The 144179-nt window shown below is 33.8% G+C and overlaps 10 protein-coding genes and 2 pseudogenes across 18 annotated transcripts; 6 read left to right on the top strand and 6 right to left on the bottom strand.

Moving 5' to 3' along the window:
- Positions 1-663: 663 nt before the first annotated feature.
- On the bottom strand, positions 664-5211 carry LOC145562259 (WPP domain-interacting tail-anchored protein 2-like). Of its 3 annotated transcripts, none has more exons than XM_081622477.1 (5): positions 5103-5211; positions 3183-3754; positions 2055-3100; positions 1753-1965; positions 664-1325 (listed from the first exon to the last, which is right to left on the bottom strand). In XM_081622477.1, the coding sequence occupies exons 2-5, from the start codon at positions 3721-3723 to the stop codon at positions 909-911; spliced, it is 2217 nt and encodes a 738-aa protein (XP_081478603.1). In that variant the 5' UTR covers positions 3724-3754; positions 5103-5211; the 3' UTR covers positions 664-908. The 3 variants fall into 3 exon arrangements, with proteins under 3 accessions (XP_081478603.1, XP_081478605.1, XP_081478602.1); XM_081622479.1 differs by having other exon boundaries at positions 3183-3735; XM_081622476.1 differs by having other exon boundaries at positions 3183-3751; positions 5103-5182.
- Positions 5212-6894: 1683 nt separating this feature from the next.
- LOC145564822 (protein FAR1-RELATED SEQUENCE 5-like) lies at positions 6895-12538 on the top strand. Its single transcript, XM_081625009.1, has 6 exons — positions 6895-6965; positions 8870-8938; positions 9655-10169; positions 10268-10581; positions 11103-11666; positions 11965-12538. Exons 2-6 carry the CDS (start codon positions 8884-8886, stop codon positions 12536-12538), a joined length of 2022 nt encoding a protein of 673 aa, XP_081481135.1. The 5' UTR covers positions 6895-6965; positions 8870-8883.
- Positions 12539-34264: 21726 nt separating this feature from the next.
- LOC145564820 (uncharacterized) lies at positions 34265-35965 on the top strand. The gene is made up of 2 exons (XM_081625008.1): positions 34265-34662; positions 34801-35965. The coding sequence occupies exons 1-2, from the start codon at positions 34265-34267 to the stop codon at positions 35963-35965; spliced, it is 1563 nt and encodes a 520-aa protein (XP_081481134.1).
- Positions 35966-59652: 23687 nt separating this feature from the next.
- On the top strand, positions 59653-64078 carry LOC145563585 (transcription factor bHLH49-like). 3 transcript variants are annotated; one of them, XM_081624033.1, is made up of 9 exons: positions 59653-59875; positions 60696-61705; positions 61784-62014; positions 62113-62178; positions 62248-62316; positions 62583-62654; positions 62772-62978; positions 63424-63511; positions 63585-64078. In XM_081624033.1, exons 2-9 carry the CDS (start codon positions 60887-60889, stop codon positions 63620-63622), a joined length of 1590 nt encoding a protein of 529 aa, XP_081480159.1. In that variant the 5' UTR covers positions 59653-59875; positions 60696-60886; the 3' UTR covers positions 63623-64078. The 3 variants fall into 3 exon arrangements, with proteins under 3 accessions (XP_081480159.1, XP_081480160.1, XP_081480158.1); XM_081624034.1 differs by having other exon boundaries at positions 59653-59911; positions 62775-62978; XM_081624032.1 differs by having other exon boundaries at positions 59653-59911.
- A 4286-nt stretch (positions 64079-68364) lies between these two features.
- Positions 68365-70464, top strand: LOC145564819 (putative pentatricopeptide repeat-containing protein At1g68930 pseudogene; annotated as a pseudogene).
- Positions 70465-74487: 4023 nt separating this feature from the next.
- LOC145564818 (putative pentatricopeptide repeat-containing protein At1g68930) lies at positions 74488-75732 on the top strand. Its single transcript, XM_081625007.1, has 3 exons — positions 74488-75422; positions 75496-75554; positions 75665-75732. Exons 1-3 carry the CDS (start codon positions 74488-74490, stop codon positions 75730-75732), a joined length of 1062 nt encoding a protein of 353 aa, XP_081481133.1.
- A 1340-nt stretch (positions 75733-77072) lies between these two features.
- LOC145564817 (putative U-box domain-containing protein 42) lies at positions 77073-81720 on the bottom strand. The gene is made up of 4 exons (XM_081625006.1): positions 81688-81720; positions 79583-80749; positions 78911-79220; positions 77073-78747 (listed from the first exon to the last, which is right to left on the bottom strand). Exons 1-4 carry the CDS (start codon positions 81718-81720, stop codon positions 77147-77149), a joined length of 3111 nt encoding a protein of 1036 aa, XP_081481132.1. The 3' UTR covers positions 77073-77146.
- Positions 81721-84921: 3201 nt separating this feature from the next.
- Positions 84922-97868, bottom strand: LOC145562258 (DNA-directed RNA polymerase 1B, mitochondrial-like). Its single transcript, XM_081622475.1, has 19 exons — positions 96877-97868; positions 92366-92566; positions 92131-92264; positions 91933-92002; positions 91769-91827; positions 90973-91093; positions 90750-90863; positions 90543-90674; positions 90030-90446; positions 89818-89868; positions 89040-89110; positions 88524-88608; positions 88128-88280; positions 87025-87099; positions 86647-86736; positions 86511-86558; positions 86247-86361; positions 86048-86151; positions 84922-85759 (listed from the first exon to the last, which is right to left on the bottom strand). Exons 1-19 carry the CDS (start codon positions 97690-97692, stop codon positions 85649-85651), a joined length of 2967 nt encoding a protein of 988 aa, XP_081478601.1. The 5' UTR covers positions 97693-97868; the 3' UTR covers positions 84922-85648.
- A 2872-nt stretch (positions 97869-100740) lies between these two features.
- LOC145562256 (phosphoinositide phospholipase C 6-like) lies at positions 100741-104963 on the bottom strand. 4 transcript variants are annotated; one of them, XM_081622471.1, is made up of 6 exons: positions 104827-104963; positions 104467-104541; positions 102526-102594; positions 102227-102347; positions 101146-101228; positions 100741-101029 (listed from the first exon to the last, which is right to left on the bottom strand). In XM_081622471.1, the coding sequence occupies exons 3-6, from the start codon at positions 102568-102570 to the stop codon at positions 100820-100822; spliced, it is 459 nt and encodes a 152-aa protein (XP_081478597.1). In that variant the 5' UTR covers positions 102571-102594; positions 104467-104541; positions 104827-104963; the 3' UTR covers positions 100741-100819. The 4 variants fall into 4 exon arrangements, with proteins under 4 accessions (XP_081478597.1, XP_081478599.1, XP_081478598.1 ...); XM_081622473.1 differs by having other exon boundaries at positions 102531-102594; XM_081622472.1 differs by adding an exon at positions 103051-103130 and having other exon boundaries at positions 104467-104837.
- Positions 104964-104989: 26 nt separating this feature from the next.
- On the bottom strand, positions 104990-110609 carry LOC145562255 (uncharacterized; annotated as a pseudogene). The gene is made up of 2 exons (XR_014094302.1): positions 110434-110609; positions 104990-108981 (listed from the first exon to the last, which is right to left on the bottom strand). The product of XR_014094302.1 is annotated as an uncharacterized LOC145562255 (transcript).
- An 8092-nt stretch (positions 110610-118701) lies between these two features.
- On the top strand, positions 118702-119954 carry LOC145563584 (uncharacterized). The gene is made up of 2 exons (XM_081624031.1): positions 118702-118949; positions 119367-119954. Exon 2 carries the CDS (start codon positions 119487-119489, stop codon positions 119880-119882), a length of 396 nt encoding a protein of 131 aa, XP_081480157.1. The 5' UTR covers positions 118702-118949; positions 119367-119486; the 3' UTR covers positions 119883-119954.
- A 4136-nt stretch (positions 119955-124090) lies between these two features.
- On the bottom strand, positions 124091-132118 carry LOC145562254 (heat shock protein 90-5, chloroplastic-like). The gene is made up of 19 exons (XM_081622470.1): positions 131704-132118; positions 131406-131479; positions 130824-130949; positions 130653-130746; positions 130439-130522; positions 130199-130342; positions 129752-129868; positions 128845-128889; positions 128688-128765; positions 128463-128567; positions 128239-128379; positions 126707-126799; positions 126497-126574; positions 126162-126416; positions 125883-125985; positions 125615-125789; positions 125425-125530; positions 124701-124790; positions 124091-124616 (listed from the first exon to the last, which is right to left on the bottom strand). Exons 1-19 carry the CDS (start codon positions 131974-131976, stop codon positions 124410-124412), a joined length of 2388 nt encoding a protein of 795 aa, XP_081478596.1. The 5' UTR covers positions 131977-132118; the 3' UTR covers positions 124091-124409.
- Between the last annotated feature and the right edge of the window lie 12061 nt (positions 132119-144179).

The following is a 144179-nucleotide window of genomic DNA, read 5'->3' as shown; positions in this document are numbered from 1 at the left end:
GATGACAGAGAAAGGAGGAAAATGGAGTAGATCTAGGGTTTATGGTGTTCATCTGGAGAATTCTCCAGAATAAGGAGAGTCTGGGCACCATAGTCGAGGAGAATTGAATGAAATATCATTCAATTCTGGTAGTTGAGGAGTTGGATGAATTCTAATGAAATCAGAAGGGGGTGGGTAATTTTTGGTGGGAATGGTTAGATTAGATTAGATTAAGTGAATTAGATTAGGAGTTACATAAGTAGTGTTTAGGGAAAATTAAAAGAAGTTAAAAAATAAAGTAAGGGTAAAATAGTAATTTTTCCATTAAAAATTTACCAAAAAAGGAAAGAAATTTATTTGTTGCAAGTAATGTGTACCGGCCATTTATGGTATTTGTTGCGAGTAAAAAGAAACGGAGGGAGTATATATATATATATATATATATATATATATATATATATATATATATATATATATATATATATATATATATATATATATATATATAATCCAAAAATGATGTATAGTCCAACAAATATATGAACCGGAAATAAATGGAATAGGTGTATAGTCCAATAATTGGACATTAGGAGACACGATTAGGTGTCTATGCTTTCCCTTCAAAATGATGTACACTGATAACGAAAATATAGAAAATCAGAATAAAAGACAATATCCCAATAGGAAAAATTTCCACCATAACATATCAATCAAATAATAATTTAAGTGTTTTTCCATAGCTATCTATAATTTACATCATTACATGTCTACACATTCCTATGGTCTTATAAAATCTAATATTACAACATTCAAAGAATTTCCAAACACAATAGATCATCTCTTCTACATGCTCCTACAATCAACAATTACATACAAAATCGTTACAGAACAAACCAACCCAAAGAATAAAAAAGGACTATGCACGTTACCTATTGGAAGTTTAGATGTTGAAGTCTCATAATAATAGAATACATGTCTTGCCAATTGATGTACATAACTATATAAGACAGCACTGAAACAAAAACTGCGGTAAAGAAGAAAGACTTCTTTGTAATATACTTATTCTTCATCTTGCTGCCATTGTCTTGGAGAACACAATCAGTGGCATCTTCATGGTTGGAAGCAACAGAAGCTGTAGCATCATCATTAGATTTGGAGGATCCTGCAGTTTCTGAGTTATCACAGTCTTTATGATTGACAGCAACAGAATCCGCAGCATCATCAACACATTTGGAAGACCCTGCAGTTTCTGCTTCATCATGGTTTATGCAATTGGCAGCAACTGCATCAAATTTGAAAGAACCTGCAGCTTCACCTATGTTGTTCTCTTCCGATGGCTCATCTAACTGTCGCAGAAAAAAAAAAAAAAAAGAAGGCACGTTGATGTTATATACTCATCAATGACAGCAAGATGCAAACACTTCAGAAATTACATGTATTTTGTTTCTCAACCTTATGATCTAGCACTTTAGCCGCATCAACTTGAAACAAGGAATTACAAAGACATACATTAGCTTCAACAATGTACACTCGCTAACTCATTTGTAGTAGCTAGTCTCATAATAATAACCATTTATTCTCATCCAATCCCTATAAAGAAAGAGCCTATATTGATATAAAAGAAGTCCAATCTCACCCTCCAAGGTATGAGCGGGAAGTTGGAAAATCATGACAAATCTCACAAGTAGAATTTCAGATACATCTGAGGTTTCTAACAGTCCAGAAACTACAAAATAAAGAACAGGAGTTAAAATCTGATGCATGATTCCGCACCTGGTTACTGGCGGTGGTAGAAGTTGGAGTCTCAACTACCTCCTCTGTAGTTGAGAGTGTTGTGGTGATACCATTAGCAGTATTATATATGTTAGACTCTATCTCTTTTCTGTCAACATCGCCTTTGTTGCTTTGATTAGCCTTAAGTAAGTTTCTTCTCATCTTGCGCAACTCTTCCAACAATATGGTGTTTTCTCTTGCTAAAGAAGATAGCTGCAAAATCGGATTTTCATTATTCATGTAATGTTTGGAAAATGTCCGCGTTATACTTTTATGACAGAAAGAGAAATTAGTTTGCATACCTGCTTTTGAATCCTCGTTCTTTCAGTTTCCAGCTGCATAACCATGTCAGTAATAAGCTTTGCCCCGTCACTAATTTCCTTTGCCCTGGCTACTTTCATTTTGTTAGCAACTTTCAGACTTTCCACCAATTTTTCATTTTCGGACTTAAGATTGCCTTTTTCTTTGTTAAGTTCTATGTTGGTTTCTGCTAATTCTAGGCACTGCTTTTCTGCATTCTCCGCCTTACTCTCAGCTTTTGAGAACTTCGATTTTAGCTCCTCGATCAATGTTTCCATATCCCAGATTGCTGTGTACAGCATATTTTGCTGCTCTTGACTGGCATCAGCGACAGTCTTTGAAGTTTGCAGTTTTACTTCCAACTCTCTCACATTTTTCTCTAGCACAGTTATCTTCTCTTCGTTGCTATCACCGGCTTTAAGGAAAACCACTTCTTCTCTGAGCTCTACATTCTCTTCTGTTAAAGTGGCTAATTTCTCTTCTGCATCATGAGCCCTAGTTTCTGCCATAATAGCGTGTTCTCTTAAAGCTTCAGTTGCGTCTTCCATCTCCGAAAGTTGCTCCTGACTTGCTTCATAACATGCATTCACTTCTTGTAACTTTGACTCAGAAGCTTGCAGCTTCTTTTCAAGCTCTTCTAACTTTTGCTCCAACTTATCTTTCTTTTTCAGTTGTTCTAAGCTATTTTCAAGCTTGGATTTCAACTCCTCTTCTCTCTGAACTGAGCAATGCATATTAAACTCGTAGATTTGGAGTCGCGACATCATTTCCTTTGCAATCCCCATAAATACCTGGGAAGAATGTTCTACTTCTAACAGTCTCTCTAAAGCAACTCCTAGAAATGCTTCCATGCCCGAGGCAACCTCATTTGTTAGTGAGAGTTCCGATTCCAGCTCTTCCTCCCGTTTTTTCAATTCTAGTAATCGTTTCTCAAGATTGAGTTCTGCAGCAAAAGATTTTTCCAACATGCTTAACACGAGTCTTTGCTGCCCCGCATTCTGCAAATCATAATGTGACCTCTCCAGATCCTCGTTTTCAATCGAATATGCTGCAGATAATAGAGGATCCTCATAAGTACAGAAATTTACAGTTTGACTCTAGTTTCTGTTTATAAAAATTTACTAACTTACTACTTTTCTCGCGAAAAGATGAGAGTGTTTTGTGAAATTTTGCCAATTGCCTCTTCAACTCTAAAAGTTGTTCCTGTAAATGCTTCCATGAATTTTCAGAACCCTGCAATTTCCCTTGGAAGATAGTAAATATATCTCTTCTTAGTTTAAATAAACATATCTTCTGATGTGCATCATTGATCTTGGCTTGAAGGACTTCTAAGAAATTCCCCAACTCGGTGACCTCAGAATCTAGATACTCAAAAGAAAGATCAAAGATAAGAGCCTTCTCAATTTCTACTTCCGAGATTTTGCTGTTCTGCATGGACAACTCTCCAAGTCCGATCTCTCCAAGGGAAACAATTGTCATATAAAGATCTAAGTTTACCAGCTTCTCAGAAAAGTATGCTAAATCCAAGTCCAATAAAGTTAGCAACTCCATGAGCATAGTTGGTTCCATCAAACCATTTTCGCTAATTGAAACTCCGTTGGATAGGGAGTTACAAGAAGATTTAGAATCAGCATCATCTACGCCATTGGATATACAAGCATCCATTCCCATAGGTTATTCTTCCTGTCTCACGAGACACCTACTGAGAAGGGCAGTTAAAAAAAAGCCTAATTGGTAATCGCTATTAAGTACAAGTATAAAATAGTACAAACTTTATATCAGTCATATTGCACAAACCAGGAAAAATGATGTATTTGTACTAATCTAGATATGATAAGAAACAACATATTGGCTGCCAAGAAGTTTGAGCGGTAAAGTCTTAGAGGGTGGTACTCAAGACCTAGGAATAGGACTGAATCTTGTCAACAACACTATTTTATGTGCCTCTTCGTTGTTCGGGGGATTAGAAAGAGAGGGGACACCGGGACGGTAAACAAGTTCACTACAGTCACTACCTATTCCAACATCAAATAGATATAACAATATGAAAGGTCAACTTTAAATTTTCAACCAAATAGTGGATAATGTAGCATACATGACTCAATATATCACTACTGCAGAAGATTATGACAATTTCAACACCATTGAACAATTCATCACAATAAAAATGCTTAATCCACCATTCCACCTTACTACTTCAATCAACTAGTAGATAATGTAGCATACATGACTCGATTTGCTATTGTAGAAGATTATGCCAATATTAATCAACCATTGAACTAGTCACAAGATGTTGCTAAATCAACCACTATTACCCTCAAGTCAAATCTCTCTAAAAACTTCAAGCTGAAGTCAACAAAGATTCCCAATCTCCCAAATCTTAATCCATTCACAAACTTTACCATATATACTTCCACATTACAAAATTTATCAAACCAATTGACCTCTCAGTGCACCAAATTTAGCACAGAGCTATTAAAAAATCGCCACGCTCGACTGCTACGTGTCCATCTGTCCATAGTTAAAAGACTGTCATCCAAAACACAGTCATAACCGTTATGAACTCGACAACCCTCATTGAAAAGTAGTATTAACTATAAGTTCAACAGCTCAATTCCTCAAACTAGTCCCCAAACTAGTCAAATTAACCACTTCTACATCCTTTAGTAGTATCATCTCAACTAATTTCAGCTGAATTCTTTAATTATGACATGCAACCCTCACAATTCATCAAATTTAACCCACCAAGAATTAAATTTAAAATTCAAAATTAAATTAAATTTAACTCAATCATAAGTTCAATATACATAATTCAGCCCAGATAACCAATTATACCCCTTAAAATAAAAAAATAAAAACTTCATGCAAAAAAATTTGAGCAAAGAAAAAGTCAACTACCCATCAAAAATCAAGAACAAAAATTGGCAACCCAATTATACACATACATAGAGCTAAAAAAAAGCAATTAAATTTCATGTAACACAACATTATAATAAGAATTAACAAGAATTAGTAATCAAAAAACATGAAGAGTGAAAATTAATCCATACCTTAAGAGAGAGAAAATGTTGATAAGCTTTATTTTCCTTTTTTTTATTTTAAAAAATGTATTTTTGTAGCAAGAATGCTCTGTTTTTTTGTTGTTGTTTTTGTAATTTTGGTTAAGTTTCTCAGTCAGAGTCAATCACGGAGGTGAGTTCTAAAATGCGCCAAGAGTGCGCAGGATAAGATATTTAAGAGAGTAGAAAGTGGACCAGTGATAAAAGCGTTGGAAAAGTGCGCACGTTAGTGTAAAAGCGTTGGGTAGTTGAATGATTGAACGAGTGGCGGGTGGGGTTGATCGTGGAGCGTATAAACTTGCTTGTGGACAAAGACTAAACCACCTTAGATATGTAATTTAATGTTATTTAATTTTAATATTGATTATTTATATCATATGGTTTTAATGTAATCTAATTATTGATGAACTATATATCTATATATCATATGGTTTTTGTGGAATATTATTGATTTTATTATGGTAATGGGCTTCACTTTATGTTCTTGAGGAGGGAAACTTGGGGTAGTGGAATTTAGAGTTAAGACTTAACTTTTACCTATTTTAATTTAAAGATATAAATTCCATATTAAGAATTATATAACTTCTTATGATGTCTAGTGTATTATTGTGGTCCTATTTGAATTACTAGTAGCTGATTTGTCTAGTTTTTTAACTTATAATTTGATAGTATTAGTTATTTATATAAATGAGTAAAGTGAATATATCATCTATCTCTTAAAAGATTGTTTTATTCTCTTTTTGAAGGTATTCTTAAAAGAATGATTCATATCATAAATATTTATGAAAGGTTGCAACTTTAAAGTCACAAAAATAATTTTAGATCCACAATTTTTCTTTCTCATCTCAATCAGAAGTTACGTAGTTGTAAAGTAAAATATGGCTATTGGACAAACAATTGAGAACAAAAGGAGTATTTAGTAATTAATACTCCATACCTACTTTACCCATATAATGAAGTAATCCATAATGAACAATGAGGATGTCATTGGAATACCATATGGTGAAATCTAGGTAAGGTGTAGTATTTGACAAAATCTAGGATAAAAATCGTAGAATACTCGTATCACCATTGCAAGTTTGCAACATTACATACACAAACTACACTTTTCAAATAGCTCTTCAAACTAAGCTTTTAGGCTCAAACCTTTCTCACACATCCACTCTCAAGTCTCAACCAAGAACTCCCGCTAGAAATTTGGATTGGTCAAATACCTCTATAAGCTCTATACTTCTCCCAATCACACACACACACCCCATTTTATAGGTATGTCATGAAGTTTGCACCATAAACTGCCTTATAGAAGTTATGAGAATGATCAACATAATTCCTTCTAACTTCTAAATATTATTATTAGTTTATCACTAAAAATGTTGTTGGTGAATTGACTTGACATTGTTTGAGTTATTTTAGTTACATTGTTCATTCATCCTATTTTAATCATTTCCTTAAGAGAGTGAGAGATAGCTCAAGTGATAAAAGCTTCCCTTCCGATTTAAGGTGAATTGGGATCAATTCTTATAACTTGCCCTTGTAGCTCTCAAGTCATGCAACCATGTAAGGCCGGATTAGTATTTACAATGAGAGTAAGATCAATTAGTATTAGCCCACTAAACTTAACTTGGAGTCTAACAAAGCCCTAATTATTTATACCTACACCCTACTGTAGGCAACTCTACCTACACCCCCATCAAAACGATGCGCTTGATACTAAATACCACTTTCTCATTTTCCCCACCTTTTCTCTCTTTGTAAAGATAACGTGTTCTCTAGTTTACTCTGCCAGAAATTTTCTTCATTTATCTCATCCAGTCGTCCCTCACCAAATCCTCACAACGCAAGATCGTTATTGAGCACCAATATCTCTTCTTTTTTAAATTTGATCTTTTACTTTTTTAATTGTTGTTGAATGTAAGTTTAGATTTGGAGTAATTTGATAGGATTGTTCAATGAATATTTGGATTGTCCTATTTTTTGATTGTTGTACTACATATAACAATTTAGATTGTTGTTGTTCAAATTTTGTTTTCCTCCTAAAGTATACACAGTTACACATCTCTATCTCATTGATTTTTTTAATTGAATTTTGCAATTTCACCAAAAAATTCTAGCCAACAAATTATTTTGAATATTAATTCTTGTGGTTTTCTACAATTATACCTGAATTATGTATGATATACATATTCTATTTTATGTTAAATTTATTTGTAGCGTGTTATTAAATTGTAAAAGCATTGGACACAAAATTGAAAATAGATATTAATTGTTGTAATTTTCTGGATAATTTGATAAAAAATGTATGATTATTGAAATGTAAAATTAGTTTATCGTGGAAATTGTTATATGATGAAGGTTCATATTCATATTGATTTTAATTTGTAAAACAATAACATATGCTCATTAATAAAATGCATAATGTTCATATATTTATGATTCATGATTGATTCAGATCAAATGAGTTGCTATATTCACCATTTGCGCCTATTCTCTCTGGTGATAAACATGGATGACTCAAAGGTTGATTATGTTACCTTGAAAGGTCCTACTGTTGTGAAAGCTAATAGATGGTCATTCCATGTGGAGGATGCACCACAGGAGTGAACAGAGAAAAGTGACATTCTTTTATGAAATGTTGGAGAACGGCCAGATCATTGTGGCAATAGTTGAGTAGAACATTTTTGAGGAAACTATGTTTTGATTAACTGGGTGTCTTTGAACAACTTTTTGGTCATTTTTGCTGCTAATTGTACAGGAAAGTAGAGTATAAACCTATGATTAATAATTGTATACTTGAAAGTTAATGATGTGGATTTTGTGTTAGAAAATATTCAAATGAGGTTAATGAATGTTTAATAATTAAAATTGATTGTCAATCGTAATAATCATTTAATTGTTCATATTTAGAAAACATTATGTCCATTTTTTCCTAATATTAAGTTTGTATTGAACAGTGAACATATGTACCAATATTTAAAAAATCTCAACACTGTAGACAGATGATGTAAGTAATTAAATGTACATAATCATACTTGTATATGTTCATTTATATGTTATTGAATGTTCTATGCCATATTTTTTTATCTTATTAAATTTAGACACTTTATTTTTTTCAATAATAGATCATTTATCTTTAAAGTATTTATACATATTCGTTTTGTTGTAATATAGAAAATCAAATTAGGCAGCTGCAAATCGAATACACGCCTCAACTAATGCTTTTTAAACAAAATGTATTGAAAATAAAAAAAACAAAGGGCGGCAAGAAGATTGATGATGAATGAGTTCTAAGCATATTTTTTTTTTTTTTTAAATAGTATATAATTTTTAACATATTTGATTTATAATTAAGTTATATATTATATGGTCATAATCTATAGATATTGTTTGCTAGTTATTATTATTTAAAAAAAAAATTGGTGAAGATTATAGTAAGAATGAATCGATTCATTCATTAAGATCTCAACAATATATATATATATAGGGGAAGGCTCATGTAAGAACCCTCCTCTATATAAGAACCCATTATATATAAGAACCCATCTGGACCATTGATCATATTTCATCTAAAGGCTGTGATTAATTAGTGAGTAATGTCATTTTTGTAATTTGTAGAACATACACCCCAAATGTATTACTTTGACAAGTTGACGTTTCTTTTTCGACTTTTTTTTTGCTTGAGTTTTTCTATTTGATTGAATTTTATTGGATTTTAATTTCAGATTGTATTTTTTGCTTCAATTTGTGTTTTTGATAATTAGGTTTTTGCATATTCATGGATTTTGATGATGTTGAACATAATTCTCCTTCTTCCTCTGTTACTCATTCAGGTAATTTTAATTGTTTTGATACTTTAATTTCAATTTACTTAGATGTTCTAAACTTTACTTACTTGCATGTTCTAAAGTAATTTTGTGAATTTGTTGATTATGTTCAAAAGTTGTTTTAATGTTCTAAATTATTTCTGGTTATGTTCTAAAGTATTCCATTATGTTCTAAATTTTTCCACTTTATTCTAAATTTATTATGTATGTTATAAAGTAATTCACTATGTTCTAAAGCAATATGTTATAAGTATGTCCGTGATTTGCTATGTTCTAAGGTATTCAGCTAAGTTTAATTGTTTTAATGCTTTAATTTCAATTTACTTACATGTTCTAAACTTTACTCACATGTTCTAAACTTTACTTACTTACATGTTCTAAAGTAATTTTGTGAATATGTTGATTATGTTCAAAAGTTGTTTTAATGTTCTAAATTTTTCCTAGTTATGTTCTAAAGTAATTCATTATGTTCTAAATTTTTTCACTTTATTATGTTCTAAATTTTATTATGTATGTTATAAAGTAATTCACTATGTTTTAAAGTTTATCCTTAATGTTCTAAACTTTTTTTTGTATCTTCTAAAGTTTTCTACGTATCTTTCTCTTTATGTTTTAAACTTTATTTTTATGTTATAATATTTTCTACATATTCTATGACTTTTATTGTATGTTCTAAAGTTTACCTTCTAGTTTTAAATTTTACTTTTTATGTTCTAATGCAGTTGGTGTTATTTATCGTACTCCTGAGGTTGTTGGATCATTTAGCCCTGGTGGTACCACGAAGGAATGGATTCCAAGTGTTCCCGAGGAGTTAAAACCCCATCTGGGGATGATATTCAAAGATCCTGAAGAGGGTCTTAGTTTTTACAAAGTATATGCAAATGCCGCTGGGTTTACTTCTAGGAAATCTACTACTACAAGGAAGAAGAATAACAAAGCTATAATTGCTTTTCAATATGGAGTTTGCAATAAGGAAGGTTTCAGGGCAACAAAAAAACCTATTGCTCAACAAACCATTGATGAAGAAGGAAAAGTTCGTATTACTAGGAAACGTTTAGTCACTCGTGTAGGATGCAATGCTCACATATGTATGAGATATGATGCCGGAAAGTATGTTGTTAGTCATTTCAAAGAAGAACATAATCATTGTTTATATACTCCAAGTTGTGCAAAATTTCAAAAGGATAATAGGAACATGCATATTATGCATAAAAAGTTGATTGTTGATAATTCAAAGGTGATTTATTTTTATGTGCTAAATATTGTTTTAATTGTTATGATTTACTATGTTCTAAAGTTGATCCTTAATCATAGTAATTTTTTTTTAATACACAGGTAAATGTTGGTCCCGTGAGGTCTTATACTATGATGAAAGAATTAGCTGGATCACATGATAATGTTGTTGCATCTAAACAAGATTTCAAAAACTTTTATAGAGATTTGAAGGCTTATATTGCTGGATCAGATGCCCAAATGTTTGTGGATAACTTTCAAAATAAGAAATTGCTTTGGAGTGCATTTTTTTTTTACTATGATGTTGATGAAGAAGATAGACTTTGTAGAGCTTTATGGGCTGATCTTATTTGTCGAAAAAATTATGCACTTTTTGGTGATATGGTTTCCTTTGATACCACATTCCAAACAAACAGGTGATGTTCTAAATGTAGATTTTTTTATATTCTTAAACTACTATCTATCATGTTTTGATGTTCTAAACATATATTTCTTATGTTCTAAATTATGTATGTCTTATGTTCTAAACATAGATTGCTGATGTTCTGACATAGATTGTTGATGTTCTAAACATAGATGTCTTATGTTCTAAAATATATATATCATGCTTTCATGTATTAAACATTATGCTTTTGTGTTTTACACTTTATGCCTTGTCTTCTAAACTAATATCCATCATGTTCTGATGTTCTAAACATTATGTCTTGTGTTCTAAACATTATGTCTATAGTTTATTGTTTATGTTTTAGATAATTCATTATGTTTTTAAACAAGTATAATATTGGCAAGTTTAATAATTAAAATAAATTACTGTGCTCTAAAGTTTATCTTTAATGTTCTAAAGTATACCTTTATGTTTCACAATTTACCTCTATGTTCAAAAGTTTACCCTTATGTTCTAATATTTTTCTGCATATATAATTTGTGTATATAACAGATATAATATGATCTTTGGTCCATTTACTGGAGTTGATCATCATAAGAAATGTGTTACTTTTGCGGCTTCTTTTGTAGCTCATGAAGATATATCATCTTTTGAATGTGTTTTCAAAACTTTTCTTAAAGCAATGGGAAATAACGAGTTTGTGTGTTTGATTACCGATCAAGACCCTGCAATGAAAGTTGTTGTTCGTAATGTTTTTCAAACTATAGAACATAGGTTTTGTATGTGGCATATTATGAAAAAGGTGCCTGAAAAAGTAGGTCGGACAATTACCCAAGAAACTGATTTTTTGAAAAAACTTTGTGCATGTGTTTGGCATTTAGAGGTTGAGCCGGCAGAATTTGAAGAAAAATGGAACAAAGTTATTTTAGAATTCAATTTGAACAATCATGGATGGTTGGCAAACATGTACAACATACGTGATATGTGGATTCCAGCGTATTTCAGAGATTTATTTTTAGGTGGCATCATGAGGACCACATCTAGATCAGAAAGTGAAAATAATTTTTTCACTATGTTCACAAATCCCCATCTCACTTTGATTGAGTTCTACATGAGGTAATATGTAAATTTCTATGTCTAAATATGTTCTAAAGTTAATCTTTATGTTCAAAAGTTTTTTTTTCAATGCTCTAAAGTTTTCTTTTTATGTTTTATAGTTTTACTATTTATTTTATAACTCTCTTTTATGTTCTAAATTTTGTCTTACATGTTGAAAATTTTTAGTTTAATGTTTTAATAGTATTTAGATCATAATAATTATTTCATGTGTATTATTTTAATATGTTCTAATGTAATTCACTTTATGTTCTAAAGTTATCTTCTATGTTCTAAAGTTAATTTCTATTTTCTATAGGTTTGAATGTGCATTGGATGCTCAAAGGCACACTCAAAATAAAATGGATAATGATTCGAAGAATAAGCGTCTAGAGTGTAAGACTCCAATTCCTTTAGAAAAAGATGCTTCCGAGTTGTTTACAACAACAATTTTCTATGATTTTCAATATGAGCTTGAAATTGGATGTTTTAATTGTGGTGTTGAGGAGATGAAGAAGGACAATGAGATTTACATTTTCAAATTAAGGGAAGGATCTAGGAGGACTTTTGATGTTGTTTTTGATCCAACTACCTTAGATACCAAGTGTTTTTGTAAAAAATTTGAACGTGATGGTGTGCCTTGCAGGCATATGATTTGGGTGTGGAAGGCAAGGATGTTAGAAAAAATTCCCAAGACCTACGTTCTAAATAGATGGTGTACAATGGCTTATAAGAAGCCCATTTTTTATTTAGAGGGTAATGTGTTGGAGGAATGCCTTAATGCAGTAGATAAGAAGATGCTATTAAATGATTTGTGGTCTGAAATTCATGCTTGTGTGAGTTTAGTGCAAAACAATGAAGATGATCTAAGTGATCTTGTCAAAAAACTTTGAGCCATGAGAATAGATTAACTTTAGAACATAGACATTTAACTTAGAACATAATCAGAATTACTTTAGAACATAGACAAGTAATTTAGAACATAATTAGAATAACTTGTAATTAGGTTAATGTTCCAAATGATACTCATGTTCCAAATAGTGAGAAGAGAATGAAGAGTGTCAGATTGAACACTGACATGTAATTTACAACATAATCAAAAATACTTTTGAATATGCTATTCAAACAAAAAAAAATTAAAAAAAAATTAAAAAAATAAATTATACATGTTATTTATAACATAATCTGATTGATTTTAGAACATATACATGTAATTTAGAACATAGACATGTAATTTAGAACATAATCAGAATTACTTTAGAACATTGACATGTAATTAGAACCTAATCATATGTCTTCACACTTACATTATCCTTCTCTAGCCTTGAATTCCATTGTTTTTGACATTGGCCTTCATAAGTTTCCATGTGCTTCAACAGAAATACTCCACAATCATGTTTGTTTGCATCGCTCTTCCATTTCATCTCAATGTTTCTTGTTTCGTAAGTGGAGAAAACATCACTCTTGTTATCAGTTTCTTCATAGAACTCACCAAATGCCTTCAACTACAAAATTAATAATATGTACTTTAGAATATAATCAGAATTACTTTAGAACATATACAAGTAATTTAGAACATAGATATGTACATTAGAACATAATCAAAATAACTTAAATTAAGTTAATGTTCCAAAACAGGTTCCAAAATTTCTATGTAGCATAATAAGAAAATAATAGTTAACCAAGTCAAAACTCTACACCTTACCATCTTTGTAAAGTCATCTCCGTATTTATCTTCAACAGAAACATTTGGTGGAAAAATATATTATCAATGACATCGAGAGTTCCTTCTAAAAAGTTGAAGCACAACAAATAATAGTGATCCAGTAAAACAGCCGGAAAGAAAACCTACATTTAGAAAATAATCAGATACTTTAGAACATAAACAAACATGTGTTTAGAACATAATCAGATACTTTAGAACATAAATAAAAATAAACAGAACACAATAAAAATAAAAAATAATATGTTACCAATTGAAAGTTGTTAAATGTTGTTATTTCGGCATTTGTCATTTCTTTTCTCATTTGATGAAATAATGCATTCTTTCTACCTTCCAAACTTTCTGTATTTTTGATGTATTTTTCAGTGCAACGAATGAGCTGAAAAAAAAAAAAGAAATTATAACTTAAGTAATTAGAACATTGACATATAATTAGAACATAATCAGAATTAGAACATAGACATGTAATTTAGAACATAATTAATAATACTTTAAAACATTGACATGTAATTTAGAACTCAATCAGAACTACTTTAGAACATTATTAGAAATACTTTAGAACATTGATATGTAAATTAGAACATAATCAGAATTACTTTAGAAAATAGACATATAAGTTTGAACATAATTAGAACATACATAGCATTAAGTAGAGAAAAAAAATCTACTCTTCTTGTCTACACCCCGCCTTTTGTTTTCATGATTTAATATGAAAACAAAAGCATCTGCAATGTTGTTGAACATGTGACTATTTCCTGAAAGACTATCCATCTCATCTCTCCTAATCACCGTTGCCGCTTTGTCAGCATACAAAAGTTCCCTAAAATGAGAACAAAAACTATATTAAATCAAAACAGCATTTAAATTTAGGGCATGTGCATATAGTTTCAAACATATACTTTAGAACATAAGCATCTACCTTAGAATATAAGTACAATGTTTAGAACATAATTATATATATTTATTATAAGCATATAAATATAGATTGATGAAATCTTACGCGTTATCTCCTTGAGCAAAAGCATACTCTGCTATCATTTTATGATCTACATTGTTGAAGAGTTTTTCATGATTAACCATAAAAGGCGAACGCAAGTACATTGGAAGCTTATCATTTCCTCTTTTTTTCCTTGTTTCTTCTTCTTCTTGTTGTTTTTCTTCTTGCTTCCTATTCAATTGAATTAAAAAAAAAAAACAATCAACAACTATAATCAAATTATAATCAAACAACCGTCATAGCCTAAACCTAATTTCTAATGTTTTTAAAATGATTACCGTTGCTTATTTTCTTTGTTGTTCTTTTCTTCATCATGCTTCTTCTTTTCTTTTTTGGTTTTGTTCTCCTTTTTTTCTTCATTCAATGTAGGTGGAAGATCTTGATTCAAAAAAAAATCACAATTAACAAATTCACATAATTAATTTGAAACATAACCAAAAAAAAATTAGAACATTAAAACAACTTTTGACATAATCAAAAATTTATATCATACAAATTAAATATTATAAATATCCAATATACATATAAGAAAAATAAATTTTAAATAAGTTGAAATTACCAACTATTGGTGAGGGCGACAACAAATTGAAGCTTGGAGGAGAAATATCTTTATATGTCTTTTTTGGAGGAATTGGTGTCTTTGGTGTGTCCTCATTCCTTTCCTCTTTCTTCTTCGTTGTACGTAAGAAAATTTTAAGCTTATTCTTTTGTCTAAACATAATCAAACTTACTTTAGAACATGGACAAGTAACTTAGAACATAATTAGAAATACTTTAGAACATAAACTTAAATACTTTAGAACATAATCAGAAATACTTTAGAACATAAACTTAAATACTTTAGAACATAATCAGAAATACTTTAGAACATTATAAAAATAAAAATAATTAATCTAAGTCAAACGTCAAAACCTTCATAAGCAAATAATTATGTATTTGTTATTCTATTCCTAGTTCATAAACTTGTAAAAATCACACCAAACCACACCAAACTTCTTGCTTCTCATCTTGTTCTTCTTCTTGCTTGTCTTCTTGTTCTTGTTTTTCATCTTTTCCTTCATCTTGTTTTTCTTGCTTCTCTTCTTGTTCTTGCTTTTCCTCTTTCTCTTTTAGTTGCTTCTCTTTGTGATCTCTTTCTGGGTTTAGAAAATCACAATTAAGAACATCTTCAACCATTTGATCATCTAGAGCAACTGTGAATGAAAAAGAATATAAGAAAATACTTAGAACATAAGAACTTTGAAATATAAGTACAAAATACTTTATAACAAATATGTAATTTGAATAAATGTGAAGTTACCAATTTGTGGAGAGGGCAACAAGCTTTTCTCTTCATTCTCCTTGTTTTTTTTGTCTTCTTTATTTTGTTCATCAATCTCATCATCATTCTTCTCCATGTTTCTCTCTTCATTACCCTCTTTGTTCACATTAAAAATATTAAATAGAAACAATTAGTATACAACCTAGAAAAGTAAATAAGAAAATGAGTTTGAAAATAATGTGAAATTACCAACTATTGGTGATGAGATATTATCATTTTTCTTCTCATTGCTTTTCTCTTCTTTGTTGTTCTTTTCTTTGTTCTTCTCTTCTTTTTCTCCTTCATTTGATGTCAAGTCTTCAAAATAATTATAAAACACAATATTAGAACATAATAATATCACAAGGATTTGATTTGGAACATAAACATAAACTTTAGAACATAAAGTATAAACTTTAGAACATAAAGTATAAACTTTAGAACATATAGCGTAAACTTTAGAACATAAGCATATACGAATATTCTATTTCATTCTTTTTAGTACTTTTTCTTTTCCAAATCAATTTATTCAAAGAACATTAATAAGAAATGAGTTTGAAAATAATGTGAAATTGCCAACAATAGGTGAGGAGATACTATCATCTTTCTTTTCATTGCTTTTCCTTTCATTGTTGTTCTTTTCTCTTTCTCCTTCATTTGATGTCAAATCTTCATAATAATTATAAGGCACAATTTTAGAACATAACTATATCATAAAGATTTGATTTGGAACATAAACACTTAATTTAAGAGCATCATTTAGAATATAGATATAATTTAGAAATTAAGCATGTAATTACCATGTCCTAATGTCTTTGGTGACTTTTCATCATTGAATTTCTTCCATGCTATATTCATCAACATATCCAATTCTTCTATGAATGCCGGCTCATCGAAGAAATGTTGATTTTGACTAAGTATAGAAGGACTTTTCTTCGGTTGGTTTTTTTTTCTTGATTTTCCAATGGCTATATATAAAAATAACACTTTAGAACATAGGCTGAAAATAGTTTAGAACATAACCAAAAGCTAATTTAGATCATAAGTAATTTAGAACATGATTATAATACCTTTGTGGTATACTTTCCCCAAATGTTGTCTATAAGATGATGCATTTTCTCACTTGTTTCTTCCTCAACAAAAAAATCTTTTGCTTGGTCCAACATGGAATACATCTCTTTTACATTCGACGCAAGACTTTTTGCTAAATCTCCAAATTTGCTTAAAAAGCCCTAATAATTTAGAACATAAAGTAATGAATATTTAAAACATTATAGAAATAAGTAATTAAATAAATAAAAAAAATATATTAAAACATTATACCATCATGTCATTTGGAGATGTGATAGAATTACAAGCCATGGATTGTTTTTCCATAACTTTATCCTTTCCTTTGTCTTTCCCTTGCTTTTTTTACAATGGCATGATTTTTTTTTTTTCATTACTTTCTTCTCCCCTTGTTTTTCTCTAATTGTCAAGGGTTGCTCTTTCTTCTCGCCTTTGTCTTTCCCTTGCTTTCCTCTAATTGTCAAGGGTTGCTCTTTCTTCTTGCCTTTGTTTTTCCCTTGCCTTTTTTCCAATTCTTTTTTAAATATAACTTACAAATTTTAGAATGCATGCATAAACATAATGTATAGATAAATATAAAACGGTAATTACCATTGATGGACCTTCACTTTTCTTTTCCTTATCCTCCGATTCTTTCTTCTTGATTTGACCCTACAAATCATAATATGAATAGATTACAAACTTTAGAACATATGTAATAAACTTTAGAACATCCGTAATAAACTTTAGAACATACATAATAAACTTTAGAACATAAAATAAACATGCATAATACTCTTTAAAACACATATACAATAAACTTTAGAACATATATTATAAAGTTTAGAACATATAGTATAAACTTTAGAACATAAGCATATACAAAAATCATACCACTTTCAATTTCATTCTTTCTAGTACTTTTCCTTTTCCAAATCCAAGGTCTTTCTCAAACTTCAATCTCGCATGAAACCTTTCTTGGTTCCACACTGATATTAGTGGAACTCCACGTGGTATCACCAACCCCTTTCTTTGTACCCGATCAAAATAGGATACCTACAAGAACATCATTAGAAATACTTTAGAACATTGATATGTAAATTAGAACATAGATATATAATTTAGAACATCATCAGAAATACTTTAGAACATAGACATGTAACTTAGAACATAATCAGAATTACTTTAGAACATAGACAAGTAATTTAGAACATAGATATGTACATTACAACATAATCAAAATAACTTAAAATAAGGTTAATTAATTAGACTATTTTAGTGCATTTTTATCATAATATAAATAACACATATAAAGAATGTTAAAAAAATTAAAAATTACCATAAGAAAGATTAAAGGACCAGTGAAGTAAGATTCTCCATCTAGCCATTTTTTACAAGTTTCCATCAAGTGCTCCTTCACAAATTTGCACCAATCCAACTTCACTATATTCTTTATATCCTTGCAACTATACAAAAACTTAATATATAGTTGGTTGCTATTAGTTGAACGAATGCAACTATTAACTACACAAACAATGAAGTTCCAAATGAATTCATCGGAAACTCGATCGTGTGCTTTATCTACCTCTTTCACCTTTTGGATCCTACTAATCAATTGTCCATTTTTTGGAGCACCCTGTAAGTAATTTAGAACATAGACAAGTAATTTAGAACATAATCAGAAATACTTTAGAACATAAACTTAAATACTTTAGAACATAATCAGAAATACTTTAGAAGATTATAAAAGTAAATTAGAATATAATTAGAAATACTTTAGAACATTGACATGTAATTTAGAAATCAGTCAAAATTACTTTAAAACATAGATATATAATTTAGAACATCATTAGAAATACTTTAGAACATTGATATATAAATTAGAGCATAATAAGAATTACTTTTAGAACATACACATGTAACTTAGAACATATTCGGAATTACTTTAGAACATAGACAAGTAATTTAGAACATAAATATATACATTAGAACATGATCAGAATAACATGCAATGTACAAGAACACATAGATATATACAGCATACATAAAAATATTCATATCACTTCAAGTTTATAATACAAGCACACATAAAAATATTCATATCACTTCAAGGTCAAAGTTTTTTCTCCATTTTTGCATAAACTTTGCACATTCCACATTCTCCTTATTTTCTAAGGTATCAACAATTGCAATATCTCCCATTGGCAATCCATATGTCATGTGAACATCAATTTCATCAAAGAATATTTCTTCTTCTCTCCCCGGTAGCATCAAGCAACATCTTTTGGGATCAAAATTCGTAAGAAGTTGTTCTGTCAACCTAGATTCAAATTAAAGGTTTAAAATACAAAATACATATAGATTAGAATAGAAATAAAAATAAAAATTAACATAATAATTAAACTTTAGAACATTAATTAGAACCTTATAAGAATTAGAACATAATAGTCGATCTTTAAAACATAAAAATAAAACTTAGTGCTAGTGCTTACCAAGAATCGGCATGATGTGGTGCATCCAATTTCAAAAAAGCTCCAAATCCAATTTTCTTAATTGCTTCTTTATGCTTATCAGAAAGATTTACCAACACTTGTTTCATCAATTCCTTAGTTGTAACTCTTTGATAAGCTGTTCTCTTACTTTTTTTTCCTCTTTTATTACTTTGACATCCTCATCATCATTTTTTTTTCAATCTTTCTTTTCAGATTTTTTTTCAGAATCACCTGAAAAAAGTAGAACATTAGAAAGAATTTTAACATAATAAAAACATGAACTTTAGAACATCAGCATAAAGTACAGAACATTAGCATATAATTTAGAATACATGTACTTGTTAAAAACATATACTTTAGAACATAAGCACATAGTTTACAATGAGCGCATAGTATTAACATGAGCACATAGTTTTATAACATGCACAATCATATCAGATTATAAGAATACAAATTAGGAGAAAAAAAAATTAAATTAGAACATGAACTTTAGAACATAAGTTCATTGTTTAGAACATGTAATTTAGAACATAAGCATATAGGTTATTGTTATAAAAATAAAGTTTAGAACACATGTATATACTTTAAAACATAAACTTGGAAATGTAAGCATGTAACTTACAAAAATAAAGTCACATATTAATTAAATCATTTACTTTAGAACATAAGCATGAATGTAGAATATAAACATGCAATTTATGACATTAGCATATAATTTAGAACGTCAACAAATAATTTAGAACCTTTTTTCTATCATCTTTCACGTCCTCTCTTTTATCATCTTTTTCCTCCAACTTTGGTCCATCATCATTCTCATCATCGTCATCATCTTCTTCTTCCTTTTTTTTCATTTTTCTAGGTGGTTGAATCCTTGATGGAAGCTTGATACTTTTTTTTCGTTTTAGACTTTGCACATGTTTCTCAAATTCATCTTTTTCAATTACTTCCGCTTCATTTTCAACAACTTTCCTTTAAAATCAAATATAAATGATTTAGAACATATATGATAATCTTTAGAACATAATAGAAAACTTTAGATCATAATAGAAATACTTTAGAACATAATAGAAAACCTTAGAACATAATAGAAATACTTTAATTACCTTTTTCTTCCATAAGTAATTTTTTCATCTTGTATAATAGTAATTTCTTCATATGATTTTTCTTCATTTTGGCCTTGCATTTTGCTGCAATTTTAAAAAAAAATAAAAAACATTAGTAACATATATAGAGCCATAGAGGTGAGTATGGCAAGAAGGTTACAATTCTCATTTCAATTTAAGCTCCAAAGGTATCCATAGCTCATTAACAAATACAAATGGTAGGCATACTTTTGTGCAGCTTGATTAAAACAGAAGTTAGGCTTGTGCATATAGGTTTCATTAGATAAATCTCAATCGCTGTATAGAATTTAGTATGCTATAGTCGATAATCATGTAGTCAAAATTTTGAAACAAAACTCAGAAAACAATTTCGAACATGATTAAAAAAAAAAAGAGTTTAGAACATGATTAAATCTCAGTCATAAGATAAATCTCAATCGCTGTATAGAATGACTTTAGAACATAATTAAAAAAAAAAGAGTTTAGAACATTATACAAGTGTGTTTTAGAACTAAACCTTCAGGACGTGGCCGTCGTGTGAGCAAGGACAACAGCAGGTTGAGTAGAGGAGTTGCGAGAGCAGGGTAGTGAGTTGCGGGAGCAGGGCACGGAGTTTAGAGGAGGCTGATTAGCAGCAGCGCACAAAGGAGGGGCAGTAGGCAGAGTAGAAGAGGCTGTAGTAATAGCCGTAGCAGCAACAAATCTATTGTTCCAATACAAATACACAAAAAAATTCAAAAATTGACATTAATTTGCAAAAATCGAACTAATTCAAAAAAAAAATCGACATATCTTTTTTTCGAACATAAATATTTCACAAAAATCGAACAAAAATAATTCACAAAAGTCGAACAAAATAACGAACAAAAATCGAACAAAATAATGAACAAAAATCACTTAAAGCATCAAGATACATAGTACTAGCACCTATGGAAACTTCCTCGATCCATACCATCATATCATCATACTCTGCTAATACACGAGAATTGGCAGAGATAAAATATCGATTACAATTGAACCAAAATGCAAGATGTTCCTCTTTCTAGTTCTAAGAGGCTACATATTTTTAGTATATAACACAATGTAGTTGATTCCAACTTCAAGAGTAATGTACAGAGAGTGTTTAGCAGCCATAGCCTCCAAAATTTCAGCCTAAAAATTTATGGCATACTTATGAGGTCAGATTATTAAGCCACTAACAATATCAATTTATAGTCTATGTCACTATGTGAGAATTGGTTCTTGTGAATGTTTACAAGGAAGATAAAATAATAAAGAAAAAGAAAAAACTTCTACTAGTAACAAAAACACTACTTAACAGCCTATGGCACTAAGCAACTAAGAAAAGTACATATTGCTTCTTGCTATACTAGGTTCATGGAGGCCAACATTTTAAAATGTAGAACAATACAACATCAACTAGATTACAAAATTGTGTTACAATTTGGTTGAAAAATTCAAGAGTATCATCAAGAGTCACCGACCAACCAACTAATAGATCCATGAATAATGCTACTACTAACAATTAAGAACGCAACAAGTATCACTAACTTAGAACATTCTGAAGAAGAATTTAGAACATGCTGAAAATAGTTTAGAACATGCTAAGCTAATTTACACTTCACATAAGACATTTCATTCATTTAGAAATTCTGAAATTACATAATTAGTTGCAAAACATAATAGACAAATCACATATTAAAAAAAAACGAATACAGAGGTAGCAAAATCATCAAAAAAATAATCCAAAAATTATCGAAAAAACTGGTAAAATGAAGCAAAAAAAAAAGAAAAAAAGAAATCAAACAATAAATACGAGTACAATTCGAACTGAATAAAATAGGACTTAATAATCGTTCAAAAAAATCGAATAGAAATCGCAAGATGAAATTAAAAAATCGAAACAGCAAAACAATAAAAAAAATGGAACAAAAATCGCACAGAAATCGTCTGGTAAAAAACGAACAAATCAAAAAAAAAAAAACTAAGATATCTAAAAATTGAAGTCAAAATTCAGAAAAAAAATTCAAATCGAACTAATTCGAACAAAAAAATTCAAATATTGATATTAATTTGCAAACACGAACTAATTCGAACATAAAAAAATCAACAGATTTATATTGTTCGAACAAAACTCAAACTAATTAATTCGCAAAATTTGAACAAAAATTGAACTAATTAATCTGAAAAAAAATTGAACAAAAATCGAAAAGAATAATTCGCAAAAATCGAACAAAAAAATTCACAAAAATCCAACAAAATAATTCAAAAAAAAATTTGAACCCTAAATATGCAAAACTCGAACTCAAAAAAATCGCACTTGAACGATCATGCTAATTCGAACAAACAAAAATCGCACTTGAACAAAAATCGCACCCAAAAAATGAACCTTAAATTCGAACCCTAAAATCGCAAAAATCATATCGAAAAATCGCAAAATCCAATTTAGCATCATGGTAATTTCATGAAAATTTGAACAAAATTGAAAAGAAAAACATACCTGAAACGAAAATCCTTCAAATTGCAATTTCTATGGAGATTTTTGGGGGTTTGAGGAGAGAGAAAATGAGAGATGCGTGAGTAAGAGAGAGAAAAATTTGGGCGGTGGGTAGGGGGTTAGAGGAGGATACGTGTTTTAATCTAAACAGTTTAAAATAACTTAATCCTACGGCTGAGATGGGTTCTTATATAAGTAGGGTTCTTATATAAGAGAGGGTTCTTACCGGATCCCTCCCCTATATATATATATGTGTGTGTGTGTGTGTGTCTATATATATATATATATCCTATTGTTGCTTTCCACCTTCTATTTTGGTCTTCTGGAGTATAGGTCCTAACATTGGTAAAGAAAATTTTTTATTTGAATTATACATGATGTGGGTGTAGTGCTTAATCTTATGTACATGATCTTGTGGGCGTATCCTAGGCTAGAGCTATGAAGCTATGATGTCTGTATGTTGATTGCAATCTTAAGGCTCTCATGACATCTCGTTTATTTAGAAAAAAATTTAGAACATACGAAGACAAGTTTTAAAAATAGGCAAAACAATAAATTTAGAACATAGGAAAAATAAATTTAGAATATAGAAAAAAATTTAGAACATGAGCTTAATAACTTTGGAACATAGGAATAAAATTTAGAACAAAGGAAAAAAAATTAGCACATGGCGGAAAAAAATTAGAACATGGCGTAAAATCTTTAGAACATATGAATAAAAATTTAGAACATAGGAAAAACAAATTTAGAACATAGGCTTAAAAACTTTAGGTCATAGGAATAAAAATTTAGAACATAGGAAAAAAAATTAAAACATAAGCTTAAAAAATTTAGAAATAGACTTAAGAACTTTAGAACATAGGAATAAAAAATTAGAACATAGGAAAAAAGTAAGAACATAGGCTTAAAAATTTAGAACATATAGGAATAAAAATTTAAAACATAGGAAAAATATTTAAAACACGGGAAAGGATTTTAGAACACATGCTATAAAAATCAGAACATAGACTTAAAAACTTTAGAACATAGGAATAAAATATTTAGAACATATGCTTAAAAAATTTTGAACATAGGAATAAAATTTAGAACATACAAAAAAACTGGAACATAGGAAGAAAAATTTAGAACATAAGCAGAATAAAGTTAGAACATAAGAAAACAAATTTTGAACATAACACATTTAAAACCATGAAGAAAAGATTTAGAACATAGAAAAAAATTTAGGATATATAACATAACTAATTGGAATGGGTAAAAAATTTAGATTATAGGAATAGAATTTTAGAATATTAGAAATGTATACTACGTGTTACTCCATACCTATGTAATTTTCTGCATATATTCTAATTTTGCATATGCATAAAATTTTAAAAATAAACTTTAGAACATAAGCATAAACCTATTAGCTCAATTGGTAGAGTATTATGCAAATGCATAGGGGATGTAGGTTCGATTCCTACATAGGTTATCTCCAAATAACTAAAAAAAACTTCAACAGTAAACCATATTATCTCCAAATTAGCACTAAGTTATACGAGCAATAAATGGTTAATGACTATAGAACTATGTTACAACTTAACTCTCATACAAGTTTCAAAAAAAATAAAAATAAAAACTTAACTCTCATACAAGCTCGTCTCAAAAAAAGAAAAAAAAAATACAAGCTCGTCTCAGCATTATACAAACAAACCTACGTGGGAGTTGAACCCACATCTTTTGTGCATTTGCACAATGCTCTACCCGTTGAGCTAGTAGGCTAATGTATATAAACATTTGAATATAAACCTTTACTTACCCTACACTAAACTTCCTCATCAGCACAATTGAAGAATGATACTTGACAGGCTAAAGTCGTATCATCTAATCAAAAGTAATTCCTAAAACCGCTAACTAATAATAGATAGGGAATCAGGGTCGAATCCACAGGGAAACGAGTCTTTCTATTCATAATTAATCAATATAATCTAAATTATCAAGTAACCAATTTGTTATTATAAAAGGGAACTAGACTACTAAGAGTATAAGTGAGAAGGAATAAAAGTAGGAGGAAAATCAAGGAATAAAAGACCTAGGGCATAGGTTCACCAATAAATAATATTCCAGGGTAAAACATAACAATCACTCATCAATGCATCAATTAATCAGATCATAAAGGGCTTTCGCTACGTATTACAATCACAGAGTTAATTTACCGGTATTAAATCTCATCTCTCGAATCTCGACCTAACCATTTATAAATTAGTCTACCTATTGAAACTAAGCCTAAACATCAATTCTCATCTCTCGAATCTCGAATCAATATTGCTAAACTCATACGAATTAAATCTGGCCAAATCTAACCGCATAGCATTACATCAATCAATAGGAAATTAATCAAGCATTGACAATTAACAATAATAAATTACCCCTTCATATCATTTATGCATCCCCATAACCCTAGAAAGAAAACTACTCACACATAATTAAATATAAACTAAACAAAGCAATTAAACAAGTCATGATAAAAGAGAGAGAATAAATAACTGAAATTAAAGGAGAAGAAATCGTTACCAAAGTTGAAGGAAACAAGAGATGGAATTAAACAAAGAGTTGTAGAGAGAGAAAATAATACTAGAGTTTAAGAGGAAAGAGAGAAAAGTTAGAGAGAGAGAGAGTAAGGGAAGGGAGAAAAGAATCCTAAACTCGCTTAACAAAAGCGTATATCAACTAAGCTCGAAAATCCGAAGTTAAAACAACTTAAACGACGCTTAAACTTTTCCTCAGAAACACGCGTCCGATCGGGCGAGGCACCGCCCGATCGGGCCCGCCTTTTTCTTCGCCCACTCGTTCTGGGCATCCGCCCGATCGGGCCAAAGCTCGCTCGATCGGGCCTGGCTATATGCTGGACTTGGATTGGGCTTCATTCTTGGCCCAATTCGAATCTCCACTTTGGGTCTTGAATACTCGGTGTCCAAATGCAATCGATCATGCCTTCAAATTCTTGTAGTTGTACCGCAATAACCCCGGGAAAAAGCTCCAAAGATGTAATTTCCTACAAAACTCAACCAAAACTACGAAAACACTGGAAAACACCAATTAGTATTTGTAGACACCCAAATGTGTCTCCCCAAAATCAAACCCAGTGATGAATACCTTTTGCGTCGAATGATTATCGAATACGGTGAAAGTGTGAAAAGTCAAGTGTTGCGGTTAGTTTTTATAAAATTATTTCTTTTTGTTTTCGAAAAACAACTCTATTTTATGAAAACATACAATCCAGTTTAGTTTGGTCCACAACAAGGGTCCAATAATAGTGTAGTTGGATGGGGCTTGCAAAGAGCTTTCCAATGATATATTATAAGCCCAATTCCGATGAATAATGAGGAAGTTATGGCCAAAATACTAAACTGGGCCCGGTTTGATCTTTACATGCGGCCCAATGATCTAGGGGAGGGCCCAATGTTAATTATTATTCCTAAAGTTATTAGAATTGATTAGAGTCCTCTAGAATTTTCTAGAAGGTTCTCTTTCATCCTAATAGAATTAGAATTAATAATTACACTTTGATAAAGTTTTATTTGGAATAAAATATTATTTGGAATAAAATATTATTTTATGAAAAATACGATTTCAGTTTTCATACGGACTTTACAAATCGATTTTGATTCATATGTGGACTCCGTGTTGAAAGCGCGTAGAGGTCGGTTTTGCAGCGACAGCGTGGAGTTTTATTCCTTACCAAATTCTACTTATTTCCGGACTGTTTTCTTATAAATAGGGTCCTGAACCTCCGTTTTCATTCATCCACAATCAATCAATTCTCATCATCTACAACAATCATCTTTCTCTCTCTAAAGCTAGAAGCTTTTTCTAAATCTTCCCTCTTACAAAATTCCGCATTCACGAGATCTAGACACACCTAGCCAAGTTCGAAGTTGCCTTGGCCCTAGACGTGAAAGGTTATAATTTCTGAGGGTTTGGTCCCAAATCTCTATTTTAATTATTTGATTTAATTGTTTGATTTTATATTTTCCTTGAAGTTACTAACGCGTGTATTTTGTTATTAGAAAGAGATACGAGGCATCCAAGTAAGTACTTTAATTGTTTAATTGATATTATGATATAGAAATCATGTTAAGATTGTTATTTTGGTTCCTAGTATCATGTTAAGGATGCTTTCCTTAGTATGATATTTAGGGTGATTTACTTATATCAATTATGATTCCTGCGATGCTTCTTATTCTCTTTTCTAATATCATGTTAGTGACATGCTAGGGTTTGTTATTAATCTTGTTAGTATCATGCCTAGGATCTTGCTATTAATATTATGCTTTAACATGATTATGATAATTATGATTATTATGATTATTATTATGATTATGATTATAATTATGATGATTGTTATTATGTTGCTTGATGATTATTATTGTTATTGCTTGATCACGCCTTTTATGCATGTTTAAAGGGAATTTGTACTTGTAATCACGCTTAATAAGATAATTAATACTCTTGTTTAGGGCTAATATGATTATAATTCAAGTGATCGCCAATAATAGTTTTGTTTGTGCGTTAAATTCAACCAACATAGACTAAACAGGTTTAGGGTTAATCCTATTGTTTGCATATTAGTCAAAAAGCGCACATGAATACGAGAAGAATGAAGTAGAGGCCTATTTAGGGCAGGTTCAATCTCTTTTAGGTTGGATTTGTACCTTCATCCCCGAACCTTATTTGGTTCAAGACCTTTGGAGTTGACGATCTCCTGGATCGTTAAGGGGTGTAATCTTCACCTTGTGAACGGTTTACAAGTTCCTATTGTTGGCGACTCTTTTGCTCTAGCTTCCTTCCCTTTGGACGCCACCATGCTTAAGTGTATGATCACAGTGGGGTTCAAGCTTGGGGTTAATGGCTTGAAATATTCCCTACAGTAATAAAAGTGGCTCTAAAGAGTCAAAAACACTACTAATTATGACCAAGGGACGGGGGTAAAACACTATATAAAATGGACATATCAATACTTATTCAAATTATGTTACACACTCACACAAAAACCATTAAATTTCAATTTGTCATACAAACTTTACAACACAGTAGTGATACGCATTAGTTATAGGGAATAATTTTTCACTATATCCTCACTTTTTCTTTTACCTGTCTTGTGAGCTATAGCACCAAACCATCTGTAAGAGCTCTAATTTTTCCAACAAATGCAAACATGCAATTTCCTTCAATCTAAAAGAACAATCCCACCAAGTTCCACTTAAATGCTCTAGAAATCATCTAACTGAGAAAGTTGCTTAACACATAAAGGAGTATTATAGGAATAGAATTTAAGCCAAAAACATATCTGTTGAAAGTTAACCAATAAACCAAGGTGCCCAAAGCACAAAAGTTTGGCCTAGAGCAATTCTTAGAGATGGTTATGGCCAAATGTCTTAACCACCTGCAGGTCAAACCACTATTTGATACGAATATAGAGAAATACTTTAGAACATAGTAAATTTTAGAACATAGTAGAAAACTTGAAGCTGGAAAACTTTAGAACATAGTGGAAAACTTTAGAACATAAAGGGAAAACTTTAGAACATAGCTATATTATGTTCTAACTTTTAGAACATATAGTGAATTACTTAGAACATAATTTACTTGATGTTCTAAATTTTCTTAAAATATAGAGAAATACTTTAGAACATAAATTACTTTATGTTCTAAATTTTCGTAGAACATAGAGAAATACTTTAGAACATACTTATGTCTAAATGTGCTTTTGCTACAGAATATAGTGAACTACTTTATTTAGAGCATAAAGGACAAAGTTTTGAACATAATGAACTACTTTAGAACATAAAGACTAAAGTTTAGAACATAGAGAAAATTATAAAATATATAGGGTAAATTTTAGAACATAGGGGGCAAACTTTACAACATAGAGGGAAAACTTTGGAACATAGTAAATTACTTTATGTTATGTAAACTTGTTTTACGTTCTAAACTATAATTTATTTTATAGAGATAGCTAGATTCAAAAACACAAAAATATGGCAAAATCTATAAAATTTTATTAAAATAAATCAAACAGATACACAAATTCAGGGGAAAAAAAGAGTTGTACATATAAATTTAATTATAGTGGACTGATTAAGTAATTATGCACAAAAACTCAATTATCACATGAGTAACCATAGGAATTATAAGACTCATCACGACCCGTTTTAAGAAGACTTTCTTAGCGCAATCGAAAATCAGAGTAACTAGAAATTACAAGTCATCACTTACCACTATCTCAAGTCATTGAGGTGAAGAGCTCAAAATGTTGATAAACCTCTTTTTTTTTCTTTTTTTTTTTAACAAAATGTAACCAAACTATTCTTAATCAGAAATATCTTCATTTACAACCAACATGACGTTAGGGGCGGATCTTCCTCCAACCAAACATAAAAAGTAATAAGAGCTAGACTATTTTTTGCAAGTAGATAGGCTGCTTTGCTTCCATTTCTTTTGATATGGACAAAAGAGATTAAAACACAAAGAGAAGCCAATCTTATTGAAACCTACATTAGGCAATCCGAAAAATATAAGCAAGCTAAAGTCCAATAGTCACCAAAGAATTACAAGCACCGATAATGTAGACTGATGACTACTAAAGCTACAAATATGCAATTTAGATCAAGAATAGCAACTTACGCAAATTATGATTACCCCTAAAACTAAATGATATGTATTAAGTTAATTAGAACTCAAACATATGTAACATCATATCAAAGACTTTTATCAAACACTTGGTGTGCACATTACATTATGTTGATTAGAACTCAATTACTACCTAAAAACACAAAATATTATCACTACATTATTTAACAAGTAGCTAGCAAACTATAAGAATTAATAACTTTTAATCCTATTCCTAATAATCTCCCAGCCGTTACTAACCAACTATGACAAGCTACAAGCCTAATTAACCTTCAAACACCCCTCCCCTGAAATTTCGCCAAAAAAATCAAAAAATAATCACCCGAAATTTCGACAAAAAATCAAAATATAATAATCAGAAATTTTGCCCAAAAAAAAATCGAAAAAAATAATCTGAAATTGCGATAACTAATTTAATCTTAAATTTAATATACTTACAACATAGGTTGGAAATTTCATTTGAATTTCACGTAATTTCGGCATGTCCAATTGTAAAAAAAAAAATAAATAAATAAATAAATAAAAAATAAAATAAAATAAAATATTTTTGTAATTATAAGATAACTAGCTTACAATATGTTCTAATGGAGGATAGTTAGCTTAGATGCCGCTTCAATGGAGAATAGTTAGCTTAGATGCTGCTTTAATGGAGGATAGAAGGTTTAGATGCGGCTTTAATGGAGGTTCAAAACTTTAAATAGATGCTTCAATGGAGGAGAGAGAGGGAGAGAAGTGGGTTGCTGAATTCAAAGAGGATACAAAAAATGAAACGTCAACTTGTCAAAGTAATACATTTGGGGTGTATGTTCTACAAATTACAAAAATGTCATTACTCACTAATTAATCACAGCCTTTAGATGAAATATGATCAATGGTCCAAATGGGTTCTTATATATAATGGGTTCTTATATAAAGGAGGGTTCTTACATGAGTCTTCCCTTAGGGGAGGGATCCGGTAAGAACCTCTCCTTATATAAGAACCTTATATATATATATATATATATATATATATATATATATATATATATATATATATATATATATATATATATATATATATATATATATATATATATATATATATATATATATATATATATATATAATTGTTCATAAACAATAACATAAAAGGTGCTCCTTACTTACATGATTCTTTTTTTTTTTGTACAAGACTTACATGATTCTAACTCTTTTTCATTGATTACCTTTTTATTCTGCAATTCATTAATGAGGAAGATAAGAAGAGAGTTCTTGATGGGATGCCATGGTTTTTTGATGGAAAGTTATTGTTAATTAAGGAACTAAATGGTCACGAACAACCTTCTGATGTTGTGTTCGAAAATACACCCATGTGGGTGCGCCTTTTAGACGTTCCTTTCAACAAACGTAATCTGACAGCAATGCAGGAAATAGGAGAGTTCCTTGGGGGCTTTCTAGAGTTTGACGATGCAGATCCGCTTGGGTGGGGGGAATTCATGAGAATCAAAGTTTCGGTGGATGTGAATAAACCGCTTAGAAGGGGTTTGTTTCTAGCTACAGGGGATGGAAAGCCAAAGTGGGTTGACATTAAATACGAGCGCCTAGTTGATTTTTGTTTCTATTGTGGTATCCTTGATCGTACAGATAAGGAGTGTCTTAAGAAGGAAGGTGATGATAAGGAAGGCAATGAAGTAGTGTACCAATATGGACCATGGCTGAGAGCCTCTCCTTTAAAACTCTCACGGTCTTTGTTAGTAGCAAAAGAGAAGGAAAAACGGCTATTTGAGAAGATAGGTGCTATGAAAGGGGGACGCTCAATTTCATACAGTAACCTGAATTCAATAAAACTGGGCCCTGTTGGTGCTGCTAGTAAACTAAGTTTTACGTCCCCTAAATCTGCTAGCCCGAGTGACACACCGTGTGAAAGAACAGCAAGGCTCACTTTGGTTGAGGATGAACGATATAGAAGGTTAGTGCTCCGACCGAAGAGTGTTAATGAAGAGAATACTAGTAATCATGAGGTGAGTAATGTAGATACTATTAAGGGGCAGGATGAGGTTGATGAGGGATTTACAAAAAAATGTGGTGAAGTAGGAAGCAACATAGGGGAGAAGTGTATCAATCCATTTTCTGAACGTGACCATGCACTTGGTGGTCCTATCAAGAATAAGGTTGATATGGTGAGTGGAGTTGGCAGGAAGTGGAAAAGAATTAATAGAGATGGTGATAAAGACCAAATGCTAGTTGACAGTGAGGAGTTTGTTTCTAGAGATGGTGGGGCCTTCAAAAGAGCTCATGTTGATTCCAACAATTTATATGAGATGGGGTATCAGGCTTAGTGAAAAAGTTGAAGGTTGATGCTAGCTCTAAGTCCGATGACGGTTTAAATCAAGTAGAGGGATGTGGCATTGGTCAATCCCTCGAAAAGCAATGAACATCTTCAGTTGGAACTGCCATGGGTTGGCCAACCCGTGGACAGTAAAAACCCTCCGAGATTGGTGTTGGAGTGAAAGGCCTAATATTGTCTTTCTTACGGAGACAATGATTGATACAATTAGACTTGAAAAAATTCTTAATAAATGTGGTTTTGTAATCGGCGTCTGTATAAGTAGTGTGGGTTTGTCGGGGGGTATGGGATTTTGGTGGCGGGATATTAATGTTTTGGTTGTCTCATACTCGGAACATCATTTCATTGTTGATATTTTAATTCATGATAATGTTCCTATTTGGCGTGCAATTGGGATCTATGGATGGCTTGAGACAGAGAATAAGCATTTAACATGGTCGATGATGAAAGATATTAGGGCTACTAGCTCTCTTCCATGTGTGATGTTTGGAGATTTCAATGAAATTTTAAGCCTGCGAGAAAAAGATGGTGGAGTTCCAAGAGCCGAGAGACTTATGGATGCATTCCGAGAGACAATTGATAGTTGTGGACTACGAGACTTGGGGTACAAAGGCAGTGTGTATACTTGGAAAAGGGGTACAAATCCAGAGACTTTTGTGAGAGAAAGACTTGATCGATATCTAGCTGACTCTGGGTGGTGCAATGCTTTCCCGTACTACTCTGTTCGACATTTCCCAATGTATCGATCTGATCACGCTCCGATAGTTTTAACAGCCAGTAATTATTATGAGAGGGGGCGATCATCAAAACTATTCAGATTTGAGGCGTTGTGGCTATCAAATTCGAAATGCGGGAAAGTTGTGTCTGAAGCGTGGGTTAGTAATGCAGGAAGCTCAATGGGTCAACATATTGGAGGGTGTGCAGAATCTTTGTCAACATGGGCTGCAAAAACTTTCGGAAATATAAAAAAGAAAATCAAAGATACCGAAAGTAAGCTAAGAGAAGCGCAATGTATGGATCTTGATGCAGAGATGTTACAATTGTGTTCCTCCCTTTCCGTTAAGCTAGACAACCTCCATCAACAAGAAGAATCATATTGGCACTCTAGAGCCCGAGCCAATGAGCTTCGTGATGGTGATAAGAATACTTCATATTTCCATCACAAGGCGAGTCAATGGAAGAAGAAAAATTTTATTCCGGGATTGTTTGATGAGAGTGGCTCGTGGTGCACTAATAAAGATGAGCTAGAAAAAATTGTTTCATCATATTTTAGCTCTCTTTTCACGACAGAAGGGCCAAGTGATTTTGATCAAGCAATGGAGGGGTTATCTAGAGTGGTTTCCGATGAGATGAACCAGGAACTAATTTCAGAGCCTACGGATGAAGAAATTAAATCTGCACTTTTTCAAATGCATCCGAACAAATCCCCGGGCCCCGATGGTATGCATGCCTTATTTTTTCAGAAATTTTGGCATATTATTGGTGGCGATGTGATTATGTTTGTGAAAAATTGGTGGCGTGGTTTGATTAACCTTGATGATATTAACAACACTTGTATGGTTTTAATTCCAAAATGCAATGATCCAAAACGTATGACTGAATTTAGACCTATAAGTTGTTGTAATGTAATTTACAAAATAATATCAAAAACTTTAGAAAATAAAGTTAAACCTTTCCTGGGTGATATTATTTCTGTAAACCATAGTGCTTTTGTGCCAAAAAGGTTAATCACAGATAATGCTCTTGTTGCTTTTGAGATTTTCCATGCCATGAAGAGGAAAGCGGAAAGCAGAGAGGGATCTATTGCGCTGAAATTAGATATGAAAAAGGCCTACGATAGAGTAGAATGGGTGTTTCTAGAGAAAGTGATGTATAAGATGGGTTTCTGCGATGATTGGGTTCGGAGAATTATGGAATGCTTGTCTAGTGTGTCCTTCACTTTCAAACTGAATGGGAAGAGTTCGGGTTCTGTGATTCCGAATAGTGGACTTCGTCAAGGTGACCCTATTTCTCCCTATTTATTTATATTTGTTGCCGATGCCTTTTCTACCCTATTAACAAAAGCTGCCTGTGAAAAATTAATTAATGGGGTTAGAGTCTGTAGAGGGGCTCCTAGGGTGTCACACTTATTTTTTGCTGATGACAATATATTATTTGCAAAAGCAACGGTGAGAGAATGCTTGGTGATTGCTAACATTATTAGCACATATGAGAGAGCATCGGGTCAAAGTGTTAATCTTGATAAAACAGATGTTGTTTTTAGCAAATGTGTACCTGTTGAAAGGAGGCGAGAAATTGTGGATACATTGGAAGTTAGAGAGGTGGAGAAACACGAGAAATATTTGGGTTTACCGACAGTCATTGGCAAATCAAAGAAGGTCATTTTTGCATCATTGAAATAAAGAATCTGGAAAAAGCTCCAAGGTTGGAAGGAAAAATTACTATTAAGGCCGGGTAGGGAAATCATGATTAAAGCTGTGGCACAGGCGATCCCGACATATATGATGAGTGTTTTTAAAATCCCAGATGGCTTATTAGATGAAATTCACTCCCTTCTCGCTCGGTTTTGGTGGGGGTCGGATGGAAGCTCAAGGAAGATGCACTGGAATTCTTGGGATGCTCTATGTAAACCAAAGGCATTGGGAGGCATGGGCTTTAGAGACCTCGAGGTGTTCAACCAAGCTTTGCTGGCTAAACAGGCTTGGCGTTTACTTACAGATGATTTCTCATTGTTACACTCGGTTTTGAAAGCCAGGTACTATAAACATTCGTCAATGATGGAGGCATTACGTGGCTATGACCCAAGTTATACTTGGCGGAGTATATGGGGAGCCAAGTCTTTGCTTAGAGATGGCTTAAAATGGTGAGTGGGCTGTGGGACTAATATTTCTGTCTGGAGCTCGAGTTGGATCCTTGGAAGCAACAATCCCCCATTACCGAAACAGGGTTCTAATGCTGACCCAAATATGACGGTTGCCTAGTTGATTAATCCTGAGTGTAGGGGGTGGGATACAGCACAGCTTGGAGACTATTTTGAAGAGGAGGTATGTAACCACATCGCTCAAATTCCCCTATCTGTCCACGTACAGCAGGACTTATTGTACTGGAGTGCCACCTCTGATGGTATATATTCAGTGAAGACAGGGTACTGGTTGGGGAAAATGGGGTATGAAAATCATATTGTAGGTAATGCTTCGTCACTATGGAAGTTAACATGGAACCTTGGTGGGCCACCTAAACTTTCTCATTTTATGTGGCAATTATGCAAAGGAAATATGGCTGTGAAAGAAGAACTTTTCAGAAGACATATTGCACATGATGAGCTTTGTTCTTGCTGTGGGGTTGAGGTGGAGTCCATTAATCATGTTTTGTTTGATTGTGATAGTGCGAGATGCATATGGGAGCAAAGTGATTTCTTGGATTTAATTCAAGAAGGGGTGGGTATGGATCATGTGCAAAAGTTGCTATGGTTTGCTAGCAAATTGGAGATTAGTGACTTTCGAAAATTAATGTCTCTATGCTGGGCTACTTGGTTCTGCAGAAACAAATATGTGCATGAGCAAATTAACCTTGATCCATGGACTACTGCAAGGGGTTTTATGCAATTAATTGATGACTATCGCTCTTACTCAAAACGTGTTCGTGGCATTGCTGTTGGACCTACTCGGTGTTTATCTTCTGCTAGCTGGACAGTCTCTCCTCAAGGAGTTATTAAACTGAACATTGATGCTCACATTGCTAGTGGTGGCTATATGGGTTTGGGTGTTGTGGCTCGAAATCATGAAGGAAACTTGTTGTTTGCTGCGGTGAAAAGAATGGAAGGAACATGGCCTACGACTACTGCAGATGTTGCTGCTGTCCGCTACGGTTTACAGTTGGTGCAGAGACTCGGGTATAGCAATATATGGGTGGAGTCCGACGCTCTTGAAGTTGTTCAAACTATCAACAAGCAAGCCTATGGAAGAGCTCCTATTTTTCTGTTCTATGATGATATTAAATTGCTGTCTAATATTGTTAATGTTATTTCTTTTTCCCACATTAGGAGAGCGGGCAATACTGTTGCTCATCTTGTTTCGAGATGGGACACTAACGGATGTTCGGAGTTAGTTTGTATGAACTCTTTTCTCCAAAGTATCCAAACTTTGGTGGACTTTGATTTGCAATAATATTGCCTTCTCACCTTTTCCTCAAAAAAAAAAAAAAAGATGTTTCTATTGTCAATTTTTCAACAATAAATATGCTTATTTAATTTAAAGTACAACTCACAATGTTCATAATAAATTATATTTGTACTTCGTATATCTTAAATCCTAAGAACATATTGGCTTCAGTAGAGACATATTTGTACTCTATAGTTTTTAGAACTACTACAAACAACTTTTCCCAAAAAATATACTTTTATAAAGAGGTACTTCGTAATTATTACACATCTTACCTATAGTATACGAAGAATTGTTTATAACTTCCCCTTCCATAGTTTAAAAGTTTTTATTTTTTTATTTTTTTTAAACAACCATAGTTTACATGTTAGTATGTTGCATGCTTATTAACTTTTCAAAAAATAATTTAATCTTCTTTATATATGAATGTTCATTTTCATATTGATAAATGTCCATTTTATTTATAATTCATGATTCATGATCATTTCATATTGAACAGGTAAATGTATCTATTTTAAATGAACATATGTTATACGTTAAGGTTCATTTCGATACCCAAACACCTATTATATCATGAAGTAGTTACATACAAGTGAACATAAAATTTATTTTATTATGTAACAATGAACATTTACGCATGTACAAATGAACATTAAAATTATACATATTAATACTTCTATATGTTCATTTACATATTACTGATTTATAATTAACATATCTAACTTATTATTTTTATGTTTAAGTTTCAGATGTGGGCTACTTGTTTTCCAATAATATCCTTAAAAGTTGTTTGTTTATTGATCTATTAATTACTAGTGACAGATTAGCCGCAATTATTTAATTTTAACGCTTCATAACGAAATGTTCAACTATAAGATGATTAAATGTTCATTTATAAAATATGATATGTCGATTATAAAAGTTTGACAACAATTTCCCCCATTCGATTTTCTACCCCCAACGCCATCCTAAATAGACTCATCTACCATGCTTTCTCCGTGATGAATGATCCATGGTATGGTTGTGTAACGGAATAACATCTCCTAGATCTCCCCTTACTCCATATAATGAAAGTCTTCCTCTGCTGCCAATAAGCTTATCAAGACCATAACCACAACTACTGCCACCATAAGCACAATTGCTAATGCCATTAAATTTTATTTTGAAGATTTGAGATTCTTTATTAGATTCGAGTGTTTTTAAGTGATTAAATGGAATTTTATTACCGGAGAAAAAAAATTAATGTACATTTATATATGGCAAAATGTTCAAATTCATTATATACTTGTTTCAAATTATTACATAGATTATTATACAGGTTCATTTATAAATTTTGTATATTGTTCAAATTATAGATGTACTTATTCCAATAATGTCACTTCACAGCTTGTTAAACAATGATCATTTATATTTTATTTGATGTTCATTTTCATATATATGAATATAATCTTATCTTTATCTACTCCACTAATATTTAAATACGTTTATTTTTTCTATGAGCCTCTATCATTATCCTTAAATTCCATCAATTAATATAAAAAATATAAATTCTCATCACCTATGAAAAAAAAAAAAAAAAAAAAAAAAAAAAACCATAATTAAAATGTTCATTTACAAATTTCCTGAATAAAAATGCTCATTTACAAAATACTATATGTTCATTTATAAAAATATATGTTTGTCTTTCATTCGTGGACAAATTCATTATATTGAATGGTATTTTAGATGTCATTTTTTGAGCTTCAGTCTTAATAATTTTCTCTCTCCTCCTCAATAGTCTTCAATCCTCTAAGCTTCAAGCTTCAAGCTTCAATCTTCATCTTTTTCTCTCTCCTTCTCAATCACTTCACATATTTGGCATCAACCACAAAGCAAATTAAAAATTGGAACAAAAAATAGTCGACAACTTAGTTGCCTCGCCGTCGCCACCATCACAGCAGTAAACTAGCATAATTCCAAATGTTCATCCCACAAAATAAAGTAGGCAATTTCGGATCAAATTGCTTTTACAAATCCTTAGTACATTTTATAATAAAGGAAGCCTATCTAAGCCCAACTGAGCATAGACGGAAGGACCTAAGTAACCAAATACGGAGTACTTATATTTTCCAACTTCATAGACTTCAAGTCTTCTTTCACTTGTTGTGTTAGGAACATTGTTCATACGACCATACGTTCATACCACATTACCACGGAGTAGCAATATGCAAAATTGAATGATAGCATCATCAACTCGGCCTCAAAATAACCTAGAGTGTTTCCAATTTTTTTTTTAGGAGCATGGTTCATATAATCATACCACATTACCACCGAGTAGCAATATGCAAAATTGAATGATAGCACCATCAAATCGGCCTCAAAATAACCTAGAGTGTTGCCAATTTTCTTTTATTTGAAAAAAAAAAAAAAAAAAAAAAACACTCATTAGATGAGTTTTTGAAAGCCGAGAATAATTTTTCTTTAATTAAATAAGGAGTTTTAGTGTTGGACTTTTGATTTTTAGAAACAAACTACTCTGCATGTTATGAGTCTCATCATTTGGAGATTAACTATTAGCTACATAAGGCTTTGTTACTCAAATTGAGTATCAACAATGAAGATGATCTTATGTAAGAAAACTAGAAGCAAGTAACCCTATGAGTTTCTTATTTGTCCAAAATTAATAAGGTTATTGATTTGTTAAGCATTTCCAATGAAAACTCAAATAGAGGCTCAAGAGGAGAAAAGAGTGTTTGAGTGAGTTGGTAAAAGTGAGAAAAATTATTAATTTTGAAAAAAAAAAAAAAATCAAAAGTTCTTCATGGAAAAATCGATTTTTTTTTTTTTCCACCTCTCCAATGACTACTAATGGTTGTAAATGTTTTTAAAAAAATTAAAAAAAAAAAAAAAAAAAGGGCAATAAAACAAAGAAAAAAACAATAAAAAGAAACAAAACATATACATCAATGATTAGTTTGGTTTGAAATTTCTCTCGGGCTTTGGTGGATAGTTGAATCTTTAATGTATAAATCAAGACTAAAAACAAAAGATACGTACATCTCTTTTTAAAAAAAAAACAAACAAAAAAACAAAAGATACATCAATGAGCTAAACTATGCCTAGGACCTCTCAACTTTGGTATTATTTTAGTCATGTATGTTTTCTCCATCTACTAAATTGATGCAAATAAGGGAAAGCAATAGTAGTCAAGTACCATCAAAACAAATGCACATAGATGTGGAGGGACTACAAGAAATTAGAGACATGTCTATAACTTTACTTTTTTATTATCTTTTTGGAAAAAGGTTAGTTGTTGATATAAAACTCTTAGTGCTTGTTTGACTATCAATATAAAAGAATGATTGAGAGCAGTATAGAACTTTTTATATGGTCGAATATTACGATGTTATTTGGTTGAATTTGGTTGATAAAAACATAAGAAGTCATGTTTCTAGGAAATTAATTATGTTTAATTTCCTGCTCCTAGATAAGTGAAATAATAAATTAAAGAAAATTAATTGTTTACCAAGTTTCCTAGAGAAGTAAAAACCTTATGAGGGAAATGCTATTTTTCGTGTTCAACCAAATGACATTTTTCACTCCTTAGGAAATCCATATACATGGGAAAAACTATGAATAATTTTTAAAAACTATAATTTTTATAATCCATCAAACAATCACTAAATATAGTTGTACACCACCAAATAGTACGGAGTACATATATTTATAATATTTTTTCTTATTTAGATTCTATTCTTTCATTTTCAGAATTTCAGTTTAGCTAGGTCAATTTAGTTCAATACAACTTCATTTATTTTGTTTTATTACTATTATAATTTTGTTCAATTTATTTAAGCTCCATTAAATTCACCTAATTTAACTCAATTCAATCCAAAAAAAACAGAGCCCTAATACAATTTGAGCATGTTGTAGTCTTTTATACCGTATATTGATTTTTTTTTTTTTTTTTTTTTTTTTGAAAAAGTGCTCCAAAAAAGGGGGTCCCGCATGGTTCAGCAACTTTCTCAAAAACACACACTAGAGAAAATATGTTACAAGAAAGAGAATCCAAACTCAGAACTCAAGTATCTTCTTATGAAAAAGTTAGGATTTATATAGTCCAAAATTGCTAGTATGAAACCTTTAGTTTTTTGATAAGAAAAAGTTAACAGAAAGAATAGACAAAGAGCACCAAAATAATAATTCACTACTCGAAGAACATAAATATCATAATTATGTTTGAAGGTTCACCAATTTGTAAAAAAAAGGTTGCATAAATTTCATAAAAATTTATACGTGTGACTAACTTATGATCATTATATTGCTTTTCGGAGCTTCGGCTGACATCCCACCTAGATGAAACTTACTTACAATTATTGGTTTAATTGTCTAAGATAATTGATGATCCACTTCCATTTGAGGGTTTTTGCACACTTACATACATAATTATACACAAGTATACCATTTTAATTGTCACGCCTAATTATAGGTAAATATTCTAAATAATATTTTGTCTTTAGAAACATATTTGGAGAATGAAGGACAATAATCATAATTAAAAACACAATATAAATTGGTTTTGATTGAAATAAATCACTAAATTGATCGAATTGGATGATAACTTTATACTAAAGCATCATTACTAAAACATCCTATGCAAATATGCAATTAATGATCTTTACCCCAAACTATTAATTTATCAGCGTTGCAAAACTTGTAAGTATATTGAAGTTTGATCTCACAAACTCAAAGTTCTGAGATATACAAGTAAATCTTTCCAATATATTAAGTTTTACTTGGTACTAAAAGTCTACAAATATGTAATTAGCTTAGTAAGGCGGAAGTGTGACTCTGTGAGTAACCTGAACTTAAAGCTTGTTCTCTTCAGCTTAATATCAGTTCAGTTCAGTTCCTAATTTCCTTCTCTTATAAACAATTCATTTCAGCTCTATTCAGTTCAGTTCAGTTCAACTTTTATCAGTTTAATTCAGTTCAGCTTAGTTCAATAAATCAGACTAGACCCTTATCTTACATGAGTAACCATCAATATCTAGATGGTGAGCAAACTGAGCATGTACTTATGTGAGTAGATTATTTGTAGAACCCGCATCGTCATTTGCTTATTTGAGAAGGATGACACAATTCAATGCAAGTAAATGATATTTTGTAAATTAAGTATCCTTTTCAAGTTAAGTTTGGTCCAAATGCAATGGGTATTGGTAATTCTTCTTCCGTTTAACATTATCTACTAATAGGTTTTGGGCTAGCAACACCTAAATGTAGGTATAGTAAGCATACCACTTTATTGTTATGTTACCTTGATAACTTGATTATAGTAACTATACAAAGTATTTGACCATTATTTAATAGCAGATCTTAGACCATAAAACGAAGGAATCAAAGTAAAATTATAAATACTAAGGGTGAAGGCATGGTTAATATTCAATTATTCATCTACTATAAATAGTATCCTTTTTTCAGGTTCAAACAAGCGAGCAAGAACTTTAAATGGCGCAATATTCACAAGGTAGACAAAGAGAATCCACCAGGTACACATCCTTATTATATATAATTGCGATTCATTTGATTGTTACATTACTATCCAATCTGTTGGAAATGGTAACGCAATTGGAAGATTTACAAGTCCACTTTACAATCCACCTCTTGAGGGAATAACAACGCTTCATAATGGAGTGCTCGCGTCCGATCGGGCGGTGGTTTGCCCGACCGGGCGAAATTGGCTAAGGAGAAAGAGGGCTCTCGTGCCCGATCGGGCAGTGGTTCGCCCGAACGGGCGCGAAATCGAGTTTTGACGAGCCCAATCGGGCGACTCTTGCCCGATTGCTCGCCCGGGGTGAGACTTCCAGATCGCTCGACCCGGCGGTTGTGGCCCGACCGGGCGCGACACCAGGTTTGGGAGATTTTATCTCGCGCCCGATCGGGCGGCTGGTTGCCCGATCGGGCCCGCCTCTTCCTTAGGTCGGTTTGGTTTATTTGTTTCCTAATTTCGGAACACATATAAATACGAGCATTGCCTTTCCTATTTTCATTATTCACATTCAAAAACCTCAAACACAAACCTACCCTTTGAGATCTGAACAGTTCTTGAGCAATTCAACTTTTCGGGTTCGGGTGCACGGATTACGGAGAGAGTTGCGTTAAACTTGGGGGGCGTGCGTCACTAGGAAACTTGTACCGGTGGTGGCGTATTTCGCTTCTAAGGCAGTGGATTATTGTTCCACGGCGCGACTGTGAGTTTGAGATCATCAATCCAGGAAAGTTCTAATCTTTTATTTGTTATTGATTTCAACAGTTATTTTACCAACAATTATCCCCCACTAATGCCAGCGGATCAACGACATGAAATCTGAACAGTAAATAAAAGTCTTAATACTTAAATGTTAGTATCCAAAGGTTTGAACTAACACATTAGTGCACAAGGTTTTCAACACTTCCCTAGTGAGTATCCTAAGATTTGAACTCCTAGGAGCGAGGAAGGGATCTTGTAAACACATACCTTGACTTTAGAGCTTAAGCAACTCCGCCAATCTTGGCCAACACTTGGGCTCTCATGAGCACTTTAGGAAAACTATACTCCAGTCTTCCCTTGAAGGAGGCCACCCCTCGTACTCACGTAGGTGTTCAATCTATGTGTTATACATACACATTCCAAGCAAATTCAAAGGTCTTTCCCAGCAGGCTTAAACACATTCAAGCACCCTGTAAACCAGAGAATTACATGCAATGGAATTAGAACATTAAGAACAAAAGTTCAACCCTCAACTTTCGGTGTCATTATCAATCCTGTTTCAAGAGCCATTGGGCTAAAGGTCTCAACTCACCTAAAAACCTTCATCAATCCCTGCTCAGAAAACAACTGGACAAATGACATTAAGAGACAAGCTCATCCTAACAGAATCTAACTAGTAAAATTTATCACTCTTAAAGAGTAATAAATTCAAACACATGATACATAACTAACAAATCTACATGATTCGCGACAATGAAACAAATAAACCAAAACAGGTTTCAGATTTATTAAAACCAAAGTATCATGTCACATAGCTTATAGCTACAACTTCAAGTCATTACAACATAGGCCCTAGACCCATACCAGTTGATGACTCCACCACCAGTCTACAATTTAATCCCTCAATAAAGGGATCTGCCAGGTTCTTCTCCATGCGAAAATAGTCCAACGAAATAACCCCATTCACAATAAACTGCCTCACAGACTCATGTCTGACTCTTATGTGCCTTTTCTTATCATTGTAAACGCTGTTCTTAGCAACACATATAGCAGCTTGTGAATCACAACGCGTTGACACGGGTGGTGTCGGCTTCCCCCACAGGGGAATATCAATTAACAAATTTCTCAACCAATCTGCCTCTTGAGTAGCAAGATCCAATGCGATGAACTCAGCTTCCATTGTCGATCGAGCTATACACATCTGCTTTCCAGACTTCCATGAAACTGCACCCCCACTAAGGGAAAAAACATAGCCACTGGTAGAACTTGTTTCGTCGCTATCCATTACCCAATTTGCATCACAATACCCTTCAAGAACCAAAGGATGACCAACAAAATTCAATCCCCAAGTCATGGTTCCACACGGATATCTAAGCACATGCCTTAAAGCAACCCAATGTTGCTCACTAGGACAATGAGTGTAGCGACTAAGTCTACTTACTGCGAAAGCAATATCAGGGCTAGTGCAATTCATTAAAAACATTAGACTACCAAGCACCTTAGCATATTTAGTTTGAGACACACTATCTCCCACATTTTTCACCAAAGTTCCAGAAGGATCAAAGGGCGTCCTCAATGGAGGCAAATCAAAACAATTAAGGTTCTTCAAAATTTTCTCCACATAATGAGACTGAGACAGAAAATAACCTTTCTTGGTCTTAGTAACTTTAACACCAAGGATCACATCTACCTCCCCCAAGTCCTTCATCTCGAACTTTGAATTCAAATATTTCTTAGTTTCATTTATGACATACATATTTGTGCCAAACAGGAGCATGTCGTCAACATATAGGCATAAAATCACACATTAGGCACCAAACATTTTTGAGTACACACATGCATCACTACCATTGACGACAAAACCAAAACTAAGAATAGTTTTATGAAATTTTTCATACCATTGCTTCGGAGCTTGTTTCAAACCATACAAGGATTTCTTTAGTCTGCATACCTTATTCTCCATGCCAGGAACTACAAAACCCGGAGGTTTCTCCATGTAGATCTCCTCCTCCAAATCGCCATTCAGAAAGCTTTCTTAACATCCATTTGATGCACAATTAACTTGTAAGATGAAGCTAAGGCAAACAAAACACGAATAGTTGCAATTTTAGTCACATGAGAATAACTATAAAAATAATCAAGGCCAAATTTTTTAGTGAACCCTCTTATCACCAGTCTAGCTTTGAACCTTTCCACGGTGCCGTCGGTTCTCATTTTTCTCTTGAAAAACCACTTGCACCCAATAGATCTACTCCCTTTTGGCAAGTCCATGAGCTCCTAGGTCCCGTTAGACATGATTGAATCAAGCTCACTGTTCACAACTTCCTTCCAGAAGGTTGCATCCACTGAGCTCATGGCTTCTTCGAACGTTTTCGGATCTTCATCCACAACCTGTAGACACAGCATGATCTCATCTAGATCATCCTCGAATTAACCAAGATTCCCACACTCTGCTATGAAAGCTGTTAGAAAATCTGGCCCAAAGCTTGTCTCCACTCTTTGCCTTTTACTCCTCCTAGGTTGAATCTCACTTTCAATCCTAGGGGAAGCATTTTCTGGCTCTGTAGATGAAGAAACTGAAGAAACATCGTTAGTAACTAAGGTTTTCATCAACGAAAATACCTGTTTAAAGAACTCTGCATCACGGGATTCACTTATAGAGCGATCTTCCAGACTCATAAACCTATATGCGGCACTATTCTCAGCATAACCAATGAACACTGTATCATAGGTCCTATAACCTATCGTTGAGCGCTTGAATGATGGATAACCCACCTTTACTAGACACCCCCACACTTTCATGTGATTCAAGTTTGGATCATAACCCTTCCATATCTCATATGGCGTCTTGTCTAACTTCTTGTGAGTCACTCTATTCTATACATAATTTGCTGATAGAACCGCTTCACCCCACAAATTGTCTAGCAACCCGGAACTCAAGAGCATTGCATTCATCATCTCCTTCAAAGTCCTATTTTTCCTTTCTGCCACACCATTTTGTTGTAGAGTATACGGGGCAGATACTTCATGAATGATTCCCTCACTTTCACATAGATCTTTGAGGAAATCGGAGCCATACTCTCCACCCCTATCTGAGCGAACTCTCTTTATTTTCCGATCCAACTATTTTTCTACTTCTGCCTTATACACAAGAAACTTGGACTCGGCTTCATCCTTTGTTCTCAAAATATACACTCTGCTATATCTCGAACAATCATCAACGAAAGTGATGTAGTAGCGTTTCCCGCCTCTACTTTCCAAGTTCTTAAAGTCTGCTAAATCTGAGTGAATTAGCTCAAATGGTGTGGTCTCTCTCTTTGTGATAGTTTTGTAAGGTTTCTTCACAAATTTAGACTTCGCACACACTTCACATTTTTCATGTCCATCTAATGACATGTTTGGGAGCATATTCAAATTCTTCATTTGTTTCAATTTCATTGCACCAACATGACCCAATCTACTATGCCATAATTTAAAGGACTCAACAATATAAGCAGAAGTAGAAATCTTATTCATTGAAGAAACAATTACAATCTCAAGGACAAATAGGCCCCCACTAAGGTAAACTTTTCCAACATACTCCCCATTACAGGTTAACACAAGTTTATTAGCATCAAAAACTAACTTAACTCCTACTTTGTTCAACAAAGCACCAGAAATCAAATTTCTACGAAGAGAAGGAACATACAACACATTGTGAAGAGCCAATGTCTTCCCTGAAGTCAGCTTCAGAACCACTTTACCCTTCCCAAGTACCTCAGAGCTGCTTGAATTTCCCATGTAGACTTGTTCACCTTCCTTTGCCTCTTCCATACTGAAAAACAGATCCTTGTTAGCACATAAGTGTTTAGATGCACTAGTGTCCACAATCCATTCAGTGTTGTTCTCAACCATGTTGACTTCAGAGATAACTGCAGCGATGACATCTTCATCCTCATTCTTAACCAGATGAGCCTGACCTTTGTTCCCTCCACTCGACTTCAGATTTTTCTTCTTCTTGTTCTTGCACTGTGAAGCAAAGTGCCCCACTTCACTACATGACCAACACTTGATAGTGTTCTTCTTCTCAATCTTTCCCTTAGCTTGGAGCCTTCCCTTCTTCTCAAACTTCCCCTTCTTGGCACGATTGTCACCTGATTTCCGATCAGAGTCAGCATTAGATTCAACAAGGTTAGCTTTAACTGCTAACTCGTTCTTTGGCTTAGAGGAGAGATCCTTAAGCCTATTTGCTTCCTCAATCTTCATGTGGCTCACAAGTTCTTCTAGGGTTAAGTCCCTCTTTTTATGCTTGAAGTGATTTAGATAATCAGACCAGGAATCTGGTAATTTCTCAATCAGAACATTGACCTGTAGGATTTCACATATCTTCATACCTTGAGCAAGAATCTCAGCAACATAATTTTCATACACATGGACTTGGTCCATGATAGGCTTTGAATCAACCAATTTGAAGTTCAACCAATTTCCAGTCACATACTTCTTTTTCCCGGCATCATCAGCACCATATTTCTTTTCTAAAGACTCCCACATCTCCTTAGCATATTTCATATTGACATACAAATCAAATATGTTGTTTTTCATGTGGTTCAAAAGATGACCCCTAACAAACTTATTATCATGATCAAATTTCTTGAATTTAGATTCATTAACAATAACAGTAGTGGTGCTCTGGCTAGGGTCAGATTCTTTATTCCCAGGAACAGGAGTACTAGGAATTTCAATCATAGCATTGGTTTGTTCAATAGGTTTTGGGGCATCCTTAAACAAAACATAATCAACCTCTACTTGTTCAAAAGCAATCAACATTCTTTGTGACCATCTCTTATAATTAATTCCATCAAGAGACTCAACCTTAGACAGATCTAGGTATAAACGAGTTTGAGAATTGCTAGTCATGATATCAACAGTAAAAATAAAATATTTCGCTTCTAAATTGATGGTAAAATAACTGTTGAAATCAATAACAAATAAAAGATTAGAACTTTCCTGGATTGATGATCTCAAACTCACAGTCGCGCCGTGGAACAATAATCCACTGCCTTAGAAGCGAAATACGCCACCACCGGTACAACTTTCCTAGTGACGCACGCCCCCCAAGTTTAACGCAACTCTCTCCGTAATCCGTGCACCCGAACCCGAAGAGTGGAATAGCTCAAGAACTGTTCAGATCTCAAAGGGTAGGTTTGTATTTGAGGTTTTTGAATGTGAATAATGAAAATAGGAAAGGCAATGCTCGTATTTATATGTGTCTAGAAATTAGGAAACAAATAAACCAAACCGACCTAAGGAAGAGGCGGGCCCGATCGGGCAACCAGCCGCCCGATTGGGCGCCAGATAAAATCTCCCAGACCTGGTGTCGCGCCCGGTCGGGCCACAACCGCCCGGTCGGACGATCTAGAAGTCTTACCCCGGGCGAGCAATCGGGCAAGAGTCGCCCGATTGGGCTCGTCAAAACTCGATTCCGCCGCCCGGTCGGGCGAACCATCGCCCGATCGGGCACGAGAGCCCTCTTTCTCCTAGCCAATTTCGCTCGGTCAGGCAAACTACCGTCCGATTGGGCGCGAGCACTCCACTATGAAGCATTGTTATTCCCTCAAGAGGTGGATTGTAAAGTGGCCTTGTGAATCTTTCGATTGCATTACCATTTCCAACACTTTCCGCTTATTATTACTTCTAAGCTTATTCTTGTATTCTTCTATGCTCATGTATGTTAAAGCATTCATATTAGAGAATTTGGATTGTTATATTAAAGTCAAGCCACAATATAGGCCAATGTATTTAGCAAGAAAGAAGCTAGTAAAAACCCATGAATAAACAAATCAAAACTCTGTCTAAGAGATCTCGAATCCCCAACTCCTTATCCCATGTTGCTTTTGCATCAGAGAAAGTATATGGTTAAAATGTTGCTAATTAATGTATTAATACTATGATTAGTTTCTTTAATTAATTTTATTTTATCCTTTTCCTTTTAGCTTTCCCAAAAGAAGTGCCATGCCAACCATAAACCAGCCATCACTATGATAATATAGAAATAGTACTCCAATCAATATGAACTCTTACAAAAAGCACAATTTTGATACGTGGCACATCCCCATTTGCCCATATCTTTGGCTTTATAAAATCTAATCTATTCTAATTTATCAGATGTACACCAAGAATTTGGATCCACCCCCATCTCTCTATTATATATTTATATTTATTTTATATAATTAAGGACAGGACTATGAGAGTGATAGGTGTCTTCTTTTATTGTCTTCTTTCTTGGACTATACTAGCATTTGCATTCTTTTCATGCATGGAAATTACATTATGTCTACTAAAAAATACTCTTATTTGATGTACTCTTTTCGTACGAAATTAATTTTTACGTATTTTAAGTTATCAGTGTTGTTAAACAATCTTGATAGTTAATGGAATGGGGATACGTAAATATATACTCCAGCTTCTGAGGCTTTAAGCAAATTGGTTATGATTAAACACAGAGATAAAGCTCAATCATTACTTGAAAAGATTCAAACCCCAAATCTTTAAAAGTTATGAGGTATAAGATCTTAATTACGGAGTAGTGAGAACCTTACTTGGTTTTGAAACATATACTACACGTATGACTGATGACTTTTGAAGCAATATAGGCAAGTATTCCAAGGCAAAAGATACCATTTACGTATCAAAGGCATATTCTCATGCCATGTTTACTATAAAGTCTTAGATTTGTTGGTATATTCTCGAGTTTGTTGGAAGGAGGACATGACATATACAAGCCAAGTAGTGGATTCTTACTTTTCTAGTATTACGTATAACTTATAAGTTAAAGTAGCTAGTGCATGCTCCAATATTAGAGTGGATCTTCTCCATTAAAGCATTAGCATATGAAATTGAGCATATATCGGTTGATGCAATTGATGGTAAGCGTTTCACCACCAAAAACTAGATGATGATATATTAATTTGATGCGATCCTTAGGATTAATGACTGAAATATGTAAGAATGTAATCAAGTACTTATAAACGGTTTTCTCAATTGGCATTCTAATCGATTTCTATCCATGTCCATTACTTAGGGCTTGTTCTGATTTACTGAGCTGAATTGAATTGTTTATGAGAGAAGGAAATTAGGAACTGAATTGGACTGAACTGATTGGAGCTGAACTGAACTAAACTGAACTAAATTAAAATTAAGTTGAAGAGAACAGACCCTTAGATAATTTAGAATTAATTATTGAAATAAATACAAAATTTTACATGATTATGTTTTTCTTATATACCTCTCCGTCTCATAATATATAGTACCTATTTCTATTTTCATGGTCAAATTTCAAAACCTTGACCACAAATTGTCATTAATAACATATACAAGAAATATTGTCATAAGTATATTCTCCATGTGTAGTTTTTTAATATCAACTTTTTACGGAGTATGATTTTAATCAACGTGCAATTAAAGATATTGATGGTCAAATGAATGTCTTGAAACCATGTAAATTGTATTAGCTTAGAAACAATATTATGTAACGGATGGGGTATTTGAATTAGAAGATTATTTTCTATAATTATTATATATAGGGATCAAAATACAAATGGTATATACACTAATGATAAAGATGTCGTATAATTAAGTGGCTTGCATGCAACCCTAACTCATGCACAACTTTATAACCATCTAAGGCGGCCTTGATCTTTTGGCCTGGGCTTTTCAGCATAAGTTTTCAGTTCAATTCGTTTCAGTTTATTATTATTATTATTATTATTATTATTATTATTATTATATTATTTTAGTAATAATTAATATGTTAATTATTATTAAAATTATCATATTAATAATAAGTATTAGTCTATTAATTCCCTCAAAAAAAAAAAAAAAAAAGTATTAGTCTATTAATAATATTTTTTTAAACCAAATACTAGATATATTATTGTTATTATTATTGTATTAATTATTATTATTTATATTTGAATTATTATTATTATTATTATTATTACATCATTATTATTTTTAATATTTATAAAATTATTTGTTATTATATTAATTATTGTTATTATTATTATTATTATTATTATTATTATTATTATTATTGTTGTTGTTGTTGTTGTTAATTTTTATAAAATTATTTATTATTATATTAATTATACTCCATTATTACTACTACTACTACTACTACTACTACTACTACTACTACTACTACTATACTCCCTCTATCCCTTAATACAAAACCTCTTTTTAGCATTTATTACTCACATAATAAAGAGAAAGAGACTTTTAATTTAGGGACGGAGGGAGTACTATTTTTTCACCAAATACCGCCGAGTATTTTGTTGATTCATCATATACCCTTGAAACTTTTGAAATTCATCATATACCTCCGAGTTTAACAACAATATCACCAAATGACTAACGGATGCAGCTTTGTTAGTTATTAAGGGTTAACTATATCATGTGACATTGTGGTTGGTTCCTTTTTAAATTTACTTAATTAATTATTAAAAAATAAATAAAAATAAAAGAATTAAGTGTAAGAAAAAATTAATTATTAATTTTTTTGCTGGTGTGAGAAAAAGGGTGTTTATGATCAAATATATGCGGTCAATTTACGTAATCAGGAACATACTTATGAAACAGAAATGCATGATAAAATTACGTATAAATTGGTGTAAGGGTTTGTTCTCTTCAGCTTAATTTCAAATCAATTAAGTTCAATTCAGCTCCAATCAGTTCAGTTCTCAATTTTCTTCTCTTGTAAACAATTTATTTCAGCTCTATTTAGCTCAATTCAGTTCAGCTCCAATCAGTTCAGTTCAGCAAATCAGAACAGGTCCTAACTAATACTCCCTCCGTCCTCAAAAGTTCGACCCTTTTGGGTTGATTTTGCGGTTATTAAGAAACTTAAATATAAAGAAATAAAAACATATTAGAAAGATAAATTTACATGGGGTTTGTAAAAAAATAGAGAGATAAAGTATTAAAAATACATGAAAAACAAAATTTTATATAGAATGCTAATTTTGCACAAATATTGTTGTAAATTGGTGGGTATTTTAATGCAAATGCATCAACCGTTTTGAGACTAAAATTAGGCTAAAAAAGTCGAAATTTTAAAAACGGAGGGAGTATGAATTTTACTCTAGCTTTTAATTTGCCTTTTAATACTCCTAACTTTTACTTGAAAAAAATAAAGGTTATCCACCCATTATATAAATAAATACTGTATTTCTCATAAACTTTAGTACCTAGTGAAACTAAACCAATCAAAGCAAATGATTTTCGCAAGGTACAAGGAAAATATTTATTTTATATTTAATTTAATTAATATTTATATTAAGGTGTAATTAATTGGAAAAGAGAAGTGTGGGATAGATTCCATAATTCTATAAGGGTCTGGGTATCTGTGACGTGACTTCAAGTCCCAAGGCCAACTAATAATGACATGAGAGAAAGAGAGCAACGACAGTCCATTAAGTTTAAAATTAATACTCCGTATTAAGATTTTTATTAAATTTAATAATTCTCGTATTTAGGAGTCTTATTTATTAAGCTGCTCTTTTCTTTTTCAATTTATTTCCGGTCTTCGACAACTTCAGTACGGCCGCTCCTTTCTTTAACGGATTCATACACCACGAGTCAACTGGACAAGTGTATACTATCTTTGGCTTAGACACCTTAAGACCTTAAAGATACGACCATATATACAGGATATAACTTATAAGTCTAATACAGATGTACATACTAAGCATGTTTAGCCTCTGTTCACTTCACCTTAAAAAAATACTCCCTCTATCCCCGATTGATAGTCACTTTTGAAGAAAAATCATGGGAATTAAGGAGAATTAAAGAAAGTACATTGAAAAAGTAAATTTACATTGGGTATGCAAAAAAGTAGAGAGAGAAAGTAATTAAAGTACATGGGAAAGTAAAATTTACATTGAAAAGTTAAATTTGCACAAATATTTTTGCAAATGTTAGAGAATTTTGGTAAAAAAAATAAAATATAAACGGTACTTGAAAAAAGTAAATATGACTAACATGTTGGGTGCCCAAAAATGGCATAAGTGACTATCAATCGGGAACGGAGGGAGTAATATTAAGTAAAAAATAAGTTCAGTTCAGTAAAAATAATTTCAGTTCAGTAAAAATATGTTCAGTTCGTAAAATTCAGTTTTCTTAAAGAAGAATTATAATAGAAAATCAGTGAAAATAATTTCAGTTCAGCAAAAATAATTTCAGTTTAGTAAAATTAAATTAAGTTCAGTAAAAATAATTTCAGTTCTGCAAATATAATTTTGTTTCAGTAAAAATAATTTAACTTCAGCAAAAATAAGGTGAAGTGAACGGAGCCTTAGTGGAGATGATGGAACTTATTTTGTGACCATGAAAATACAAGTTTTAATTTAGTCCCACATCCTCAATACCTACTTTTGTCTAGGAGTAGAGGATTCATTTATCCTCCATTCCTCCCTAGTCAGATCGATTGTTGAAGTCAGGGCTTCAAATCTTCAATAAGCTTTCAAGCATTATTGATCGGTGTAGCTGATGACTAACATGTGAGAGGTATCGAATCATTCTCCTCATAAAAATAAAAAAGCACACGATTTAGATAGGAATGGAATTCACCAATATAAGTAGTTGTTGGATTCAAATTCAATTAAGAAAAAGTAGGGTTTTTTTCTTTGAAAAAGTAAAGTAGGGTTTACTCAAATCATATAAATCTATCATTAATTGGTTTTTTTCATGAATCAACGAACAATAAAAACCTTTGATTCTTAAACTTACTTGGTAGTTTTCTTTCAAACAACAATAACCTAATGTGAATTATTACACTTCTAATTTAATCGTCAAAAAGTAGTTCAACTAATAAAGATTAGTTCTAATTGCAAAAGTAAAAATTAAAAATTAAAAAAAATTAAAAAAAAAAATAAAAAAAAAAGAAACCTTATTTCAGTAAAACCCAAGTGAAAAACTGAAAAATTCTTTGGATTGGACCATCCATGTGCAATTGAACCCCATATATAACCTATAGTCAATTACATAACTTATCTATAATCTATAACTATAATTTAAGTAATTATCACTGAAATTATTATCGTTCAAGTGTCAGCTTCTCATAAAAAGTTTATTATTTTTTTTCTTTAAGGCAAAAGCTAACGAACGTCCTAGGGGCGTTGGATAAGTTAGCTAAAAGTAAAAGAATTAAATTAAAAATTAACATTAATTACACCGATCGACGCGTGATTTTGTCATGTTTTCCCATATTAATACCACTTTAGGTAATAATTTAAATGCTTATCCAACGCCCCGGGAGCGTTCGTTAACAAAATATCCTTTTTTTAATTGAAAAGGGTAAATTAATGGTACAATTTTCTTAAAGGTTTTAGGGCATTTACAATGATTAGCTACAAGAGATGTAGCTTTGGCTTGCCATATCATTATTCTCAAGCTACATCAATTTAAGCTACAACCTCCACAATGGCAAGCTACATCAATTAAACGCAAAACAATTAATCACATGCCAAAAGGATAAATTATACTTCCTCCGTTTTTATTTAGTTGAAACACACCTCTTTGGCACGCATGTTAAGAAAGATATTAGACTAGGTAAACAGATAAATTAATTTACAAAATTTTAACACCTATAAGAAGAAAGGGATAAGTTCCTACGGTTTAAATTTCATAGCTTAATTTATTCATTTACCTAGTTTAATCACCTCACCGATAAGCGTGATAAAAGGTGTGTTACAAATATAAAAAAATAGAGGAAGTACATTGAACAACACATGCATTATTGGTCTTTGGGAAACTATATAACTTTGTAGAGCTATGTTGTTTCACCAAAGCAACGCCTATTGTAGCTCCAAATTGGTGAGCTACTAGCTCCAATCATTTGTAATTAAATTGCAAGCTAGAACTTCTTATCAACCATTGTGGATTCTCATGAACAATGTTATATATAGGCCTTAGGGTTAGATATAAGGAGCTAAAAATGAAAAAGAATAAATAAATAAAAATATAATTTTAATTATGCTGATCTGCGCATGATTTTGTCATTCATTCTTAAATTAATATCAAATAATGAAATATATTAAAGGTCTGTTCTAATTTACTAAACTGAGCTCATTTGAACTGAACTGAATATTTTATGAGAGAAGGAAATTAGGAACTGAATTGAACTGAATATTTTATGAGAGAAGGAAATTAGGAACTAGACTGAACTGAACTGAACTAATTGGAGCTGAACTGAACTGAACTGAAAATAAACTGAAGAGAACAGCCCCTAAATGTTTATTCTTAACCCAAAAGGCTACATATAGCATTTATAATGTTCTTGATCTTAATTTTTTATGCATCCATTCGAATTAATTGCCCGTCATTCCCCCTCTTTATCTCCTAATGTAATTTCTCCATGGTTTAAAAATAAAATGTTTGTCAAAAAATAAAATGTTTGTCAATACTCACGACGTCAACAACTACTCCCTCCCTATTTTTTCTAAGTGAATCGTTTTTTCTAGGTATTTATGCTTTTGACCAATAATATCTTTAATTAATAATAAGTAAAATTATAACAATTGAATATTAATAAACTATTCAGTAAGACGATTTCGACAAGTACCCATAAGACTATAATATTTTTTATGTATAAATCACTAACATTAGTCAAAGTGGATTAGGTGAATAATGCAAAAGGTCAAAACATTTTGTTTAAAAAATACGGAGGGAGTATAACTCAAGGTGCATACAATAATTATAATAATCATATCACCATGACACCATGTCCACCTCACAATTAAATTTACCCCCCTCTCCTTGCCAATTTTAAGAAAATAATACTTCCTCTATTTTTCTAAAATGTGTCCATATACTCCCTTTCAAAATTTATGCCCCCAAATTGACTTTTTCACAAATTGTTTGCTCCCACTATGATCAATGTTTGTGTTTTATACATTAGATCAAACAAAGTCATATAGCTAGGTAATTGTTAAAAGCGTCTTAATGATTTGTAGCTTCTAAATATCAATAATTTTTTTTTAATCATTTATACCCATAAAAGGCATGAATACTTAATGGTATAGTTGGTCATATTGCAAATAAGTCAAATCAAGGGCATTTATTTTGAAACAGAGACTGAAACTTTATGTTTAGTCAATGCACAACTTTGATTTCACTATCATTAATTTTAATTATCTCAATGTTAAAGTTTGATGTATATTTGAAATATACATTTAGACAAATCTAATAATATTTAATTAACATAATATCCTTAGTACGTATTCCTTAATAGAAAAATATGGTTAAAGTTATTATTCCGTTTTAGTACGTTGACACGTTCCTTTAGTCATGTTTGCCAATGTACAAATTTAACCATTAATATCTTTGATTACTAATAAGCAAAAATTATAAAAAGTTGATATCTTGAAAATATATATCATGATGAATCTACCAAGATCCAACGTGACTATACTTTTTAGGAAATTTTGTATTAAACCACCTTTTACAAACTTTTTTTTTTTTTTTGCAAGAAACCACCTTATAATTTTTTTTTTCGCAAAACCACACCTTAATCTTAAAATTTTTTGCAAGGCCACACCTTTCATCGGAAAATAGACTTTAACCTTGTATTCCGGGGTTGATCCAACCACGTGCCTCGCACATCACATCCTAAAACCACTAACCTTCTCTTTCTCTTTCTTTCTCCTCAAATATTACCCAAAATTTCCCTCCAATTACTCCCTCTTTCTCTCTCCTTTGTCGCCCTTCCCATTAAACACGAATACATCCTCATTAACTCCTTCTCTGCTGCTCTTCCATGGCAGGAAGGAAGGTGAAAGTAAATTATGAATTCCTCTAGATCTCCTTTCATTTGTTATTGCATTCATAATTTTGTACTCTATGCTATTGAAGTGGCCTTGCATTTCTGCCATGGGTAAGAAAAGAAAAGATGCATCCGAAAAGCATGGTGGGGGAATTCGCTGGGAAATATGGCAAACAATGGCTTCAATCGAACAATAATTCCCAATTACAAAACCTTAAATTTTCAAACAAAACCCTAACTTCCGCAATTGTAAGCAAATAACATCAATTAAGTGTGAATTACTTGGCTCAATTGAAGTTCCTTGGAGAATTCGCTGGGAAATATGGCCAACAATGTCTTCAATTTCGACAAAGAGTGAAGAACAGGGAAGAGAAGGGAAAAATGGCAGAGAAAGAGATCAAAAGAGAGAGTAATTGGAGGGAATCAGGAAAATAAGGAGAGGAAGGAGAGGAAGAGTGGTTTAAAGACGTCACGTGACATGCACTTGTTTGGATCAACACCGGAATATAGGGTCAAACCCTATTTTCCGGCCAAAGGTGTGACACTGCAAAAATTTTCTTGATTAAGGTGTGTATTTGCAATAAATAAATAAATTTATAAGGTGGTTTCTTGCAAAAAAGTGGTTATAAAAGGTGATTTATTATTGCAAAATTTCCTACTTTTTATGATGTATAAATCACAAAACACGGTCAAAAGAAAGTGTGTGAATTGTGATAAAGTCAAATCGTGTCAACTAAAAAAATGGAGGAAGTACATATGAATATGCAATAGTAATTATGAAGTAGTTGTAAATAAAATGAAGGAACATACAGAATTATTGGAATTGGATGCAATAATCTACAATGATTTTTTTTATAAAGGAGGTAAACAAGTAGTTAGGATATAGTCTTCTCTCATGACTATACCCTAACTTATTGAAATACACACACAAAGAGAAGAAAAAAAAAAATCTTGGCAAACTTGCATAAAATTACCCAGAGAAATTTGACGGAAATTTATAGATGAAATTTCGAAGCAACTCTTTAATGTCTTTTTTCAATACCTGAATTTTCCACAAGTACTAAATTTTTATGCCTATGCCAGTTTAAGACCATTACGAAGGGATGTAGCTTCCTCCATAAGTAGAGTACTCATACCAATATTAAAAGAGAAACTACAAATATTGTTTTTCTTGTGATCTCTTAGAACAATGCCTACAACCCCTGAACCACCCTCAATAGTACTATCAAAATTTAGTTTAATAGCTCTAGGGGTAGGGGCGACCAAGACACACCGAATACTCCTAGCTAGGGGTAGGACGAGAAGCATAAGTGAGAGTAGGAGTATCCAAAAAGCCAAGACAAGAACGAACAGAAATACCATTCATGTTAAATTTTTTTACCACGAGAAAAATGGTCATTGGACAAAAAGCAGTTTCATTAAAAATTACCGAATACCTAATTTTTCATATACTCTACAAGGAGGAAAAAAAAAAAAAAAAAACTTTTTTTAGAGACAAAGAGAAATAACCCTTTAAAACTTTAAAAAGCAAATGAATACCGATAATTAAAAGGACCTGGTCAAGCCAATGTGTCTTTGCACATATGCAGCATAGCATGTAGTTATACAATATAAATGAATTAACATATGAGATCTTATTAGATTCCCCTTATTATAAATAATCTAAATATTAACTTTTTATAATTTTTACTTATACACAAGCCGAGTTATTCATAGTAAAAAATGTTCATTGGAGGGCGCAATTGCAAAGTGAGTCGATTTTTAAAAATAAAGAGAGTATCTAATATGGAATATTTAAAAATAAATTTATATCTTGATGGATTTGACAAAGATGACCAATTGGTTAACATAGTCAAGACCTTTTATGAGCACCCTAAGGAAAACCAACAATGAAGAAAAAGGGGAGGAAAAAGAATAAAAAGAAATAGAAAAACAATAAAGTTGCGTACTTCTTTTTTTTTTTTTTTTTTTTTTTGAGAGATAAAAGTTGCGTACTTGGGGTTTGGAGAAGATGGTCAAGAAGTTGTATGTTGACCAAACAAACAAATATTCAAATAAAAGAATTGGTAATAGCTCTGCTCCCCAGATGGCTAAGAAGGACAATGCCATAAGATTACAGAAAATCTACAAATCTGAAAGTTGGCAATGTCAGTTGCTAGCCTAGACCTAGCAATTAGCATAATTACACATAGTACTTTTTTAATTTTTTATCCTAAAGTTCACACATAAGAATACATACATACAATCAACTAGATTTTAATTATTTTTATAGTATCATACGTACAACTAGTTCTTATAGTCAATTATACCAGTAGTTTAGTACGAAACAAATTGGTAATAATACTCCGTATACAAATTACTTAGCCTTTAACGTTACGTAAATAATGTGTATTGATATACTTCCTTTGTTTTTAGTTGTTTGTCTCATGGGCAAATGTGCTTTATTTCGTAAGCATTATTAAGAATTGCACTAAAACATTACGGAGTACAAATTTGATGTGATACCTTTGTATTATTTACTTATACAAGTCACAAGTGTATGCAAATTTGATGTGATATCTTTATTATATAGGTACAAGTACAAGAAAATGAGACAATGTTTAAAGAACTTCACTAAATGAAATAGGGATAATAAATAAATAGGGATGAAGGGAGTATGTTACACACTTACACTACTACTTTACTACATACTTGCATGTAACTACTGTAACATTAAAGATTAAATATACAATATACAATATTTGCATGGAAAATATTCTTATAGTAAAGAATGCATAGTAAAATCATGTACCTATCGATATAATTTATGTCTGGTTTCGACTCTTTATTCAAAGTATGTCATGTTCTTTTGGACTTATTTTCAATTTAGCTTATTTCATTATTCTATTTCAATTCAGTTGAGCTGAACTGATTGGAGGTGAAGTGAACTGAACCGAACTGATTGAAGCTAAACTGAGGGCATGTTCTGATTTACTGAACTGAACTGAATATTTTATGAGAGAAGGAAATTAAGAACTGAACTGAACTGAATTGAAGCGAACTGAATATTTTATGAGAGAATGAAATTAAGAACTAAACTGAATTGATTGGAACTGAACTGAACTGAAATTAAGCTGAAGAGAACATGCCCTGAACTGAAACTAAAGTGAAAAGAACAGACCCTTAGTCACGCAGTTTTAGAAGATGATTAGTGAGGTTATACGAGCAATTTTATCAAAATAATTTTAACATGAAAATTACAATTTGGTTAGGTATCATGTGTAAGATAATTTGTCGGTTTATATAATATAATCTCGACCTCAAAGCGTGTTTCACAAGACTTGTGTTGTAAGTAAATAAAAACAGAGAAAGTACATGTACATGATCAATAATTTGTCAGTTTATATAATATAATCTCGACCTCAAAGCGTGTTTCACAAGACTTGTGTTGTAAGTAAATAAAAACAGAGAAAGTACATGTACATGATCAATTATTTTTATTTAAGTAAAAACTTGTGATTAATCCATTAAGGTAAAGTTTGGTCTTAATTAAAAACAATTAATTATGTTGACAGTAGCAGTGGCGGTGGTTAATCATCAAGAGCTCTCTTTTTAATGCAGGCGTGGGTATAAATGCAGGACCTTTGCCATTACTCTTTCTCTTTTCTCTCTCTAGCTTCTCTTCTTTCTCTCTCTACTAAGTTTTACATTAACTTTTGCTTATTTTTCTTTTTCTTACCAACTAGTTATTTTTTCCTGGACGTTTATTAGACAAAATATCAGCTTCTGGGCAATTCAAAAATCATATAAAATCAGAAGAAAAACTAACAAGAAGGTGAAATTTTCAAGCTCCCCCAAAAAAAAGGCCAAAATTCAATAAAGTTTTCTTCAGTGAAAAGCTTCAATGGAGGTCAGAGTACTAAAAGTAGCTCAGAATCTGAAATGGGTATCTTTTATCTTCCCACTTTTAGCTCAATTTCTTTATGATTCAGAGAAAAAAGAGGGCTATTAATTTGCTCTGACTAGGGTTTATGTTAATTTTTATTTTTATTTCTCATCAATTTCTGAGGGTGTTATTTATTATGCTGAAATCAATGAATTGGTACAAATTGATTGCACCTTTATAGTCTTTTTTCTGCAATTTCTGGGTGTTTGAATAGATTCTTATTGAGTATTAATTGGTGGGCACCATTTTTAGTTGCTGTACATGTTTAGTTCAGTCATTGCTTTTATAGAAGTTGTTGTTTGGCTGTTAACATTGTGGTGTTGATCTCAGTACATGAAGTGGGTACACTGGGGTTTCGTTTTAATGATGTTATGTTGCTATTAGACTTGGCAATTTGGGTAAATGAGTCGTGTTCGTGTTTGGTTTCGTGTTTTATTTCGAATAGATAGGTACACTGGGGTTTCGTTTTAATGATGCTATGTTGCTTTCACTTCATTGATTGAAGTAGGTAACATGACTTCACTCTTTCCTTCTATTATCTGGTTTTGCTATAACTAGCGCCGTAGCAAGTTTGGCAGTCTACAATAGTAGCATTTCTTTGGGTTCATTGAGCTTATTTTGGTCGTTGTGTGTGGTGGTGGGGGACGGGAATCTTTGTCATTGTCTTCTTAAACTTTTTTTTTTATTTGCTTGATTTTTAAATTTGATTTTCAAATGGTTATTTTGTATTGTTTCATTTGATTTTTGAGTTTAAATTTTTGGTGGGTTGTTGTTGGCTTTTCAGGTTTCTGTTCTTAACTCAATTACGAAATTGGGGTTCTTGTGAGGGGTTTTTGGTTCTTTCTCCTGCTTGTGTTAGAACTTAGAAGTAAGAATTATTGGAAACAAAACCCGAAAACCTTGAAGGAAAGTGTAGGGAATAAGAAAATAGGAAAATTGTTGGTTGATTTGGACTGTTGATAGTTTGAAGTTGGTATGGAAATGAATGATAAAGATAAATCGGAAGTTGAGAAGAGGAATGAAGAACCCTTGAGTTACCACCCCCCTGGTATATCAGCTGATTGGCGATATGACATTCCTAATTACGCTAATTCATCAATGGGTTTGGTGTCGAGCGGGAATTCTATGGCTGTTTGTGGAGATGCAGTTGGTCCTTCTTGTTCCTCTGGTTCAATGGTGGATTCATTTAGTCCAACAGTTTGGGAACATTCTGTTAACACAGCACCCTTAGGCTTCAGCGAAATGAATGTTCATAATGGTGCAGGCGTTTCTGATCCACTATCAATGCTCAAAAGTGGCTTATTTTTACCAAGCATGTCAGGGCTGCTGCCTCATAGCTTATCTCAGTTTCCTGCAGACTCTGCTTTCATTGAGCGTGCAGCTCGGTTTTCTAGCTTCAGCGGGGGGCATTTTGGAGATATGTTGAATCCTTTAGGCATCCATCAGTCTGATAGTCCTTATGTTCGAGGGGTGGCAATGGTGCAAGGTCCACAAGAGGTCTTGCCAGGAAATGTCTATAAACCCTTGGCTGGTAGACATCCTCAAAATCCAGAGGCAAGCTTTGCTGAAACCTCCAAAGATGTTTCCGTGATTCCAGAACATGGGGCCGTGGAAGGGAATTCGCCCAAAAACGAGACAATGGTAGAAAGGTCTCATGAAGAGGCTAAACAACCTGTTTCTATGTCTGGAAATGACTCTGATGAACCTGAGTTTAGTGGTGGTGCTGCCCAAGAGGAAGGGGTACCTTCAACAGCTAAAACTGCGGGTGCAAAGAAAAGAAAAAGGGGTAATCAGGTAAGAAAAGCTACTCTATGCCTTAGATTTTGCTGCTTTTTGTTGATTTATATGGTATTCATTTGCTTTTCACTTTAGGATGCTGAGGCTGAGCGATCCAATGGAACTCAGCAGCATTCCGATGAAACTAGGAAGAACATTTCAGAAATTCAACAGAAGGGAGAACAGAATTCAACACCAACTGGCAATAAGTCAAATGGAAAACATGTCAAACAGAGTTCTCAGGCTTCTGATTCAGCAAAGGAAGAATATATACATGTGAGAGCACGAAGAGGGCAGGCTACTAACAGTCATAGTCTAGCTGAAAGGGTAAGGACTTTCTTAGTGATTATACTTGTAGAATATTAGTGTCTCTCTATCTTTATTACCGATGAATGATGATTGATGATCGTTTATCTTGACTATAGGTTAGGAGAGAAAAAATCAGCGAGAGGATGAAATTTCTTCAAGACCTTGTTCCTGGTTGCAGTAAGGTGATCTTTGAACCTACTATCCTGTGGGTTTCATCTTTTGGAACTCTCAACTAAAGCTCTGTTTCGCAGGTCACGGGTAAAGCAGTTATGCTAGATGAAATAATTAATTACGTACAATCATTACAGCGGCAGGTTGAGGTACAGACAGAATATGATTTATCTTATGATTTTTACCTTGTCTTACTTTCAGTTCTTGGTTGTTTCTGTATACTTCAATGCACCAATATGTCAAGTCTTTGGCTCCAACACTGACCTTTTAGGATATTGTTTTTCTTTCTACTGGTTAGATAAATTTTGTATAATTGTTCTAATGCATGAATTTTCCAACTGTGCAACTATCTTCACATGTGTTTCTTCAAACATCATGGCTTATGTTTCTTTTGTTCTGCTGTTTTTTACCCCAGTTTTTATCAATGAAACTAGCAACAGTTAATCCTCGACTGGACTTCAATATTGAGCGTCTTCTCGCAAAAGATGTGAGTACAATCGAATGCTTTTTAGTTGCTAAATTGTCGGAATGAAGTGCATTTGTGAACCGACTTATAACAAACCTGGTTTCCTGATGCTTTATATTAATTATTTTAATTTTACAGCAGATGTTTTCAGCAAGAGCTGATCCTTCCTCTGGTCTTCCGTTTTCTCCAGAGATTCAAATGCCTTACCCTTCCCTAAATCAAACTCAGCCATCCATTATGCCTCCTAGTCTACCTGGCTCTGGAACCTCTTCTGATATACTGAGGAGGGTGATTAGTTCGCAATTATCAAATATGGGAGGAGGGTACAAGGAATCCGCTTTGCAGGTAAGAGTGTTCTATCAAGTGAATGTCTCAATTTTGACCCGTTTCCAATACCTGATCTGAAACAGTGATTTACACAACCTTAATCCAAATTGTGCCCAAATTTACAGACACAGATATAACTGTATTGATCCAGAAATTATTTCGACATGTCAATATTTTATTGTTCGTTTTATCATACTATAATATGTTAATTGATAATAAACTAAAATACTACCCGACCAAAATAGTATCAAACGACCTAAAATTGAAGCAATTGACTCATCATATGAATACAACCTGGACCAAAGAGTGGCCTGAACCAAACTTGATATGAGACCTGTTTTCCATCTCAAGATAACACGAAGAGCCTCCTTTAAGAAATCTTTTTTGGCTGTCAAATATGAAATATATGGTACTAGTTTTGGCCCTTCTATTGTTGTTTATTAATATGTATGTGTTCAAACAGTTACCTAATGCGTGGGATGGCGAGCTTCACAATGTTGTGCAGATGGGTTTCAATGCCAGTTCACCCCTTGACAACCAAGAAACAAGCGGTAAGAATTCTCAACCCTTGGAATTGTTCTACCACTACTGTACTTGCCTGACGTTTCCCTCTAATATCTGCAGGTTCAGCGCCAACAGGTCAAATGAAAGCCGAATCTTGATCTCTGTTTTTGAGCAACCTTTTCATCAATATAAAACATTTAAATGCTGTTCATAGGAGTTCCCTCGTCCACTCTTTCAGGAGATTGGATGCCTGACGTTGAAGGAAAACCGTGATTTGAAGAAAGCTTCAAGAAATCCCCAACTTATTGCCTCAAGTACAAGATGTATATTCCTAACAGCTCTGTTTCTTAGAGAACAAATTCCATCACAAGCTTTTGATGCTCCTTGTACATTAAAATTTGAAGAATATATAATAATGCCTTTTAATGGTTAAGCACAACTCAGAAGTTGGAGAAGCATAAGGTGAGGCGTACCCTGATGTACAACCTCTAAAATGTCAAAACGTTGCAGAGAATTATGTGGCTACTTATGGGGTTATTGATCCTCTTTTGCTTTGGCATGAGGGGAGGGGGGACTAGTGTTCAAAACTTTTTCTTTCTCATCAATTCATCATATTTCAGGGAAGACTTTTCAATGGCTACAATAAAAATGTAGCTATTGTAACTAATTTTAATCTTGACCCTTCAAAGTTCTGGGATCAATCTAGTCCGTCCATGTAATTAGTTGACATAAAAAATATAATTGAAAAAAAAAAAACAGTTTATTTTTTACTAAAATAAAATGGTTTTACGCAAGAAAAAAAAAAGGTTTTCGCCATTAATGGTTTCTCTTCCTCCAAACAAACTTTTTTTTTTTTTTTTTTTTTTTTGAAACGTTCCTCCAAACAAACTAACAAAGGACATCTCCATCAAATATATATGTAAGCATGTTGTAAACACAATTGATTATATAATTAGGATTAACAAAGGATAGATAATTGGATTTTTTTCCCCACCCAAATTAAACATTCGATCATCTTCCCAATTATTGTAATCTGCTTTCAGAAACAAGTAATCGCAAATGATAAGTCCGCCGTAACCGAATTGAATCTTAGCCTTAATTATTTTTCTGGGAAGATCTGGAACAAGATGGGATTTCTAAGGAGAAGGGAGCAAAGCAAAGTACATAGTAAAATTGAAGGACAAAAACCGAAAAAACGTGCAGTAGTTTTTTTCTCTTAATTTTTCTTTTTTCACAAAGTCATCCCATGAAAGGTTTGGATTAGTCAAAATTTGATGAATGGTTAAGATTTGATCTAATATAATGGCCACAATTTTATTGTAGCCATTTGAAAACTAATCCCATATTTCAGTATGGAATGTAAAATATATTTATCTTTCTCTTAGTTAGTTATTGTAGAATGGTGTATTTTTTGGTTGTTTTGAATTATAGGAGTCATGCACAGTTAATTTGCTAATCCTTCAAGAACCGTGAACGAAAAAAAAAAACCAAATTAATACTTCCTTTGTCTTTAATTAATTGTCTTTTATACTATTTTGGTCCGTCTCTAAATGATTGTTCTGTTACCTTAACGCTTTGTTTGTTATGATGCAACATATTTCTATATATTATGGAAAAATGATTTTCCATGGAATTTTTTCAAAGAAAAATACAATTGTAAAAATGATTTTATTCCGTGTGCTTCAAAAATATTGTTGACGGAGAGGAAAATGGGAGTGGAAGCAAGATAGATGAGTGGAGAAGAATATGGGTGCTTAATTGTTTATTGTGCAAAGAAAAAACGTGACATTCTTTCTTTTCACAATCAAAATGTTTGATTGGAAATTATATTTATGGAAAATGTTTTTTTTATCAAAATAAACGGAGCTTAAATTGAACTCTCTTCACCCAACTTCTCCAACTATGTATTGCAGACCCTGCCATTAAATCTCTCTCTTTCCATTTTATTTTTTTATTTTTTATTTTTTATTTTTTGTATATTCATAAACTTAATAATGTTTTACCATCTATTTTAACAAGTAATATGCACACTCAAATCTAAGAGGATAATAATTTGAGTGTAAGGAATCAATTGCAATGCTTTTACTAAATCTAGGAGGTGGAATGCATTTCGACATCCAATCTTGTATACACTTATTATTATTATTTGCTCGTTTGCCTCATGAAATTCTACTACTTCATCCTTGGAAATTTAATAAAAAAATTTGGCTCTTGGAAGAATTTCTAGCTTCGACCTTGTAGTAATAAGAGTAGTCATTTTTCTTTAGGATTTGTTTATCATATTTTTCAGTTCAGTTCAATAAAGAAAGTTTACTCTTTATATTCCAATTAAATTTCAGCTCAATAGATATCAATTAGCATATGTTAGACATATTTGTCGACAATGGCGGAGCTAGGATTTTTATAATGGTAGGGCACCGTACCATTTGAAAATCCGACCCGGCCTAAAATCATTAAAAAACGAAGAAAATTAATGAAGACACATCTACTTAGTACATAACAATCATGAAAATGTTCTTAATATCATTAAATAATCTACTTGACAATTGTATTTACAAACCTTAACTATTCCACAACCCATCAAATGAGACCCTAATTCAAGACCATAAGCAATGACCCATTTAAAATTTATTTAGAATTTTTTTTATGAGTTTAGAATCACTAAGCTAAATAGATTTTTCGTAACAAAAATACTACGTAGTAATTATAACTAACAATTTAGGCATGTACATGTTAAAAGATGTAGGCAAGAAATATTATAAACAAATAATCAACAATTAAAATAGATGAGTCTCGAGTTCTCGACTCTCGAGTCTTCAACTCTTGAAAATGGTCTATTAATTATCTTAACTAGAAAAGTAATTTTTTTATATGAATTACAAATTATTAAAAAAAAATAAAAATAAAAAAATTGGATGTTGGGCAAGAGGATGGAACCCATGACCTTTGTAAGAAAAGGTATGGTTCTAAGACTTCCAACCACTAGGCTACTACAAAGTTTTAACATAATATTTAGCTTCTTATTGTATTTATTTAATGTTTAAATTTTCACTTATTTTTTATTTTTTTTTTATTTTTTTTTCTGGTAGGGCACGTGCCCTACCAGGACCTATGGTGGCTCCGCCACTATTCCCGAATTAGCTATTAGGGGAACATGTTCACCAATAAGGCAATAACTAGTTGTTAGTAAATTAAATTAGTAAAATGGCAATTTAAGATATTTTTTATACCTTTAGACAAACTTTGCTAACTACACTAAATAATTGTGTTACGTAGTATTTTGAATCACAAGTTAAAATATTGAAAGAATTTTCAAATGCCGTTGCCAAATACGCCATTATGCCCTACAATATTGTTTATCAGTTTATGTTATAACTCTATACGCCATTATAACTCTAAAAAATTTGGCTCTTTAGTAATAAGAGTAGTCATTTTTCTTTAGGATTTGTTTATCATATTTTTCAGTTCAGTTCAATAAAGAAAGTTTACTCTTTATATTCCAATTAAATTTCAGCTCAATAGATATCAATTAGCATATGTTAGACATATTTGTCGACAATGGCGGAGTTAGGATTTTTATAATGGTAGGGCACCGTACCATTTGAAAATCCGACCCGGCCTAAAATCATTAAAAAACGAAGAAAATTAATGAAGACACATCTACTTAGTACATAACAATCATGAAAATGTTCTTAATATCATTAAATAATCTACTTGACAATTGTATTTACAAACCTTAACTATTCCACAACCCATCAAATGAGACCCTAATTCAAGGCCATAAGCAATGACCCATTTAAAATTTATTTAGAATTTTTTTTATGAGTTTAGAATCACTAAGCTAAATAGATTTTTCGTAACAAAAATACTACGTAGTAATTATAACTAACAATTTAGGCATGTACATGTTAAAAGATGTAGGCAAGAAATATTATAAACAAATAATCAACAATTAAAATAGATGAGTCTCGAGTTCTCGACTCTCGAGTCTTCAACTCTTGAAAATGGTCTATTAATTATCTTAACTAGAAAAGTAATTTTTTTATATGAATTACAAATTATTAAAAAAAAAATAAAAATAAAAAAATTGGATGTTGGGCAAGAGGATGGAACCCATGACCTTTGTAAGAAAAGGTATGGTTCTAAGACTTCCAACCACTAGGCTACTACAAAGTTTTAACATAATATTTAGCTTCTTATTGTATTTATTTAATGTTTAAATTTTCACTTATTTTTTATTTATTTTTTATTTTTTTTTCTGGTAGGGCACGTGCCCTACCAGGACCTATGGTGGCTCCGCCACTGTTCCCGAATTAGCTATTAGGGGAACATGTTCACCAATAAGGCAATAACTAGTTGTTAGTAAATTAAATTTTTAAAATGGCAATTTAAGATATTTTTATACCTTTAGACAAACTTTGCTAACTACACTAAATAATTGTGTTACGTAGTATTTTGAATCACAAGTTAAAATATTGAAAGAATTTTCAAATGCCGTTGCCAAATACGCCATTATGCCCTACAATATTGTTTATCAGTTTTTGTTATAACTCTATAAACCACCCCCCCCCCCCCCCCCAAAAAAAAAAAAAAAAAAAAAAAGAAAGATTTGAAACACATTTTCCCCCGAAATTTACAAATACAAAAAAATAAAAACATGAAAACCAAATAATATCTCCCCGCCACATTTAACGGTCAAAAGACACTGTCAACAACCTCAAACTGCTACTCCTCAATCCTCAAAAAATGTTGCGAAACTCTAAACTATAAACTTGTAAAGAAGCTTCATTGTTTCATCATCAAAACCCAGAAATACCCAGATACTTTTCTATCAAACATTCTTATCAGCACATACAATCACTTCGGGAATTTAGTTTATGCACGCCATGTGTTCGATCAAATGCCTCAACCAAACCCCTTTTCTTGGAACATTCTATTATCGGCTTATTCCAAGGCGGGCCGTCTTGTCGAAATGCTGGAGTTCTTTCATTCTATTCCAATTAAAGATGGTATTACATGGAATGCTTTTATTTCAGGTTATGCTAATTGTGGGAAATTTAATAGTGCTGTGATGGGTTACAGGACTATGTTGGAGGAGGGTACTATGAACTTAAATAGGATAACGTTTTCGACGATGCTTATATTGTCGTCGAATATGGATTGTGTTGATTTGGGTAGGCAGCTTCATGGGCAGATTGTGAAGTGTGGGTTTCTTTCTTATATGTTTGTGGCTAATCCGTTGGTTGATATGTATTCCAAGTTGGGATTTGTTCGTGATGCACAACGGGTTTTTGAGGAGGCACCGGAAAGGAATTTGGTGATGTATAATACTATGATTGCAGGGTTTTCGCGACTTGGGATGTTTGATGAGTCGCGGTGTTTGTTGCATGGTATGCCATATAAAGATTCAATTACATGGACAACTATGATAACAGGACTTACTCAGAATGGATTTGACAGGGAAGCTGTTGTTTTGATGAGAAAGATGCGAGAGGAAGGTTTTTCCATGGACCAGTTTACTTTTGGAAGTGTCTTAGCTGCTTGTGGGAGAATGGGATTCTTGAAAGAAGGGAAAGAACTTCATACTTATATAACACGAACAGGATATCAAGGGAACGTATTTGTTGGCAGTGCTCTCATTGACATGTATTGCAAGTGTAATTACATACAGTATGCAAGGACAGTTTTCGAGAGAATGACCCACAAAAATACTGTCTCATGGACTGCAATGCTAGTGGGTTATAGTCAGAGTGGACTGTCGGAGGAAGCTATTAAAACTTTTCTCGAGATGCAAAAGAACTCAATTGAACCAGATGACATTACGTTAGGAAGTGTTGTTAGTTCGTGTGCTGATTTATCTTGTTTGGAAGAGGGTGTTCAATTTCACAATCAAGCTTTATTGTCTGGTTTAATATCCTTTGTTGCTGTCTCTGTTAGATTTCGGGAAAACTCCTTGGGTTGGAGTGTGTACCATTGAATAATATATATAGTGTTACAATACTAGTCCTAATCTTGTTAGGAAACCTAGTACGATAAGAATACAAACTATATCACAAAAATATACAAATATATCCTACTCTGCGACACATATTATAATAATCCTATAATATCTATCACACCCCCGCAGTCGTAGCGGGAGGAGAGCGTACGCTAAGACTGGATCTAAATTCCAGAAATAAATCTCGTGGTAGGCCTTTGGTGAAAATGTCTGCAAACTGATATCTAGTAGGAACATGCAGAACCCGAACTTGTCCCAAGGCAACCTTTTCTCGAACAAAATGAATATCCATCTCCACATGTTTGGTGCGTTGGTGTTGTACCGGGTTGCCAGAAAGGTAGATAGCACTGACATTATCACAATAAACAATAGTAGCCTGCCGTAGAGGACAATGCAACTCAAGTAAAAGATTACGAAGCCAACATGCCTCTGAGACAACATTTGCGACGCCTCGATATTCCGCTTCTGCACTCGACTTAGACAAAGTATGCTGACGCTTAGATGACCAAGACACGAGGTTGTCCCCAAGGAAACAACAATAGCCCGATGTGGAACGTCGGGTATCGGGACAACCTCCCCAGTCAGCGTCAGTGTAAGTAATAAGTCGATGAGAAACAGTCGGATATAAATGTAAGCCGTGATCAATGGTACCCTGAATATAACGCAGAATGCGTTTCAATGCCTCAAAGTGAGGTTCCCGAGGATCATGCATAAAAAGACACACCTGTTGTACCGCATAGGCAATATCCGGCCTAGTGAAAGTGAGGTACTGAAGAGCACCTGCTAAACTGCGATACAAAGTCGGATCCCGAAATGGTGGTCCTGCATCTGCACTAAGTTTTGACTTAGTGTCAACTGGAGTGGCTGCAGGTTTACATGAGCCCATACCTGCGCGCTCTAAAATCTCCTGTGCATACTTTTCCTGTGAAAGTATCAGATAAGAGGGAGTACGGGTTACCGCTATCCCTAAAAAATAACTCAACGGACCCAAATCAGTCATAGGGAACTCAGTTTGTAACTGAGAGATGACCCCTGCACGCAACTTGTCAGAAGAGGTAGTTAATATAATATCATCAACATATAGAAGCAAATATGCCATATCATCACCCTGTCGAAAAGTAAACAGAGAGTTGTCACTCTGTGAGATGACAAAACCCAATTTAATGAGAAAATTTGCAAAGCGTTGGTACCAAGCTCTGGGAGCTTGTTTCAAACCATAGAGAGCCCTGCGAAGTCGACAAACATGAGTGGGTGCTTTCTGATCAATAAAACCCGGAGGTTGGTGCATATAAATAGTTTCCTGCAAGTCACCATGTAAGAAGGCATTTTTGACATCTAATTGATGTATCGACCACTTTTTAGCCATAGCTAAACTGAGAACAGTGCGAATAGTGGCCGATTTAACTACCGGACTGAAAGTCTCATCACAATCCACACCAATTTCCTGCGATCTGCCATCACATACAAGACGAGCTTTGTGCCTTTCAAGGTCACCATTAGACTTGTATTTATGCTTAAATAGCCACATACAATTAACAATATTCACCCCCGCAGGCCTAGGCACTAATTCCCATGTCCCTGTCTTAATTAAAGCACTATATTCATCATTCATCGCTGCATTCTAGTTATGGTCATTTAAAGCTTGTTTATAGGATTTTGGAAGCGGTGATTTATGATGGTGGGGACCCGAAGGTTGAACGGTAAGGTTGCAATATTTCGGATTAGGCTTAAAAATTCCCCGTTGACTACGGGTGACTCGGGGTGAAGGAGGTGGTGGCCGAGTGGGTTGTATGGGCGGAATGCCACGCATAGGTGGCGGGGAGTAAGCAGGGGTGGGTGTGGTGGCGCTGCTGGCCGTTGGTGGTGGTTGCAGTGGAGTCCGCGGGCTACCCGCGGCTGACGTAGCCAGCCTGCGGAGTAGCCTGCTGGACAGGTTGTTGGGCAGGAGATAATGGCTGGGCGGGGTTTGATTGTGGGCGGACTGGGCTTGCTGGAGCATGGAGTGGGCTGGCAGAAGCTGTTGGGCTGGTTTGTGGGGTGACAGAACCTGCTGGGCCATATTCTTGGTGAAGTGTGTGTGGGTTTTGTTGTTGCGGGGTGTGAAACGTGGGCTGCAACAAATGAGGGGAGGGGGAATCATCACCTAGAAACTCATAATCAAGGCTACGAAATTGATGAATATTTCGGAATGGGAAAGTTGCTTCATCAAAAATAACATGACGCGATACGATTATTTTATTTGTGGTGAGATCAAGACACCGATACCCTCTATGGTCAATAGGATAACCCAAGAACACACATGGTGTAGATCGAGGAGCTAATTTGTGTGGAGCTGTGGCAGATAAGTTAGGAAAGCAAAGACACCCAAAAACACGAATGTGATCATATGAAGGAGTTTTTCCAAACAAGGCGAAAGCAGGAGTATTGTTTTTAAGAGCTTTTGTTGGCAAGATATTTAGAAGGTAAGTGGCCGTTTCAAGAGCATAAAACCAATACGAGGGAGGGAGAGACGCATGAAAAAGAATAGTACGCTTAATATTATTAAGAGTGCGAATCATACGCTCGGCTTTGCCATTTTGTGAGGAAGTGTGTGGACAAGAAAAACGGAATATCATTCCATGGTCAATACATTTTTGCTTAAAAGGGTCATTATCAAATTCCCTACCATGATCACATTGAAAGGATTTAATTTGACGTTCAAATTGGGTTTCAACATATTTTCGGAAATTGATAAAGGATTGAAAGGCTTGAGATTTGTATTTTAACGGAATGGTCCACACAAAGTGAGTATGATCATCTAATAAGACTAGATAATATTTGTGACCTTGAGAACTACGAATAGGAGAAGTCCATAAATCGGCATGTATAATATCAAAAGCACAAATAGTAGTATTATTAGAATTTTCAAAAGGGAGTCGAGTATGTTTTCCTAATTGACAAGAATTGCAAAACTGAGAGTTATGCTCCTTATTACAATAAATATGATTTTTAGACTTTAGAAAACTAAAGACTTGAGCTCCAGGATGTCCTAGACGACTATGCCAAGTAGAAGGTGAAACAGCAGTGAGTGAGGTAGCAAGACAGGTGGATGGAGTGGAGTTTGTGGTTTTGACTGGATATAAGTCTCCCGAACTATCACATCTCGTTATTATTGTCCCCGTACGAAGATCCTTCACAGAAAAACCAAAAGGATCAAACTCAATAGACACAGAATTATCAGTGGTAAATTTACGAACTGAAATAAGGTTCTTTATGAGTTGAGGTGCAAGGAGGACATCACGAAGGATGAGAGGTGTTTTTGGATGGGGAAGGGAGCCATGACCATAACCTGTTACTGGAATACGATGACCATTACCAACTAAAATATGATTTTTAGTGCTTAAATTAAACAGGGGTAAGAGATTACCAGCGTTGTTCGTCATGTGTGATGTGGCACCCGAATCCACGTACCACTGATTGTCGGGATTTGGAAGTGTCATTGTGGAGAAAGATGCTGCCAAATCCGTGGGAGTCATGGGCTGCCCATATTGGGCCGTGTAAGCCTGCTGTGGTCTGGGGTGTCCAAGGATGGACCTTTGTTGCTGCTCAACTGGAAAAGGAGCTGGCGGCCTGGCCCAAGTTGATTGCTGAGCCCACTGTTGGAAACTAGCCCACAACTGCTGCTGACTTGGGCTTGCTTGGTTAGGAGGGGTGGACTGGGCCTGGGCCTGTTGTTGTTGTTGCTGCTGTCCACGCCCCCTGCCTTTGGGTTTGGACTTGCCACCACGCCCCTTATTGCCACGACCACTGCCACCACCACCCCTGCCTTGCTGTTGCGGCAGCTGCTGCTGCTGGCCGGCCGCCGCGGTGGTGGTGGTGCTACTGCTCGCTTGTGCCACAAAAGCTTGCCCGGAGTTGTCTTTTGCGGATTTGCGGGACTCTTCTAAGAGAATTCGGGATCTTGCTTCATCAAACCCGGGGAGAGGTCGGATTTGAGTGATAGATTGAGCCACCCCAGCATAGTCGGAGTCAATTAAACCTGCACAAAGACGTAAAACCAAAGTTCTCTCGGACACGGGCTGACCAACATTAGCTAGTTGATCTTTGAGTTCCTTCAATTTCTGACAGTAAGAAGACACATCTGGGAAATTTTCAACAAAGAGATTGTTAAATTGGTTTTCGAGATAAATTGCACGAATTTCACCATTATCTTGAAAAATATTGGCGAGCCTATTCCAAGTTTCTTGTGCCGTAGCATTTTTGTACAACACCGTGCTTCGTAAGTCCGCAGAAATTGTGTTATAGTTCCACTTTTTCACAATTGAGTCAAGGCGGTTCCACTGCGCCGTTGTGAGGTCCGTAGGACGGGGTGATTTAGGATCTATATGGTCGATAACATTGCAGGAGTGACAATGAATTTCGAAAAGTTCAACCCAACTACCATAATTCCCTTTGTCACGATCAAGGATTTCAGGAACCTCATTCTTGATGTTGCTAATGGAATTAGCAGGGTGGTAGTCATTAGAGGGTGGAGGAGGAGAAGGTGTGAGTGGTTGATCATCATCCTTGGCCATTGCTTAGGAAACCAAAACAAAATGCTACTGTAAAATAGAATTAATTAAAAAAGGCTAGAAGTTGCAGCAAAGTGGACAAAAACAAGGCAGCAAATTAATGTGATGAATTAACCACGAGAGATTAGAGAATGCGGAAGAAAGAAAGGATCGGATTTTTTTAGGAAAAAAAAAATAAAATTTTGTGGAACCCTAAAAAAATCTAGGCTGTGATACCATGTTAGATTTCGGGAAAACTCCTTGGGTTGGAGTGTGTACCATTGAATAATATATATAGTGTTACAATACTAGTCCTAATCTTGTTAGGAAACCTAGTACGATAAGAATACAAACTATATCACAAAAATATACAAATATATCCTACTCTGCGACACATATTATAATAATCCTATAATATCTATCAGTCTCTAATGCACTCATTACCTTGTACGGAAGATGTGGAAGTATTGAAGATTCCTGAAAGTTGTTTAAAGAGATGAATGTGAGGGATGAAATCACCTGGACTGCATTAATTTCTGGATATGCTCAATTTGGAAAGGCCCATGAAACAATGCATTTATTTGAGGAAATGCTTTCTCATGGACTTAAGCCTGATGAAGCTACTTTTGTCGGTGTTCTCTCAGCATGTAGCAGAGCAGGTCTAGTAGAAGAAGGAAAACAGTATTTTGAATTGATGGTGAAAAAACATGGTGTAGCTGCAACTCCTGATCACTATACTTGCATGATTGATCTTTTCAGTCGTGCTGGGAGGTTAGAAGAAGCCAAAAGTTTTATTTCTGAAATGCCTTACATCCCTGATGCAATTGCTTGGGGTACAGTCCTGAGTTCATGTAGAGTCTATGGGAACATGGAAATTGCAAATTGGGCTGCTGATTCTCTATTTGAACTAGACCCTCAACACCCTGCAGGTTATGTCTTGCTTTCCAGCCTATATGCTGCTGAAGGGAAATGGGAACATGTTTTTCAGTTGAGGAAGGGAATGAGAGATAGAGGCATAAGGAAAGAGCCCGGTTATACTTGGATTAAGTTTAAAAATAAAGTACATGTATTCTCTGCTGACGATCAGTCCAGCCCGTATTTGGACCAGATATATGCTGAGATGGAAAAGTTGAACTTGAAGATGATTGAGGAAGGTTATAAACCTGATTTGAGCTCTTTTCTTCATGATGTTGAGGATTCCGAAAAGATGCGAATACTGAAGCATCACAGTGAGAGACTTGCAATTGTTTTCGGCTTGATGTTTGTACCGCCTGGCCTCCCTATTAGAGTGGTTAAGAATCTTAGGGTTTGTGGTGATTGCCACACTGCAACAAAGTTCATATCTAAAATTACACAGAGAGAAATACTTGTAAGAGATTCTGTCCGCTTTCATTTATTCAAGAATGGAACTTGTTCGTGTGGAGATTTTTGGTGAACTCTGTTATCAAGTATGATAGTGAGGATATTGAGCACTTTACTTGGTTTCTTAATCTTTATTGTGAAGTCTTTGCACCTGTGGGGACAATGCAATGAGGAAAAGGTTATATGAACAGCCTAGTTCAGGTAACAGTCTGAAGCATTTGCTCATGTAAATGCAGTTTTCTTTAGGCTAAAACAATAGAGGAATGCTTGGAGCTTGTCAGAGATGCATGACTCTGATTGCTTCCAATCAGAGTGGTTTGACAATGAGAGTTTGAGATTGGCTTTCAGCTACGCTGTTACTCATGAGGCTGCTTGCTGAACTGGGATACAACCCTGAATAAGGACTGCAAACATCAGTGGACAAGTGAGCCTTTACCCTTGTTTGTAATTTCAGGTCAATTTTATTTCATGTTTCCATGGGTACTTCTCTAGCATGCACATAGGTAGAACATCATTGGACTTTCATACTTCATAATAGTGTTCACAAAAGTACACTTTATAGTTTCATTAATTCCCTGTTCTATGAAGGTTACCAAAACACATTGTTTTGGTACTGAGACTACTGACATGAATAAACGTATAATCCTCTCATCATCAATGAAAGCTGATTCAGTCAGTATCAAGATGATTGATCAATTTTGGAGTACAATGGACTATATAGTATATATTATGTGTTAATAATTAACTGTCCTATACTTAGCTGCTGTCAAGTAATAGGTCTGTTGAGTGTCTTTTCCAATCTAGAGTTGACTGAAACATCTCTGCAATTGTTTGATGAGGTTTCATATGCTCTAATTTTTCTCTAGGCGAGCCGCGAGTGTCTTACTAAAAAGTCTTGTATACTGTAATGATTTGTATATTGCTTGGACAAATTAAACTGAGTATTAATCTATTATGACTATAAGATTTCACTGTAAATATTTACATGCACATGTTTTTCTCAACAGTTTGAATTTTAGGCTTACAGATTAATTTCATACTAGATCTGCAGTCTAAACACATACTTCATGCATTTCTTTAGTTGTACCATATTGCTTTGGCACGTTTGTACTGTTATTTACAAGTGAAAATTATAAAATAAGTTGATGATTTGAAAATTCATATATAGATGAATATAACAAGATTCCTAGTGACTAGGTTTTTACTTGTAAATAACCAAGGATTCTCGAAGTGAAGGATAGTGTCAACAGTCAATATGCTACAACCACGAAAAAAAAAAAAAAAAAGAAAAGAAAAAGTACTCCGTAAAAGAAAAAAGAAAAGTATAACTTACCAAAAACACATCTTAAGGTTAGAGCTAGTGCATACTTAACAAAACTTGCCTGACGGTATGGCCCTAAGAAACTCCGAAATGAATAATCTGGCTATTCAATACTCCACTAATAGCTTGGAGCCTTTTTGGCTGAAAAGTAGTTTGATGGAAGAGATCAACTGCATTTTATAAATGTAAAAAGGTTTCATTGTCTCAGTTTCTTCTTGATTATTTATGAGCCTGGTAAATCTGAAAGGAAAATAGTTTTATTTACAAGGGAAAATAGAATCCCTTTCTCGCAGTGATTTCCTTTATTCATAAAGAACAATATACATCTAGTTAGTCCCCTGAGTCTATACAAGGGTCATTTTCAGACTAAATCACTAAAATCTATTTTTTCTTCATCATTCACTTTATTTCTAGGATCTCCATCTACTTAATCGCTCTAATACCAGAACTTTCACATTCACCATTGGAAAAATCAAGTGGTAAAGGTGCCAGTGAGACTTGGCATCTTATCTAGGTACCGTAGAATGTTTTCTGCCATCTGCCTTGTGTATGCATCTCCATGATGGAAGGCAGTCACCACTGTAATATAAAATAACTTATCTTGTGATACAAGAGATAAAGATCTTTGCCCACCTTTCACTAAGAACCTCTCAATCATCCAAAATGCTTTCTGCCACAGAATTTCATTCTTGTGATATCGCACTGCTTTTAACACTCGTTGTATCGTATTCATCTCATCCAGTATGTTCACACTCTGTTCCACATCAACGTTATCATCCAGTAATGTCGATAATGCTGATAATGCAGCTTCAGCCACCTGAACATTCTGATGATCCAGGCATAATAAGAGTCTCTCAACTGCCCCTGCTTCAATCAAGCAAAATGTATCTTTTTTGGAGCAAACACCTTTATGAACTACACAAAGTTCCACTTTGGTTTTCCTTGATGACCCAGAGGCTAAAAACTTGGCCTGGTAGAACAGATTGAAGAATTTCTTCCGCTTTCTTTGTGATGGCCCTGGTGGCTTTGAGAGACGTGTTGATTGTGCTGAGAGTTTATCTAATCCTGTAGAAGCTAAGATTTGTACCTCATCTCTTGATGTTTCCAATAACAAATTAGTCAAAACCGCAGTGAAATTGTGATTTATTGCCAAAAACAACATTTGAGAATCATATAATGTTGCTGTGAATCTAACTAGTACTCCCACCAGCCCCTCCAAGTACATACAGGCATACCTGTTTTGTCTTGTTCCGCTTCTTTGGATTTGACTTATTGATTGCAAGATTTCAGGGATTGTGTTCTTACTGAGCAAGGCCTGATTGAGAGTGAGGTTTTGATGAGGAAGTTTAGCCAGAAATGAGACTGATAGAGCTTGCCTTTCAGTGATCTGACTAGAGTTGGAAGGGCTTTGGATAAGACCCTCAGGTTGGCCATTTAACTTGCAGAGTCTGTCAATTAGTAAATGCCCTATGTGGGATGAGAGTAGAATTAAAAGTTTTATTGCAGCTACTGCAATTTCATCACTTGGGTTGTTGATGAGTTCAATAAGTGTGTAGCTTGCTTCACCTTCCCTCACAGCTGACGTAATTGGGTTATCTGACTTCATAGATTTTGCCATACAATAGAGGATTCTGATGAGATTCAAATTCAGATCATCCGGGGTGGAATTTTTGATCATGTAGACGATGTTGAATATGACATAACCTGAAACCATGGTATGGCCTTGACTATTTACAGTCAGATTCTCAAATCCGATCCCAGATTCAAGGATATTTGCTAGTATTGCCGAAGCTTCTTTAAATGAATCCATTGGTTCACTATATATTTTTTTGGTAAATATTTCTTCAATCATATCTCCTACAATTCCAGCTTCTACTAGTATTCTACCACTGGCTGAGTAAGAGGATATTTGAACAAGGGCTTTAAAGACAGCTTTTCTAGTCAAGGGATTTCCGTTGTGCAGCATTTGGATGAGAACAGGAGTTGTTCTCTCTGCCACGTAAGTTTTGCTGTCATCTTCAAGTACTATTTCACCTAGGTAGGTCATCATTTCCAACTTCCTCTCCTCAGATCCTGCTCACAGTTTCAAGATTTTTCATGGTTTAGATCATTTTGTCTAAATGCATTAGATACTTCTAGTTGGCTACCTTTGCACAGAAAATTTAAGGGAAACTGGCATGATTTGTGAATGATAAATTGATAACTCAAAACAATGAGAAGTAAGTATTAGGTTTACCTTCAATCAAATTGCTAAGCAGAGGTTCCAAGTATCCTATTTCTGCCATGAACTTAATATTGCTGGGACACCGCTCCATATTATTCAAAATTTGGTCTGCTGCTTCTGAAGCAAAGGTGTCTATAGATCTGTTGTACTTTGTTTGGAGCAGAATCAGAATTCCTCCAGTGACATGGCCTATTTTCTCTGAGAGAAAGTTAGACTTGGAAAACTCAATTAGGAGTAATAGTGCAGCGTGTCTTATTGGTTGGTAGCTGCTGGACAGCATTCTGATTGTTGCAGATATCACTGGTGTCTTCGCAATTTGCTCCTGCTCATCCAGTACTATCAGTCAGATGAATTAATAAATATTGTTAAAAAAAAAATTAGCTGCTTTTTGTGCGTAAATGCAACTGTTGCCAGTCAAAAACTATTAGGCCGAATATAAAGGATTTATAATATCTGTACCATTTGGTTCATTAGCTTTGGATATCTGTTATTCTTACAGGTGATACATTACTTCTCTTGGGCCTTTCTGTTAGCTGATCACTTCTCTGTCCTTTTGCCTCTACTATCTACTTGTTAGCCAAATCTAACATTCATTTTTCCTTTGATAGTTCAATTCATATGGATAATAAAAGGAAAGTCTCCTTATTAGGGGAGGGTGGGGGAGAGGGAGAGAAGGGCACTAACCTTTGCTTCACCTTGCTCAACTAATAGACGAATCATTCCCAGTGTTAAACATCTCACAGTTTTGTCTCTTAATTCCAGAAGCCTGACAAGCAATGGTATTATTCCTATGCTGTACACTTCCTTTATTTTCTTGGGATTCCTTTGGCAGAGGTTCTGCAAATCCTTCAATGCTTCAAGTATCATACTCTCTGTGCTGCCTATGGACAAAGCTGCACGTATGACTTTAAGTCGTGCAGAATCATTTCTGTCTTTCCACTCATGTAATATGCTTCTTAAAGCTAAATTGGGGCTCATAGCCCTGCTCTGGAGCTTCTCCCTGGTGATAGGACAGTTAACTTCTTCTGAATTTCCAAATTTTTTGAAATACTCTGTGATTGCCCTCCTCTCGTACGTCAGTCCACTACTTATGGTCACTGGGTCATCCATGACCTGGTTAGTAAGTGGACAAATGAAACTCTTATACATTGGTTCCATATGAGTATCAACTTCTGTCATACTTCTTGATAATCTGTTACTCATGTTTCCAACGTGTCTATTGCTGCTTTCACTTGCACTTCTAATGGCTTCCATTATCTGTGGAATATCCGATACATGAGAGTTTTCTGAGCAGACTACCATGCTGGTTGAATAGAGGTCTGATTCTATTGTCATTGATTCTACGTCTGGGTGATCCTCCAGATACAGTTGATTTGTTTTCTGTTGGTTGGGCTTGGTTTTTTGTACTGGACTGATCTCAAAACGAAAATTTCTCATCTCCTCTGAGAGTGAGCTGATTGTAATATCTGCATACTCTTCATCCTTAAATGCAGATGGTGGTATTAAACTCAAGTCATAACCCATTTGATTGATAATATCTTCTAGCTGTTTTATCATGTTCTTCACTTCATCATCCATGATAGTCTGTCCATTTTGTTGAAGTTTTCCTAAGATGCCTTTCGCCATATCACTGCTTTGAGATAGAGATTGTAGTATCTCAGTTTCATTAGCCAGGCTGTTCTCTGAACTCTGAAGCCCCCTAATCGCTGAAGAAGTGCGATAGAAATAGCTTGCGACAGCAAGGATGTTGTTATGTTCTGGATTTGCACTTGGAATCGATTCTATTATCTCTGAGACTGATGCCAGTAGCTGTTTGCTAATACTCTTGAAATGCTTTACATCTCCATCACACTGAGGAAACAAGAAAATAGAAAACATTATACTGAATATGTGTGATTTCATTCACCCTTTTTATTCCATTCTTTGTGAGATAATTATAAGGCATTGGTGAGCTTCTCTCTCATCCATCTCTTCCATTGTAAATTTTAGCTGGAATTAATGTATGAACATATTGTGGCTACTAACAGGGAAGGTATATGCTCTTGGGTTGGAATTGGGATGAACTAATTTATGTAAGAAAGTTAGACTTCCTAATTTCCAAAACGAAAAACATGCTCAATTCCTTTCCTGAAAATGAAAAAATATATTCTGTCCAACCAAACGGATAGATCCTTTATGCGTTTTCTTATATTTTATAACTTCTTCTGTTATGGTCCTATTTTAGCTGTATTTACTTCTGCTTTCATATTAAGATATCGAAGAAACCCCCCTCCCTTTCCTTTTTTAGTTTCATATTATTGTTCAGCTATAGCCTTGTGCTTAATGCTGATCATTTTGATCTCGCCATAAAGTGTGTTTTCACATGATTTCTAAATTTTCTTGGTGTATATTAGTAAGTGAATTTCCTTACATATTAACAAATTTTATCGACATAGTTATATTGTTTCTTATATAAAATTTGTGTGTAGTGAAAATTTCTAATGCTTTTTTTCCAGTCCAAAAAAAGGAAAACGGAAGAATGGTAAGAGTTCACACAGATAAATACACACTACCAACAGAGTAGATGGGCTGATGTTGTGCTCATCTATATTGCAAACTACTCATATCATTCCTTCATTCTCTACCATATTTTTGCTCTGTGTGATTAATGTTTGTAAGATTTTACTTATCCTAACGTTTGTAATTCTGAACCAAGTAATGTGTTTGTGAACTGCAGGATAGTTGAAGGAGCATACTGCACATATAAATGTAAGTAAAAAAAAGAGAAAAGGCCTAGCAAAAATTCTTACCACCAAAATTTCATCAGATTTGCTGGTTGACATGGCGTCTGTCAGCTTCCTTTATCAGAGCCTACCTTCTCATTTCTTACTCGGTTCTTGCTCTTGGAGATGCTTCTTAAGGTGAGAGAGTTGTTCTTGAATCAGTCATCGGTTGTTGTTTTCTAAACTAATTACAAAATTCTATTGAGGTAACTTGCTGGCACTCATTTTCACAATTCATTTGACTGAGTCATATCCTAGTTGAGCAAAGTCTAGGAGCTTACTTGTTTTGTTGTCTGTAAGACTTTTTTCTGATTGATCTCTTATTCTGAACTTTATTGTCATCAAAGGAGATTGTAAAAAACTAATTGACATCAGGCAAATTCTTATTTATAAACTGGAAATATATGATACTAATATGAACCTAACCTGTTATATCTTGTCAAAGTTTTCATGCATTCTCACTGTAAACCTATGTCACTTATGACTTGTTCTTGATTTTATCAGGCCCTGCTTAATCTAAATGCACTTAATTTCTCATTCTATAATTCTATGTCTGATGCGTGTCTCATTTGCAGCAGTACTTATTTTTTTGGTCTTCAAAATATAGTTGCACTTTTGTTGCGTAATAAACTACTTCCTCTGTTGGTAAAGTAATATCATTTTGATTTATCACTATTAATGTCTCATCTCAAACACTCCCATAAGTATATCTTTACAATTCTTATTTCTAAGTTGAGGAAATCAGTTATGGGTTATAAGGGAAATTTTTATTTTAACACGGTAAGGTAAACAGTCTTTGCATATGTTGTAAAAGGTACTATATATGGCTCTTACAAAGCTTTGGTCTGTCGTGGGCATCGCTTCAGGTAAACTGTCAAGTTGATCTTTAAATGTCATGAAAATATGGATGGACTGCATCTGGAGATAAGAGTGGGATAGTTCTATCAGACTTGAATGCTTAAACTGTGGAAGGAAACTTGGTAAGCACAGCTTTGACATTTGTTGTCATGATCTGAGAGGTGGACATTATGTTTCCAGTTGATTTGTTAATAAGCAAATTATTTTTTAATGATCAAGTTGCTATCACCTTGTTGCATTCAAAAGTGGAAGTGCATAAGCATGTTTTAATTATTCAGTGTACCGTATCTAAGAGAGGCCCTGTTGTCAAGTAAAATGAAACTGAGGTGATAGGTCTTGTACTTGGCTTATTATTTTTTGCTCTTTATCAGGAACCTCTTTTACACATTCAATCATTATGTTGTGGAACGACGTGGATGTCAACTATCTTGGTTAATGGAATGTTGTGAAAATTTTACACCATACTTGGGCCAAGGCGGTCTATAGACCCAACAAAACTAAATAATTGATACAAACTTTCATGATGAAAAAAAAAAATTATATATTGGAGATTTAGAGGAAGTCTAAAAATTGTTTTAACCCGATAACAATTTTAAGAATCATTAAAGTTAATATTATCTTGCATAATTCTTATCAAAGCACAATACTGGAGTACTTTATTTCAACTCTTTCTACATCAGTTTCCTAGAAACCCACTTCATAGTTTTATGTAAGTCCATGTTGTAATTGGTAACTTTAAAATCCCTAATTTAAGACAAATTAAAATGAAACAAATTAGAGACTTGACCAATTCAATTGAAAAAGATAGGGTGTAAATAATTTGTAAGTTAAAATTAAAAAAATTTAACGAGGGTAATTATTGGGAATATAAAACAACAATGTCTTTTTCACTTAGATTCAAATTAAATGGCTAATTGGTTAGCGTTAACCACTATAGCAACTAGGATATTGAAAATTTGAAACAGATAACAAAAGATAATAATAATAATAATAATAATGTAGGGAAGAGGTCAAAATACTTGGTACAAAATTTGAAAATGGAATATTAATTTGACAAAAATAACTTGCTTTTATTTGAAATAAAAAAACTTGCAGGTCCAATAACTATCCTTTACTGGTTCAACGACAAGCATTACAAATTTACAATTTGTTCCGCAAACTTGTAACTTTGTACTTCCGTCCAATAATACAAAATTTGTTTTAATACGCTATTAAAAAAACTAAGGTTAAAGTTTGCATATAAAATATAAATAGTGAAATAATTAAATATGTCAATTATTTTGAAATGGAAAAAGTACATAATAAGGTGATTGTGATTGTTTTTACATAATATTGTATCAGCCAAAGTGTTCAACAAATCATCACGCCCAAGTGTAAGATGTTGTAATATAAGAAGTATTTTCAAGGCTGTATTGAAAGAAAAATAATAAGATCGAAAAGATGATCTTATGACAATGAAAGAGTACGGTGTGTCGTGATGCAAATCACTGACTTGAAAACGAAATTCCGGCGCAACCGTGGTGCTCATTGTATTCGCCGGCACGTTCCCTAAGGTTAACACACCACTTCCACACAAAGGCACTTTTGGGTGGAAGGTTAGAGCCAAGTAATTTATGCCTAAAGAGAGACGTGTTTAAGCTATTCTATTTGATGATTATTATCAAGTGTATAAAATCAGAAAAATAAGTCTTCAATTTATAAAGAAGGATGGAAGAACATATCAATCAATCAATCAAAGCCTTAATCCCAAAAGTGGGGTCGGCTAACATGAACCAAATTTGATTATTCCGTGTAGTCATCAAATGGAAGAACATAGAAGATCATAAAAGAATCTCAAGTATCAATAAGGGGTGAATAAATCAGAATAAAGATGAATATTTAATCACCATAATCATCTTCTTAAATGAGGGGGTTATAAGGAATCAAAAGAGAACAAGAAAGGAATCCAAGAAGAAGGCAAAAAGACGCTAAAGAACTCGGTATCCCACTTGCCCAACCAGGCACCCGACCGGGCGAGATCGCCCAGCCAAACATTGCTTCTCGTGCCCGATCGGGCAAGCTTGCCCCGTCTGCCCGGGCACAAGAGAATTCTCCGTTTTCTTGAAAATTAGTTGCCGCCTTCTTCCGCCCTGCCAGGGCGGACTTGCCCTGGCAGCCAGGGCAAGCAAGATATTAAAAAATACTCATTGAACTTGTCCTTTTTCCTTCCTTTTTCCTTCCTTTAGCACAACATAAGATTGAAATTGTTCTGCTTCAACATTGTCTGATTTATTTCAGGTTAAACAATGCAATCGACAAAGATGCAAAGAGAATGGATCAAATACATTTATACTCGTATATGGGACAGTACAATGTTCAAATGTATCCTTTCACTATACAAAATGTAACAACACAGTTCAAGAGTTGCATCAAATTTGATGTTTAGGAAAACTCGAATATTCTTAATACAAGATACTTCCATGCCAAAAATTTGTTCCTACAACATAATTCTACATAGCTCGCAGAAAATTTCGTATAATTGATCAGAGAGGGAGATAAGAACACTATATACATTAGTAGCACAAAGGCGTATATGAATCTATGCAGACAACAATCCGTCTATGGATATAGTCGCTCTTTATTCTGTGTACTGTCCCATAAATAAGTAATCGCATCAGTTACAAAAATGCCTGGCACCTAAGTATTTTTCACCTAAGGTGATTTTTGCATCACCACCCTCACCCGATGACGCATGAACAGCTGCTGTAGAATCTGCTTACTGCAACTGCCATCAAGTTTTCTTTCCTGTTTACCATCAAGGAGCTCGCTTTCTCTGTTGCTCTTTTTAATTGAGGCTCAAGACACGTAAAAGCAGGATTCCCAGCAAATAAAACACGGAGGGAACAGCTCTAATCCAAGAGACTAAGCAGATCTGCATCATCATCCAATGTGCAGGCAGATGGTCCAAAGAGACTTCGTTCCTTCCGCCATCTCCATTATCACACACGGGAAGATATGAATCCAACACTTTCCTTAGTTAATGAACCAACAAATACTGAGAATTTTTTTTATTGGTCCACCATCATCTTTGTGTTTGGTCAGGTGAAGGCTATATACTAAATAAATCAAACATGGACTTCTTGTTGTCAGACTAATTGAAGAAATAAGGAGACTCCAGAACCTCTCGTAAGTCAAAATCTCCACGTTCAGGGAGAGGAGGAAATTGTAATGTTGGAAAAGATTCTTGAAAGCTCTCCAACAACTGCACACATGTATCCCTCAAGTTATATACAGATACATCGATGAAAGCCAATAAACTAAATGTTGGCTGCAATGAGCCAAAGTTCAGGTCCAAGGGGTCCATTTGAAGGAACCATGGATTTCTAGAGTTATCAAGACAATAAAATAATATAGAAAACCCTCCAAATGAAAGTTTTTTGCCTTTTCCCACTCAAACAGACCCAAATATATAAGGAAAACGAAACACGACTTTTATGGGAGACCAAAACTTCATGGAGCAAAAGGGTACTCATCATATATAAAAACTTACATTCTCGAGTATAGGTTGTTCATAGAGCTCAACAAACTTCTCCCTTAATATCTGGTTCATTTTGTCAACATCACATGCATGTGTCCAATATGAATCATGAACTCCTACAAAAACAAGCGGACCAAATTCCTTGTTAGAGTGAGATATGCATGAATCCCCTTTAGCCAGAATAAGGAAAAGTGGAGCATACAAAACTGACCTGCAAAATTCATACCAGCCTTTTTGCAGGCAATGGCAGTCATCATCATGTGGGAACCATCAAGGGAGTGAACAAAATTTGGAGGAAATGCTGTTCTTTGGCGCTTAGCCATAACCTAGCATAAATACATAATATAATATCAGCCTTATATGAAAAATAAGCACACAACTGACTGCCTGTGAGATGGGGGAAATGGGGGGAGGGGGGATACTGGAATGAGAAAACCTGTGCACTATAACTTTACTTCTACAGAGTAAGGGTTACCTTATCAGTATCACAGCGAAGGGTTAAAACCTGAAGAGAAGTTTTTACCTGCAATCATACCAACTGTGTGTTAGGAGTAAAAGACAAACCTTCAGAAACAACTAGTAGTCAAAAGGGCAGGAGCTTAGAATGTTACAAGTCGTCTTCCATGATTACGATAAGGTTGAACAACAGGGAGTCCAAGGGGTGTTGACCATCGCACAGGCTGGTTTTCAGATGCTATGATCTGTTTTACAGGCAAACATAGATAGACTGACAAAATGAGTTTACAAACAATAAATGTCTAAAACACACTTCATTCAAAGGAAAAAAAAAAAAAAACACTAAACTAGATATTTAACAATATTATTAAAATAAAAATAAATAAATAACAAGTAATAACTAAAAAAATAAAAATGGCTCTTTGTTAAATTCAATATTTTCTTTCAATAACAGTAATCTAACTTACAGCTCAAAATCACAATTGCTTGCCTACAAAAATTTGTAGCAGGCAGGTAGGTCAGAAATTACAAACCTTTGCACAGTCACCAAGCCAGCCCATAATGCTACGTGCTGCTTCAAACATTTCTTCTAGTGCAGTCATGGTGGTCTGCTCATGCAAAAAACAAAAATACAAACGAATAATGTAAAAAAGGCAATTCAGGTGAAAAAATAATTTACAGCTAAATACCAGTTTGATCACTGGAAGAACACCACATAGGGGTGTTCAAAATTTGGTCCAGACCAAATTAATCGGTCCGGTCTTTGGGTTGAGAAATTTATTTTCCCGGTTTTCGGTCCAGTCCGGTCCATAACCCTATTACAACCGGTCTTGGACCGGACCGGTTTTTGCTTAAACTTATACATAAATTTTTTAATAATGATTAAGATTATCCTTAATAAGCTAGAAAAAATTTGGTCGTATGAGATTTTTTGTACTAAACATACAAAAAAAAGACGTTAAAATATTGTTTTTCCTTTATTTTTTTTCTAAATTTTCCAAAAACTGTTTAAAATTTAGAAATTTTGTATAAAAATTCCAAAATCGGTCCAACCCGGTCCGGTCTTCGGTTCTTGAAATTCTATTTTTCGGTCCGGCCCAGGTTGGTCCAGTCTTACCAATGAATAGCCCTAATACCACACCAGCATGTATAATCTCAAGATAGGTGAACAGTTATCAACTTTACACATTGTACATGCAGACTATAGATGATAAACCACAGTAGAATAATTTTTGCCAGAAGGGAAAGACCAATATTTCATCAATGTTTTTTACATCCTCTCTACTATTCACTCGCTTAAGTCCTGAATTCCTGATATAGTCCATTTCCTTTTTATTTTGTTTCTATGGCCCAATCACGTTGCATTCCCCTTTTGTCTTTTTCACCAAGTCTTAACAGAACATATTTCATTAACCTTGGTTTGATAGTGGGTGTTTATAGTAATTGTAGTACAATACTTAGGCTTCCACAACTCATGAAGCATATCCTATCTTGCCAGATTTAAAGGTTGAACAACGAGTGTCTGAATTAGACCAAATATACATGTATAGATAACAAGCTGCCCTCCCATGAATCCTTGATGAAACTTAAAACAAAAGCAACACAAAACAAGCGTGCCGTAATTGCATTTACTGACCTTAGCAGCATAGCACGATGCAGCAAACAAATCATTATCATCTACAATGGCATCACGTTCTTTCAATCTCCTTTTGATTTGATCACGAGCACCAATATAAGTGACACCATACACCGATGTCATCACAGTCTGCTTGACCAGCTTCCTATCCACCTAGGTTTTGGCATCAAATTAGCCAAGTGTTATTCCAGGTTATCAGCTATTCAGATAAAAAGAAAGACCAAACTTAAAATATAGAAACTATATACAGCATAAACATATTGTCCAAAACTATCATATTCAAACCTAAGATTTACATATTTGATGACACAAACAAAGATTCTCAAACGGTCAAACCAACTGAATTCTTTGAGCAATAATCCCCTTGTTAGAGTCGTTCAAAGTAGGATGAGATACCTGGTTTAACAGAAGCTTTGCATGGAATGCATTAGGTTCAATTGAAGGATCTTTCTCAGCATCACCACGCATTATTTCAAAAACTCTGCATGAAAGCAATTGGGTGGCATTATTGGAAAAATTGGGCCATAAATACAGAGTTCCTCACAGCTATGAAGAGTACATATCATTAATCTTGTAGCAAGATGAGATCAGATGCATCACTTGTTTCCCTTAAACATCTATAATTAGGAATAGAACCCAAAATGCAGCTAGTTTCTCTACACAAATAGCACAAGCCATCAACCTAATTTTGTACAAATGCCTACAGAAAGCATGTGATCAACTATTAAAAATGATTTGCCAGCCCAACAGACGGGAAAAAACCTGAATCTAGGAGCTAGATAGAGGTCACAACACACAACTACGACTCAGTGATGTCATGTGCAGAAACACATTCATTTAATTAGCTTTTTTCATTATTAAAAGTTCACATAACTTAAAAGTCCAATTAATTTTTAGGAGTTATTGGCTTACCGAGCAGCAATCCCAGAGTAAACATCAGCTGGTTTACCCCCAGCGACAAGATTCACAGCCTCCGCTCCAAGCTGAACAAATAATGATCATCACATTCATCAGTAAAAAGAAAAATTGCATCAGCGCTCCAGGCATAGCTACTTTGCTATTCCTAGATATCATATTACTTAGAGATGATTGCCTGCCTCACTAAGTCAGCTAGCCATTAATTGGCAGCCGGCTGACTGGAGTCAGGGCACATATAGCATAGACGATCTACGTCTTAATGCCCATAAGTTTGCTTTTCTTTTGACTTTTTTCCTACGTATTTTTTTTTTTTTCCTTTCTTTTTCCAACTATCTTTAGAATAAAAACGCAATAATTTATTTCATACTTATATTACTATAAATTACAAGATTTCGTAATTGAATTCCACCATGATATTTTTGACAGCAGATAAACATTCTTCATTTTCTCTATGATTTAATCTGCTACTACTTGAGGATTCTCAAGCCTAATTATAAAATGATTGAAGCTTTGTTATCTGTACCTTTAAGAGAGAAAAAAAAAAAAAAATTCGTATACAAAAGCTTAGTCAAAATTAACGCAAAACATGTACACATCATAGCTAAGAAAGCAAATCTGGTTTTCACCTGACATGCTAAGAAAGCAAAAACAATATCTGAATTTCGTCTCATAACTAGCATTAATTCATCTAGGTTCTTTGGAAAATGCATCCATCTTGCCATAAAACAGAACCAAAAAAAGAAGGTAGACAATGTAACAAGAGGCACATTACCTTGTCTCTTCCAAGGGCAGCATAATGTTGTAAACCATTACATGAACCATCCTTGCGAAGATGAAAACCACCACAATAAAGAAAAAAAGGAAGTCAAGTCTCATTCGGTATAACCTTAAAAGACATTTATATTAAGGAAGAGATGGATTTTCAGCAAAAAAGGCTCCTTAAAGGCTTAAAGAGAAATGTTGATTCCATATGAAATGAAGTACCTGATGGATAGGAATATGAGATAGATAGTCTTCTGGAGATGAGCTTCTTAATGCATCAGTAAGATTAATGCATGCTGCCAGGCACTGGAAAGGATCTTCTGCAGTTAACCACCAGCGTGTACCTTCCAAAGGCCTATCTGCAGAATCGAAAACATCATCCAGACGATTCTCCGTAAATGCTACCCGACCCTCATATGACAATTTGTCAACACCACCAGCGTATAAATTTGCCACATGTACTTTGAGCCAGTTAAGTCCTGACTTTCCAAGAGGACGTCCCTCTGCAAACTCTAGGATTCCCCGACATAAGTCAGAACCAAGATGATTCAAATGAGGGTGCATGGGGTATGCACGGCCTCGGAAATCCAGGTTGTGTGGATAATAAAATCCCTCCTCATCCTTCATCTTTCTGGCCACCTACTCTTATCACAAAAAAAGAGAGGCATGAATAAGTAACTATCATTACTAAAAATTGAGCAAGTGACAAAAGTTTATGCAAAGACAATGTCTCACAGCTAGCTTGAGTTCTGTATCACAACGTTGAGAGTGCCTTTCTGCATTATCTTTCTTGACATGTTTAACTTTCCACTTCCATTTCTTAATTTCTTCCGCATCATCTGTATCTGGTTCCTCTGGTAAGGGAATCTGCAACATGACTAACATTAGCAACAAGAAGAACAAACCATTACCAAAAGCAAACTTCTTGACGGACAAACATACATCTTCGCGGTCAACTAAGTCGGCAAGGCAACCTCCACTGGCCCATATCCTGTCTATGACACTAAGCACCTTTTTATTGACCCTCCATTTGGTGTTACCAAGTGTATCAAGAGCCTGAATCACCGTAACAGAAACTAAATTATTTTTCAACATGAGAACATAAAACAGTTGGACAAAAACTAGGAAGAACATTCCTTAAATAGCATCAAACAATAAACCAAACCTCAAAAACGGTACATAAATTGTTGTCCCTTGCAACCCTTTTAAGAGCATCTCTTTGTTGTTTAACTCCATGAGTTCGCATGATATAAGACGGAAGATATAGGTATGCTCCTTTGTCGTACCTAACAAAGCAAACAAGGTTCAAAATCTATAATCTATAATCTATAATATATATTATAAACATGCCACATGGCCCCTTTCTCATGTCCTAGAAATACGCCACACCATTCACAATAAAATTATTACATGCTAATAAACACGCTTTGTTTAGTGTTTGAGCTCATGACCAGCCATGAAGGTCTTAACATATTAACCACCTTTAACTTATGCTTTCAAATTTAACTCAAATTAAATATATCTAGCATTGATTGGGGTTTTAAGTAATATATAATATGATATATAAAGTAAGTACTTAAGGCAACGCTCAGGCCACAGACCAGTGTAGACTAAGATGTATGTTCCGAGAAGACATGTCAAAGATGCAAATTACATAATCTGATATTAATCAAACATTCTCTGTATCCTTTCCTCTTCACTCAAAAACAGCACATGAAAGCAAAACATGTTTGGATAGGGACATCAATTATATTTTATTGATTATTGATGTCCCTATCCATTATCAGAACAAAACTCCCGATTCTCGCACATGAAAAAATACAGTACAAGGTCAATTAGCTGTTGCCATTATCAGAAAAGTAATGCCAGGAAAGGTCATTTCATGAGATTAAAAGAAGAAAAATGAAAAATCAGAAGGGCTTGCATCGGAAAAGGTACAACACAAAATTAAAAATGCATACCCAGTCCAGTTCAACGGAGGAATCAACATTGGCATATAAGGAATCACCATGTGCCTTGCCTGATTAAACATTCAACCAAAAAATCAATACCATTATTCTTGATTAAATCAATGCAAACAAGGGAAGAATGGCAAGGCAACACTTGGGAGCCAGAATGTACTCACAGTTTTTTCCAAACCCCTGCGGACCAAAGGATCACATTCTATAACTCCATACCTCCTACGGAGTCCTTTTCTGCTCGATAAGAAAACCAAAAGCAGTAGCTTAATGATTCATCTTTTCTTTTTCTTTTTTTTTTTTTTTGGAGGGGTTTGGGTGCTGGGGAAGGTACCATGTAGAAACTCTTTTAAACTAAAACTTACTGTGATTCTTTACAAACAGTTTTTTGAGTGTGGATGAACGCAGGGCGAATGTCAGGTGGACCATCTGCTAATTGATCCGCTGGAGGTTGTATATATGCTGTTTCTGCTAGAAGTTGAATTAATTTGCAGCCCACCTAAAACAATAATGCACATACATGCACCATAATTATTAGAAACGTAGTCATGAATGTCAAATGTTCAACCACAGCCAAGAATGGTAGCAGGAATTACAAACCTTAACTTGGTTGTCCTGGCTCCATGGCTTCGAATCATCTTGTCCTCTCACTATTTCTCGAACCTGCGAAATTTTTTGCTTCTTCATCAAAGTTGTGACCTTCTTTGCAAGCCTCTGTTGCGCTTTTGCTGAATCATCCTCATCATTGTTGTTAGCTGCAGGTTTTTTCTTTGATTTTTCCAAGAATTTTCGAATTTTAGCCTGACACAAACATCATATTGAGTTAGCTAGTTTACCAACAATGTGTAACAAAATAGCAATTTAGGCTTGGTTCTCTTCACCTTCTTCATAATAATTACTTATCTTGTTACAGTTACACCAAGACAGACCAGACCAAAAGAGCAAAACAAAAAACTAATCACCTATTATTTACTATTGCTAACATTATTATGATTAGGCTTAGATATATTTCTGTTTTCTTTATTATCGATCATTATATAGTAATTATTAGCTACAAAGTCACTATTTATCTATCTATCTATATCTATATCTATAATTAGTTTTAAAAACACAAATCATTCATATGCTACATGTCATCACAAATCACTTATATGCCACATGTCACCTTCCTTAATCTTTCCATTTTTGTATTCCTTTTTTAATATAAAAATTAAAATAAATATATTATACAATGTTAAAGCCTTTATGCATTCCGTAACTTGTAAATTTAAGTAAGAAAATGAAGAGTTTCAATTCCACCGTAATTAGATTAAGTTGAACTTATTAGACTAATTAGTACAATTACATAGACATATGAAGTACAATAAAAATAGTCTTTTCATCTCTTAAACTTCAAATATAACTTAAACTAATATGTCATTTCATATTCCACAACATTCATGTATATATGTTAAACATGGGTACGTGTCCAAGCGTCCGACTCGGCTATTTTGTGAAAAAATTCCATGATTTTGAACTAAAAGTGAAGTGTCCGGGTGTCATACCAATGTCCGAGTGTTGAGGGTCCTACACCGGTACGTGAGGTGAAATGAAGTGTCAGAGTAACATAGTGTATATATACCTAATTTTTTTCTTTTAAGTTATACACCAAAAGTTCCAAATATTGAAAAACATACCTACATATAAAAACCTAAATAATAACTCGTGTATCGAATGGACTAAAAGACTAGTTAGTCATTGATACTTCCTCCGCTTCTTTTTAGTTGACACATTTCCTTAGTCACGTTTGTCAATGAACATATTCAACCATTAATATCTTTAATTACCAATAGGCAAAAATTATTAAAAGTTGATATTTTGAAAACATATTCGTGACGAATCTAACAAGATCCTACATGACTATTTTTAATAACGTATAAATCACAAAATACGATCAAAGGGAAATGTGTGAATCGAGCTAAAGACAAACGTGTAAAAAAAAAATGGAGGAAGTATTATTGTTACGAACTTCATAATATTTAATCTTGTCCACTATTGTTGCCCTATTTAAATAATTTAATTTTTGCTTGGACAAAGTTGATGAGAGAAAAAAATTAGAGGGGCCTAATGAAGTGAATGTGATAATAAAGCAGTGGTCCCTCATAGCCATTAAATTATGTGACAAACTCAAAGGAATAAACTAAAAAGGGACTAAGGCAAACATAAAGAATGGAGGGAGTACTTCAAGATAAAGCAAGGATTAATCAAATTATAGTCAATTATGTTTTATGTTTGTGAATTCACCGGTTTTTAAGAAGCTTACTCATGACTTGTATAACAATTTGTATACATAAGGTACTTTCTTCCATTAAATGATGTGCTAATGTATATGAATTATAACTATGTAGACTTGTTTTTAACAAATTAACCCTAAAATAGCATATCCAAGTTATAAGAAAGCCTATAAAAGTCACAATTGCAAAATTTGCACCCCGCAAATTTTTAATCGTTCTACTATGTAATTAAATTGTGTATAAAGTCCAAGTATAAATGCCCAAGTTTCCTTTGGGGTCCAATTCTAAAATGATCCCTATGCCTCATTGGCTAGGAGGTTAAAACAAATACCAATTGCTTAAAAAATATCCTATACTAATGACACGATAACTTCAATGATCCAATTTCTCAACCAATGTGACCATCAATAATCTCAAACAAAGGAGAACAAAACATTTATTTCAACACTCCTTCCGTTTTTTTAAAGTATTATATTTGCTTCAATAGGCCGATCTTTTTTTTTTTTTTTTTTTTGTGTGTGTGTGTGTGTGTATTGCATCTCTCTCCTCTCATGGTCACATTTGTGGCAAACCAATATATATTAATATTACATCTCTCTCCTCTCATGGTCCTCATCCTACTTTATATTTTTGTTATTTTTCTCCGGTCACGTCACTTAGTTTGTAATAAGATATTAATCCCATTATATCTTCTTACAATTTTTTAATACCCCAACTAACCCACTAAATAACAACCACAATCAAAGCATTAATCCCAAAAATGGGGTCGGTTACATGAACCAAGAATTCAACCCCTGTACTCGCTAACCATAATTCTATCCTTATGTCCAATGTCATATGCTCTTGCAAATCCAACTTTTTCATGTCCATCTTAATTCCTTCTATTTAGGTCATCTTTGATCTTCCTCAATATCTTCTAAGATCCCCTTGATCCCAACCCTCTACTTCCCTTTTCAATCTCAAATTTTTTAGTCTCTACCACCCCTGTACTCGCTAACCATAATTCTATCCTTATGTCCAATGTCATATGCTCTTGCAAATCCAACTTTTTCATGTCCATCTTAATTCCTTCTATTTAGGTCATCTTTGATCTTCCTCAATATCTTCTAAGATCCCCTTGATCCCAACCCTCTACTTCCCTTTTCAATCTCAAATTTTTTAGTCTCTACCTAACATGCTCAAAACCAACGGAATTGGTTCTACCTTATTTTAATCCCAATGTGTCTAATACAACTTTCCTTTTAACATCTTCATTCCTAATTCTATTCTATAAGATCTAAACACACAAATCTCTGCTCCTCCCAACTACCCCACATCTGATTAAAACAAAGTCATAAATATTATGTGACGGTAAATTGAATCATTAAAAAAATTAGGAAGTGTTACTTTTGATATCACACGTGTTAATCTCACCAAAGCAAAATTGACTTGTTTATTGAAAGGTTTTGTTATCATATACTTCCATCTTTTTTACTGGACAGGTGGACACATTTTGACTTTTGGCACTATACACAAGCTCTACTATGCCTAGCTTTTGTGATTTATAACTCTGATGAAACATATTCATGTAGGGTCTTGTTGGAATCGTCTTAATATATATTTCATGATATCAACTTTCCACGGCTTTGGGGTGGTCAACAAGGCCCAAAAAATTAGGGGCCTAAAAAAATAAAGAAAGTTTTCCCCGTGTGAAAATTACGAGCTTTCCTCATTAAATCAAATTAAGCTCTCTGAATTCTCTCTCTAAATTTCCATATTTTGATTTTCCAATAATTAAGGAGGATGTAGTAATTTCAAATCAAAATTGTGCTAATCTTGTACTTCATATGTAATTTTACATTAAATAATTCGTATGTTTTTAAAAAACATTTACTCCGTATTTACTCAAAAAAACAAAAAATCTCCGTATGTTTTAAAATTTTTATAGGGGCCACATTTTTGTACTCGGCCCAGGGCCTCCAAATTCTCGGAGATGGCCCTACAACTTTCTATGATTTTTGCTTATTGATAGTTAAATATATTAATCATTAAACCTTTGTGTTAGCGTGATAAAGGGAATGTATCATAAAAAAGAATGGAGGAAGCATCATATCTTATTAATAATATAATGATTAGAAATTTAGAAGTGTTACGATAGAAATGATCCGAATAAAAGAGCTACATAGCCCAATACTGCAGCAATTACATGTATCATCAATCAATGTGATTTTTAGTGAAGAGGCCTGATGTAGCAAACCCTTTGATAAAATTAGCCCTTGGTGCAGTTATTATAATATAATACCTCCATTACTAAAAGATGTTACACTCTAATCATTGTTATTTATTTTAATTACATTAGGAATCTTAATATTTTTTATATCTTATTAGTTTAGAATATTATCCATCTAGGGTTTATGTTAGTCTAATACCCTATATAAAAGTGTCATTGTATTATTATTAGGAGTAGAGATGGATCATGTATCACCAAATTGTAAAACCAGGTACTTGTTCCTGTGTCACATATATATCTAGGACATGACCGAAAACCAATCTAGTGTAACAAAGAAAGCACCATCGCACCAATCACTCTAGGCCATCATCACAATTCAAGACAGCCAATAGACAGCAGCAGGCTTACTAAGTTTCTATAGTACAACTAAAGAAGTTTTCCCCGTCACTTACATTTCAAATGGTTAACCACATTTAACATCCAAACAATTGAAAAGTACTGCACTAATCTACACAGTTTAACTACTAAAGTTTTCCTTTATGTTACTTTTCCATAGATATCCACATTAATTAATTCCCAAACACAGTATGAAATAAAATGTACACTAAGAGTTGTAAGCTGAGCATTACCTCCTGTTCAACAGCTTCGCCGATTTGGGTAGCCGCCTGGATCACAGTGGTACCCCCATTACCGGAGCCAGTCATCAACAAACCCATCAACTTATGCATTGTGATAACAGCCATCATATCCGCCGGCAATTCATCGAAACACTCACCATAAAGCGGCCGGTTCCTCCCTACCTTACACGCCTCCTGATGAGCCTTAATTGCATCCTTCAAAGGCTCAAACCAACCCAAGAACAAAGACTTCATGTAAGGCAAATTAGGGGCAAGCTTCTGCTCACACATATCAGCCAACAACTCCTGATACTCTCTCGCTGCCTCATTCCACGCTTCAGTCTCCACTTTTATCTGTCTCTTCCTAAGTACATTGTACCTCCCTGCAGTCATCCCAGCAACCATATTGCTCGGCTCCTTTCGCCGTATCGATTGCGGCTTTAGTCTCTCTAATTTGTTGATTTCATCCACCAATTCACGGATTTCATCATCTTCTTCAGACGATGCTGTCACTATCTCCTCAGCCGCCGCAGCAGTTGCATAAGAACAACTCATTGATTGGGCATAAAACCCAGAAATACCAAAAGGGTTTGCATAAAACATGAAATTAGAACCACCCATTTCACTATTTCGACATAATAACTCACCATTTCGCCCAAAACCCAACATTGGAAACCTGGGATTAACACTATTTTGCCCTAAAAATTGCCTGATTTTTGCTGAATCTTGTGATGATTCCTTCCATCTAGAGACATTTGAAGAGGGTTTAAGCTCTCCTGAGTTTTTAATCTTCCTCAAAATCTCAAATTTTGAGGCTTTTTTCCACATCTTTTGACTGTTTTCTAAGATCCAGCAGAAATTTGAAGATAGAAGTTAATACACAGAAAAAATTAGAGGAAAAATAGGCGTTGAAATTGAAATGGGAGAAACAGAGGAAAGAGAAGAAGAAAGGAGAAGGCCGGCGCTAAGACGGATATCCGCCAAAACCCTGCTTAAACCTAAGATTGTTGCACGATTTTGGTTGGAATACAATCTACATACGAAGTGTTTTTTGTTTCTCTACGACAAAGTATTCGACCCGATTTTCTCGAGAAGTTGAGAACTGTAAGGCTCGTAACCACATGTATTCGGATCTACACTGAAGGCCTATGAACTAGAATTGTGCTCAGCGTCGGGTATGAGTCAGGCCCAGATAAAATTACTAAATTAGCGAGACCCGTCGTGATTCCGTTGCAAGCCCGAAACTCAAGGGGGTAACAATGTGTCAAAAAGTAATCCGATCCGATTAGTCTTGACTTGATGTAAAAGTGACCTGATCCAAAATTCAACCTGCATGGGCATAATGATTTCACATGATTCAAACCTTAACTAGATCCGACCTAAAGATCTAATAGAATCAGACTCACTTACTCGAATTGACAATTTGACACCTCTAGTCATATGCTTTTGCATCAACATTGTTTTCGGGATTTTTTGTAAATAACCATCCCAATATATACCTTGTATTGAATTAATCATCCGTTTTTTTCAAAATTAAAAAATACCACCCATTAATGTCAAAACCATAGATTTCACCACCGTTCTTCAATTCCGGCCCATATTCCGACTTAGGGTGCACGTGTCACCGTATAATTGCTCAAAAAAAAAAAAAAAAATTAAAAAACAATCCCCTTAACCCCAGCCCCTGGCAGCTCCCCCATCTCCTGCCACCCCACCCAAATCAACCACCTACCACACCACCCTCACCCCAACCAACCACCACTCCCGCCGGCGAACCTCACCAAGTCCTAACCCTTGCTCCCGAAACCCCACCTAGCCCCCACCCCTGACCCCTACCCACATCGCCGCTTTACCATCAAACCCCACCCACTTTGTCGCTTCCTCAAAATACCCCTACCCACATCGCCGTTTCCTCACGAAACCCCCACGTTGCCACTTCCTCTGCTCATTCCAAGGTTGCACTCTTCAATTTGTTTTTTAATTTTATTTTCTATTTTTTAGGGTTTTGATTTGTTGGTTTGATAAGATTGTTGAGTGAGTTTGTAATTGATTGAAGAAGAGAGAGGAAGAGGAGGAGATTTAGAGAGTTGCTGATTATTCTAGAGATATGGGTTGACAGTGGTGAGTTGGTGGCTATGGATAGAACTATAGAAGAGATGGGTGATGGTGGTTGTGAAGGTGGTGGTGAGATTGAGGAGTGGAGGAGATTGTAGGAACAGGTACGGGGAAGGGAGTGGGTGCCATAAATGGAAACAGGGAAAGGGAGGGGTGCTGGAGGTGGCAGAGCTGCCGCCTTCCAGAGGTGGTAGTGGTGGGTTTGGTTTTTTTTTTTTTTATAATTTTGTGGGCCAGGGATGGAGGAGAAAGATTTATGTTGATGACTACACGGAATAATCAAATTTGGTTCATGTTAGCCGACCCCACTTTTGGGATTAAGGCTTTGATTGATTGATTGATTGATTGATTATAATTTTGTGGGCCCCTAAATCGAAAAATTGGCCGAACTAGTCAAAAAATTGCCGGAATTGGAAAAGGGTAGTGAAATCTACTGGTTTTGACATTAATGGGTGATATTTTTTAATTTCGAAAAAAACGAGTGGTTATTTCAATATAAGGTATATTTTAGGGTGGTTATTTACAAAAAATCCTTGTTTTCGTAATTTGGAAACCAACTCATTTTTAACCAATTGATAAAATGTCTAGAAATTATTAAGGGAATTCTATAACTTGACATGTCATTTTTCTTAAAAAAAAAAAAAAAAAAAAAAAAAAAAAAAAAACTTGACATGGGTTTAGTCATGCATAACGGTGTATACGAAATATGTCATGAGTCTAGTAATGAAAGCTAACTGTGATACCGAATATATGTAATCAAAGCTTATCTTATAATTTTTCTTGATTAATTTTTACTATGCATAATCTTAAGATAAATAATATATCTCCATATAGCATCATTCTATTTCAAATAGTGGAAAACCACCAATTAGCGAATTTGCTAAAGTAGTATTCTAAAATGTAACAAGGGATTAACTTGACATGGACGAATATTTAACAAATAAATTTAGGGGCCGTTTGGTTGGGGGTATTCATCAAAGGGAATGGGAATCAACTACCTTCATTCCCTTTGTTGTTGTTTATTAGGCCATTTTTCCCATTCCTTTTACCCTTTTCATTCCCCCACCTCCAAGTTGATTCCCCACCCCCCTTGGTATTTCCATTCCCATTCTTGAGCCACCACCCTCTTACCTATCCTCACCACCGGAAAATCAGCCACCGCACTGCTGCTCCTCCCTTGACCAGTCGTCGCACCTCCTCCGCCCCTCCCTTGCCCTTCTCCTTGCCCCGCAAATCTACCCTCTCCCCCGTAAAACTTCCCACAGCCCCCGCAAAACCCTAAACACTCTTCTCCCTCCCCATAAAACTATCAGTCGGCTCTCCCACCACCCTCACCCACCACCCTCGAAACCCTCGAAACCCTAGCGCCTAGGGTTTCGAGGGTGGTGGGAGAGGCGGCTGATGGTTTTACGGGGAAAGAGAGGAGTTTTTAGGGTTTTACGGGGGTTGTGGGAAGTTTTACAGGGGAGGGAGGGGTAGCGAAGGGTGAGGGTGGTGCGGCGAACGGCGGCGAGTGGTGGGGGAGGTGCGACGAGTGGTGAGTTGGCTTGGTGGTGACTGAAAAAGGTGGGAATTGAGAAATGGGTGGTTGTGTGTTGGTGATGTGGTGGTAGGACTGATGGCTAATTTCTCATTGTTTTTCAAAACAAACAACATAGCAAATTTTAGGGTTTTTCATTCCATTTCTTTCCCTTTCTTCATTCCATTCCGATTACCCCTTTCAAACCAAACGACCCCTTAGGCTATAAAGCTGCATTTTAGTTGTAAATTTAATACAAATGGCTAAAATTAGTTTGAGGAATTTTTTTTCCCAATCCGTAATAGATTAAAATCAGACCATTTATTCATAATTGTAATGAGTTTTTCTAATCACAAATGTCCACATTTTACATGTAACTCGCTTAAATTCTTTGACCTCGATCACTAACATTGCTAACTTGGGTACAGTTAGGGGGGTCTCGAACTCCTGATCCCATATTGTAACCCACTGATCCATGGCTGGTACTGTTTTTTCTCTTGCCTCGTCTAATGAGACTCCCACAACTTCAGCCTGGGGAAGAAAGAGTGATTAGAGAACTGTAAAACTGGCCATGTCATTATTCTAAGCTTGTAAACTGTAATGGTATGCAAAAGTGCAAATAGAACATTAAGAGTAAGTTAGACTACCTGCTGTGAAGAAATCTGGTGGGGATTCCTCATCAAACTCTCACTGGAAGTCCAAATGCCAGCCAATACCCAAATACCTTCACCTGTGCAGTAACCAAGCAAGGAAAGCAAATAAATCCCGAAATCTACATCTTATAAGTATGCAAACACATAAATGTAGTTCATCTTATGAATTAGATCTGAAATTAATAACATGATCTTGAATTAGGACCTAACAAAATCAGATCCTAAAATATGAAATATAAATCAATTCCTAACAAATTCAAAACCGTTTTATTAATTTCATAGTGTCAAAGAACTAATCTGGAATTGATTCATTATTTTACATACTCCGTATAAATCTACTTGATGACATACTAAATCCATTAACTCTATTCAGGCTACTTTACCAATTGACTCTATTATAGGCAATCTCTAAACAAATATTATAGCACCTATTATAGCTGTAAATAGGCCGCACTATAAACTATTGTCAATGCTCAATTTAAAATTTAAAATTTTCCTGAGCTACACATAAACCACTAAATTTATAGAAAGCCCTCGCAGATGCTAGTCACACTACAAATTAAACCACTGACACTGCCAAAACAGCTAATTTATAAGATAATTATGGCTCATGGACTACCGTTTCATAACAATCCATCAATCTCTAATACCCAATTCTGGCCAATTTCAACAACCACCGAGCCATCAACACACAAATACATCTGACAGTTGGTCACAATGCAACCCTATACACCAGCTCTTTCTTTTTCCTAGCGCTTTGATGAGTTAGTACATTCCCAAAAATGGCAGGCAATTAAAACAAACAAAGAGAAGATAATAACAGTCGAACAATAAGCTTGATTCTCAAAGACAATAATCACAATTCTCAAACAAAGCTTTATATCGGCATGCCAAATTTCCAAGAAAAGTAAATAACACATGATCCACATCATCATTGCCAAATATAATTTTAGTATCATAGGATTGGAAAAATTGTACTAAACTACTAAATATTTTATAAAAGAGAGATGCTTCTAAGAAGCTACAGGTTGTTAATCAGTGTGGACAAACATCATCTTAAAAATGAATTCCTTACCTAAGCTTACATTCATCACTAAATGTTTCTCCGGATTGATGAGGTGGTCCTGAAAATTCTTTTGATGCTCAGTCATAGTAGCATACAATATACTCTCTTTTTTTTTTCCAGGGCCTTTAATCTGCAAAGGAGAAATGGATGCAATATGGCATGCAGCTTAGCCACCACCACATACAGACTCCGCAGATCATAAAATAAATATATTTTTTTCAATTAATCACAAAATAAAGTATATCAAAGTTTACAGCTTTTAATAAAAAAATAAAATAAATAAAATAAAAAAAAGCTCAAATGCATGCCTGACCCTCCTTTTCTCTTCTACTTCCTCTTTCATATTTCTTCATTGCTACATTCCAGACAGATCAAACCTGAAAAAAATTATCTCACCATAAATATTGAACAGCCGAACAATCATGTGACACAAAATAAAGGCATGTAATCTCATTAACCTTTTCTCAAAGTCCAAATAATTTTAGTCAATATCACATTTGAGTAGATGAGCAAGCACTTAACACTCAAAAATGATCAGAGTCCAAATTCAACAAGAGCAGCATTAAACGCATAGCATTCAAAATCATCAAGTTTTTTTTAATAAATTGCTCAGTCACTAAAATACAAATATATTTATTCAGAAGCACCAGCAATGAATAAAATTAAAAGAAAGTTTTCTAAAAGAGAAGGGTAAATGCACAAATTCTAACTGACGATAATCACTGTGGTTCATGCAGCATTAAAAGGCTTCTGCACAGCAATAATTAATGAAGATATATACTACAATTTTATAGCCAATATCAAAGAGGCTACATGATGACATATTGACATACCACATCTATTGCTAAAATAAAGTGCCTAGTTCTTGAGATATAGCCTTGAGCTAATGCCAGCGTGCAAAAAAGCCTCAGTACTGAAATAAAACAAATATTAATCCTCTACCAATTGACTTTATTATAGGCCATCTTTTAAAATAAATAAATAAAAAATAATAAATAATAAAAAATAAAAAAAAAGCTCATTTCCTCAAAGAAGAAAATGTCTTAACCACCTCCAAAAGTTTTGTTTTCTTGTTTTTTTTACAACGGTCATAAAAGGGACTAATCCCCAAAAAACCTCAAAAAGTGCAAGTCACACAGAACCGCCAGTTTTTGTCCGAAATTCTGCAAGTCACGTACTGATACAATAATCGCTTTTAACCATCTTGAGAGTATTATACTACCCACAAATAATCTTCGAAAAGACATAATCCCTAATATTATAAGATGACTATTGACAAGTCTTCCCAAACCTGCCTTCAAATTTATAAAAACAACAAAGTAGCCTGAATTTGGCCAAGCAAAGTCTTCAAAATACTCCCAATCCACAACAGGGTTTTCTAGACTGAGTGAGTGGCTTGTCATGGGGTACTCATTCTATTGTCCCTCACTACTTTTATAGGTACAATTTTGTTTTTGTTTTTGTTTTTTTTTTTTTTTTTTTTTTTTTTTTTTTTTTGGAAAGGAACTTTTACAGGTATAGTTGATAAAGCAAAATGAATATTTGATTAATTTAAACAATAACTTACAAAAGTGAGAAGGGAAAGCAGGACAAGCTTATTCTATACTGGGATGATAATAACACTAGTGCCAAACTGCCAATATCACTACTGCACACTTCCTTAAAAGCAAAGCTCAGTGGCCTCTGTAAACTTTCTACTTTCATCTCAAAAATCAAATACTGATGATTTAACGAACCCTCCTTGCTTAGATCACTTTCTAATTATTTCATTATTAACTAATAGGAATAGTCAAACCTCTTATAAAGAAAGGACAAGACCCATAAAATTAAAACATAATAAAATTTTGAGAAAAACAAAAGCCTTATGAGAAGCATATTTGTAGGGTAAGGAGGATTTGTCACAGGACTCAATGGTATATCAAGTTTTAATAAAAAAATCAAAAATTGAATGCTAGATGTCAAGTAATTAGCATGAATAATAGTCTAATAGTCTTAGAAAGCTACGGGGAAGTTAATATTATTCAAAAATCAATACCTAACCAAAGATCATAATGCAAACACAGAGTGCTAGTTGGTCTGCTTAGTCAAATTAAAAGGCAATGACGAAATTACCTATGACCCTTTCTGCCATTTTTCCAACTTTAATAACAAAAAACATAGCCAACGCAAAGCAAAAACCTCAAGATAAACTACATTCTTCTAATAAAGCAACACATGAGGAGAAAAAAAAAAAAATGCAACATTAATACCTTGAACAGTCTTAGGAGAACATCAAGCAGTGGATAAGGCAGAGCAGCAACAGCACAACAGTCCAAAAAAAGTACCTGGAAAGATCAGTTCCATTTAACATGAGATTAGAACAGCCAAGATGAATAGGCCAAGTGGCCAACCAAATCAGCTTAGTTGTTATTCATGGTACTAAATGAAACAACCTGCTTAGAATAATGTAGGCTGCTAAGGCCAATCAGAAACAATCACTTACAAAAAGGACATCAACACACATACTTATAAAACCCCATAAATTAACTCAAAAATCTAGTGCTTATTTATAAAACCCCATAAAATCATTAATTCTCTTGGGACAAACTAGGGATTTAAGTGAAGACTACCAGCCTCATTCAGTCATTCATCCTTTCAGGTTGGATCCTATTTGAAGCACATTCAGGAGAATAGTGTCTAACAAAACGTTTGTTTCCGGAAATCAGACTTCTGCTTAAAAAAAAAGTAAAAATTCAGCAATAACAGCAAAACTAAACAAAAGCAACAGAAATATTGAAAACAAATCTAAGCAATTACTCAGCATAGGTCACTACAACAGTTTAGTTAAGAAACAGTTTCAAAGGGTGGAATGAGAGATCTGCAAAATCTGAAATGCATCATCTAACTTTACACAAAGATCAACAACTCGGGTCTACTATAGATGTTTTCTCCTTCATTTTCCAAAGTCGGATAAGCAGCAACAAGAGCATCCTGAGCTCCAATATACAGAGAATTATATATCTTCCAGTAGACTTCCCTAACTTTCCTTGCTGGGTGGAACAAACCCTGCAGACAGTAGTTCAGTATTGCAGCGGCACCCAATGCAACTCTCATTCCCTCAATGGCTTCTGTAACAGCGTTAATAACGTGAGGTGAAGTCTCGAAGATATTGGGCCACACGTAATTCATAAGATGCACCAAAGCATCTTCACAGCCTAGACCTGCAACACCAAGAGCCATATGTTTCACGGCAGAAGCTGCAGTCTGACGATGAACCAGGTCCCTGTCCATAAGAGCATCTTCAAGGAGAGGAGTCACGGCATAGATATAATCCTTTCCCATTTCACCAATATATTCAAAGAGGAAAGACAGAGATTTGAGGACACCATTCTGCACGTTAAGCTCAGGAACACGGTATTCATTCATAAGAGCTGGCAAAACGGTGAAAGGTGAGCAAGTCTCAGCAACGATTGCAATAGCCACAGTTGTACAAACACGGTTCTGACGTTCTTGCACCTTAAGGTTGTTAAGAAGAGTAGCCAAGACATCCTGAGGTCCAATAGCTTTGGCGATGTACCCAAAGGTGTTGACAGTGGCTCTTCGAATTCCTTTCTTGTGAGCCTTGAGCATCTCCAGAAGCTCAAAGCATATCCTCATCCACTCTCTTGCAGGAACAAATTCTGCTCCACGATCTGCAATACGTCCCACAAGATCAATGCAGTTCTCCTGTACTTTCTCATGCCTGTTCTTTAAAATAGGAGTCAACCTAGGTAGCAGATCTTTGATTGGTGGAGTCATCTTGGTCATACCGATGACGTTAACAATTGCTTTCAGTGCTCCCAAGATTGAACCCAGCACTTCTGGATACTCTTCTCCTAGATACTCATACAAAACCACACCCAAGTGACCCATAAGCTGCTCCTCTCCACACTGTTTCATAACCACTGCAATTCGGGAGATAAGGTCAGCAGCCTGCTGTCTTACTTTTGCACTCTTGTTATTCAAACGCCACTTAATTGTACCACATATCTGGGGGAGATAAGGTTTGACCCTTTGGCCAAGGGCATTGACCACAGCGCCAAAACCATTAAGCATGACATTGGCATCATCACTTGTCTGCTCTTGAAAGGCGTACAGAATACCATCAATCAGAAGCTCCTCCAAGCGAGATTCAATATCAGATGCCCCCAAGTTTGTCACAACTTTCTCTATTGTCTCCATGACCATACGCCTATAGGGTTCACTTTCATCTTTAAGATCCTCCACTATCCTACCAACTATATCAGCAACGCCAACCTTGTTGGCTATCTCTACAGTAGTTTCCACAAGCTGCTTGTAATTTCTTCGGTCAAGAGCCATTCTCCTAACCCAAAAGTTCTTAAAAAATTCAGGAAGGATATCACTTCTAATGTAGTCAGCCTCTACACCCTCAGTGCTAACACACTGCTTAACCACTTTCAGAACAATCTTCTTCATTTCTTCATCTGGTGACTGGAACTCTCGAATAAGAATAAACATAACTTCTTTTGTATAGTAGCTAGCATAAAGAGCATCCATCAACGGAATGATAAAACCAATGGCCTTCAGGAATGCAGCCAAGACCTTTCCACGGTGTGATCTGATACCTTTCCACAGAGGTTTCAATACAGAGTCAAAACTCTCAATACCATACGGGGCTGAAGCCTCAGCTAGAGCTGCCAGAGAAAGCGCAGTAATTGTTCTGACCTTCTGGTTCTCATCATTAAGACCATGTTCTATGATCTCCACCAAAGATCTTAAGTGCGGCAGAACAGCACAACCAATCAAAATGGCTATCTGTTGGACAATCTTAATACCTGTATGCCTAGCTTGCCATGACTTCTTACTTTGACATACTGCCTTTAAAAATGGCAACAGAGCAGGTATACCTAGAGCTGAAGCCACAACACTAAAAGCCCTTGCGGTTGTATTCCTGACATACTCATCAATATTATCAATATCCGGTCTCATGGCAGCAATCATAGTAGCCAGTCCAGCAGCCTTGCTCAAGTTTGAAATAATCTCCCTCCCCTCAACACGGGCATAGTAGTCTTCATCAATTAAGAGTGGCTCAATAACCACAAGAATTTTGTGCACAAAAGGTCGAACCAACTCATCAAGCTTGTACAGCACCCTGTCAATAACTTTCACAAGAAGATGTCGTTCTTGGTCTTCCAATGTCGGCTGCATAAGCAGAGGCAAAATTTGGTTAAACAACGGACCAGCACCAAATTCTCTTGCTCTGTCAGTAAGTTGCCGCAATGCAGTCTTCCTCTGAGGAGGAGTACCATTTTTCACTTTAAGTAGCAACTTCATAATCTTTCTTTCCTTCTGCTCCTCTGGTGACAGCTCCTCCTCGTTTTCATCATTCAACAACGCCTGAAAATATTGATAATCCTCAGGTTTCATAAATGGCAACCCATTAGCAGGTTCCTTTCCAACATCAAACTGCTGATTCCTGTCTTCAACTGGTATTTGATAAAGTGGAGTCCCCATTGGAGTGGGTGTGGCAAGAAGCTTCCTTGCTGGGGTCCTAATTGGCACATATGAAGCAGGAGGATCCAAGATCTTATATCCTTCAGGTGGGAACATGGAATCAAGCTCTTCATCAGTCAAGGGTCTGTTCCTCTCTTCAATATCCTTCTCCCACTTCATCAAGTTATACTGTTCAGGAGTTACAGGGCCACGCAGATTAATCTGCCCAGGAGTAGGTGTAGCCATATCAACTCCACCAACAGGTGTCACACCAGGGGTCATAGCCGCAGGAGTTGCCCCAGCCATGGGTGTTGCACTCCCCATGGTAGCTGGAGTCTCATCCCACCTTGATCTCTGACGTTTAGGTGTCGGTGTTGCCATACCAGTGATTTTTGGAGTGGCATCCCACGTCGATCCAGCAGGAGTGGCACCAGGAGTGAGCCCACCAGCAGACGGAGTAGAATCAGAATCTTGTGCACGACTAGGTGTTGGTGTCTCATCCCACCTATTCTTCCTAGCAGATGGTGTAGCATCGCCAAGTCTCCCTGGTGTGGGAGTGGCATCCCACCTTCCAATTCCAGGGGTAGAATCGGCTAAATCCCAGTCAGAGGAAGACTTCGCTTTCTTTGCTACACCCTCATCCCCTTGCTGATCCTGAGATTGATCCCACCTATTTCTCCTCTTCTGAGAAGGCTGAGCTTGAGCAGCAACAACACCACCAGCTCCTTTCTCCTCTTCCAAACTCTTCTTCTGCTCCTCCTCTTCTTTCTTCTTTTTAGCAATCAATCGCAACGTCTCCTCCTTATCTCTCCTCAGCGCCTCCTCCCTCATCACATCAGCATAAGTCCTGACACCAACATCCGGGGTCTTATCCCCCATCGCAAAAGCATCATGCCTCGCAGGAGAAATAACCCGATCAAGCCTCCTCCTCCGATAATCATCCTCACGATCAATAATCCTTTGTGGCTTCCTCAACCCATCATCATAGTCAGCCCCAGCACCAGGCATTTCCTTTAAAAGAGACTTCGGAGCCGTGTAAGAAGCCAATTTCCGAGCCACCTCATTATCCATAGCATCGGCATTATCTTCATCGTCATCAACAGGGATTGACTGGACATAATCCTCCCTCCCACTACTCCCATAAAGATCAGTATCATAGGTAAGAGATGAAAGAGAGGCTAGTTCCTGCTCCATCTTCTTCCTCTCCTCCTGAGTTTTAGCTATCTCTGGGTCTATCGACGCCATTTCTCAAATCTAAACTGATAACCCTTCCTATTCACTTCAACAGAAATCTGTACCAAAAATAAATAAAATCTAATGAGTTCAACCAGCAAATTTAAACATAAACAATAATCTCAATCAAAGAAAAAAATTCAAGCTAATCAAATCACAAATTCACAGAAAATTGCAAGAAAAGAAACAATCAAGCATACAATCAAGAGATTAAATTGAAATTGCAAATCAGAAAAGTATGAGCAGGAATTAAAAACACGAATCTAAAGAGAGAAATAGATACATGGGAAAAGAAGATGCAGTGCACGATAATGGTGAAGAAGTCAGAGTGGGAAAAAAAAAAGAATTAGGGTTTCGAAAACCCCTAAACATTGAAAAGTGAAAGATGTAAACTTTTGGTAATTGTTATGTGGCGGTTTAATTAGTTGAGTGCTGGGTGGCGCTATGACAGTGAAGGGGATGGGCGGTGGAGAGAGGATTGGAAAAGAGTAAAATGGTAAGTAAACTGATTTAATTTTTTTTTTTTTTTGGCAAAATCTCCAAAATTAAACTCGTCAAAAAACCTTCTAAATATATTTTTAAATCCTCATGAGTCAATTTGAAAATAAAGATTACATAAACAGTGTCCCTCATTGCCAACAAGGGCAACAATACAAACAAACAGGGCTATATAAACAATCGCTACAATAAATAAGATCAAAGAGGGCGATTTAAATCGCCCTATTAGGTAAAAATTTCGCCCTATTAAGTAAAGAGGGCGACTTTAAAATTGCCCTCAAGTCGCCCTTTTAGCTTCGTCCTATTAGCTTCAAAGGGAAACTTCAATTTTCCGTCCTCTTAGATCAGAGCCAAAGAGGGCAAAAAATTTCGCCCTCAAAACGTTCCAAATTAGACAATTTCAAGCTCAATGTTATACTTGGTATATTATACAGCCAATTGGAAATACAGTTTATTGGAAGGTGGTTAGCATGTTCATTATTTATAAACATAAATAAATAATTAAACAATTTCTTATCAGGATAATAATTCAAGTGTCATTTGGAATTAAGCTTTGCAAAATCAGCCATCACTTAAAATTAGATTATATATCATCATACAACTCAAGAAAGAAATTATGACATATATTTCAGAAAGTACTTAAAACTACAGTATGCTAATGCTACCTTGATCTTATTACTTGAGCATGAGCTCGTTGTTCATCCGTATAACCTCATTCGTAATCCTAATCACTAGCAGATTTTTTTGAAAATCCATTATCAAAAACTCCATTAGCAACAAGTAGGAAATCCACAATATATCTGACATTGCCACTACATTACTTGCATAATTAAAAAACCCCAAAAACTTGCAGAGTTAGCAATACTAACATGCAGCAACAAATTGATAAAAAATAATCAACAAATTTAGAGCAAGGATTTCGAGAATCAACACATTCTTACAAAATCAAAAGCTTAATCACATAATTTTGAGCCAAAATTAGTAGAATTGCAAAAATTTAACAAAATCGATACCTTAGAATTGCGATTTGAACGACTTCGAGCAATGATTTGGAGCAACAATGTGTGAAATCTGAGCGTCTAGTAGGAGCGAAGAACTAGAGTAGTAATTTTTTGAGAATTAGAGTAGCGCGATTACGAAGGGAAAAATTAGGGTTCATACATTTTTACTGGTTAATAAGAGAGAGAACGTTTTTTTTTTTTTTTTTTTAATTAGGGCCGGTTTGTTTAATTTAAATCCCGTTACTTCACCTTATTTTTGCTGAACTAAAATTATTTTTAGCGAAACAAAATTATATTTGCTGAACTGAAATTATTTTTACTGATTTTCTATTATAATTCTTCTTTAAGAAAATTGAATTTTAGTGAACTAAAATTATTTTTACTGAACTGAAATTAATTTTACTGAACTGAACTTGTTTTTACTGAACTGAAATTATTTTACTAAACTGAAATTATTTTTATTGAATACTATTTTTTTAAAGTGAAGTGAACAGGGCCATATTTACATTTAGTTCATACGAGTATCTAATATTCCATAAGTTCAGTTTTCTTATTCAAAAAAATAAAAAAAAAGTTTAGTTTAGGATAAATAAGATAAGATAATAAAGTCCGTTCAGGCCATGTTCACTTCACCTTAAAAAAATAATATTAAATAAAAATAATTTTAGTTTAGTAAAAATAATTTTAGTAAAAATAAGTTCAGTTTAGAATTGAAATTATTTTTGCTGAACCGAAATTATATTTAATGATTTGCTATTGTATTTCTTTTTTATGATTACTGAATTTTACTGAACTGAACTTATTTTTATTGAACTGAAATTATTTTTACTGAACTGAACTTATTTTTACTAAACTAAAATTATTTTTATTTAATATTATTTTTTTAAGATGAAGTGAACAAGGTCTATCTTTCATGTACGAGTATTATTTTTTTCCTAATTGTAGGCTGAGTTGAAGGTATGCGCCGGCCACGTTCCTTTTTATTATTATTATTATTATTATTATTATTATTATTATTATTATTATTATTATTATTATTATTATTTGATAGAATTACAAAAACGCTCCTCATTTATTCATGTGTTTTAACTTTTTTTTCCAAGTTCATTGTATTGAATGTTTTATGAGAACAATGATACATCGTAATAAGAGACTGAATTTTACTTTTTTTTCTTCTATGATTCTATCTGATCTTTGTGCTTATAAGATTCATCAACAGTACCCTCAAAAAATAAAAAAATCAAATAATTATCTTATAAATTTTATTTTAAAAGTAATCATCTTCTACATGCAATTTGGGTTGTTACCATTACCTTGAAATGGAAACCATCCACCTTTCCATAAGTGAGGCCCATTGCTAACTTCACAACTATAACACGGAAATTTGAATGATTTTTGTTTAAAGGTAGTGCTAATAATATAAACTAGATTAGTACTCGTGCGATGCACGATTTAAGAATTTAAAAGATATTTTTATTAATATTATATTATTAATTAATTAATAATTTTGCAACAAATCATATGAAAGAGTATTTTTGGGAAGAAAAACTTCATTAATGCGCTTTTAGTAATTGATACTCGTACTTTTATTTATTTTTTAAAAAATAATGTTCTAATATTTGTATTTATTTGTTGGAAAGATAAAAAATTGAAAAAAAATAAAGATGATGTCATAATCAATTTTGGAGGGAAATTTTTTAATTAGAAAATGACATGGTTACAAAAATGATGTCATCGGTTTTAACTTTAGTAATAGTTATAGATGTGAGTAGAAAATGTCTGATTGTTGCAATTAATTTAAAACGGAGGTAATATGTTATTTTTTTTAAAAAAAAAAAAAAAAAAAAAAAAAAAAAAAAAAAAAAAAAAAAAACTAAAATAGTTATTAGCCTAAGACCCCCATTCACTTCACCTTATTTTTGCTGAACTGAAATTATTTTTACTGAACTGAAATTATTTTTGTTGAACTCAAATTATTTTTACTGAACTGAAATTATTTTTGCTGAACTGAAATTATTTTTACTGATTTTATGTTATATATCCTCTTTAAAGTTACTGATTTTTACTGAACTGAAATTATTTTTATTGAACTGAACTTACTTTTACTAAACAGAATTTATTTTTGCTGAACTGAAATTATTTTTACTGAATTGAAATTATTTTTAATGAATATTATTTTTTTTAAGGTGAAGTGAAGAGGATCTAACTATAGCTATTAAGCTATATTAAGGTAGTTAGTTACTCACAAAAAAAATCCTTATTAACCAATTCATCCGTTTCAAATTCGATGACACAATTCTTTTATCACGTTTGACAATACAAGAATTCATTTGTAAATATCTCTAATTATCGGTAATTAAAATTATTTAAAAAAATTATATTTTAAAATTATGCGTTAAGTTGAATATAATAAGATCCTAAATGACTATGTTATAAGGCTGTAAATCACATTTATAAGACTGTAAATCACAAAATCTAGTTAAAAAAGAAGAAGAAAAAAAATACACATGGAATTCCAACTAGCAACTACGACTATAAATAAGGGTCCTCTCCTCTAATCTAAAACACACTACACAAACACTCCTAACCTTAAAACACACAAAATCTTGAAAGCTCATAATCAAGCTCACAAGAGAGATGGAGACGAAGAAGGTGGCTAGTCTTCTAATGTTGGTAGCCATATTGGTGGTTGCAACCAAACCTCAAACCACCTCGGCTTCGGGCCGCAGTCTTCCCCTACTCTCAAACATCCTTTCTCAAGAGGTCGCTAAAGACCTCAACACTATAGCTAATACCCTCACTTGCTATGGTAAACATCAACCATGTGGTTTGTTTCACCCATGTTGCGACCCATATTATTGTGAATTATCTGGACCTGTTTCTGGTTATTGCGAAGGTGGGTAATTAAGCAGGAATCAAGCTACGTTGTTGGCCGTTTTCCACCAAATTAAATAAGACAAGATCAATTAAGTTAGTTATTGTTGCTATTAATGTACGTCTTAAATTATCTTTGTACTCGTGTTTGTTTACATTTTACTTTCATGAACTATGTCTATGTCTAATATTGTAATCTTATATTACAAGTATTGTTGTTCAACCCATTCTCAAGATATATGGAGTTTCTCATTGCCTAGTTTGAAAATTATATTCATTGGAGATTAATAGAATAGTCGACGTTAATGTTTAGTTTATTCATTGGAGATTAATAAAATTTTGGTTTATTGAGAATTATTGTTAGTCGAGAAGACGAGCAATTAAGCCAAGAAGGCAAATCCTAGTTGAGTATTAATCCGAGAAAGATTAATAATCTTCATATCTTCTGTTACTTACAAATCAAACACATAGCTACCAAAATTACAAGTTTAAGGCCAAATATTCAATACTCATGCAAGAAACATAGAGCTATATCTTTGTGAACTAAAATATTCGCCTTTCTTGCTTAAAGAAACGCATCACTAACAAAATCACACGTGACTATATTTTCATTACGTATAAACACACAAAATACAACCAAAGGAAAGTGTGTGAATAATGCTAATATAAAGTCAAAATGTTAACTAAAAATAAACAGATGTAGTTTAATTTTAAGTAGCGATTTAACTTAATTAAACTACTAAAAACTACTCAAAAGCTAACATCACACGCTCATGCATAAAGTAGTTACGTATAATTTTGTGGATTCGTCTAATTGTATATTTTATTAATATCAAGTTTTTAATTATTTTTATGCATTTGAAAATGAAGATGTAAGAGCCGCCTTAAAAACCATGAAGAGTCAAATGGGGCAAAAAATAGGAACGAGAGTAGTTTTTTTGATCCAAGTTTAACTTTCAAGAGAATTTTATAATTTCGGATAATTTGATTTTTGGTACCACCAAAAGACCCTATTTTGATTTTTGGTACCTATCTAAAATTTATTTTTATTTTACTACATATCAAATTCTAAAATTATAGCTTTTGGTACCACGTAACGTTTTTCGTCGTTAGTGGTCAGCTAATTATTTTTTTTTTCTCATTTTGCGTGTCGAAAAAATGTGTAGTTAATAAGGGTTATTTTATTTCTTAGGTTTCGAATTGAGTTCAGAATTGACAAAATAACAAAAGTATCTCGTTTTGAATGTCATAAAATGTATATATCGATTTAGGTGTCATAATTATTTTAGCTGCGAAAATTATTCGGATAAGTTTTTGAGGATCGATTTAGCTCTTAAAGGTCCAAATTGAACTAGGAATTTGTTAACACATAAATTGAATATAGTAGTGAAACAGAGAGCTATCTGAGAGTAAAGAATGGCTCAAGTAGTTAGAGCTTCCTTCCAATTTCAGGAAGTTCTGGGATCAATTCTCACCCCGCCCTTATGGCTCTCTAAACACCGAAAAAAAGATAGCTACTCCTTCTTGTCTCCTCTTAAAGTCTCTGTTGGTTGGGTGGGTTTCATTAGTATTCACCCCACTAAAATATTTTTATTCATTTATAATCAGTAAAATCTCTTTAGTCTCATTGTAAAAAGTGGAGTATTGGTATATTTTAAAAATAGACATTTTTATCTTTGTCAAAAAGAAGAAGGAACTTTATATTTATTTATGTGAGAAAACACCGATTGTAACACAACTTAGTAAAAAAAAAAAAAAAAAAAAAAAAAAAAAAAAAAAAATAAGCATACCTTAATTGTCGAAATAGGTGGAATCATATGAAAAAGAGTGAATTTTTAATTAATCCTCTACTTTTCCGTCTAATTTTGCACATGGAAATCACTTAGCTTTTTCACACAATTCATCGGGCCAATTTGATCGACCCTCTTGTCAAAAAAAATAAAATAAAATTCGATCAACTCCAACCCACCTCTCTTTAACAAACGGATTTTCTGAGAGTGAAGAACAACTCAAGTGGTTAGAGCTTCTCTTCCGATCCCAAGAGATTATGTGATCGATTCTTACCCCTAGTCTATGACCCTCTAAAAAAAATAAAAAAAATACGGATGTTCTTAAAAAAACATAATCACAAGGGAGGTTAAATCAATCTTGAATTCAAAAATAAATCACAAGCTAATTATGCCATGCTAAGTTGATACAAGTCTTAATCGTCGTGAAGATTGTAAATGTGAATGTGTTTGAATCATGTATTAGTGTCTAGGGGTGAGCAAAAATTCGGGGTATCTTGAATCGGAACCGGAACCGGAACTTGTTAGGAACCACAGGTTTTGGAATCGGAATCTGTTCCGATTCCGGGTAGTAAAATGGGGAACCTATTGCAACAGGTTCCGGTTCTCGATTTTTTGAAATCGGAACCTATAGTATAGGTTACCCTGTAACCTATTAAAAATATTATTTAAACCCAAATCATATATCAAATTAAGTCCAAATTTTTATAAATTAATAACTAAATAATAGTCATCAATATATGTATTATATTTGGTAAATTACTATTTTTAGTTTGATGTATTTGCAAGTTGTAAGAGCTATAAATTTATGACCTTCCAATTTATTTTGAAATAATTTGCAAAAAAAGTACAAAATACATTGAAAGACAGGGTACCCTGATCGGAACCGAAACCTGCAGGTTCTGGTTCCGGTTCCCACTTTTCAGGAACCTGTTCAACAGGTTCCGATTCTCATTTTGAGGAACCTGTTGCAACAGGTTCCGATTCTAGTTCTCGGAATTTCAACAGAGTACCTTGTTATGCTCATCCCTATTAGTGTCACACGATAAAAAAAAAAAAGAAAAAAAAATATTAGATAATTAAACACTTTATATGGAAAATGGGCTTTACATCTATACCTTTCTATTTCATCATAAATTATAAGATATCCTTTGAATTTATGAAGTAAAGTCTCCCTCTTAATAACTAGAGGGGCCTGAATTTGTATTTAACATATTCTTTAAAGACAGACATACTTTAATGATAAGGTTTATTATATAATTCATCATTTCATCATTACTAAATATTATTATCTGATTAATGTTAACAAGCTCCAACTTGTACGACTATTTACAAAAGAAAAAAGTACACAGTACAAAAATGAAAAAGCTAATAACAATTGCATAGGAATTGACGAATTGTAAGGAAAAAATAGTCACACGTAACAATAATTATTTATGAAAATAGTAATTTCCACTCAAATCATTTTATTGATTAATTATTTTGAAACCACTGACAATGTAAACCAAATTCTAACAATATGAATAAATCTCGGCGAACTAAGGAGGATAAAATATTGGGAATTTAGGACATGTTCATATTTATTAAACTGAGTTAAACTGAACTGATTGGAATTGAACTGAACTGAATTAATTGGAGTTGAAATGAGCTGAAATGAATATTTTATGAGAGAGGGAAATTAGGAGCTGAACTGAACTGAACCGAACTGATTGGAGCTGAACTGCACTGAACTGAACTGGAGCTGAACTGAACTGAACTGATTGGAGCTGAACTGAAATGAACTGATTGGAGCTGAACTGAACTGAAATTAAGTAAATGTGAACAAGCCCTAAGATTTGGTGTTTAGAGAGAGATAAAAGCAGGTAATGAGAATCAATCTTAAAATCTTCTGAAATTAGGAGAAAAGCTCTAACCAATTAAACTATCCTTCACTCACGCCCAACTCCTCTCTTTTTGCCAGGGTTTTTGATCTCCTAGTCTAAAGTCATAGTATTTTAGTTCTGGTAAATCATAAATGGTGTTTCTAAAATAAAGTGTGGGTTTAAAAGAAACCAAGCCTAGTCCAAAAGATTTGCTACAAGTCTACGACCTTAACGGTGTGTTTGGATAGAAGGATTTGGGGGGAAAGGAAGAGAAGGGAAAGGGAGGGATACAATTTCTTTTGTTTGGATAGCAAATTAGGAAGGGAAAGGAAATGGATGGAAAGGAAATGGGTGGAAAATAATTCATTAATTACTTAAGAGTAAAATCTTTCCAATTTTGAAAAGATTTGGAAGGAAAAATCTGTAAAAACATATATATTGTAAAAAGACAAATATACCCTTTACTTTCTAACAAAAATCTGAACATCATTTTTTTCATGTGATTTTTTTCTCTCTCCTCATGATTTCCCCAATTTTCTAGGGTTCCAAAATGCAATTTTCCCCCAATTTCTAGGGTTTGTGGAGTGCGATTTCACTACTAATCTACTCATACTTGTCATCTCTCTCACGGTTTATCTGATTATTTCAAGGTAAGTGTCAAATTTTAGTTTGATTTTATTGATCGAATATTTTACTGCGATTTTGTGGAGTGCGATTTTGTTGATTCATCTTGTTTAAATCACGCTTATTTGACTAGCATTCTTGAAATCACTCTAGGTTTTTCGATTGTAGTTTGATTTTGTAGTAATATAGGTTTTTCAATTGTAATTTGATTTTGCAAACATATGCTCCATGTTCTAATAATGCTCTGCTATATCGAGTAGATATTTTGTGCTAACATTTCATCTTTGTTTAATTTCATGTTTTTGATAGATATATGTATTGAATAGGTAGTTTGATTAATTTTGGTTATGTGGGAATTTTTCTCAAGTAATTGGAGCATTGAATTTAGCTAATAATCACATTTTGTTGTCTATACGATTTTTTTTTTGATTTTCTGAGGTATATTTTGAATGGATAATTTGATATATAGAATCACAATCATGCATTCAATTGATAACTTATATTCAATCTACTCAAAACAACCATCTCAAATAAAGGTTACTAGCTAGCTCAATGAAACAGTAGTTTACATTTCAATTGATAAACTTTTGATTTAAACTGTATATATATTTATAATTGTTATGCTTTTGTTGTTGATATGTTAAATAATATTTTTATAGTTGTTCACATTGCCTTTAATATGGAGGGAGATTTTGAGGTTAGTAGAACGGATGTGGTTCCCAATGAGGAATTGGATGTCGAAAAATGGGGAAGTGACATGGGAAAGAACAAGACGTGGAGTAGTAATTCAGGTGGTTGGTTATATTGTGTATGCAATGTGTCTTATCAAGTCATATTACCTAAGTAGGAGTTTGGGAAGATTGACACGAAATCATAGTTTAGAAGCCTACATGGTCAGCAAGAGGAGACATCATGAACTTATGAATGATTTGAAAGTCACTCGAATTAGTCGACAATTGATTCGTATGAGCCCCGAGACTTTTGTTAAGTTATGTAAAATTTTAAGGGATGGGAAGTATCTAAAGGATACAAGACGGGCTTCGGTGGAGGAGCAAGTGGAAAAATCTTTGTATATTCTTGGTCATAATGCAAGAAATTGCTCGTTGAGTGCATTTTTTATGCGTTCTGGTGAAACGCTGAGGACATTAATGGAAATAGAGTTGATGGTCAGTTCACTTCAAAGGCGTATGAAAATGTTGTGAAGGAATGTACTAAAAAGTTGAACCATCCTTTTACCAAAGAGCATTTGAAGAATCGGCTTAAGACGATAAAGAGTAATTTCAATGATGTTTATGATCTTTTCAATGCTAGTGGTTGGGGTTGGAATGAAGAAACAAAATTGTTTGAGAATGTAGATGAAGTTTGGGATAACTTGATTGAGGTACTTTTTCTGTCCATGCTTTGCTGTAATTATTGTTGTAATTGCTTCTATTTTGCCATAATTATTGCTGTAATGCTACTGTAATACTGTAATTATTGCTGCAATACTGAAATTTCAGCTGAAATTGTTGCTGGTAATGCTGAAATTGTTGCCATAATGCTGCTGTAATGCTGCTATAATGCTGAAATTACTGCTGTAATGCTGCTGTAATGCTGAATTTGTTGTTGTAATGCTGAAATTATTGTTGTAATGCTGCTGTAATGCTGAATTTGTTCCTATAATGCTGAAATTATTGTTGTAATGTTGTTGTAATGTTGAAATTGTTGGTGTAAGGTTGTTGTAATGCTGAAATTGTGTCTGTAATGTTATTGAAATGCTAAAATTATGGCTGTAATGTTGCTGTAATTTTTTTTGTAGCGAAAACTAGAAGCTGCTAAGTGGAAAACAACTCCATTTCGTCATTATGATGTACTTTTGAAGCTTTTTTCCAAGGATAGGGCAACGGGTGAAATTTCTGGAACTGCAAAGGAGAAGAAAATGAAGGCTATGGATGAATCAAGCTTTGAGAAGAAGGATGAAAGCCTTGGAGAAGCCCTACCAAGTGATTTTGCCGATTCATCCAACCGAAAAGGGAAGAAAAGAAAATCAGAGGAAGTGTTTCAAAATGAGCTCCTATTCATAAAAGAAGGGTTGGACAATGTGGCTCAAGCTCTTCGAGAGGGAAATGTAATTGTTGAGAGAGGTCGTGCTCAAGTGTATTCACCACAAGAGGTTTTTGAAGAGTTGTCAAGGATGGAGATTGACTCGTTAACTCGTCGCAAAGCTTATAGGTTCTTAAATGCAAAACAGTCAAGGATACGAGAGCTTTTTGGTTGTCCACCGGAGGAAATAAAGGACTATTTGATAGAGATGATGCTCGATGAAGAAAATTAGAAGTGTGCATTTGAACCCTTGATCATAACAAAGAATTTTCCAATGAGATTTTTTTTTTTTTTTTTTTTTTTTTTTTTTTTTTTTTTGGGAAATAGCCAATCAATGAGAATATTTTAGGTGATATAAATTGTAACGTTTATACTTTTCAAGATTATTGTTAGTTTTTTCTCTATAAAATGTTATGCTTTTGATTGCAAATTTTATTAAATTTAATTGATTATTTAAAAGCATTCCAAAAAAATAATATATAAACTCAACTACTCAAGTATAATGTTACAAAGGATGGAAAAAAATAATAAATAAATATTTTATATAAAATACTCCAAAAAAGTACTCTAAAAAAATAAAGTGTACTCTAAAATGAAAAATATGAATAATACTCATAGATATTTAAGAAAGGAAATGAAAAAAATAAGGCTATGTCATCTTCTTACTGCTGCTATAGGCCTATAGCTAATACCAAGTATTCTTCCCTCCCTTCCCTTCCTTTTCTCTTCTATCCAAACAAGGGAATTAAAATTCTTCTTCCCTCCCCTCCCCTTCCCTTCTTTTCCCTCCCCTCTCTATCCCTTCTCTCCCTTTCCTTCCTAAAATACTATCCAAACAATGTGTAAAAGTTAAAAGCCCACCCGAGTTTGCAAGGTTTGGGCATTAGTTTTTTGTATAAAAGTTTAATCACAAGGTTTTTTTAATTTAAATTTTTTTTTTCTTTTATCACCTATTACTTTACTTATGTTGTGAAACCAAATACACCATCCGTTTTTAAATACTTGCTTCATTTCTCCATGTGCGAACTTTTTAGAGAAATTGAAAAAGGTAATAAAATAAGAAGTTAGTGGGGTAGGTGGAAAAATAAAAACTTGTAAAAAGCAAAAGTAGATGAGAGAATTGGAGGAGAGAAAATAAGGAATTAATAAAATATGATTTATGTTGGGTCCACTAGTTGAGAAAATTAACTTAAATATTGTAAAAGTTTTCAAATAAGGAAATAAAGAAAGTATTTAAAAACGGCCGCAAATGGAAAGTAGAGCAAGTATTTAAAAACGGAGGGAGTACTACGTATCTAACTTGAATTGAGGTTCTATACAACTTAAATTGATGTTCGTTTTTTAATTAGTTTTTCAATTGTTTGCTAAATTTCATTTCGTAATTTATCCTTCCTCCGTTCTAATAATATAATAATTGAATTTTTGCACTATTTATCACTCTTCTTTGGCCACATAATATGATTCATACGTTAAGTAAATATAATCATATGAAATCTTGTTAGATTCATCAAATAAAATACTTTCACAATATCATTTTTTTTTATAATTTTTACTCTTATATAATTATGGATATTTTACATATAAAATATATTTTAGGATGTGTAATTTTAGCCTGTTGTAATATTATTCAAATATGCATTTGCAAATGCATAACAATACTGCATTTTACTTCCTCGAAGCTTTGACTATAAAGGCTTTAATAATATTAACTTTTATACAAGAAATTAATTTGAGGATTACATATTTTATTTGTTCCTGGCATGAATATTAATTTAATATTTTTTTTTACACAACTGACAAGCATTAGTGATGGTAAGTAGACTTTTTCTTTATTAGACAACTAGTATGTGGTCTAAGCAATAGCCAGAGTTGTTACTTAAAATATCATACTACTCCGTATATTATTTAACTTTCTAAAATGTATTTTTAATATTGGAAAGAGAGAGAGAGAGAGAGAGAGAGAGAGAGAGAGAGAGAGAGAGAGAGAGAGAGAGAGAGAGAGAGAGAGAGAGAGAGAGAATAGGCAAGTAAGACCACTTTTAATTGTAGTTAGGGTCTGTTCATATTTACTTAATTTCAGTTCAGTTCAGTTCAGTTCAGTTCAGCTCAATTCAGTTCTATTCCAATCAGTTTAGTTCAGTTCAGCTCTTAATTTCCCTCTCTCATAAAATATTGATTTCAATTCAGTTCAGTTCAGTTCAGCTCCAATCAATTCAGCTCAGTTCAATAAATGTGAACAAGCCCTTAGTACAATTGAATGTATATATAGTACCACGACATACTCAGTATTACTTTATTTTATTCAAATGATGATACAGAGTTCCAAAGAAAATGAAAAGCAAGAAAATAAACGACAAGCACACAAAAAATAAAAGCTACCTACGGAGGGATAAGCCGAGGCATAGCTACACCTCTAATATCCTCCTCTAAAATATGACTAAGTCCTACTAGCACTTCATTACTAAAGACTTCCAATTGAGAGTCCTGAATGACTTCGCGGTTGGCTAACCAATCCGCAGCTCTATTCCCTTCTCTGAAAATGTGAGCTACTGTCACTTACCATCGATCGTCACAAATTAGCTTTAAGCACTGCCTAATGTCGTGAATGCACTCTCCTCTCCTAGCTTCCTTCTTTTGCATAGCTTAGACTACTACTAGATTGTCTAATTGGATCTCAAGCTTCTCAATTTGCAGATTCTGAGCAAGTTCGATGCCCCTTAGCAAAGGTAACACCTCTGCTCTATATGCAGAGCAAAAACCATAGCCTGCTGTAAGTGCTATTACAAAGTTTCCAGCATAGTCTCGTATAATCCCACCCCCTCTAGCTAGCCCGGGGCAACCTTTAGCAGCTCCATTACCATTTAACACATACCACCCATAAGGCCATAAGGAGGGGCATGCCAAGTGATATTGGCAGGCACTTTGTACTTTCTCTGTGTTGAACATTCATCTAGTGACCAGTGCATCCCAAATTTCTCTCTTTGCATCATCAAATCTGATTTGTAGGAAAACACCAAAGTCCAAGGGGATTTCGTTTCTACGATTGTACACAAAGCAACTCCTCCAACGCCAAATCCACCACGATGTGACACCAAAGTAGATAGGCCATTATTCCTTACCTTCAATGTCATTTTCTCTAGCATACTTAGTACCACTGAATATTTAACGATAGTATTTTTCTATTTGATCACCCAATGATACTATTGGATCACCTAATAATATTACTCTAAATTCAAGACATGCATTTACTTGTAGTTACACCCTTGCCCCTTGTTATGCAATTGTTTTTGCATAACAATCCTCCCTTTGAACACCCTCCTGCGAGAAACCCAGGCCACACCCAATTGATTAAGGTTTAAAATTATCATTTTAGCAATAAAGTGAAGGAAAAATTGATTTTAATAATCCCAACTTTGAAGAATTCGCTTTTAATAGTCCTAACTTTGAATTTGTCCTAACTTTGAATTATTATTTAATAATTCGAACTTTATAAGGTATTTGTTTTTATTGGTCCCAAATGACCAGTAGCCTGTTAAACAAGCATTTATTTATTTATTTATTTGTTTTGTTTAACGAACACATTTTATCACGTAATCGGCCAAAAAAAAATAAGAAAAAAATAAATAGATTTCTTTTTTTGAAAAAAAAAAATCCAACACGGCACCAATCCCTAGCCCCGCTTTAGCAGTCTCCTTCCCAAACCCCTATACTCCGGCAGCCTCCCAACCACCGAAACAACCCTCCTTGCCCCTAAACCACCCCGATTCTCAACCCTACCCAACTATCCCCTCCTCTTTCCCCCGCCCCAAAAACCACCCATTTCCTTGTCCCCAACGTCAAAAAACGTTGTTTGGGGCTACGGAAGAAAGAAAAGTGACTTTCGAGGTAAGGGGAAAGGGAGAGGTGGTTATTTGGGATGGTTTTTGTGGGTAGGGAATGGGAATCAGGGCAATTTAGAGGTAGAGGGCTATTTCGGTGGTTAGGAGAGGTGGGGATGGAGGTTTCCGACGGGTTAGGCGTGGGGAAGGAGGCTGCCGTTTGTCGGCAGTGGGTAGGGGGCCGTTGGAGCGGTGGGGGTTGCCTAGGAAGGGTGACCGTGGGGAATGTTTGGTTTATTATTATTTTTTTTAATTTTTATTATTTTTTTTTACCAATCACATGATAACCCATAACCTGTTATAACAAATTAATAGGTTAGTTGATCGATTGAAACCAATAAAAAGCAAATACCCCATAAGTTGGAATTATTAAAAGCAAATGTCTCAAAATTGGAATTATTAAATCCAATATTTCCTAGAGTGAGAGACATTTATGATTTATGTAAATCCATCCCCTTCCTTTTCCTCGTCATTTTTGTATCCTTTATTTAATATCCTCCCCCATGGAAACTCCCTGAGGCAAATCATATTCCAGCAAACAAACTAATATATTCAGAAACTATTAAAACGAACATAAACTTCACTAAATTATTAATTCATTGCCCGTTGCAAACACACATTATGCTTTCGTAGACAATCATATAAGCACCTATAATAATAATAAGCTTTTCTAAATTATTATTCTATCTAATTAAAAATCTTCTGACCAAGAAAAGGACTAATAATCGATTCCCTCAAAAAGTTGATGAAAATGCACCATATTCTGCCGTGTCTAACTATCCCTTCCTCTTCCATACAATTCCATGGATGGTTTCTCCCCACAAATTGAGTAAAATGTCTAAGGCAAAAATGTTCAATCTACCAAACAATGACTACTATCATCAATCTTGCCATGGGTCATTCTCTGTAATGACTTCAGAGGGTTCAACCACTTGGCCATCTGTAGCTTCTTCAGCTGTCGCACTAGTTTCTGATGAATTTTCTTCCGTTGAGCCTTCTGCACTTTCATCTAATCTTCCCCATCTACCTCCAAGGGCCATTGTCATCATCTCATAAATCTTGTTTCCTAAGTCTGAAGGGCTATCAGGCTGCAAACAACATACATAGCATGTTAAAACTAATCACATGAAACTACCAAGCCGATTTTCAACTTGTAGGAGTTTGTAACTCACCGTAAAACCACTGGATACAAGGGCTGTTTCATATAGGAGGTCAACAGCTCTTATGGCATCACTGCTGTCCGGTGCATTCTTGCAGGCAGCCTATAAACATCAAAATTAAAATAAACCATTAGTCAACCATTCAACATAGAAATTTCCCCTGTCCCACATTGAATCGTCCTTAAAGATTGCTCAATTTCCTCTTTTGTTAATATGATCCCCACCATTCCTCTCTACTTTATTTACTACTTCTAAACAATTGTGAAGAAAATGTGATGGGGCAATTTTAATGAACAGAGGGAATAGCAGTTTTGCCAATTATACTAACCTACACAATACAACTCTAAACATAAGATGAAAGAGATATGCTTGTTAAGCAAAAAGTGAGGGTATACTTTATTTCAGGCCATCTAATTTCAAAAGATGGATATATCAAACAGTATTATAATCACAATTGCACTTCTGAGGAACCTCATGAACAGATGATTCAGCTAGCACTAAAGCCTTCAACTTAACTAGTACATACTACAAGTAGTTTAGTAAGGTTTTCCAGATTTTTCTCTAGAATTGGCTCCAGAACCACCCACCTCTCTCAACTTTTTCACATTTGTAATCTATTACCTATGGGCCATTCCTCTATGTTTGTAGCACTTGTTAACAGATTTTAGAAACATAGGACTTTATTTCATTCCCATTTCATCATTGTTAATTAGAGCTAAATAAATATCAAACTCACATAAAGGTCTTTAACAATGGGGTGATCAGGATTGATCTCTAATATTCTCCGGCCCCTCATGAACTCCAAGCTTGAAGTGTCTCCAAGAGTTTGTGCCTTCATCAACCTAAAGGAGCGCAGTATATGCAATCAAATTCATAACATGTAAATTGCCCAAACTTCAAATAATGACACAACATAATTAGCATACCTTTCCATGTTTGCTGACCACCCAAACTTCCCAGAAACAAGCACACAAGGAGATGAGGCAAGACGTTTTGAGACTTGGACCTTTGCAACCTTATCACCAAGTTGTTGCTTCATCCAATCACACAGAAGATTAAACTCTTGTTTAGTCTCCCGTTCCTTTACTTCATCCTCATCACCTGAGAAAAAATATTTTCAGGTTAGAAAGTTCTTCGATCATGTTACATTGATAACATTCCCATACAGGCAAAAGCAGGAAAAAGCAAACTAACCAAGTTCCAGGTCTTCCTTGCTGATATCAACAAACTTTTTCTCTTTGTAAGTCTGCAAGTTCTGGATGGCAACCTCATCTATAGGCTCAATCAAGAACAGAACCTGTGACAAATCGCCAATGAGAACATTAGTAAGCAAGGAGAATCATTTTCCATTAGAAAGGGCAAGGGCTAATCTGCAGCAAATGCAATGAAGCTATAAAAATACATATAGGTCAGTTCATCCAGAGATCTGATATCTAATAGACCATAATTAATTTAAAAAACACAACAACATACCTCGATATCCTTTTGCATCAACTTCTCCAAGAACGGAGCACTCTTTGCACTTTTAAGGCTGTCTGTTGCCAAGTAGTAGATAGCATTTTGGTTCTCACCCATGTTTTCAACATAATCATCTAAGCTTATCAAGTCTTCCTCGCTTTTTGATGAGTAGAACCGCAAAAGAGGTGTAAGGCGTTTGTGGTTTCCAGTGTCCTCGATACAGCCCAATTTTAGAAACTTACCAAAGTTCTCCCAAAATTTTTTGTAGTCCTAAAGCAAATTCACATTATATCAGTTTTAGAGATAGTCTTCAGTAAAGGGTCATGCAATTAGATTAGAGTATTAATAACCTCTTTATTTTCACTCTCTGATAAATCTTGCACCATGTCAAATGTCTTTCTTACTAATCGTTTTCTCATGATTCTTACCTGCATCACAGAAGGATCAAGTTCAGACCAATGATCATACATGAACTCCAAATATTAATCAAATAATACAACCATATAAAGAAACCAGCAAGATCAACAAAAAAAATAAATGAAAAAGGAAGTAGGCCTTACAATTCTGCTTTCTTGAAGAATTTCTCGAGACACATTTAGAGGAAGATCATTAGAATCCACCACACCCTTCACAAAACTCAAATATCGAGGGAACTGCAGAGAAATAAAGATACGACAGTAAAAAATAAGTACTTGGCCAAGTTGCCTGCATGATTGTTAACCTTGAAAACTATCTCTAAGTTCCGTTGACCACCTCACTCTACAAAACAATTTGCGAGCAATGTTTGAAACTCTACGTCACCTAGTATAAAAAATCAGCACGTAAACCTCCCTAAATTGCTCAGATTAGGTTATTAGTATCAAAACAAAGGAATGTTCACCATTGTAAAAACTCAAGTCATTTTATGAAAAAATTGCATGTCCTAGGTGCAAAATGAAATACATGCTTCTACACCCATGTATGTACAGTCAAATATTTTGAGCAGATATTCAACCTACTGATACTCCTGAACAAGATTAAACCTAATAAAAGATTAGATTAGATCTCTTTATAAGTGTCTAGTTCACCCTGACTATGGTTTAGACAAGATGTAACAGCAAAGTATGATGTATGGGAAATCTTGTCAAGCGATCTAGAACAACGTCCTCAAAGCAGGCATCAACCACAAGGAAACATTCACCTCACAACTCAACTGCCAAAAGTTTGAAAGGGAAGCCAAAAATCAAATAGAATGTCTTACAGATGGCTTAATGGCAGATGGACACCTCAAGATCAACATTAAACAAAAATCACAGCTACGCATTGACATTCAATGATAAAGACCCGGGGAGAGGGGGGCATAAACTAATAATCTAACAACCTCAAACAATTACACTGTATACAACTTGAACAAACTCCAAATAAGTGTGTGTAGCTACCTTAAGTGATTATTTTAAGGTCATGTGGCGTAGGCCTGAAGGCCCTGAACACTTATATCTCACTCTCTTTCTTATGTCTCATGTGATGTAGGGCCCTCATTAAACTCTCCTTCTATCACATTTTCAATACTTACATTTTCACTATCCACCTAAAATACCTACATTATCCAATTATCCACTCTTAATATGCATGCTCATTCTACCCATGCCTAAGAGGACGATAATATGCACACAAAAGGAGTATCTTCTAACTTATATTCCAGGTTCATAACTTGTAGTTCCTTCTACGACTAGTACTGATCAATAAATTCATTTTCAACCCTAAACGTTTTCCCGAAAACATAAAACATGAGCTCCACCTGTCTTTTGAACTTATTAAACCATTTTCAACTTTCTGATTTTATATATATATATAATTACAGCTGATAGAATATTTTTTTTTTTAAAGAAAAAAAAAACACAATTACACAGCTCATAGAAGTGACAGAACTGTAACTCTGCCCAAGGAGTTTACATAATTCAAGTGCCACATATGGCATGAATAGAAAGACATAGTGTCATGCATTTATATAGACCACCCAATAGTACAATTTGCAAGACTCAGACTTGCTTAGTTAGCTAAAGGGAATATCTGAGAAAGGCAAGAAATAAAGAAACAAGGGGGGAGTACGAACCAGTTCCCCATCGAAATCATCTGAAATGAAGACACGTTTTACATACAGCCGTATGTTCTTTGTCTTAGGATTTATGACATCTTCATTATTCATAGGTGCCATCCCAGGGATAAAGAGAACACTCCGAAACTCCACTTCTCCCTGCATTATATTCGCTCATATCAAGTACAACCAAATCCGTATCAATTGAAGGCCAAAACAAGAAAAGGCTAGATATATAATACCTCTGTCGTGAAGTGAGTATATGTAAGTGGGTCCAAGAATTCGTTGAAAGTCTTCTTGTAGAATTCATAGTACTCGTCTTTTGGGACTTCTTTAGCACTTCGCATCTGAGACGTAAATTCAAAATGCATCATGATCAGCAATTTCTCATAGTACACTCAGAAAGCAAAAGAGTCCATGATGCAACAATTTTAGATAACATTCCAATGAAAGAGGAAAGCACTCACCCATATGGGCTTAGTCTCATTGGTCAACTCCCAGTCCCAGTATTTTTCAGTGACAGTCTTCGTTTTCTTCTTTCCGTCCTGGAAAAAGAAAAATAAATTTAAAGCAAAATACCACTACTCTAACATATATCAACTTCAAGAGCAGAATGAAATCTACCTCTGGTTTCTCTTCTCCCTCTTTTGGTTCTTCTTCTTCCTCCACCTGCAAGATCATCAAAAGCTCACATCATGCTAAACACCAAACAACTTTTTAAATGGTAGGGGTGTGTCTGTGCAAGTTCTTTGGACTAAATACATGTAATCAAGTCAGATTCACAGTTCAATGTTGGATTTTATTAAGTGTAAAAAAAATATTAAAATTTCAAATTCAAATTACTGTAATCTAAAATTCTGATTCAATTTAACTTGTTATGGAAATTAAAATATTCAAAATGAATTCCATTGTCTCATTGACATTTTAAGCTAAGACAACTTCAATAAACTTTTTTTTTTTTTACACCTTTTCAACCCACTAAGATACTGGAATCCAAACCATCCAAATACTTCCTATGCAATAACAATTTATTAATTTAAGTATGACATTCTGTGATCTCATGGATTACATCATTAACAACCCTTCTCCAAACCTGTCGCCTCAAACCCCAAACGAAAAAAAAGCTTGATTTAAAGCCTTTTGAAAGCCTCAACTACATACATACCCAAAAGGAAGGTATGTTGAAGGGAAAAACATTTGCATTATAATATAGATTGCAAATTAAGTTGGATTGATTGATTGATATATCTAAAATCCATTGGATTCGGGATAATACAATTCAGTCAAATCAATTTTACCACTACCAAAAGGTGGCAAAGAGAGAAATCAATTCAAAACTTCTAAACCTTCACATTTCAAATCATTAGATGATAGACCATATACAAAAGCTACAGGGAAAATTTTAGCAATTGCTGGGAGTTCAATCTGTTGTAAAAATCAAACATAACAAGCACTAATGTAGCACTTGTATTCTATGTTTCTCATAAACTTAACAGTGACATTGCTATATGTAAAAGGAAAACCATGTTACCTCCACAGTTCTTGATTTTTCTTGCCATGTGTAGATGGGAAAAGAAACAAATTGTGAGTAGTTCTTCACCAAATTCTGAATTCTGGCAGGGTCTGAGAATTCATACTTGTCATCAGGCTGAAAAGAAATTGGGAAATGAAAAAACAATTAGCAGGTATGTGAGCAAGAAGACCCTCAAGTTTCCTCACGACACAAGCAATTAAGCAAATGAGTTTATGCAACTTCATAGGTATTATAAAGCAATAAAAAGGCATATTCTTGTCTAGAACTGCGCTTCTAGCTTGGACAAAAAATGATTTACTAGCCAATATGCAGATCGCAGAAATCATAGAAACAAATGTACACAGCACACACATCAAAGTTACCACAAACATGAAAGCATCTTGACCTCCAGAGAAACTATTGTACATAACAACATATAGAATCAGCAAGTAAAAACATAAATACCCTTAGGTACAGCGTGATTTCTGTTCCACGTTTCAGGATCTTTTCAGGGTCAGTTTCTTCCCTGATTACATATGAGCTACTGTCAGCTGCTGCTTCCCAGATATACTGCTTGTCAGACCTTGGGCTCTTTGTAGACACAACCACCTGATGAGAGGTGCAATTACTAGGTTAAAATTTTGTCTCATCCATTAACTCCATAATCAAAGTAACTACAAACTTAAGTTTACAATATCTCAGTACCCTGTCTGCAACCAGAAAGGCAGAGTAAAATCCAACACCAAATTGTCCAATTAAACCGTTGTCAGCACCAAGATCTTGGTTTTCCTGCACATAAACAGGAATTTCAGAGATGCAGCTTATGAAAAGCACGATAAATTTGTTATGTTTTCATGCACAGATTGCTCTAATCACAACATAATACAACCAACTATATCATAAGAAAGGTTCAGAGTACCTTCAATGCTTTCAGGAACTTGGAAGTGCCACTCTGTGCAATAGTTCCCAGACAATCAACAAGCTCCTCTTTTGTCATTCCAATACCAGTATCCCTAAAGATTGAGATACATACAAACTCAGAATTCAATAATTAATGAAATTGCAGCATATCGACTGATTGAATGCATACCTAATCGTGATGGTCCCATTATCTGGATCAGGTCTGATCCGAATTTCAAGCTCTCCTGCTTCCCCAAGTAGAGAGGGATCGGTCACACTTGAAAATCTTAACTTGTCCAACGCATCACTTGCGTTACTGAACAGAAAAATCAATTCTAATCAGTTGATATTGCTCATTTTTATTTTATTTTCTTCCTACTCTATGCATTTATGCAAGATCAAAAACCTCCATTTTGTCAAGATATTGCAAATGCATGTTTAGATAACCGAAGTTCAATTGAGGTAATCAAGAAATATGATAAAGCAACTACGACTTCCTGAAAATGAGTTCATTAAGGTTTAATCAACTCTTTGCTCTCTTGTCAAATTTTAAAAACACAACTACCCTAAGGACTTAAGTGCCCTAAAGCCGAGCCTAAAGCAAATGCCAGAATTAATGATAACAAGGTAACAACGAAGCCACCATGGCGCGACTTGTTGGCTCATTAAAACCTTCAAGTTCTATTGCTTTACAATAATCGCACAATTTACAGACTCCAAATTACATGTGAAATGAAAAAATAGTAAATCTTTGCGAATGAAAGAAACAAACCTAACAAGTTCTCGAAGAAACACTTCCTTGTGACTGTATAAACTGTGAACAATCAAATCCAGCAACCTACTCACCTGCAATGAAAAACCACAGCAATTACACTCAACCTTATTGAAAACCCTCCAACAAAATCATTGATTGAACTAAATGCTCCTAGTTTTGAATCATATCAAATTATCAAATCCAATAACAGTTACCCAACAACAAAATCCACTCAATTAATAAAATAAACAATAAATAAAACGACACATGCATCGTAACATTAATTACACCAATCCACGCGTAATAGAAAACCCACCTCAGCCTGGTACTCAAACTTCTCACCCTCAGCCTCAGGAGCCTCTTGTTCAGCAACAGCAGCATCACAACGAACAGACAATTTATTGGGTTTTCTCTGAAACTTCTTCCCAATGCTAAACTTTGGGCAATTCCTGGGTAATTTATTATGTGGGCAAAAACTATTGCTCAAATTCAAAACTTTGTTGTGGGTATTTTTGAGGGTGAAAGAAGAAGCAGATGGAAGTGAAGCTAAAGATGCAGAAGCCATAGTTCTGCTAAGAACAGGTGCCATTGAAGAGGAGGAGGAGAGAGAAAGGAGGGGTTTTGAATGAAGATAAGTGAGGAATGAAGAGTGAAAGCCCCTATTTTAGGCTTTCAGTTGAAAGGGTTTAAGGGAGAGAGTAGAGGGTTCTAGAAAATGAAGGAGGAAATTGGAAATGGAGAAGTAGTAGTTGTTTGGAGTGTTGCGTGTGGGATATTGTAAGGCGTAGATGATTCCCACATCATCATCTATTCATCTTATCGTTTACTGTAAACGATTTTGTAATGGAGTAATGTACAGCAGCAAAAGGTATATACATACCGAAAGATATTAAAATTAATAATACAAAATTTATTTTTCGGAAAATTAGAATTAAGGTTTGTTTACTTCACCTTAAAAAAAGAAAATAATATTAAGTAAAATAATTTCAGTTTAATAAATTTAATTTAGTTCAATAAAAATAAATTCAGTTTAGTAAAAGTCAATAACTCTAAAGAAGAAATATGATTGAAAATTAATACAAAAAAAAAATTAGTCAAACAAAAATAATGTGAAATGAATGAGGTCTAAATTTCAAGACCTTTCCTCAAAAGTAAAAAATAAAATTCTTATAGCTTGCTTGGTGAAAAGAGGAGGATGTTGAGCTCATGCTTGTTGCTAAACCTAAAGAGGGTTAGAGGGTGATGGATGGTAATCTCTCTATGGTGTCCTCACATGATATACTAGGGGTCATTGATGCTAAAAAAGCTACTTAATGGAGATGTGATCGGTTTGCTTAAAACAAAAGTTAAAAGTCATAAATGTGATGTTAATTAGGCCTTGTTCACTTCACCTTAAAAAAAAAAAAAAAAAAAAAAAAAAAAAAAAAAAAATTATATTCAGTAAAAATAATTTTAACTTAGTAAAAAAAAGTTAAGTTCCGTAAAAATAAGTTCAGTTTAGTAAAAAAAATTCAATTCAGTAAAAATCAGTACCTTTAAAGAAAAATTATAATAGAAAATCAGTAAAAATAATTTATGTTCAATAAAATTAATTTCATTTCGGCAAAAATAATTTTAGTTCATTAATAATAATTTCAGTTTAGCAAAAATGAGGTGAAATGAACGGAGCCTTAGAGAAAGATTGGTGTTGTTTGATCTTGGGTTTGTAACTACTCTTGTTATAAACGAGGAAGAATATGGCTGGGTTGGAACGCTAATAGAGTAACTATGGGTAGGGCTGTGCACCGGTCCAAAACTGGACCGGAACCCAGAATCGAATTTTTTTGGGGACCGGGACCGGACCTTAATCAACCGGTCCGGGTTTCGGTCCAGACCTGTTTATTCTGGTCCGGCCCGATTTTGGACCGAAATGGACCGGTTACATTATTTTTTTATTTTTTTTTTCATTTTAGTATCTTAAATATATACATACATTTTTAATGTCTTGTTTTTGTTTGCGTGCTTTCCTATTTTGCACCTAGAATTTATAAATTACAAGTTTTGTACCTAAATTTTTTAGAAATTTAAATATAAAATTAAAAATTTTCACCCAAAAAATTACAAAAATACACTTTTCGGTCCATTCCGGAAACCCGGAATCCCCAATTCCGGTCCGATCCAATTCCGGTCCGGTTCAGGTCCATTTCTGCACACCCCTAACTATGGGTATTCTCAATATGCGTGAATAATTTATACTAGTACAATCTTTAATTAGTTGTAAGGGATTTGTAAGAGCAAATTTTATGTTTAATAGTGTATGCATTCACTCTATTCATGATAGAATTCAACTCTGGAGGGGGATTCAAAGCCTTCCTATAAATAACCTTCCTTGGTTATGTGCTGGAGTTATATTCTGATTTTTAACTAGCTTTTTTGCCCGCTTAATGCACGGGTTGTTACTTGGGTTAATTATTTTCATATGTAGGTATGCTTTTATACGAAGTAATTGTTTCATTTCTAAAACTTAAAAGAAAAAAGAGTGAGGATAGAACTGTGAAAGAAGATGAAGAAATTTAGTTAAATATATAAACATGAAGATTGTGAGATATGAAATGATATATTGTTTAAATTATATTTAAAGTCTAGGAGATGAAAAACAATTTTTTTTATTATAATTCATATGTTTATGTAATGTGTAGTAATTATGAATTTCGTACTTGAATTTACAAGTTGTAGAATGTATAAAGACTTAAACATAAATATTAGGGGAGCTGACATGGGGATAACGAGTGACTTGTGATGCCATGTGTCATATGAAAAATTTGTGGTTTGTGTTTTTTAATACTAAAGTATAGATATAGATATAGATTCATATGTTTATATAATGTGTACTAATTATGAATTTCTTACTTAAATTTGTAAGTTGTAGAATGCATAAAAACTTAAATATAAATATTCGGGGAGGTGACATGTGGCATATGGGGATAATGAGTGATTTGTGATGCCATGTGTCATATGAAAAATTTGTGGTTTGTGTTTTTCAATACTTAGTATAGATGTGTAAGATAAGTTGAATATAAATCCAGTTACATACTATAAGGCCCCATTCTTTAGAGCTGCTCTGCTCTGCTGAAATCTGCTCAACTCTGCTCTGTTCTGTTTAAAAATAATACTTAATATTTAATTATTATGATAATAATTAATAATTAATAATAATAATAATAAATAATTATTATTTAATAATAATAATAATTAATATTTAACAATAAATAATTATATTTTTTAATAATAATAATATATTAAAAATTAATATTTAATAATAATAAATAATTAATATTCAATAATTATAATAATAATAATTATAATTATTACTATAATAATAATAAATATTTAATAATAATAAATAATTAATATTTAAAAAATAATAATAATTAATATTTAGAAATAATAATAATAAAAATAATAATAGTAATAATAACAATAATTATAATAATAGTAATGATAATAATAATTACTAATAATAATAATAATTGATTTTTTATAATAAAATTAATATATAAAAATAATAACTAATATTTAAAGATAATAATAATTAATAATTTTTAATAATAATAATAATAAATATAATAATTAAATAATATATAATAATAATAATTATAATAATAATTAATATTCAATAATAATATTTAACGTTTATAATAATAATTCGATAATAATAATATAATAATAATAATAATAATAATAATAATAATAATAATAATAATAATAATAATAATAATAATAATAATAAGTAGTAGTAGTAGTAGTAGTAGTAGTAGTAGTAGTAGTAGTAGTAATAATAATAATAATAATAATAATAATAGTAATAATAATAATATTAATAATAATAATAATAAAATCTGCTCGACTTTGCTCTGCTCTACTGAAATCTGATATGCTCTGCTGAGTCCTGCTCTGCTCTGCCCAGAAGCTCAAAAGAACAGAGCCTAAAACTTCTAAGCTTTTATTGATGCTATGGGGTTGGTTGAGATCAAAAGCAAGCTAAGGGTGCCTTTTATTCTTGGTCCAGTAAAGCGTATGAAGAATATAAGACTTGTACCAAGATTGATAAAGATCTAGTTAATCAACTTTGGGTGGTTTAATATGGCCATGTTGAAGCTGTGTATCTTCTTTCTTCTCTTTTTGATCATAGTCCTTTGTTGTTTGAGGTCTTTTACTCAAGACCTGGTAAAGGTAGGTGTAACACCCCCAAATCTCCCTCTACGGAAATATTAGTATAATACGTATAATTATACCGTAGAGATAGATTTAGGCGTATTACCGTCGCATGATTACACAAGGCTACTCAAAAATAGTTAACTCAATACCAAAACTTGCAGCGGAAACTCAACTTTCTTTTGTTAATGCTTATAAAAATAGTAACATTGTTATGAGTACTCAAAATAAAGACAAAACCAACATTCCTAAACTAGGTGAAGTAAATCTCGGGACTCCCATATGCTCATTCATGACTCCACCTGAAAATAGTCAACACTACTTACCATTACGGTAAATAGGGCGAACCAAAACAAATAGGAAATACGGATTAGCAAAATATGCTAGGTACAACAAGTGCAAGATAATGTAAACTCAATTTATTTGCAAACATGCTTTTAAAACTAATTCCAATAATTAATCAAATAATTCCAAAACTCATGATTCAAAACCAATTCTCAATATTCTCAAAACAAATCCAATAATCAATAATTCAATAAAAACAATTTATAAAACCAATTCCTCTTATTAAAAACCAAGTCCTCACCCAAGTGTGCACACCTCCTAAACTAGTCTCCTTATATTGAAAGGCTATTCTTGAGGAAAGACTCGGTCATACAAAGTCTAAAGTCTTGTCAACCAAATTTGCATAGTAGGATTACTATTAACGTGCTTGTAAAGCTTTAATAATAATAACTCAATAATTCCTCCTTAAATAAAATCAACCTTTATAACAGGTTAAATCAAAACTCCTTTTTATTCAATTCAACATGCTTTCAAAATCAACATTTTAATAAATACTTGAGAATTAAATCTCATATTAATAACTTTTCAAAATTAATAACTCTTCCTTTGAAAAACCCTTTTATTTAATTCAACAAACTTTTCAAATCAATTCCTTTATTTAAAAATGATAAGTAATTCAAACCATAATTCAAACACAAATATTAAAATCAATACCTCCAAACATAATTTATTTCATAAATCATAATTCAAACCACTTTAATTCAACCACCAACAAAATCATATAAAACATGTTATTCAAACCAATCACTTTTGAAGGTATCTAGCCACCTAAACGTACCTTGATTCCGAATATCAATCAACACTTTGCACTTTTAAAGTTCAATCACGAATACACCTTGCAATTAACACAGTCATAAAGTTATCACAACATCTTTAGACACAAACCCAAATCTAATGTGTATGGACTATAAAATTCTTTTAAAAATAATACTTTAATATAAAATTATAGCTTTGAAATAAGTTATCTATATTTTAAAAAACTAACCATGAATAAAATAAAGGAATAGGATTAAAGAAAATTAAATTTACGTTGGAAAGAATAGGTAGAACTTGCAGAGACCATAACTCCTTCAATGTAACTTCGAATTGGGTGATTTATTATCCTAAACTCAAGGAATTTTTGAGAGGAACAATTGTTTGTGAAATAGCAAAACCTCAAAACTGACCAAAAGTGCCCGAAAATTGGCTTCAAAGATATACTGGCTGAATTTGTTTTAGAAAAGAGGAGAAGAAAGGTAGGAAAAGGCTGAGAGAAAAGAAGAGTAACAGAGAAGAAGAGAATTGAGTTATGGTGTGAAGAATATGAGAGGTATGAGGGGGTATTTATAGGCTAGCTCATGCAAAAATTATGATAGGAGAATGTAGGAAGAATTATGGTAAATTGGTTTAAGGAAATTACTTGGAGAAGAGAGTTTAAAAATTAAGGAAGGTTTAATATTATGGTGACTAAAAAATAATTAATTATGGAAAGTGTGTTGTCATGAAACTAATATGGCAAATAGCTTTGCTTGGGGAATAATCAAGAGTGATTTAAGGTAGGGAAATAAGATGATGATCAAATCTTTAGAAGATAGAAAATAAGATAATCAACAGTCAAGTTCTATATTCCACTATGGTTAAGCTTATTTGGGTGTCAAAAGAGTACCATGGTTAAGAGTTTAGACGCGTTAGCAAGGCAGTCTCCCTTGAGGGTGTATGCCAACAGGCGGCTCCGCAAGTTCGTGATGGAATCGAACTCGACTCCATGGTTTGGGTGGATTTAAAAACTCGAATGAGCCCTTATTGCCATGAGTGTTTTCGGGTCGATAAAGCTTAAATCCCTCGGGCTAGCCACATACGTAAAACACGTACTATCGTGGCAAAATAGGTAAGCTAAAATGCATATGCATTGTGACAATGCCAATTAAATCGCAGAAATACAATTCAAGAATCTTTCAAGTCTCATCCGCTCATCTCAATTAAATACCGATCACTAAAATCGATAAATAACCAAGAATCCTCCCTAGTGGAGTCGCCAAATTGTAGGCGTCGTTCAAAGTGCGCCTACGTTAAGCATGTGTGAATATGTTTGACACTCTTAGAAAGTGGGAATTGACATATATGATTAGGGACAATGATTAGGGATAAGGAAAGTAGGGAGCCGCAAACAAGTTTTTAAGGAACTTGTAAACCGTTCACGGATCATAAAAGGCAACCACAATAAATGGACAACAAAAGGCAACAACGATTGACCCGTGAAGGTTGCACCTCATTCATAATCCATGAGATTACTAACTCCATATGGTTCGGAACCTCGAAAGTAGGATCGGGGATGATGGTACAAAGTGACTCATGGAGTCACATTCGCCAATATTAGCCTCTACTCGATTCTTATAGTGAAAAGTGATTCCTGCGATCTCAAAGGCATACAAATAAAGATTCAATTCACTCCAAAATATTATTATGCTAAATTGGTTGAATATTAATGCAACATATAATTATTGTGATCACTTCAATTAACAACAAGATTAAAAAGGAACCTAAACCGGTCGTCCAAATTATCTTATTAGGCGTGATTTTCGATTACATATTCCCTTTAACATGCAATATGGTGGTCATAATAACAATAGAATAAATATTAATATTGGAAGCAATTTAACCATAATATCGTTAATCAAATCAAATAATAATAAACCTAATCATGATACTAGCAATATTAAAATAAAATAAGTAATTAAATTAATTAATTAATTACTCACATTTCGCTCGCTCCTTCAAATTGCTACATCATGAATAAATTGTTAGTAACTTCAATAAAAATATAAATCAAATTGAAATTAAATTCAATTAAAAGTAGAGTTGATTTGGTCCAAACCCTTAGTTAATTATATCTTTCACGCCTTGGTTTAAGGACGGAACCTCGGGTCAAGTATGGAATCCTTGGAGTTCTTAAGGGATGTATGGTGGAAGAATAGGGAAGGCTAGAAATTAGGTTTAAGCAAGAGAGAGAGAAGAGAGAAGGTTTTGATGTATAAGAGAGGATGAGAGAATGATTTGGTGCCCCGAAACTGATGAAATCAGGTTCGTATTATAGAGAAAATGCATAGGGTGAAGCACGGAACCTTAAAAGTGAAGCGCTGCGAAGGAAAAACCCTAGAAAGACACCGTTTCACGGTGAAAAATACCGTGACATGGTACAGAGCGCCGTGACGCGGCAAATCCAGCTTTTTTTACGCGTTTTTAAAACTACAATAACTTTTTATCCGTAACTCGGAATAAGGCATATAATATATCGTTGGAAATATTATCAAGTAAACTTTCTAACCCAATTAGAATCAGATCAAAATATTTTGTAGATTTTAAGATATGGCCGTTTTAGTGAAAGGGTGTAGGTTTTGGGCCGAGTTTAGTGTTTTGCTCATATCTTCTTCGTTTTAAATCGGAATTGAGCTTATAATATACCTTTGAAAATCTTATTGAAAGGCCTATCCAACCAAATAATATTTGGATCAAAATATAGGGCCACAAAGTCAGTTTAGATCGGTTTTGTGGTGTGGACACGAAAAGAAGAAAATAAGTAATGACTTGGGGAAATGGGCTAAGAATTGGGTTGGTTTATTGAATGGAAATATGGATTAAGTACTCCAAAGATTAAATACTCAACCCGACCAATAATGGTGGTGAAAGGTTGTTCTTCACTGGGTTTGGTTTTGGGGAGACATTTTTAGGTGTCTACGGTAGGCCTTTGAGATTTTCAAATTTATTGGTAGACCTATGAGAGCTTTGATCAAGTGGTCTTGAGTGCTTAAAAAGTGAGTTTGCTTCTGGTGATGCAATGTTAAGAGTTTTGAATAAGCTAAAACATGTGTAAGTTGGGCTGAAGCAACTAATCACTCAACAATTTGGTAGCATATCCATGAAAATTAAGGCTACTCAATACGTTTTTAAGGACATTCAAAACTCTGTCAACTGATGCTATGGAAGATCTTATCTTATCATCTAAGGAAAATGATGGTATTTAGCAAGTCATTCATTGAATACTATTCTAGAGAGTGTCTGTGAGCAAAAGTCTAGAATTAAGTGGGTATTTTTGTCAATTTGTCAGTAATTGGTCCAAGACTTGGTCTATCCCCAAACATTATTAATATAAGAAACCAACTACATCACAAAGAATTAGCATAAGATGAACACAATTATTTTTTATAATTTTTTTATCTATAAATTGGTCCCATGGGGGAGATTGTTTGTTTGGCATGTATTTGCTAGTGCTACAATGCGATTGCATGTGGTATTAGTTTTTATTTAGTTTGTACAATTATAGTTTATGAAAAAAATGGAGTCAGTATAGTATAAGCAAAGCAAAATTTTGATGGATTAATTCTAGCGCAAATCTAAACTATGTAGAAAAAAGTGTTTCCAAACAAACTTACATGCTATGTGGCGCTCTCCTCATATAAAAAGGCGTTTCCAAACAAACTTGCGTGCTATGTGACGCTCTCCTCAAATAAAAAGACGTTCCTAAAAACACTTGCGTGCTAAAGTTTTATCAACTAAGCTATTATTCCGTACCATATTACATGTTATTTTATCAAAATTAAAATAAGAAAAGAATTTAAATCGTGTATTATTGCATTAACTCGAGGCATCGTCCGGGCTTAATAACTATGTTCTTTTAATTTTGACAGAAATAACTATGTTTTACATAGTAAACAAAAAGGAACATTTTTAATTTATTTCGTATAAAGATTCTCAAAGGAAATAAACAGACAAACCTAAAGGAAAATAGATTCAACAAAATGAGAAAAATGGATTGGGTATAAAAGGAGTAAATGGGTTTCAATTTAGCCATAAGCATTTGACGATCATTTTGTCACACTTTGTCCAAAACTAAACTTTTGAAAGCCCAAAACTAAGAGAGCTAGAAGCCTATTCTCAAAAAGTCAAAATGAGTAACAATGGCAGACTAGATCGTCTAAGCGCACTCCCAAAGCTTTGTTGGTAACAATTCTCTCTCTTCTCCCCATCAAATCCGCCATGTCAACCTTTGTTTTTTCTCGACAATGGCTCAATATCTGGAAATTGTTCATCAAAGTCACTGTCAATGCCCTAAGATTTCGCGACTATAACGAATTTGTCTCCACCGTCGATCATTTTCTTTCGGAATTCACAACTCGAGGTTCAACTCTATTTTAAATACAATCAAACGTTGGTTATGATTCCCCCATCTTTTATATTTCATACAGAATCAATGCAAAAATTAGTATCACCAATTTTTATAATTATTAATTTCCTGTTGAGATATATAACATGCCGAATTTGAAAACTTTGTATTTGGTTCTTCCTCCTTTTTAATGTCATTTGGGGTCAAATTTCATCAAATGTTGCCCTGTTTTGGAAGATGTTACTCTGATTATTGGGAATGACAATTGGGTTGAAAAATGTGGGAATTGAAATATGTGGATTAGAATTGAACAAAATGAATTTATGTTTTTGTGATTCACGTGCATCCTCAAGGTTTTTGATCAATTCCCCAAATTCAACTATGTCATTGTTGAAATACCCAACATATTAAGGTTGATTTACAACGTCATTGAAATAATTTTTAAGTAGCTTATAGAAATGAATTAAAGTCAAAATTATTTACGATAAATAAAACAAAATGTGAACTTTACAAAAACAAATAAAAAAACAGTATAACCCACATTTGTTTTTTCAAGTGTCATAAAACTTCAATTACAATTAATGTTTAATTTCAATATGTATATTTAATAATTTGAGCTCTAATTAAATATGTATAAAGTTTTTAAATTTACAAATTATATTAAAATTATTTACAAATTAACAAATTACATGAAAGTGTATGTATATTATGTTAAACATGAATTTTTTTTTTTTTTAATAGTAAATGGGGTCAATTGATTACATTGCTTTAACATAGTTTTGTCACTTCGATATGTTTGTCTAATTCTAAAAGTATTGAAATTTAGAGATTTGATTATTAAAAAATTCAATTAAGAATTTAAAAATATAATAGATAAAGTGATGACTATTACTATAAGCCTATAACGTGTTTATGACACGACCAATTATAAGGTTAAGTTTACAGCTCGACTCGTTTTAATTAACTACTTAATATGTAGCTTGGTCTTTATTCGATTTTGACTTGTTTAATACTATGTATCACCCGATAAACCTAATATCCTTATAACCCAACTCGATTATGACTTGAGTCAACTGACTCGTTTCAACTCATTATTCGATTAACCCAACTTGTTTATGACTCATATATTAATTAAACGAGCGCATTTATGACCCGATCAATTACAACTCAACTTGTTCTAATTCGTTACTTGATAAACTCATAACTCGATTCTGATCAGATTTGAATTTGTGTATGAGTCATAACCTAAGTCTTCTGATTTGAATTTGTGTATGAGTCATAATCTAAATCGATTTTACTCGATTTGTTTTGATCCGAACCCCATTTGTCAAACCAACCTAGCTCAACCCAAATTGATTATAACTCGGGCCAAACCGATTACAACTTAACCCGATTAAGACCTGAAATGTTTTAACCCAAAACTCGCTTTAAACTAGCAAAACTCGTTTTCAAACCGACTGAATTCAACCCGAACCGATTTTGACCCAAATCGATTACCGAACCTGATAAGGATTTGACTCGAATATATCTGAAACCCATTTAAAACAGGCAAAACCCGTTTTCAAACCAATCAAGTTCAACCCAAATCGATAATGATCCGAACCGATTACAACCTGACCAGATTAGAACCCGAACCGAATAGAAACCACAATAAAATAATACAAAATTGAACCGACCCAATAATTATTAAATTCGACCCGAACCAACCTGTTAATTATTTCAATCCGTTATAAACCGACTCATTATAAACCGAAAACCGAACCGTATACTCGATTGACACCCCTATTTGTTAGTAATGATGTAAGCATATTGTTGCATGAAGCTATACCCGGCTTTTTTTATTAAGGTAACTTTTGTACCGTTTATATGGACGATATATATCATGTATCTTAGTTGAGTTCGTGATAATCAATTTGAAAGTCGAGGAGCCATCATTTTACTTTAAATTTAGCATTCTTATATGCACAAGTCCAATCCCATATATAAACTTATTAATGGTTCAATTGGGTGTTAGAGAGAACTCTATCGTATAGCTTAAAAAGCATCAAGATGTTTCACCTGTGAATTAGAGCATCAACTATCTATTGTTTATATGTAAACTATAATAGTCGATTACATCTACTGCTGTATGAGTTATGAAATCTTTCGAATGATGAAGAAATCTAAAATTTGTCCTAGTTATTATCATGCAGCTGACACTCAGAAACTGCACAAAGAAAAGGCTAACCACAGCTAAGGGCTTTGAGGAAAAGATGACTTTTCTACACTCTTATTGCATAATCGTGTAAAATTGAACAACTCGATCAACTATCACGAATAACGTGCCTTTAAGCATATCTTAACACCAACATTTAAGTATACTCTTCAATGATATACAAATTTTCACCAATTAGGCGTAGTAATATTCAACGTTTGTAAATGTAAAGATCGGTTGCTTTTAAAAACCTATGCCTTCTCTCTTCAAACAGAGCCTCAGCCCACCCCCGTGTTTTTTCCCCTGCCGCCGGTGACCTGAGCGTCGCTGCTCTTATAAGGTCGCCGGCGAGTAGTCTTCGAAGGTTCCGTGCTTGAATAGACTTCGTCATCTCCTCTGTCTATTCCTTACGTTTCAATTTTTCGGAGTATAGGTAGGTTAGGGTTTCAATTGGGGGATTTGTCTTCGGCTTCCTCAAGCAGCTTGTATATATCAAGGTTCAATGGTGCGCTAGTTTAGCATCTTCTTTAAGCCTCCAATAACCTCTTTTGTCCCGTCAGTAAAGACCTAGCGGAGTACGGGTTTCCTTCATCGACAACTTTCTCTTCTTCTTGGTATGATCAGTTCTTTTGTGTAGTTAAGGTAAGCCAAGTGGTTTAGTTTCATCTTTGTTTTTGGTGTGTTACTCTGCTAGTTTTAAGTTAGTATGGCTAGCTTTGAGGAACTAAGGGGGATGTTGTGTATTTCACATGTTAAAGAGGACGGTGTCTCTTCTCATGGGTTAGAGTTCACGGTTGGGCATTTGGAGAATCCTTATGGTATTCTCAATTTTGTTAAGAGTCTAAAAGATGAGGGAAACAAGTTCTACAAACAGAATCAAATAGAGTTTGCTATTTCAAAATACTCTCTTGCTCTTAAG

This window comes from Chenopodium album, chromosome 10 (genome assembly GCF_948465745.1).
Source record: "Chenopodium album chromosome 10, dcCheAlbu1.1, whole genome shotgun sequence".
NCBI lineage: Eukaryota > Viridiplantae > Streptophyta > Magnoliopsida > Caryophyllales > Amaranthaceae > Chenopodium > Chenopodium album.
The sequence above is the reverse complement of the archived record's forward strand: the minus strand, read 5'-3'. Positions and strand labels throughout refer to the sequence as shown.

Coding starts and splice junctions, on each gene's coding strand:
- LOC145564822 (XM_081625009.1), top strand. CDS start 8,884: ATGGATTTTGATGATGTTGAACATAATTCTCCTTCTTCCTCTGTTACT. Junction 8,939..9,654: donor TTCCTCTGTTACTCATTCAG/GTAATTTTAATT, acceptor GTTCTAATGCAG/TTGGTGTTATTTATCGTACT. Junction 10,170..10,267: donor TGATTGTTGATAATTCAAAG/GTGATTTATTTT, acceptor TTTAATACACAG/GTAAATGTTGGTCCCGTGAG.
- LOC145564817 (XM_081625006.1), bottom strand. CDS start 81,720: ATGTCAACCAGCAAATCTGATGAAATTTTGGTG. Junction 79,221..79,582: donor TTGAGCAAGGTGAAGCAAAG/GTTAGTGCCCTT, acceptor CTGGATGAGCAG/GAGCAAATTGCGAAGACACC. Junction 78,748..78,910: donor GCTTAGCAATTTGATTGAAG/GTAAACCTAATA, acceptor AACTGTGAGCAG/GATCTGAGGAGAGGAAGTTG.
- LOC145562256 (XM_081622471.1), bottom strand. CDS start 102,570: ATGAAGAAATATGAAAGAGGAAGTAGAAGAGAAAAGGAGGGTCAG. Junction 102,348..102,525: donor GAAGAGAAAAGGAGGGTCAG/GCATGCATTTGA, acceptor TCTCCTTTGCAG/ATTAAAGGCCCTGGAAAAAA. Junction 101,229..102,226: donor AGTGATGAATGTAAGCTTAG/GTAAGGAATTCA, acceptor GTTACTGCACAG/GTGAAGGTATTTGGGTATTG.
- LOC145563584 (XM_081624031.1), top strand. CDS start 119,487: ATGAAGGCTATGGATGAATCAAGCTTTGAGAAGAAGGATGAAAGCCTT.
- LOC145562254 (XM_081622470.1), bottom strand. CDS start 131,976: ATGGCACCTGTTCTTAGCAGAACTATGGCTTCTGCATCTTTAGCTTCA. Junction 131,480..131,703: donor AGTTTGAGTACCAGGCTGAG/GTGGGTTTTCTA, acceptor TTTTCATTGCAG/GTGAGTAGGTTGCTGGATTT. Junction 125,531..125,614: donor TGGTCAGCAAACATGGAAAG/GTATGCTAATTA, acceptor GCGCTCCTTTAG/GTTGATGAAGGCACAAACTC.
- LOC145564820 (XM_081625008.1), top strand. CDS start 34,265: ATGATTAAAGCTGTGGCACAGGCGATCCCGACATATATGATGAGTGTT. Junction 34,663..34,800: donor CTTAGAGATGGCTTAAAATG/GTGAGTGGGCTG, acceptor TCCTGAGTGTAG/GGGGTGGGATACAGCACAGC.
- LOC145562258 (XM_081622475.1), bottom strand. CDS start 97,692: ATGTGGAAAAAAGCCTCAAAATTTGAGATTTTGAGGAAGATTAAAAAC. Junction 88,609..89,039: donor TACTCTGGGATTGCTGCTCG/GTAAGCCAATAA, acceptor GCTTTCATGCAG/AGTTTTTGAAATAATGCGTG. Junction 86,152..86,246: donor GGCTGGTATGAATTTTGCAG/GTCAGTTTTGTA, acceptor TTGTTTTTGTAG/GAGTTCATGATTCATATTGG.
- LOC145564818 (XM_081625007.1), top strand. CDS start 74,488: ATGAATGTGAGGGATGAAATCACCTGGACTGCATTAATTTCTGGATAT. Junction 75,423..75,495: donor TGTTCGTGTGGAGATTTTTG/GTGAACTCTGTT, acceptor TTTATTGTGAAG/TCTTTGCACCTGTGGGGACA. Junction 75,555..75,664: donor ATATGAACAGCCTAGTTCAG/GTAACAGTCTGA, acceptor GCTTCCAATCAG/AGTGGTTTGACAATGAGAGT.
- LOC145562259 (XM_081622477.1), bottom strand. CDS start 3,723: ATGGGAATGGATGCTTGTATATCCAATGGCGTAGATGATGCTGATTCT. Junction 3,101..3,182: donor ATCTTTTCGCGAGAAAAGTA/GTAAGTTAGTAA, acceptor TATTATCTGCAG/CATATTCGATTGAAAACGAG. Junction 1,326..1,752: donor CTACCACCGCCAGTAACCAG/GTGCGGAATCAT, acceptor TTTCTGCGACAG/TTAGATGAGCCATCGGAAGA.
- LOC145563585 (XM_081624033.1), top strand. CDS start 60,887: ATGGAAATGAATGATAAAGATAAATCGGAAGTTGAGAAGAGGAATGAA. Junction 62,015..62,112: donor GTCATAGTCTAGCTGAAAGG/GTAAGGACTTTC, acceptor TCTTGACTATAG/GTTAGGAGAGAAAAAATCAG. Junction 62,317..62,582: donor CATTACAGCGGCAGGTTGAG/GTACAGACAGAA, acceptor TTTTTACCCCAG/TTTTTATCAATGAAACTAGC.